Source organism: Leptodactylus fuscus, chromosome 2 (assembly GCF_031893055.1).
Source record: "Leptodactylus fuscus isolate aLepFus1 chromosome 2, aLepFus1.hap2, whole genome shotgun sequence".
In the NCBI taxonomy this organism is placed as follows: Eukaryota; Metazoa; Chordata; class Amphibia; order Anura; family Leptodactylidae; genus Leptodactylus; species Leptodactylus fuscus.
The window spans coordinates 119,920,118-120,045,388 of NC_134266.1; the positions used below are offsets into that span (position 1 = coordinate 119,920,118).

Here is a 125,271-nt window from a genome sequence, read left to right on the forward strand (position 1 = left end):
AATTAGAATCCCCAAAATTTAACCCTCCTCTGTCCCCGCTCCCACACTTCCCCACATGATATGAAGCCTTAATAAGTTTGTGTAATGACAGTAACCTCTATTACAAAAGTGTCTGACCTCTGCATAAGCAATGCCGCCCCTGCTACCTCTTGTGTCACCCCCTCTACCTCATAGATTGTAAGCTCTTGCGAGCAGGGCCCTCAGTCCCATTGTGTGAAATGACTTTCTTTGTAATGTATCTTTCTGTCTGTATTTGAACCCTACAAATTGTACAGTGCTGCGGAATATGTTGGCACTATATAAATACATTATTTTATTATTATTATGGCTTGGTGAGACACATGTCACCAGCAAACTATCAGCACCAAGAGAGATGCTTGCTGTCTTTGGCTAACATCTCATCAGTGATAGCACAACCAGCAGATAGAAGCTGACATTTATAAGCTTTGAAATACTCTTATTCCAATATACAGATAAAGCTAATGCAGAAGTGTGTGGAGGCTATGTGATCCTGTCTTATTTCATAGTATTAACGGAGGATGAAGTTCACTAGTAACTGAGTAAACAGCACATTAGCTATAAGGGAGATACCTAGTAGGATAGGTTTATTTTCGGGCAAAAAGCAGTAGAATTTTTAAATAAAGTGCATTACTTTTTTTTAATGTAGATTGTGAGCCCTATATAGGGATCACAATGTACTTTTTTTATCCTATCAGTATGTCTTTGTAGAATGGGAGGAAATCCATGGAAGCATAGGGAGAACATACAAACTCCTTGGAGTTAAAGTGCATTACCTTTTTGTCCAGAATCACATGTGCTATTAAATGAGACCAAGTTGTCTGAAAAGTTAGTGACTATTTAGATTAAGTTGTGATGTCGCTTGCTGTCTGTGAATAATATCCCATCTGTAATCATAGAAGCAGCCAGAAATAGATACAAGTATATAGGCGACTTTTTCTACATTGTAAGCTGTGAGATGTACAGAATGTTCAGTCCAGAGCACAGAGAAACCACCTTTAGGGTGCATTCACACTGAGTAAACGCTAGCTTATTCTGAACGTAAAACACGTTCAGAATAAGCGGCGTCTAAAGCAGCTCCATTCATTTCTATGGGAGCGGGGATACGAGCGCTCCCCATAGAAATGAATGGGCTGCTTCTTTCACTCCGTGCAGTCCCATTGAAGTGAATGGGGAGTGCCGGCGTATACGGCAAGCTCTGCTCATGCCGGAGCGTACACCATCAGTGTAGATCAGTGCAGATGGACTAGGAAGCTACAGGGCAGTACAGGTCAGAGAGCACCAAATTCACAGTGCACCACTAATCACAGCAGACCCAGAAATTGAAAAAACCAAAAGGTCTTCAGAGTTGAGATGAAGGTCTAAAGAATCACAAGATGGTGGTGGCCAGTAGATGGCAGCAGTGCACCAGTAGAGTAGTCCAATCCAAGTCGTCAACGTGAGGTCACCGCAGTACAGAGGGGGAATCCAGGAAAGAGGTCAAGCAGGTCAGGTCAGTACCAGGAGAGCAGAGCGGTGCCAAGTTGTATTCAAGCAGCAGGAGTCTGAAGGCAAGCCAGTGTAGTCAAAGAGGAGAGACTGGAGTACAGAGTCAGGAGGCAAAAGCAGAGTCAAAAACCTTTCACCTAAGTCGTCCTACACAATGGGTCCACTTTCGCTCTGCATTCTCGTGATCAGTTCTCCTGCCCTGGCTGAATTCTTGGGTCTTTCCGATATCCATCTCCTGGACTGGCTAGAGTTCCCCTTGAGACAGGCACCACCACTCCAACCAACTGCAGCTTCCGATCCTTCACCTTGCTCGTCATGGCAAGTAACCAGCTGTTATGTTTCGACAGCTATTGATGCGGAGTTGGCTTTTAATTCTTATACTGTGAAAAGACTCTTGTTCCTTGAGTTTTTTCTTGTGCCTTAACCTAGTTTGTAGACTGTTACTCTTAGTCAGTGGTATAATGTTCATAGACAATAAATAGACTAGACAGGCTGATCAGGAGGGCCAGCTCTGTCCTGGGGAGCCCCTTGGACCCAGTACAGGTGGTGGATGACAGAAGGATACTGTCTATGGTGACCTCCATGCAGGAGAACAAATCCCACCCCATTTATGGGACCCTGATGGGACTTGGCAGCACTGTAAGTGACCGTCTGCTTCACCCCAAGTGTGAGAAGGAGCGCTATCGCAGGTCCTTCCTTCCAACCGCGACCAGGCTATATAATCTACATCAGACCAAGCGAAGATCACTCTCGCACAGAGAACTAATGATTATGACGATGACCATGAGGTCTTCCTCTTTCTCTTCCGTTTTTCCTTAGCTGCTATGGACTGCTGCTAGTATATCTTCTCTTCTCAGCTTATGTGTGTCTACGTCTGTATTATATTACTGTGTATTATCCTGTACCTGTATTACTATGCTGCTGTAACATGCTGAAATTTCCCCAATGTGGGACTATTAAAGGATTATCTTATCTTATATAGCTCCTGCATAGGGTCTCTGAACTTTCACACTTAGTAACCCATTTTCTCTTAGTTGCCCTAGGCTTGCCGAACACTTCCTCACCCTGTGTTGTGCCTCAGTCTTTGGGACATACAGTTAAAGTTACCCCCCATTTTCTTCCTTCCAGCCCTAGTTGCTGGGAGCAATTATCCTACTAATACTATTAATGTGACTGTTTGTATGTTTGTTCCTCGATCACGAAAAACAACACACTCATTACATGGTGCCCCAGTGAGCTGCTGAGATCCCGAAACAATCACAGGCACGGCGTGAGGAACAAGTTCAGCAGCAGGACAGCTCAAGAGCTGCCAAAACACCGGACAGGGGTGAACCAGCCCCTTTCGCCGCCCGAGGCGAACTACAGAAAGCCCCCCCCCCACACACCCCGCCGGGGGAGGGGGCGGCTCAGGGGCGTGGCTTAGCGGATGGGCGTGGTGACTCGAAGGGGCGGGGCTTAGCGCCGTTCGCCGGCAGAGAGCAGGCCCGGAGACTGCCTGCGCTCTGCCTGAGCGTGAGGGGAGGCTGCTAGAGCAGCGCTGCTCCAGTGGCCTCCCCAAACCACCGCTCGGTGCTAAGCCAGTCCAGGACAGCTTGTCCTGGACTGGCTTAGGTTAGCAAAAATGCCGCCCTCCGAGGCCCTGGCATAGCGCCGCCTGAAGCGCTCGCTTCAGGTCGCCTCATGGGAGGTGTGGCGCTGACACCGGAGCAGGCAAACCATAGACAGCAGCTATTTGCTGAATATAGGTGGATCATCGATGCCAACAACACGTAGACGAAGTTGCGAGCAGAGGCTAGTAGTACTATAACTAAAAAGCTCTTGCTACTCACTTCCTGCGGGGTGGCTGCAGTTGGCAGTTTGCTCCACTGTATTAGTTTTCTTTTTGATCGTTTCCTCCCCAATAGTTGGTAGCTCCCTGGTGTCCTCTAGTGGAACATCTGGGACTTGCTGTAGTGAGTTTTCCCCTCACAGTCGATAACTCTCGCTTGCATGGGATTAGCCCAGACAGATCTGTAAGCACTTTGCTTGTTGTTAGTTTCCCTCTTAGGTCCTTGTGCTCCCGCCAACCCATCTCTTTTAGCCTCTCTTCCCTACCCCTCCCTCTAGTTTTCCAACTACTCCCCCTCCCCCTTTTTCTCCTCTCTCTTTCATAATTTCTCCATCTTTCTCTCACTACTCACTACCAGGGAAAAATAGTTTAGTACAGCAGCCTTAAGGTGATGCGCTGCCTTACATCTATGAGCACTAGGGTCATGTATTTATTTTCTGAGGGATTAGGTTAGGGGAATTTCATCTTCATATGAGGATAGCGCTGTAGCACAGTAGTTTCATACCTAGTTCCGTGGAACAAGCTGTATGGTAGTTTGCTCTTATCAGAATGCCATCCTTTTCTGAAAAATTGTTATAGTCATATTTCATCTCTAGAAAAGACTACCCGATAATTATTTAGGCAGCGTACTTACCGTTTCCCCGAAAATAAGACAGTGTCTTATATTAAATTATCTTCCAAAATATATGACCTGTCTTATTTTCGGGGGATGTCTTATGGAGTGGCTGGAACGGGGGACAATCGGCAGTCATGCCGGCGCTTCAGTGTCCGCACAGTGTTCTGCCGGCTGCAGTGTTTTTGGGAATGTCTTATTTTCGGGGGGTGCCTTATATTAGGCAATTTAACAAAACCGCCCCCCATGCCTTACTTTTGGGGGATGTCTTATTTTCGGGGAAACAGGGTAGAGATGATTCTGTCTCCTTTTGTTATCTAGGAGGAACGGAGGCTTTATATTGAGCTTAGCCAAACTAATGAGCGCCGAAATCTTAGCTGAGGGTGGATTGTAGCAATTTTTTCCACCTCTCATTTGAATAAAATATAAGGTACGCTGGCCTGGAATAAGTGGCACAGGGGTAATACATTTACAGAGCTCTGTAGCTATATTTGAGTCCTACCCCCTGTTGCCATTAATAAATACCGCCAAATATTGCTTACAAGGTCATTTTGGGGTTCTTGAACAACTCGGCTGTATAGCTCCTATATATAGTGGTGTGTTTAGAGCTTATTCATACACAATTCTGCATACATAACCACTGTCCTCCATATCCTCTATTGCTATTTTCCCTTTCCCATTACAATCTATATCATCTTGGTGTAACATTTAAGGCAAACCATCACAGCTAGTCTTAAAGATATTTTCATTTCATTATTGCGTCCTGTTTTACCATTTTATTTGTTATTTAATTAAAGGTATAATTTAATTATTTATCCAGCCAGACCTATCAAATAATCCCTTTTTGTCACTACCAGTGACCAGACATTGCCGACATCTTGTTTGCCTCCATCAATGCTAATGGCCTGAATACACCAGAGAAGCATTTGTTACTTTTCCGCTTACTTAGACGGTCCAGGTGGCATTTATCCACTTCCACGAGAGCTCTGTCCAGTCACTCCACTTTGCAAGGTACCATAACGCATACAATAATTGTTTCTTGGCTTCAAAATCCAGGGGTGCTAGTATCTTAATAGCCAGGAGTGTACCATGGCACCTTAAACATGTCCAGTTAGACAGTGGAGGCAGGTTCCTTTTCACCAAGCAGGATTTAGAAGGATAAGGTGATAATAACACTCCTTAGGGAGAGTGTGCACCTTCACAGGCGACTGGAGACTTACAAGCCATTTCTACTCCACTGGGGGATTCTTAATTACATCCTGGAAAACAGATTTGCATATTTTTCCCAGGATTTAGCAGGCAGATTGTTCATGCTTGCTAATATATACCTCCCAAATAATAACCAATTGACGGCCCTGAAAAACATCTTAGGTAGATTAGAGGACTTTGCGGCGGCACCCTTTTGCTATGTGGAAACCTCGACCCTAGACCTGTAGATTTATTCAGGGTATTCTCCCATCTTGAACTTCAGAATAAAAAATAGATTCCAGCATCAACCGACAAACAAATCCAATTATTACAAAAAAAAAAAAATAACTTTTATTGAACATACATAAAAAAGTAACCTAGTTACAAAAAGAAGGTGCCCTGATCCATGCAGAGAAAAACCTATGCTTTTCAGGGTGTTAAGCCCCTTACTCATGGCATGGGCATCCTCCCATCTTGCTTAATCCTATCTCAGATGATTCAAATGGTTACTATTCATTTACCAGTTGGTCGACCACCAGCACTCAGTCCATCCCCATGTTAAAGATTTACATTTTACTCCAACGCACATGACATTTACTCCAAAGTTGACTACTACTACTATAGATCCCAATCACTTTTGCAGATCACATGTTGGTCCACGCCTCGCTGGCATCACCTACCCTGACAGCACATACTGTAGCTGTCAATGGCGTCTCAATAAAACTGCCTGCCAGCTTTTAAAGGGGCTCTATCATTGGGAAAAGTCATTTTTAACTAATCACATCCTTGCACAGCCTTTAGAAAGGCTATTCCACACCTATCTTTAGTATGTAAATTGCCTCAGTGGTTTTTGAATAAGTCCGCTTTTATTCATATGCTAATTAGACTCTTGGTGCACCATCATGTACCCTCTTTGCTATTGTTTCCTATGTGTGTATACAGCACAGGCTGCTGCTGATGACTTCCTGCTTACACACGCAGATAGGAGAGAACAGCAGAGATGAGTACTGCTGGGAACTTCCTGAGCTGGCTGGAAGCTAATTAGCATATGACTAAAAACTGACTTTTTCAAAAACCACTGAGGCAATTTACATACTTAAGATAGGTGTGGAATAGCCTTTCTAAAGCCTATGCAAGGATGTGCTTAGTTAATGATTTTTCCCAATGATAGAGCCCCTTTAACAACAAAGCATACTCAGACGGCCTACTTAGCCACATGGTGCCCCCTGCATGTCTAGGACCCTTATCTCAGTGATCTATAAGTGCGAGTTCTTGACCCATCTCCCAACTAAACATCAACCTCAAATTATTTGCAAAGGTGTTGGCGATGCAACTGGTGGCACTCCTTCCAGGTCTGATCCCTCTGGCTCAGGAGGGATTTGTTATGTCACGGGAGGCCAAAGACAACACCACAAAAGTCATAAATGCCATCCACCATGCCCAGAGGAAATCCCTCCTACTTTTGTTTCTCTCAGCTGATGCTGAAAAAGCATTCTATAGATGGTTTAGCCCCTCTTATTTTCAGATCTGCAGCATATCAGCTTGGGACTGGGAAAAAGCATGTTCTGAACTTGGTTGTTATATGCAGTCAGAATTCTCCACTCTCTTAATTTCATCTGCTGATGATCACATACCACCTTTCTTACCTAAGGGTCAGTTCACACGTGAACCGTCCGCGCGGGTTTTGACACAAAGAGAGAGGCGGCGAGCCGCGTCTCTCTCTGGTCAAAAGCCGCCAAATGAATGAGCCGACATAGGAGGGTGCTGCTGCTAGGCGGCCTGAAGATAGGGCATGTCGTTTCTTTTCTCCGCTAGCGGCAGCCCGCCGCTAGCGGAAAAAAGAAGCCCGGCGGTCTGCATAGACCACCATTGTAAAGGAGCGGATTTTGAAGCAAAATCCGCTGTCAAAATCCGCCCCTTTGCCCATGTGTGAACTAGCCCTAAGTGGGAAGAAGACCTTAGTTGATCCTTCTCCACCTCCCAGTGCAGTATAATACTAGAATCCACACATAAATCTTCTATTGCCAGTAAATAAAAGGAAGATGGGTATAAACTTCTGGCAAGGTGGGAACACATCTCAATCAGACTACATAAGATGTTCTCCGCCATCTCTCCTCTCTGATGGAGATGCAGGTGTGTAGAGGGAACCCCTTCCATACCTGCTCTTGCAGTCCTATTGGGATGGTGTACACTGTGTACTCAATTGTTCAGGTCCATATACCAACCACCCCAGCCTTTTTTCTGCTACATGTCTTCTCTCTAAGTGCCTCCAATAAGTCCTCCATTAAACATTTCATAAATGCTGCCAGAATTTGCATTCTGGCCCTCTGGAAATATACCGCCCTGCCCATGCTGGTACACTGGATCTGCAAAGTACAAAGACGTCCAGAAAATTAAGAACCTCAAAAACATGCATGACTCTTTCATCGGCGCCTGGACCCACTAGATCGTGTTTCAGAGCATGCAGGACGAGGCCCTAAGGAGATTTGGATGCCTAGTTGAGACAATGGGTCTTTCTTCTGCTGGACCTTTGGGGTAAATTAGTATGTGTCAGTGCCTAGGTCCACTAGAGCAGGGGTGCTCACACTTTTTCAGCATGTGAGCTACTTTATAAATTGACCAAGGGATAAGATCTACTACCAACTTCTTGTGAGCGGGGCCGGGGCGGGCCTGTGGGTGGGGCCGGGCCTGTGGGCGGAGTCGGGTGGAGCGTGAGAGCAGGAGACAGCGGCGTTCAGGGATCCCCGATATCTGCTTGTTCACAACGCAGGCTGAGAGTTATCTCTGGACAGTGGCAGGCTGGGGCTGCGGCAGCCCCGCCTGCCAGTGTCCGGAGATGACTCTTAGCCTGCGCTGTGAACAAGCAGCACCCCGGCGCCCTTCATCCCTAAGAGCGGGGAGCGTCTCATCCCCTGGAGCTGCTGCTGCACGACCTGCAAATGTCCGGAGTGCTTGTTCACAGCGCAGGCTGAGAGTCATCTCCGGACACTTGCAGGCGGGGCCTGCAGACACCGGGGATCCCTGGTTGCATCCCGCAATCGACCCATATGTCCTTCGTATTGGGCACCCCTGCACTAGAGGATCTGGTACTCTGATGGGAAAATCTAACCCTGCTTACAGGGCAACACATTTTACCTGACAGAAATTCTGAAGCATGTTCTCCATGCACAACAAATATGAGGTAAATGGACAAATAGGTAGAGATTAGAGATGAGCGAGTAGTGAAATATTTGAGATTCTATATTCATTTCGAGTAGAGCCTCAATATTTGACTACTCAATTGAATCCCATTATAGTCTATGGGAAAAAATGCTCATTTCAGGAGAAACCACTATTCGACTACTGGAGAATCACCAAGTCCATGAGTAGCAGGAGGAGAGTGTTTAGGAGGAGCGCTGTGCTAAAGCGCACGGACCCCATAGACTATAACAGGTTCGTGCGCTTTAACTGCACAGCGCTTGCAGTTGCGCTGATATTCCGTTCGGGGGGTCCTCCTACGGACTCCTTCCAGATGGGAGGCAAGCGCTAATGTAAACTTACTCGTCCTTACTTGGACCACAATGGAGACTGCTGTGGTCCGATCTTAGACTCGGCCTCTTCACAAACGAGCCTTCGGCAGAACCAGCATTGATTGGCCGAATGCTGTACACTGTATAGCATTTGGCCAATCAATGTTGGTCAATACATTCCTATGAGAAAAAGTCAGCTCCCGCATAACCGCAAGCTGCCAGCTCTCTGGACTAGCAAAGAAGGGCCTGCTGCAGAACCAGCGTTGAATTGCCGAATGCTATACAATGTATAGCATTTGGCTAATAAATGCTGGTTCTGAATCGAATCTTTACTGCGAATAGGAGTAGTATTCAAACGAGTACGAGTATTTCGAATACCGTAGTATTCTATCAAATACCTACTCGATCAAATACTACTCGATCATCTCTAGTAGAGATTAATAATTAGACTGCAATATTGAAGTATTGAAGAGTATAGTACTGTAACTGGTGGATCCAAACTCTATCATAAGACTTTATTAACCTATTCCCACTCTGCGCCATACTATTATGTCGACCCGAGCATATAGTTAACTCTCAGTGCCATAATAGTATGACGCTGTAATGCCGCGAGCACAGAAGCGGTGTCTGTGGCATTACTTCCTGCTCTCGGCTGTATTACACAGCTGAGGGCAGGATCAGCTGCCGGAGTCAGAAGATACTCCGTCTCTAGCAGAATAACTCTCTGTGATCATGGCATACAGGGCACACAGGGGGTTCGGTTTCAAGATTGCCCCCACCTGTCACTCCTCGGACCCCCTGTGATAAGATCCCCTTGTGGGACGTAAAAAAAAACAAAAAAACACATAGTTTACCATACACACTAATAAATAAACAAACAATTAAAAGTTAAAAAACGCTTTATACTTAACCCCTAAATGACTCATCCCAAAAGTGCATTAAAGGGGTTGTCCCATCACAAGGATCCTATCCATACTGCTTGTTAATGTAGATATAAGACTTTTCCTAAATACATTGCTTCAGCAAAACTGCTTTGTTTGTCCACTATCTTACTTTATTCAATTCATTGTTGACACAGCCCTTGACTTATCTGCTCAAAAGTCAAGTGATGTATCTGCTGCTCTCAGGGGGAAGGGGCTAAGTGCACAGGAGCGAGCCTGTGTTTCAAGCTATTCCTGTGTCTACACAACGTGACCTACCTTCCTGCTCTCAGATAGAGGAGAGGAGCTGCTTTCATTTCTGAACTCATCTTCTGTTCTCCCAGTTATCAGGCTAGCTAATTCAATTGTATTCATTATGGAAGAGACAGGCAGTCTCTGTATGTAACACAGAATGGAGTTGCTCCTGCCTGTACTTCATAGTCCAATATTGTGCATATAGTGTTTAAGGACCTTTGATGACATCACAGGCCCTTCAGCCACCCCATAGGATCACGCTACGTGGTGGGCGGAGCTACACACTAATTTGGGGCGGAGCTAAACAGCAGGTTGCATGTGAAACCCCACCCACCAAATGACGCAAGAAACCAGGAAGAAAGAAGATTTTACAGCAGTGAAGACTGGTGAGTATGCGACGTGGGAATACCCCTTTAAGGATACAGCTTAATTTTTCAAAACGGACCTGTATCACTTTATATGACAATAACTTGATGCTTTAACTTACACAAGTGATTTTGAGATAGTTTTTTTCATGACACAATTTACTTCATGTTAGTGGTAAACATTAACCAATAGTATTTGATTAGATTTGATGGAAATTTTTGAAAAAAACAAAACGCAATTTTCAAAATGTGAAATGCTCTGCTTATCAGTCATACCACCCAAATACATTAATAAATATTATCTACAGTGGCATAACTACCGCCGTAGCAGCAGAGGCAGCTGCCACAGGGCCCGGGACATTAGGGGTCCGGTGACAACCGCTACCGCTGCTATCATAATACTCGGGGGTCTTTTCGGACCCCAGAGTATAATGACCGGCGGCCCGGGAGAGGTAAGAAACATAAAAAACACTGTTACTTACCTCTCCACCATCTGGGCAGGCTTCGGCCTAGTCATCTGACATCTCATGACTCCAGCCTGCGTCCGGGGTCATGTGACGTCTGACGTCATTGAAAATGTACTACTTCGGAAGCCGACATCGTAGAAGCCAGGAGATGGGTGAGTAACAGAGGGGGTTTTTTTAGGTTTTTCTCCCCCTGGGTCTCCGATTATTATACTCTGGGGTCTGAAAAGACCCCAAAGTATAATAATTGTTTATGGGTGTCCACAGTGGGGCATAATACTGTGTGCAGGGGCCACTATGGGGGATAACACTGTGTGCAGGGGCCACTATGGGGTACAATACTGTGTGCAGGGGCCACGATGGGGGATAATACTGTTTGGAGGGGCCACTATGGGGGATAATAGTGTGTGGAGGGGCCACTATGAGGTATAATACTGTGTGCAGGGGCCACTATGGGACATAATACTGTGTGCAGGGGCCACTATGGGGCATAATAGAGCGCGCAGGAATACGTAGGAGGGGGTCGGTCGAGGTCTTTGACCTCGGTGTCGGTCGCCATTCCTAGTTACGCCACTGATTATCTATCATATCTATGCTTTATATTGCCTTCATCTTTTAATTTGTTTTGGATGTTATAAGGCTTTGTAGTGTAACAGCGATTTTCCATATTTAGGATGAGGTCCCACATTGTGGAAACACAGCTTTTCTTTTATTGCAGATTTTGCTGTGTTTCTTTGAGCCAAAATCAGGATCCTCTACAAAAGGAAGGGAAAATATAAAAGAAGCTCTTAGGCTTAGACATTTCCCATCTGTTAATTCTATTAACATTGGGATGTGAAAATGAAAAATCACTTTTTTTAAAATAAACTGTCAATGTTGCCTCAATTTTTAAATTTTCACAAGAGAATAAATGAGAAAAAGCTCCCCAAAGTTTGTTAAAAATTTGTACTGAATATATGAATAATACCCATGTGGTTGTAAACTGCTGTATGGGTACATGGTGGGGTTCAGAATGGAAAGAGTACTACAGTCCTATGAAAAAGTTTGGGCACCCCTATTAATCAATGAAAATTTGACCAGTGCAAAATATTTAAAACTAAAAATGATTAAGATTAATAGGGGTGTCCAAACTTTTTCATAGGACTGTATTTGGCTTTTCAGCAGATTTTTCTGGAATAGTTCTCAGGTGCCACGTCACATATATGGAGCCCATAAAATACCCATACGGGGGAAAACCCAAAAACATGACCCCATTTTGAATTTATCAAGGGTTATAAAAAATGAAAAATTATGTTTTTTTCAATAAACAGTCCATTTAGTCCCAAATTTTTCATTTTCACAAGGGATTAATACAGAAGGACTCAGAAGGGAACTAGCACTGCGCTTTTTAGCTTTTGGAGTATAGATTTAGAGGGATCTTCTGGACGCCATGTTGTTTTTGAAGAACCCTGGAGATACCAATGCCAACATATTTTGGTCACTTTGCTTTCCCCAAAAAATAACAATAAAAAGTGATCAAAAGGTCATACATACCAAACATTTGTACACCATACAATATACACCATAATTCTGGTTTAGTTTTCACTGTCTAACATGTTGCGCACCACATTCATGAAGCGTGGACTGACAGTAAAGTGGTGTGACCTATAACACTGTGCTCCAAAAATTCACCTAAATAGGACCAAAAGCTTTTAGTTCAACTAATCACTGTTGTAATGTTGGACTACATAGCCCTGTGGTGGCAAACCTATGGCACGCATGCCAGAGTGGGCACTCAGAGCTCCCTTTGTGGGCAAACGTACCGTTGCCCCAGCCAGATTTGTCGATTGCTCATTAATATTGAATATGAGACCGCTGTCCCAGAACTCCCGGCGAGCGATCAAGCTCTTCTTTCAGTTGTATGTGCAACTATGTGGGACTGCAGCTTACAATGACAGAGTATTACAACCACTACCCCAATGAAGGCTTGATGACATCATTTATCAGCGCCTACTTTGCAATGAAAAAAGTAGATAACCCTGCTGCTCTTCGTAGGAGTGCAGATAAGTATAGGGGAATATTATACTGTGTGGGGGCCAGAGTGGTGTATATTGTACTGTGTGGGGGCCACAGTGGAGCATATTGGAGTGTGTGGAGGCCCTTCACTATTTATATCATATAATATTTTGAGGGTCCGTAACTGTCTGCAATTGTGGATCCATAAAGGATTAAGGTTAAATTGCCGTGTTGGCACTTTGCGATAAATTAATGGATTTCGAGTTGCAGTTTGAGCACTTGGTCTCTAAAAGTTTCACCATCACTAACATAGTCTAAGGCTAGGTTTGCATCTGCGTAAGGGTCTCTGTTACAGGAGAGCTGGATCGCAAAAACAGCAGATACCCGCAGACCTATAGACTATATAGCGGTTTGCCGTGTGAATGTCAGGTGTCCACCGTTTTTATACTGAAGCCCGCGGATCAGGTGGGCATATAATAGTACCATCCCACTAATGGCTGCAGTTAAGTCAGTACAGACCAACCAATTGCAGCTGCAGCACGCAGTTCAAATTAACAGCAACTGCCCTGTCACTCCCTCTGGTAATTGCGAGCCGCACTGCTTCTATGAGTCTCATGTAGAATCTCCTCTCAATAAACAAGCCTCTTGTTGTGCCTCCTAGCATTACCATCTAGCCCTCTATATCTCCTTCCACTACTGTCCCTGTGGACATCATGGGGTAGATCCAGCCAAGTGTGGAATACTAGCAGCCATAAGTGAGGTGGAGCCACTAGTCATGCTTGTCTCTCCAGTCAAAACCCTCAGCTTGTCAGCGCCATCTTGGAGAGTGCCTGTGGAAGAATTTGGTCAATTTAAGAGGGCTCCTCTTACTTACTTCTTACTTTCCTCCAGGTCATGAGTACCTACCTACCTTTAGAAGTCTTTTCTGGGCCGCTGTTCGGTAGAAATCCTGGGTTTTGTCTGTATGCAAATGAGAGAAATCTCCAGCATCGCCTCCATCTTCTTCAAGAATGGCCTCTATGCGCATCTTCATCCGGAGCTGGGTTCAAACTTCTAGGCCTTGGGCAGAGCCAACTGCACATGCCCAAAGGCCACAAGAAAATGATCGCTTTCACAGCTGTGGAGATTTCTCTCGCAGCATTGGGGACACCCCCAGTGCTGTGAGATAACTCATTTGCATATAGATGAAAACCAGGATTTTTACCCCAGTTGAATGTTGCACAAAGACCAGAACAACACTTTCCTAGTGATGTCCCATAAAATGGAAAAACAGAGAAAAAGGTGCAGAGTGTTTTCCAAAAGGGGAAATAAGGAGAGACACCATTTATCAGTGTGACACCTGCCCCGAAAAACCTGGCCTGTGCATGAAGGAGGGTTTCAGACTATACCAGACATCCATGAATTATTAATTGTATAATTTATTTGCCCTGGTATGTCACCTCCTTATACCATGATGTATTCCGCACAGATTTACCTTTCAATTGTTGTGCATAAATTTTTGGGAAAATACTGTAAATTAATGTAATACCTGTGCAGTCTAAACGCTCACTATACCCCTTGATAAATTCCTCAAGAGGTCTAGTTTAAAAAATAGGGTCACATTTCTGGGGTTTCCACTGTTTTGGCACCTTTAGGGTTCTGCAAATGGGAAACGGTGCCTGAAACTATTCCAACAAAATCTATCTTTCAAAAACCAATTGGCGTTCTTTACGTTTCAAGATCTGTACACTTTACCAGCACGTGGGGTATTGTCATATTAATGAAAAATGATGCAACAAAGAGTGGGCTGTTATCACCATCCCCGCTGTTGCAGTGCAAGCCTGGCTGTCAGATACAGCTGGGCTCCCGCAGTGATCGCACAGGCTCTGCTTCTGAGACCACTCGATCACCTCCATGTACATTGGAATGCGGTAACTAACCACATTCTCTGACGTACCTGTACATGAAATAGCCTTAAGGGGGTGTCTAGTATATTTCAGCACTGGGGCAGGAGGCTGGGGAAGATGACCCCAGTAGAAGTCCTTGTCCTACTTGACAACTCAGGCCAATCAGTGGCCTCAAAGGTTACAGGGAACGAGCCAGGATGTTATTTGCCCATGTCAACAATGACATTACTGGTCCTTTCCTGTGACCACTGAGGCCATGGATTGGCCTCAGCAGTTACATGCAGCAAAGACTCCTTCCGATAAACCCCCGGGGGAAAAAACGGAGAGCTGGGGACAGGTGATTATATGTTGTTTTTTTTCCAAAGAGGACCTTTCAAATCCTCTGGCAATAGTGGTTTATATTCCACAGGAAAGCTGACAGTACACTAAATTCAGTTTCGACAAAGATATCCCTTCACCATCAGAATGGTGGGCTCTAATGTTCAGCATTATCACTACACAGTAAGGAACGCCTCTTTGACAGTACAATGCTGTGGAAGCATACTGTTGGGGGAGGGGTCCTTACCACTCAGCAACGACGCTAGGCAGTAAGGCCCGCCCTTTCTGACAGTGGAAAGGTATTGGCGCCAAAACCAAAGACACCAATATCTCTGGAAAGCTGACGTTAGGCCCACTGTCAACTTTCTAGTGGTATATAATTCCACGGGTGCCAGAGGACGTGAAAGGTCCTCTTAGTTTCACCTTCTTGGCCTCCTGCTCCAGTACTAAAATATCATGGACAACACCTTAAAAGTAGTTTTAGGCTGAAGCCCTATGTTCCAAAAATGTAGCATTTTTGCTGCTGTGGAAATACTGCGGTAAAAAACACTACGCTTTACTGTACTTGCAAAATGGATGTGATTTTGGCTAATCCCATTCACACATTGCAGAAAAGAATCCGCAGCTAAAGTGCCGCCATTTGAAAACTGCTTGCATTCTTGTACATTGCAGCATGTCGATTATTCCTACAGAAATGCTGGCTTCATATAGGTGTAATGGAAGTAGAATGTCCACAGAGGAAAACTCTGCAGACTTTCTGTGAAAAGCGCTGTGGGAAAAAATGAAATGCGTTGCTGCTGTGGTTTTGCTTGCAGCGCTTTTTGGCTGCAGTCCGCTATGGTGGGGCCTTAGCCTTAAAGTGGTTTTCCCAGGAACATAACTATATTTTGACTTGAAGACAAGGTTATCTTTTGCAAATATAAATTACAAAGTTTTAAAGATTTTCGGTATGTTCATATGGCGGAAAATGGATTCTGTGCGTGAACATACCGCACCACTAGCCGCAATGGAATGCCGATGCAGTGCATCAGCATCCCGTTGCAGCATTCCACTCCAGATTAGGACAAGATAAATGGGCCTAATTGGGAGGGAGTCTCGCGCCATGGACGCTACGGCTGAGTCAGCCGCGGAATCCACTGGAAGATAGGGCATGTCGCTTCTTTTTTCTGCTACTAGCTAACAGAAAAAAGAAGCGAGCGGCTCCCATTGAAGTCCATGGGAGCTGTTTTTGGCAGCAGATTTTGAGGAGGTTTCTGCATCAAAATCTGCTGCCAAAAAAACTCTGTGTGAACACACCCTTAGGGTGGGTTCACACTACTGTTGGAGGTCTATTCTGATTGTATCCGTTAAAAAAAAAAAAAAGCAAAACAAAACAAAAAAAATGTACAACTACCATAACAGACATTAATGGACATTAATGTGTCCGTTTTTCTAACTGATCCATTTAATAGTTTAGTTAAAAAAAAATGACACATTAGCATCAGTCAGTGTCCATTAGTGTCGTTTTTATACGGTCTGTTTTTTGGGGGGGTTTGTTTCTGCTTTCTAAGCATACTTAGAAAAAAAAATAACAGACAGCAATAACGGACAGTATAACAGATGCCTGCCTGTTACCCATAGACTTTAATGTTAAAAAATAACAGACGTTTGACGTCAGTCATGAAACAGTTATATTTTTCATGCATGCAGGTTTTTTGTCTGTGAAAAATAACGGACATGTGACAGATTTGGTGGAAACGGACGATGTCTGTCACTAATGGACACCAGATAAAATCCCATTGAAATCAATGGAATTTTTAACGGATTTGTGACGGTTCTGCTAGCGTCTGTTGCTAAAATCTTGTAACGGACAATAGCAATGGACACTACCAACGGTCACCAGCAGTAGTGTGCTTGACCCCCTGGTGGTGACAGTCTTTTGTCCTGGTTGTCAATGGATACAAAAAAAGAACGCAGGAACTTTTTATTGTCTGGGACTTGTCAGAAACCCTTATTTTGACTGGGTTATCAGGCAGGGACCATAGAAACTTCCCGCAATGGTTGTATCCAATGACAACCTCTGAATACATCAGACAGTCAACATTGAAATGAATAGAGAAAATCTTTAAAACGCTATAAAAAATTTAAATACCCGTATATACTCGAGTATAAGCCGACCCGAATATAAGCCGAGGCCACTAATTTTACCACAAAAAACTGGTAAAACTTATTAACTGGAGTATAAGCCGAGGGGGAAAATGCAGCAGCTACTGGAAAATTTCAAAAATTAAAATGGTCAGCGTTTTTGGGTGCAGTAGATGCTGGGTGCTGGGGAAGGGGAGGGGGTGTTTTGGTTGTCTGTCTGCCCCTTCCCTGAGCTTGAGGACTGTTTTTCTTCCCCCACTTGGAATTCAGTCTGGCTGAATATAGGGTATCTGCAGTACTCCTATTAACCCCTTCCTGATGGAACAGGAGCACTGCAGATCCCCTATATTCAGTAGACCGGGCACTTTCAGACACAGGGATACCTAATGTGTATGTGTTTCACAGGTTTTTTTGCACCATTTTATGGGAGATTCTATACATTGATATTTTGGCTGGTCAAAGACCCCCTCCCCCCCCCTCCTCCAAAAAAAAAAAATTGTTTTATTTTTGCTGACTCGAGTATAAGCCGAGGGGGTCTTTTTCAGCACAGAAACTGTGCAGAAAAATTCGGCTTATACTCGAGTATATACGGTACTTATTTGCAAATATGTTTAATTTAGAATTGTATACAAATTTAAATAATTTTATGCTCACAGGAAAAACCCTTTAGGGCGGGCCCCACGTGGCGTAAACACATCAGCAAAAACTGTTGCGTTTTACAGCCCCTGCGTTTTAGCAAATCCCATACGTGAAGTAGATACACTGCAATTTCCAAAACCATTGTAGTTTTGGAAATGGCAGCATGTCAATTATACCTATGGAAACACTGGCAGTTACCCTATAGGTATAATGGAAGTAGAAGTTCCACAGAGGTTTCTGTGAGAAGAACTGAGGGAAAAGCCGCAGTGGCCCGCAAATAGCAGTGATTTTTTTTTTTGTTGTTGCAGATTTTGCTGCAGATTTTTTTAGCCAAAGTCAGGAATGGATTTAACAGAAGTGAAACCTGTAAATGCTTTATGTATATTTTCCATTCCTTGACTTTGGCTCAAAAAACTGCTGCAAAATCTGCAACAATAAATGCTGCATTTCCGCAACATGGGGCCTTAGCCTTAAGATGTTAGACGCACAGTGGACATTTTTATTAACAATTTATAATAATCTGATTAAAGATATCATCTCTTTACATCAATTTTGCCTAAATAATTACATATAGTCAGAGATTAAATCCAGAAAGGATTCCATCCATGGGAGGGACCTTTCAGACCCTGTCTCAGATTCCCATACAGGGAGAGGCTCTTACAGCATTCCTACAGAAACAAAGGCACAACTGAAATATTAACCCATTACTCGATCATCTGGACACCTGGCTGAAATCATTCAATGGGAATGAACCATAATATAGATGATTCTTATATGCATCAATGCAAGCTTCTTATATCTTATTACTATTCTGATCATCTGATAAGTGAATTATATTACGAACATAAATAAAAGCATGTTAGGAACTGTGACAGAACAACAAAAACACATAGCAAACATGCACCTGTACACCAGTATATATTTACTACATATAATGTACATATACACACCTATATTATACCCACACACACACACAATCCATTTCTTGTGGACGACATATTTACTAGAATATTGTTACATACTGTAGTAATAAATATCCGCAAGAAATCTTATCATTACATGAATTGTGTTGAAGGGTGCACACACTGGTCATTTTGCCCACTACTCTGTTTCTATTTCCATTGTTAAAAACAACTATCTTTCCACTTGTGGTGCCAACTTTGGGACTCTTGGCATCCTGTACACACAGATCTCTCTATAGCATCTTCCTTTACCTTATATAGCAGGGTGCAGATGAATTTCTCACTTCTAATATTAATAGCCAGGAGGAGCTCAGGGGAGCTGCCAAAAATAGCAGGGAGGAGAGAGACATAGGAGGGCTAAGGAGGAGATAGGACATGAGTGGGAGGGGGGGGGGGGGGTGAGAGGGTGAGAGACACTTCCAGCAGATACTCTGGGTACAAGAGAGGACACTTGTGACTTTGGCTATAGGTCGCTATATGCAGCAAGACGTCTTCTACAGCATAAGGTAAGGACTTCTAACTAAAGCTCATAGTGCAGGTGTTTCGCAATTTCTATATTTACACTTGGTCTTCATTCTGCCTTAGCAGTATAATGGGTACACATAGTATTTCAGTGCAAAGCAGACTAAGAGAATTTACAGGTCACAGCATATAGAAATGCATTTATCCTAATACAGAACTGGAAGCAAAGTCATGATCCCAAAAACTCTCTAAGATGTCACTGTTTTTTATTAGTGAATTAAACTTATTTCAGAGTAACCCTAGCTACAAGTAAAAGTCGTGGGGGCACAATGATTTTATACTACATGTTACATTTCAATTACTGCAAATATACTTGGAACAGCAAAACATAAGACCACAAGCTTTATTACACATGTACTAACTGTCTAACCAGAAAAAAATGCCATAAAACTCATGTATGATTGCAGTAAAATACAAACACAGGTCAATATAATGTGAATGTTATAAGGAACTAGCTGAAAAACGTGAAAAGACAGGGGCAATTATAGGTAACCTATTTGAGCAATAAGAGTGTAAATAGCGTATTATCAGCAGCAGGTCTCTGTCTAATATCAGCAATGTCTGGCATTCGTATGGCATGTGTGATAAAGTCACCATGACAGCTGTATCATAGGAAAGCTGCACAAGTGTGATGTGCAGGAGGGGCTGAACTAGGCCCAGTATTACAAGTGCTTCCTCACATCATCCCCAGTGCCTGGCCTTTTAAGGGAGCATCACTACAACAAAACGTGCACTGTGAAATGCTCTTACAATTCCACACAGGCGGAAAGGCAACGATTGCATTTACAGAGGCCCATCCTGATATGTGTTATTCCATATATGTAAACATACTATTGTTTCAGGCTTTTTAATGGCATTTTTGCAGCTTACAAAAATTGAATGTGCTTTAATCTTTTGCAGTGCTTTTCAATGCAAAAAAAATAAAACAAAACACAAAAAACCCATCTCTCTCTCTCTCTCTCTCTCTCTCTCTCTATATATATATATATATAATATTGAGAGCACTTCAGGTTTAGTTTTGCAGAAAAATAATTATAGAATTTTTTTTTGTAAAAAAATATTAGTTTATGGCCTGCATTTGAAAAACCATGTTCACGTGTCATATTTTTGGTGTGCATTCTGAGCATGAAATTGGTTAATAAAGAAAGCACAGTGCTAACAAATGTTGATCAGATAACCAGGACATTTTCTTTCCTTTAAAACACATATCCATCATGTACATGGGTCAGTTACAGTAGTACCTTATAACATTCACACAACCACAATTCCAAGAAAGTTGGGATGCTGTGTAAAATGTAGAAAAAAAGAATAATTCAATGATTCGGAAATCTCATAACTATATTTTATTAACAATGGACCACATATTAGAAATTGAAAGTTAGACATTGTTCCATTTATTTTTTTAAAAAATTGATGGCAGCAATGGTATAGAGATAACAAGTCTAGAAAAGTAAAAGATACTAATATAAAACAATTAAATGATCAATTTTCATATATGACTGTGTATAAAAAGAGCATGTTACAGATGAGTCTCTCAGTAGTAATAATGGTCGGAGGTTCACTAATCTGTGAAAAATTGCATCTAAAAAAATGTGGAACAATTTCAAACAAATGTTCCTAACTGTAAAACTGAAAAGATTTTGAATATCCCACCATCTACAGTACATAATAGAGAGATTCAAAGAATCTGGAGAATACCATGAGCACAATGAATGCTTGTCATCTACAGACTCATAGGGGGCACTAGATTCAAAAGAGGCATTAATAATACAAATCACTGCATGGGCTCAGGAATGCTCCCAGAAATCATTGTCTGTGAATACAGTTCACTTTGTAATCCACAAATGCAAGTTAAGGGTGCATGCACACTACGTAACGCCGGGCGTGTATGAGAGCCGTACACGCCGGCGTTACAGCAGGGCTGCCGAACACTTCCCATTCACTTCAATGGGAGCGCTCGTAAACGCCGCTGTTACGAGCGCTCCCATTGAAGTGAATGGGAAGTGTTCGGCAGTCTGCTGTAATGCCGGCGTGTACGGCTCTCATACACGCCCGGCGTTACTCAGTGTGCATGCACCCTAAAGCGGTATCAAAAAACACAAATCCAGAAACACCACTGTTTTATCTATATCAAAGCTCATTTAGGCCGGGGCCTCGTGGCAGAAATAATTGTGGCGATTTACAGTCAGAGAAAAGTGGATGGGATTTTGGTGAATCCCATGCCTACTATGCGGTGAAAACTGCGCTGCAGACACGCTGTGATTTTGGAAATTGCAGCATGTCAATTATACCTACGGAAACGCCTGCTGTTTCCCCATAGGTATAATTGATACAGAAAGTCCACAGAGGAAACCTCTGTGAATTTTCTTTCTAAAGTGCTGTGGGAAGAACCACGATGTGTTGTTGCCAAGGTTTTCCTGCACTGCTTATTTACTGTGGGACGCCACATGTGGCCTTAGCCTTTAAAAAAGATTGTGGTGCAATTGAAAACTGTTCTGTGGTCAGATGAGTGAAAATGTGAAACTCTTCATGGAAACCGCAGACACCATATCCTGTGGGCTTAAGTGGAGAGGCGCCATCCAGCTTGTTATCACTGCACAGTTCAAAAGCTTGTGCCACTAGGATTGCATTAGTGCCTTTGGAATAGGCAGCTTAAGCCAGGTTCACATTTGAGTTTGGGTTTCCATTCAGGGGGTCCACTTGTCGACCTCCCAAATAGAAACTTAATCTGCAGAAAAAAAAGGTTACCTTAGGAAACCTGCGGAGCCCATAGACTATAATGAGGTTCGTGTGGTTTACGCCCGAAGAGGGCGAAAAAAGCAGAGGGAAAAGCACTGCTTACAGTGCTTTTCTCTCCGCATTTTTAATGCAGAAAGGGGATCGGAATCCCCAAACGTAATACAAGCGCTGGTGTGAAGCCAGCGCTACACAGCTTGAAAAGCACTACCAATACTGAGCAGCATATAAAGGTTTTAGATCAACATAAGCTCCCATCCAGATGTCTCCTTCAGGGAAGACCTTTCATATTTCAGCAAGCCGATGCCAAACCACATACTTCATCCATCACAACTGCATAGCTTCACAGAAGAGTAGTCCGGGTGCAGAACTGGCCTGCCTGCAGTTCAGACCCCTCATCAATAGAAAACATTTGCTGCATTATGAAACCAAAAATATAGGACTGTTGATCAGCTAGGACGGGAAAAGAATGAAGTATGCTACGCAATGGTAGACATGGACCTCTCCCAAATTTTTTGACATACCGTATTTTTCGGACTATAAGACGCACCGGACCATAAGACGCACTAAGGTTTTAGAGGAGGAAAATAGGGAAAAAAAAAATTTAAGGAAAAAAAATTGGTGAAATATTTAATAACCTAATAATATAATATTTCACCAATGTAAATAGAATCGGGGGCTTTCGGACACAGGGATACCAAATGTGTATGTGTTTCACAGTAATGTTTTTGTTTTATATGTATTCTAGGGATATGGGGGTGATTTGAACATATCTATCTAATCTAATCTATCTATCTATCTATCTATCTATCTATCTATTCTCATCCATGGATGGAAAGAGACACCCTGCAGTGAAGCTATGCAAGAAGAGAAAAAGGGGCGGGCCAGACGGGTGAAGGAGGTGTGGTTTTCTAAGCAAACTTGAAAACACGCCTCTTTCACCCATCTGGCTCGTCCCTCCTTCACTGCCTCTCAGATCTTGCTCCTGCAATTAAGCCACACAGGCAGGGAAGTAGGGGCGGGCCAGACGAGTGAAGGAGGCGTGGTTTCGAGCTTGCCGAGAAAACCACGCCGCCTCCTCCCGTTTGGCCCGCCCCTCCTTCCCTGTCTGTGTGGCTTCATTGCAAGAGCCAGATCTGAGAGGCAGCGAAGGAGGGGCGGGCCAGACGGGAGAAGGAGGCGTGGTTTTCTCGGCAAGCTTGAAACCACGCTTCCTTCACCTGTCTGGCCCGCCCCTACTTCCCTGCCTCTCATATCTCGCTCCTGCAAACACGCGACACAGACAGGGAAGGAGGGGCAGAGCAGGCAGGCACCGTGCTGCTCTCCTTTTGATTCTCATAGACAGGACACAGACGCTGCACACGCTGCATTCGGACTATAAGACGCACACACATTTTCCTCCCATATTGGGAGGAAAAAAAGTGCGTCTTATAGTCCGAAAAATACGGTATGTCGCTGCCATGAATTTGTAAATGAGTTAAATTTTTCAAATGACATAGAAAATGTCTAAATTACAACTTCTTATATATGTTCTTTGCTCTATTGTAAATAAAATATGGTTATATGAGATTTCTAAATCATTGCATTCTTAAATTCTTTACATTTTACAAACCATTCCAATTTTTTGGAATTGGGATTGTATATAAAGCGGTGTTCCAGGCCTCCAACCCATATACCCTGCTTAACCCTTTCACGACAGGCAGCCTACTATTGTGGTAGGTGTTGGAGCTTTAAACACTGCACCTGCTCAGGGCTGATTGGACATCATAGCCACCGGGTCTCTGCTGTTAGGCACAGTAGGGTCCTGGTAGCAGTACCAGCATTAGAGATGTCTAGGATCATGTGCATTTAAGCACTCAGATGTTACCTTGCCATCTTAGTGCTTACTTTCACTTTCATGTTTAGTAAAGGAACAGCTCTTCCTCCAGGAGATCATGGGAGCCGTTCTGTTAGCATGACAGCCGTTCTGTTAGCATGACAGCTTTTTTAAGGGCCCCAGACCTGCCACAGTAATATAAAAAATCTCAATAGTTATACAGGGATTTTGTCATAGATTGCAATACAATATGTTAGTTAAATTATTTTCTATTCCAGTTTCAGATGGTTCATGGTCCTTTGGGTTTACCTTACTGAAGCACTGATGTGGAGCTGCAGCCATATCAGTATATATGGCACACGTCAACTGCAGCCACTGCTGGAATATCACTACTTTGTAGAGGCAAACAAACACAGAGACGTCTACAGAGAAGTCTACCTACCTTAAACAGCATGGGATTAATAGATGAGTATACCCTTGTTAACTTATGTTGTTCAATATAGAGCCACCAGTTTTCTTTTGTTAAGCTATAAAAAAACCCCATTAAAAGGGCTCTATCACTGGGAAAAGTCATTTTTAACTAATCACATCCTTGCATAGCCTTTAGAAATGCTATCCCACACCTACCTTTAGTATGTAAATTGCCTCAGTGGTCTCTGAATAAGTCTGTTTTTATTCATATGCTAATGAGCATCCAGCCAGCACAGGAAGTTCCCAGCAGCCTCCTCTCTTCTATTATCTCCTATGTGTGTGAGGCAAACAGGAAGCTGAGTCATCAGCAGCAGTCTCCCATAGGAAACAACAGGAGAGGTGTGCACGATGTATTGTGCAACAGTCTAACGCTAGGTTCACACTAGCGTTCAGCTGTCCGTTCTGAGCTTTCTGTCTTCTGCATGCCAATAGTCGGAAAGCTCAGACCGGGTCCGGCCGTGAGCGGCGGTGAGCGTTTTAGGCTCTCCGCCGCGAAACCGGATTTTTTTTATCCGGACACAGAGTACTGCATGTCCGACTCTGTGTCCGGATTATAAAACCAGGTTTTGCGGCGGAGAGCATAAAACGCTCACCGCCGCTCACGGCCGGACATCTCTCTCACCCATTCAAATGAATGGGTGAGAGAGACTCCTGAAGGTTTCCGTCTCTGCCTCTGTTTTAGGCAGGAAACGGAAACCTGCACAACGGAGTTCACAACGCAGATGTGAACGAGCCCTAATTAGCATGTAAATAAAAACGGACTTATTCAGAAACCACTGAGGCAATGTATATACTAAAGGTAGGTGTGGAATAGACTTTCTAAAGCCTATGCAAGGATGTGATTAGTTAAAAATGACTTTTCCTAGTGATAGAGCCCCTTTAAACTAAAACTGAGTCTCTTGGAGTTTAGGGATAAAATATGCCACGTTATTTTACAGAGGACCTTTCATGTCCTTGGGCACATGCAATTTTATATGCTGCTAGAAAGCAGACAGCGCATTGAATTCAGCACACTGTTGGCTTTCCCATTACGTGCCCCAGCTTGAGATATCAGTGCCATGACCGATCTCTGCCCAATGTCAGAAGGCCATTCCTGACAGTCTAGCTGGACTGTGAGGAATGCCCCCCCTGACAGTGCTCGTCTATAGCTGTGTACTGTCAAAGGGGCATTACTTACCGCCCAGTGATGAGGTTGAGTGGTGAAGAACGCCCCCCCGCCCGCCCAGTACTAGAATATGGACAAGTACAACCAGGAAGGGTGTTCGTCACAGCTTAGTGTCATCGCTGAGTGGTAAGAAACGAAGAACGCCCCCTCTGACAGTACAGGGCTATGGACAGTACTGTCAGGTGGGAAGTTCCTCACAGCCCAGCTAGACTATCAAGAACACACTTCTGACAGTGAGCAGAAATTGATGCCATGATAACGGCATTTATATCACCAGCCCCGGGGGCACATAACAGGAAAGCCGACAGTGCGCTGAATTAAGAACACTGTTGGCCTGAAGATATGAAAGGGCCTCTTTAATTCTGCATTGGGGATCAAGCATATATGAACAGAGACCTACACATAGTGCTTCTTATCCCTAATTTCATTGGTATTTTTAGTTTAAATTAAAACAATATGCAAAGTTAGTTTAGAACAACTAATCACAAAAATTAAATATCTTGTATTAAAGGATTATTGCCTTATTGAGAATGGGGGTCACCCAACTTGTCTTACCATCGCCATGGAGTGGAGAGGTTCTCTCTCTATAGGAGTTCTAAGAATAGACAAGCCTACCTGCGTAGCAATCTTGCTCTCCCATAAAAATTTAATGGAAAGAAATAGGAGTTGGATCCCACATCTATGAGATGTTTACAAATATGCCATTGATAGCCAAGTTGGTAATAACCCTTTAAGAGAAATGACAAAAGCTAATACTGTATATATAAACTTTTACTAATTTAAAGGGGTCATGTGGTTTTGTATACTTTTCATGTGCCATATTAGCATATACTGAATAGACAGAGGAAACCTTTTTCAGACCCTCACCAAATACTAAACAGAAAAAGAAGAGTTCCTTATGCATATCCTCATTCATAGTAGGGAAAGGACACACTCTCTGAAGAACCCATCACATTCATACAATACACAAACAGTTCATTTGATTTGAAGCAGCACAATGTAATGCTTAATTTTCCCATTACCCTTATTCAGCAGGTAAGATGTCTGCATCTTGTATCCAATATTTCTCCACAGCTGCACCACTTCTCTGGAATGCTCTATCCTTGAATCAGTTTAACTGTTCAGGCAGGCCTATGACAATTACTAATCTAAATCCTTCTGCACTTAAGCTCCCTAAAACTAAGCCTTCTCTGTTCACGCTCCCTCATTATCTCACAGGACATGATGTATTATCGGACTGTAACCCTGTATGTCCTGACACCATTTGCACATGAAAGAACCCTGGTTGATGATTGCTCATACACCCTTGTTTATTTGTGTAATTAAAATCACCTTTATATTAAAACCGGCTGTGCCACTGTATAAGAAACATTACCTCCTATGTTACCCCGGCTCCCTCTTGTGTCACCCCCTCTACTTAGATTGTAAGTTCTTGGAAGCAGGGCCTGCACTCCCATTGTGCAAATTGATTTATTTCTCTGTAATGTGTCATTTTGTCTGTACTTTAACTCTACAATTTGTAAAGTGATGCAGAATATGTGGCGCTATATAAATAAAATATATTATTAATGTTTTAATTCAACCATGAGTTGGCTTAAAGAAAGAAGTATCTGACTTCCAGCTAAATGCGCCAAATCTATCAGTCAGTGTTGGTGGGATAAATTTGGCTCATTTTGTGACTGCTTGGTCTAAAGTTATACAGTGTAAATATAAGAAAGCACTGACAAGTGTGGCCTGTTTAACTTTATTTATAATTGAAAGTGCTCTGAAAGTCTATTGCCTATGGAGCAGCCTGATTGCCCACCAACCAGGTTTGGCATGTTCAAAAGCTTAACTTGATACTCATGGACCCCAGGGTAAAAACAGTAAATGGCCTATATCTACTTTGTGCCATTTAAAGTAGTAGTATATTTTATGTAGCAGAAGAACCTTTAAGGCTCCCTCAGGGTGTAGGGTCTGGTAGCAACTGTATCTCTATTCCACATGTAACTATGCCCCTGAACATGTTAGATTGCCCCTGGAAGGGACGTACCACTGCAGGTGCCCCTCTCTCTTTGGCACAAATATTTTATTGTAGATTATTAAAACAAAAGAAAGGATATTATACTAGGAGATTGTCCTCTATTTATGAATATTTTCTGTTCTTTACAGAATAGTATGAAGAATAGTTGTGGACTACCTTCCATTTTCACCTTTAGGAAACATACTTCTTTATATGCCCATATTGAATCACGTGGCTATGGAATGTTAAGAAGTATGTAACCTGAAGGTGGGATCCCAGCTGGACATGAACGTATTATATTCTAATTACCACAACGTTTTAACACCATGTGAAAACACCCGTTTTTAGGATACATTAAAGTTTGCCTGTCAGGTCTCCTTTGCTCCTGCACCTGAGAGATGCAGACACTGAGCTCCATAACAGTGTTCTCTCAGTTTGCGTCATAGACTCTATTCTTCTGAGAAGCATTTAACATAACATGCTAGAACATGAAAAATACTGAATCAAATCACAGAGAACTATGGATCCGTGAGCTCAGCATCTCCACCTCTGCCTTCATATAGGAGAACATGGCCGGCCAGGCTGACCTGTTCAAAGTAGATAATAATCATATGGATATACACAGCCATTTCCTAGATTGTGCCCTTTCCGTTCTGATATCATACTACACCACATTGAATAAAATCACACATTTAAAGGTAAGTTATCGTAGAATTTTTTTTCCAACAGATGACAGTATTCCAAACAAAACAAATTACAAATGCATGGAAATCAAAAGAACATGAGGTGTGTTTGTACAGATTACAAGCTTACAGCAGCACGTGCCTGCTTATAGGCAACCAATGCAAGCTACAGCAACGCAAGCAGAACGCAAAGTGCTGCTACAGGATATACAGCAGCTGAAATCACAGAACTGCTGCAGCTTTACAACTATGCAGCCAATACTGAAGTCAGATAGATAGTGTGAAGATAGTGCGACTAAATGATTCATTGGATAATTTCCCTATTTATTACCTATTATTCAACAAGGGCTTGTGTAGCCTGAAAAACAGAGGCCCAGATTTACTATAATAGTTATTAGACACTGACGTAAATATAGCATATCTTAAGCTAAAATTAGCGCAAGTAGTTTAGGCTAAAACCGATAACTACTATACTCTGTAAGGGGGTGTTCACACTACCGTCAGTGTCCGACAGGTAGTGTCCGCTCCTAGTGTCCACTCAAAATCTGGCAAGGACATTAGGAGCGGACACTAGCTGTGTCCGTGACACTTGTCATTCATTTAAATGGCGATCGGGTGCGTTCTTTTGCACTCCGTGTCTGTCCTTCACTGTCCACTTGTAAAGATGTCCGACTTTTCAAGTGGACAGAAAAACCCGACATGTAGGCGGGAGAAACAAAAAAGTGCGTCAGCAACACATAACAGTTCTTACTGCAGCGCTTTGGACAGAAAGTTCGCAGAGGTTCGCAGACAGCCAGTATAACTGTTAGTAAATCTAGACAACAGATCTGAAAATCTCCCACTTTGGTAAAATAGGAAGCTGCACTAGCAGAAGACAGACCAGGGAAGTTTGGGTTTTTTTTGTACACAGTATGCAACTAAAGCCCTGGCCTCCTACACAAGAGAAAGGCCTTATTCACACAACAGTGCAGTTTATGAAGATTCGTCCATGAATGTCCATTTTGGACAGTTGTAGTTACTGGACTGTTAAATAAAAGTGGATGAATTTCACTGGTCTTTTTAGAGCATGTCCACTCTTAACTGATCATTTTTTCTCACCGTCAAAAAAAAAAAAATGCACATTAAAAGACTCACTGAGGCTGGGGCCTCACATTGCGGAAATGCAGCTTTTTTGTTGTTGCAGATTTTGTTGAGGTTTTTTGAGCCAAAGCCAAGAATGGCAGCAACAAGAATGGGAAATATACAGGAAGTTGTTATACTTCTACATTCTGCTCAATCCTCTCCTGGCGTTGGCACTAAAAAAAAAACCACAACAAAATCTGCAACAAAAAAAAGCTGCGTTTACGCAATGTGGGGCCTCAGCCTGAGGCAGATTTATTATGCCATGTACCAAATTTTTCTCCTAAAAAGTGCAATATGCCAAACAAAAATGCAGTTTTTTTTTTTTTTTAAATGTTTTAAATGTTATTTTACTTCTGCCTCACCTTTGACACTTCAAAAATATGATGTGCAATTCTCTCGAAAACTCACAGTATTAGAATTGTTCTTAAATATGATGTCTGTCTATAATGTAATTACTTGTGTTACTTGGATTTCAGAAAAAAATTCCCATATAGTATACTGTATAAGAAAGAAATGCCAGTGCTTGCCTGGTTGCCGCTGGTGAAAAGGAACCACATCGACCCTAGACAGGATTTGGTCCCCTTCAACCAGCCGCAACCGAGCAGATAACACTCTGCATTAAACAAGCCGAAAGTGAGACTGCCGCTGGGTCAACACATTGAACACTGCATCATATCAACTGTGCATCCTTTGGATCTAGAGTGTATATATTAAGCAAAGTAAAATGTAATATACATGTACTTTTTATGAGGGCGATAAAAAAAAAATAAAATTAAATTCTTCTACAAATCACATTGTAGCTGTTACAAACAGACCAACCCTTTTTATATTGAAGTGATCTTTTTATTTTACCTGAATTTTCTCATATAAAATAAAGCGGTAGCCGTTACCACAATAAAATATACCTATGACAGACACCTAATACATGAATACATGTGTATGGCCAACTTTAATGTTTTCTGGTGAGAAACTAAAAAGGTAGCAGAGACTGAAGTATTAGCTCTACAAAAAAAAAAAAAAAAACAACAAAAAAAACAAACCCATAATTAGCGACATCACTAGTTAAAAACTCAATCAGGAATGTGATTTAACATGCAACATGAACTGCTGCATATTAAAGGGGCTTTCCCATCTCACTGTTTCTGCTTGTCTGCAGTCTCTTCTCACTTCCTGTATTTCTCCCCCTCCCTCTTACTGAACGGAACACTGCAGTATCACAATACTTATGCAAATCAGATAATATGCAGATACTTGTAGGGAAGGCCTCAGTGTTATCGGTGTATTTACATAGATGGATAACAGACTTAGCTTTATCAGCAAACTGCAATTAGCTCAGCTGATTGCTCCACTGGCACCGAGTAAGAGACATCACTTGTCCTATCTCACAGGTCTGTGGTTATAGCAACGCTGTGTAAACAATCAGGGGAATAAGTTCACATAGCAGGCAAACAAAGCAGCATTTCTAAAGCAATATATTTAGAAGAAGTCTTCAATTTACATAAGCTACCAGTATAGCTAGGATCCTTGAGATGGGACAATCCCTTTAAGTTCAAATTCCCAACCGAGTTTGCATTAGTGATATCTCAGGTTCTGTTATAGCTAGTACTTCAGTCTTTGCAGCATATGAAAACAGAGGTTCCTTGTAATGCCAGAACCATTTTTCCAAGGGATATACAACCAAAGCTACAGCTATTTCAAGTGACCATCTCCCCTGTGATAAATGCTTCAGCTCTGCATATTTACAATAAAAATGTGTATGGACTTTCCCTAGTAACAGGTCAGTCAGAGTTTAGCTAAGGAGAATGTTAGTCTGTTTTATAATAAAAAGTTAGAATATTATATTACAAAAATGGTCAAACTTCTAACTCCTTCACAACAGCAAAAAGGTTGGTTGGGGAGGGGGGATGAAAAAGAAAAATTTACACTTTAAGGCTGAGGTCCCACAATGTGTAAATGCTGTGGTCAGCGTGTCAATTATAACTACAGAAACACCAGTGGATTCTCTATAAGTATAATTGAAGTAGAAACTCCCCAGAGGACTTTGTGTGAAAAGTGGTGCTGGGAAAACCACGATGCATTGTCTCCGTTGATTTTCTTGCATCACGTTTTTGCTGTGGCCCACTACTTGGGGCTTTAGTCTTAGAACTGTCTTGCTGTCTTTTACTGCACATTCACACGACCAAGTTTCAGCTGTGAATTTGATTCTTGTGTTGGCCAGACATGACAGATGAAAACTGTTCCAGCTATGACTGGGTTCTCACACCAGCGCTCAAACTTTTCTGTGTTTCCTTCCCTGAACCCGCTTATAAAATGCAGACATATTTCAGGTGGAAACCCCATCAGATCCCATTATGGGATCTGCCTATGGAGTCTGCAGGTAACTGCTTTTTAAGCAGGTTAGCGTTCAGGTTTTTTTAGGTCCCCAAAAAACAGAATGTTGAATGTTAGTGTGAACCTAGCATAAATCTGCACTCCAAAATATAACGCTTTTTCAATTCTGAGCCCACCGAGTACCCATACAGCATATTGGGCATTTCTGTGTTCAGGAGAAATTGTTTAACAAACTGGTGTGGTTTTTCTTGTTTATTCCCTTAAATTAAAAATATGGTGCTAAATAAAGTTTATTGGAAAATAAGTAATTTTTCATTTTTATGTCCTAATGCTAATAAAATCTGTGAAACAGCTGTGAGGTCAAGATGCTCACCATACCCCTTGAAGAATACTATGGGGTGTAGTCTCCAAAATGGGGTCATTTTGGGGGATTTCTATTGTACTGCGACTTTAGAGACTCTGCAAATGCAACAAGACACCTAAAAAAACATTCCAGCAAAATCTGCCTGCCAAAAGTCAAAGAGAGCTCTTTCCATTCTGAGCCCCACCATCTACCCATACAGCAGATTACAACCACATATGCGCAATCTGTGATCGGGAAGGCAGTGAAGGTAATAACCCTTCCCTACCTTCTCTGTGGGAGCTCCGGCTGAAGTTACAGCCAGCTCCCCATTTCAGCAGCTGCTGAAATCTGCTTGGACGTGTCCTTGCAGAAGAAGGCAACCACCTTCCGGATGCAAAAACCCAATGGGCAGCCCGTAAATGGTTAAAGAAATTTTAGGCTGTGCCCTTAAAGGGATTCCATCATTAGAATCTTTTTTTTTTTTTAAACTGAGTACACGTTAGAATAGCCTTAAGAAAGGGTATTCTTCTCTCACCTTTCTTTTTCTGATCCGCACTGCCGTTCCTGAGGAATTTCTTATTTCTTCCTTATGTAAATAAGTTTTCAGACAGCACATGGGGCATTCCCCTTTGCTCAAAGAGCACAGGGGGCGCCTCCTGTGTTGTCTAAAAACTCTGCAGCGACGCGTGTCTTCTTCTTTGGACCGCCTCTTCGTCAGGTCATCGGCTGCATCTTCAGCCAAAAGCAACTACTGCGCATGTCAGTCAGCCATTTCCAGTAGCTCGCTTTGGCTGAAGATGCAGTCGGTGACCTGGCGAAGAGGCCGGGTCCAGAGAAGACGACAGAGGCGTTGTTGGGATGCCTCCTGTGCTGTTTGAGCAAAGGGGAACTCCCCCTGTGCTGTCTGAAATCTCATCTGCATGAGGAAGAAATAAATTCCTCAGGAACAATGGTGCGGATCAGAAAAAGAAAGGCAAGATAAGAATAGCCTTTCTTAAGGCTATTCTGATGTGTAGTTTAAAATTAAAAAAAAAAAAAAAAAAAAAAAAAAAAAAAGGGATTCTAATGGTAGAATCCCTTTAAGGAGTTAAAATTGAAACTGGTAGAGGAAAAAGCCCTCCATGCAGGACTTTTTCCCCAGGTTAATTTTCAGGCAGACACTGCAATGGATTCCCCAAGGGAGACTATGACGTGGATGTCAATGTAGCCTTACCTTTTTCCAATGTAGTTTTTGGTATGGTTTTAGTGGAACCCAACCGCACTGCCTAGAACATTTTCTTACAATTGTACACATTTTAATAAATCCAATAAAGGCAGTATCTAAATGGTAAATGGAATATGTGGATTGGCTCCATTTCACTTCAGAAGGATGAAGAGGAGGATATTATTGATGCAAGAGTGTGTCTAGTTATTTGCAGCATTGTGTCCGATTAGTCTTTGCCTTTAAATATTGATAGGGAACACAAAAATATTTACAAATATGAAAAACTAACTCCAAATGAAATGTTTATTAAAGATTGTTACACAAAATACTTTAACATAAGCATACATAGGAAGTTATAAAGGTAAGTTAACGGCTCAAATCCTTGAATATTTTGAAATTTTTTGGCATTTATTTGAGGGCTCATTTTTAACTCTCAGCCAATGGATTCTAATTCTTCACATCTTCCTCCAAAGTTTAAGAGAATCTGTCACCAAGTAGAAACCAAGGTTATTCTCATCATTCTCCTGAACAAGTCAGTGTTCAAAAGATTATAGGCAAACGGATTCTCCAAGTGGGCGGGAACCTTTTTTCTTATAGTAAAACATAAGGTTACCATTTACTTAAAGAATCAGAGCTAGCTTACAGGGATCTTACCTTTTTGAAGAGATGGATGGATTTTAAAAAGAAAAACCACCACAATGATCAGGCGAACAGCAAGAATAAAACAATGTATTTATTTAGCATTTTCTATTTGGTGACAGGTCCTCTTGAAACAAGCAAAAGATTGAAAAGGATGCTAAGCAGAATATTTAGAATAGGGGATACAAATGCAATTATGATAAATAACTAGAGCAAAAGGTTAAGTCTGGATTACCCGATTTATTACAAACTTATTATGCTGCCAACTGTCATCAAGACCTGCAAAAATTTGTATACCTGAAGGCTGATGGTGTGAATAATAAAACTGTCAAAAAACCCACAAAAGTAAAAACAAAATAATACTAGTAATAATGACCAGCATAGATATTATCAAGTGGTTTTCACCTCCGGTAGGGCTGTGAGATCAAGGTATTGTGCAAAGTGTTCTGCGTTGGCACAGTATAGCAAGTTCACAACGATTCATACATGTGATGCAATATTGGATCAGATTTATAAACAAGTAAAAGGGCAACTATGAAGACCTGAACCGGAATGCAAATAAAACAAAAAATATATTGCTCTGACTTAATAGAGGAGTGGAATGCTCTGCCATGACCAGGAAGTAAATATTTATGAAGCTTTTGGTTATTCTGATTATTAAAATGTACCTCTAATTATAAAAACTTTTCATAAATGAATGGTGCATGTGACTATAATAATCTTTGTAATTTTAAGAAAATCGGTTTGCTTTTCCACCTCACCTTCACTCAGCCTGTTTGCCTACATACAGTCAATATCGGTATCCAGCTCACACACTGAACTCCAAGGAGAGGGGAGGAGGAGAAGAAAGCTGTTGATTTATTGCCTCATTCTGTGCAATGGTAGACTTTTATCCTGACGCACAGTAGTATTTGAAGAGCTAGCTTACAGTATACCAGAGTTTAGTAGCTACATTTATTGGTATATCGTTTCCAGCACCTCTTCCTCCCCCCTTCATACACTAATATGTAAAAAAAGGAACCTCAGCTTGATAAAGGGAGAAGGAAACCTATTTCCTTCTACATTACAAATTTCATCTGTAGTATTCAGTTATGAAAAGTTGTTTGTTACAATTAGAATTCTGCATAAAAACTTTTTACATAGCGTTTATGAAGCTTCATGAAATACTTAACCGACATTCTTCAGTTGTGGTCCATTCAAAGCGAGAAAACCAACCACTGAACTGTGTAAACAAGGGTTAGAACAGCTCCTTTTGGTGAATAATAATCTCACGTCTAACGGGATATGAAATCCACACTGTGAAGAATTAGTTGCTGCAGTTTCAAAGTCTGGATACTCTCATGTTACTTATCTCCAACTTAACATAATGTAGGTAGGTGCGCCCAGACTTATGGAATAAATGTCTTTTAAAGATGCTCAACCCACTCCATTCAGTGCATTCATCAACTGGGGATATACCTAGAAAAATGGAAGAAAAGAAATTTCCATGATTTTCCACATGTTAACCCTTATAAGCAAAAAGCAGAACTTCTCATCACTAAGGGAACATGTGAGAGAAATGAACAGAAAAAATTGCAGCTAAATACAAATCGAATTACCAGCAAGTACCATTTTTTCCCCCCTTCATTCATCAGCACATGGATGGAGGCACCATAAAAAGAACACAATAGAAATCACATGCATAGGGAGGGATCACCACTTAAAGATTTTCTCCAAGGAGAACTAGAAGAGATGCAACCCCACCAGAGAGTCCTCAAGAACTTAAACCCGGAAGTGTTTTGGTTTTGTCTAACTGAGGCAATCTCTTCCCATCAACAAATAGAAAGAAACTTGGTGAACGAACCCAATCTGCCTGGTGTAACCTCACAAGCTGAAGAATAAGAAATGGCAAAAGCCTAACCATCTAGCATAGTCACTTTTGGTAGCTGTGTAGCTAAAACAAAACTTGTAACTCATCTCTCCACTTTGAGGAGAGGACTCTGTATACCAGAAAAGATAGCATCTGTCATCTGGAGATCCTGACCACCTGAATAGTAAGTCAGTCAGTCAGGTACTTCCTTCTCCACAGCAGCGCCTATCACGCTGTACAGTGTGAGCGGGGAGAAACGCCCCCTCCCCTCCTGATAATACTCATCTATGGACGAGCACTGTGAGCAGAGGGAGGGAGCGTTCCTCCCCGCTCACACTGTGCAGCACGATAGGCGCTGCTGTGGAGAAGGACGTACCTGACTGACTGTCAGGAACACCCATCTGACTGTAAAGAGCTACGGTACCAGGACCGATAGCTCTTTACCCAGGGTACAGATCGGGAAAGCCGACAGTGCGCTGAATTCAGCGCACTGTCGGCTTTCCAGTAGTATATAGTACTCCCTGTGCCCCGGACCTTGAAAGGTCCTCTTTAAATCATATTGGGAAAAAAAAAAAAAAAGAATTCATACTCACCTGTCCCCGATGCTCCTGTGTCCTCCCGAATCTTCTGCTGAATGGGTCTCTTCCGGAGTTCTGCTGAAGCCACTGATGGGCCTCAGTGGAGATGTGACTGCTGAGGTCAATCAGCGAATAGCATGTAATGTCTCTACCTGTGACATAACGGGTCCTCTTCCTGAGCACTGCTGAAGCCACTGAGACCAATCAGCAGAATTCCCGAAAAGACCCAGGAAAAGCCATCAGAGCAGAAGAACCAGGAGGACACCGAAGCATCAGGGACGGTTGAGAATGATTTTTTTTTTCCAATCACTCAAGTTGATTTAATAGTTAAAAGGGTTTTTTTTTTCCCCCTGGCTTCCCTTCTTTATTGCTCAGCTGTCCCTTTGCCACACAGTTATAGTCATTATTGAAATCCTGTGTTGCGCTGCACTCGTCAGCACCCTCTTCGTTCAGGGCCAGTTTTCGTTTTGTATTATTATTCATTTTTCTGTTTTATTTGATATAAAGAATTTATAAAATAAATAAAAGTTAAAAGGGCTGTCCATTTTGCCTAGGAAACATCGCAACCACTTAAAAGAGTAAGATGAATAGTTCAGGTAAATATACAAAAATGTATCATATTTGTCAGAGAAAATGATTCTCTCTTCTCTTATTAGCTCCTCTCTTTCCTCCTAAACTGCTCAATTCACTGCCAGATCAGTCTTCAATCCATGCCAGTGTTGTGTGACCGTTTGGGTACTCCGTCCCCCATTCCACTTATAATATGCGGAGACAAAACAATTTTTCTCTCCGTCGATTTCGGGCAGAAACCTGGCGGACCCCATTATAGTCTATAGGGTCCACAGGATATTTTAGGATACCCAAGTGAACCTGTACACTAGTGTGAACCTAGCATAAGGAATGAGTAAAAAGCAGGAAAACACAATCCTCCTGGAACATATAACAAGGAATTTCTATGTCACCACAGCTTTTCCTGCATCCTTACTGCTGTTTGATGCTAAAACAAGCTGAAAATTTGATATAAAAGCAGTCTTCACATGAGTGTATTAGGTCCAAAGATGCACAAAGAATGATGACTGCATTTTCTAGATTGAACACTGAGCTCGGACCTGGACTCCTGGCATCATAGTCATCTAGGATACTAGATACTACCTTCTTACAAAGTTACCCATATCCCTTTGATATATTCATTTGTAAATAAAATAAGCAAACAAACAAACAGACTGTTATTCTGTGGATAGGTCATCAGTATGAAAATTCAATCTGAGGCCAGAAAACCCCTTTAAGAAATGCTGTGACTAACCGGTATTTCCTGTTATGCCTGCACATCTGCTAGTTCTGGAGGCATTGGACATTTAGGGTGTTTGCTTTCAAAATGTTGCTTGAAAGTTTTGGGGTCTGGCATCTGTGTCTGGAGGAAAAAAACATTTGCAAGTCAAACATGCATGGAATTTTTTTAGCTCTAAGGTCATATGCATTGCATAACCAAGAAAAGACGTGTAACATTAACTGGGTGAGATGTACCATATTTACTGATCAATGTCTGACCTTTAGGACACCCACCAATAAGTAGAATGAACGGGCTTCAGTACTATTACAGAAATATGATCCATCCCTTCATATCTTATCTGCACAGGAACATTCTAGACAAACTGAGGCTTAAACACGTGAATGGACGAGGTTTTAGTTTATTAAAACTTTGGCTGACTTCTCATGTGTATGGACAGCTTTAGATTGGTGGATATAAAATTTTAAACTTCATATAAAAATGTTGTCGGTACAAGGGACATTTGTGGCATTTAACCAACTCTGTGAGTTACACCTTAGACGCTGGGTATCTGCAGCTATGATATGCTATTAAGGCCCAGTTCCTAGAGTTGAGCCAAATACATCTCACCGTACAAATGCAGGGACCTATTGATCCAGCATATAGCATTACCTAACACTGTCTGAAATCAACGTATGTGTTGAATATATCTTCCCCACCATGTGTATTGTTAAAGAGGACCTTTCATGAGTTGAGGCACATGCGGTTTTATAAACCGCTGGAAAGCTGAAGTCAGCGTACTGTCGGCTTTCACAATCTGTGTCCCGGGTAAAGAGCTATCAGTGCGGGTACCGTAGCTCTTCACAGTCAGAAGGACGTTCCTGACACTCTGTCAGGAACGTCCTTCCTCACGGCAGCGCCTATAACGCTGTACTGCAAGACCGAGGAGGAATGCCCCCTCCCTCTGCTCACAGTGCTCGTCCATAGACGAGTATTATCAGGAGGGGAGGGGGCGTTCCTCACCGCTCACACAGACTGTCAGGAAAGTCCTATTGACTGTGAAGAGCTACAGTACCGGGACCGATAGCTCTTCCCCCGGGGCACAGATCATGAAAGTTGACAGTACACTGAATTCAGCGCACTGTTGGCTTTCCAGTGGTCTACAAAACCGCATGTGCCCCAACTCATGCCCCAGGTCCTCTTTAACTGTACCACATTGCTTCACTTCCTGAGGTTTAACTTCCTGTACAGACATGTATTAAATTAGGACAAATTGCATATGACATTTAGTCTTTTTTTTTTTTTTTTTACAAATTGTTTTACTCTGCTTACAATTTTTTTTGGTGTTTTTTATTGCCATACGTAACTTTGTTACATATGTCACTTGTCAGAGAAACAACTTTGAAGTCTTATCCAGCTAGTTCACCAGGGGTGGGCTTCCTGGAATACTGTTTTTGCAACTCAGACCCCTACCATTACATGCCTGTGGCACCCTATAAATTGAAAGTTGATTTTTCCACTGCTATGACATTACTTGAGCGGCAAGAGCAGTGTCCCCAGGGCTGACAACCCACACCCCAGTGCTTCAGCTGTCACATTCACATAAAACTTCAACTTGATTTTGTCCAGATCTAGAAAAATGACATGCATAATACAGGTATGTTTATATTTTGTTACATATTTACTTTCAAACAAAATTACTCACTGGCTTTTTTCATGAAATAGAAAAGCTTTGCAGCTTCTGCCTGGCCATGGCAGGGTCAACTATTTATGAAGGAGATGGGCTGTGGAGAAATACAGCCCTGCAACCAGCACCATTATTTCCATTTTGGAGGCCAATTTGGGTTAGGACCATAAAAGAAAACAGCAATAAAAGTTGAATTTCTCACCAGTAAGATTGCATTTCGACACAAGAAAGATATATTCACTAGGTCATTAACCAGCCCTACAGAAGAATAACAGTAAGGCTAAGTTCACATCCGCACAGGACCCTCTGTCATTCAGATCCATTGGAGGACCCGGTGGCAATAACAGTAGTTACCCGCGGACCCCATAGACTATAAGAGTCCACCAAGTGTCTGTGGTTTTTATACTGAAACCGGCAGAGAGAAGCGTCCTTCATGCAGGATTTTCTCTCCACTGATTTCTGTCAGTTCCTGCGGCTGACACGCCAGCACAGATGTGACTTTAGCCTTAATGGTTTGGTGGTGGTAGCTTCCTTTAAAATTACCTGGCCATTTACACTGGATTGAAATGGGAAAAGTACTTTAATAATGGAGGAGGGCCCCCTTACCCGGCACACAGGACACGTGAAGACTAGGGCTGCTTTAGCTGCAGCTTTCTGGTCACTTCCATGTTTCTTCTTCTCTGCCTGCTTCTTGGCATTCTTCTGTTGAGACTGGATCTTTTGCTGCCCACGAGCCATTACACTAGAACTGATAAAAAAAAGAACAAAAGTGTTTTGTTTTTTTTAAATATACACACAGCACTTTATATTAAACATTATTACAGAGGCTGCTATCAGTTCTGTGCTGAGGGAATATGGTAGAACTTAAAGGGGTTTTCCGATATCATCAAGAATTTAAAGACAGGGAATGTTCTAAAACAACAAAAAGACGGTTTACACACCTGGTCTTGTTTCTAAAGCTGCGGTGAGGACATCTCTGACGAATGCCCATTTTTGCCATGTGGTGTGCTTTTATTAGGTGCGCTTTGTGCAGATTAATAAAAGAATGGCCACCTACCCACTAAGGCCTAACTCACATCTGCATTTGGGTTTCTGTTCGGGAAGTCCGCTTGGGAACCCCCTGAACAGAAACCTATCTACATAAAAAAGTGGTTACCTAAGGAAACTTGCGGACCCCATAGACTATAATAGGGTCCTTGTGGTTTCCACACAAAACATGGGAGAGAACAGTGCTGCTTGCCAGACTTTTCTCTCCACATGTTTAGTGCGGAAAGCAAGCAGAAAACACACAGATCCCATTATAGTCTATGAGGTCTACAGGTTGGCTTAGGTAACCTCTTTTTTATGTGAATAGAGCCTTAGACGTGACGTCTGATTCTGGCAGTGTATAAGCAGTAGTGTACCTACATGGCTTTTATAATGACTTTCATTCCCACAAGTAGTAGTCTGAGTCTAGGGACAGACCCCTGGGTGCACCTATGGGTGCTAGAATGCTCCTGCAGCTCCCATGCTGTGTCTTCAGCTCTCTCCTAAGCACAGCTATTACACGTATTATTAGCATTAAGGCGGTCTTCAGTATAGCACTGAACCATTGGCACTATGGTCCTCAGCACTGGCCACCCAGAAGTCAGTAAGTGCCTCTCCGCAACCTAACACTGACTACAGCCGCTGCCAATCCATCACCGGGCCCACCACCCCAGCAGATCTTCCAGCCCCACATACCTCTCTTTCTCGTTTGCACACCACCGAACTCCCTCAGCGCCTCCTCTGTCACGACACACCAGTCACGCGCTGTCGCGACTCATAGGCGGCGCTCACATCCGCCTTTTTCCGGCTGCGTCCAGTTTCAGTATTACGCCACTTCCTACACAAAGACTGCCTGTGCTGTCGCCAGGCAACGACGCCAAAGCACGCAGGGCACGTGACTTAAAGGGACCGTGCACCTAAAATGTGCTGAAAGGCTTTCACTCAGCAGCTCTGTACCGTCTATTAAATAGCCAGTAAGCATGAAATAAACTCTATTTCATGCTTACTGGCTATAGGTCTGCTTAATCTGAGTTGTGGCCATACCAGGCCACCAGGAACAGCCATGAGTTCACACAGAGTGGAATCCACTTCAAAATCTGCGTCAAAAATGCCTTCCAACCTTCCCATTCATTTCATTGGGAATCGAGAGCAGATTTTATCCTATAGATGATTTTGTTTCTTGACCTATCTTCAGACTCTGCAGATTCTGACCTGCAAACTCCATTGAAATGAATAGGAGACACAAAACATAAAAAACATAGGGTTTTGTTTTTTTGCTGCGTTTTTTCTGCCTCCCATTCATTTAATGGTTTACCTTGTAAGGCAGAATCCATCTGAAGGCTGAGGCCCGACGGCAGAAATGCTGCTTTTCTTGTTGCAGATTTTGCCACATTTTTTTGACCCAAATCCAGGAGTGGATTTAGTAGAAGGGAGAAGTATAAGGACCTCCTATGTATTCCCCATTCCATTGGTAGCCACTCTTGGCTTTGGCTCAGAAAACTTGTTTCCGCAACGTGGGGCCTTAGCCAAAGATAGGTCATGTTGATGCCAAAAAGGAAAGGTGTCGGCATTTCTCTGAAGTTAATAAAGTACGGTATAACTTTTAATCCATCAAAAAACGCGTTTAGTTTTTTTTTCAGTTTTTTCTTTTCTTTCTTCTTTCATTGCATGTATCTATTTTTATTTTTGATGGATTAAAAGTTATATTTTATTAACCAGTGAGATGCTGGCTTGCTTTTCCTTTTTTCCATTGCCTTACCTCACTCTGGGCCCATTCACGCAGAGGGCGGATTATGGTGCGGAATAATCTGCCCCCTCACAATGGTGGTCTATGGAGACCGCCAGGCTTTTTTCTGCTAGCAGAAAAAAGAAGCGAGCTGCCCTTTCTTCAGGCGGATTCCATGGCTCCCTGAGCCGCGGTGTCCACCTGGCGGCAGCAACCCCCGGACTCGGCCCACTCATTCGAGCCGACTCCGGAGGGGGAAACCGCGACAGTCGTGGCAGGCGGGTTTTGACCTGAGAGTGACGCGGCTCCCCGCGTCACTCTTGGTGCCAAAATCCGCCCCCCATATGAACTAGTCCTTAAAGTCCGAAGTAGCATGTGCACCCTGAAGCTGACATAATATGGAGGATCTGGAAATAGTGAGCTACAGAATTTTTTTCTATTTTGATAGGTCATGTCGCTTCTGTTTTTACTGAGCAAATCAGAGGAAAAAAATCTGCCTATCTCCTATTAAAGTGAATGGGAGAGTTGGGAGGTGTGTTTTGAAGTGGATTTCTCCTGTGTATACTGCTACGGGCTAGTTCACACGGGGATAGGTGCCGCGCATTTTGGTCCTGATTTTGACGTTGGAAGCCACGTCAGAATAGGACTAAAATGCACCTGTCGCAACTGTTGCAGCTTCCGACAGTCACGGCTTCCCACTCCAGAGTAGGCCTAGAAGAATTGGCCTAGTCCGGAGGGTGCTGCTGCGAGACGGACGCCGGAGCTGAATCAGCTGCGGAATCCGCCAGAAAAAAGGGCAGCTCGCTTTTTTTTTTTTTCATGAGCAGGAACATACCGCTCACAGAAAAAGGAAGCTAGCGTCTACATAAACCTCTACATAGTGAGGGGGCAGATTCTGAGGTGGATTCAGCGTCAAAATCCTCCCCCTCTTGCTCCGCGTGAATGAGCCCTTAGTGTAAACTTACTCTTCCTATTGTGTTTGGGCAGCAGAATACCTCCTAACGTTTAAAGAACTGAAGCCCCATAACTTTTAGAAAGGCTATTCTACACATACCTTTTGTATGTAAATCGCCTCAGTAGTTTTTGAATGATAGTTTTTATTTATATGCTAATTAGCCTCCAGCGACCACAGGAAGTCTCAGCGAGCACTCTCTCCTCTCTCTGCTATGTGTTGTGTGTGAGAGTAGGGAGATGAGTCATCAGCAGCAGCCTGTGCTAGAAATACAGCAGACTTCCGGGGTGCTCGCTGGAGGCTAATTAGCATATGAATAAAAATAGGCTCATTTAAAAACTACTGAGGCAATTTAGATACAAAAGGTATGTTTGGAATAGCCTTTCTAAAGGTTATGAAAGTATGTTTAGTTAAAAATGACTGTTCCCAATGATAGAGCTCTTTTAATTCTTAAAACTTGAAAGTGTGGGGTGTACATTATGCTTCAACACGTGAATGTATATAAAAATGTCAAAATAAAGGAAAAAGGACCTATTGTGATGCTGTTTGTGTATCAGATGATCATGGTCTGATTTTTACCCACTGGAAGTATGCAGAATGAATGACCGCAAGCAGAGATCTAGAATACCATTTGGAATTGATACAGAAAGTATATTGGAGATCAGGCACTTGTCATTTTCATTGTTCTTTTCCTATGATGAAGCTGAACATAGAAAACAATTCAATGCAAATTTTAAGCAAATCTAAGTAGACAACTGGTATATTGCAAAACAGCAGACTTGAAGAGGTTTGTTTCAGAAAAAAGTGTGACTAAAAATCTAATCTAAGAGGTGCCGCCTGATATGCACCCGACTTCCTAAAAATAGACGTTGAACATGTGCAGAGACTATTCATGTCACTTGTCACCATGCACACATATTCATAAAATCATCATAACTTTAGAGCTAAAAGCTTCACAATCCGGATTCCAATTGTGATGTTGTGAGGTGAATGAAGGAAGTGAACAAATGGTTTGATTGGGCACAGGGGTCACTGTAGGCAGTACAGGGGAGAGAAGATTTGCCTGTTTCACTCTTTCCCAGAATGATTGAGGAAGACTTTTCATGCTGGTAACAGCCGGGTTCATTGAGAGCTATGATTCTAGGCTAACCACGATATATGTTCTAGCCCTTGTCTTCATAGTTAGGAATGTTGGCTCAAGTTATCTGCGCTCCATTTTTCTACAATCGATAATATAAAAAAACAATCTAAAAATTCCATATGAAATTTGAATTTTCTTTTGAGAATTGAAACAGGTATTATTTTGCCAGATATGAAGTTTTAACAGCTTACAAGTTGCTTTTCTCTTCTTTTCATATAACTTCACAGTTAGTGGATATAGTTTAGACCAGCGCTTCCTACATGGACAGGTTCAGGTCTCAGTGTCAGCTTAGGCTGGGTTCACTCTACCCTTGAAATCCGTTATGAAGGAGTCTGTTAAAAAAAAAAACAAAACGGACACCTATAATAACATACATTAACGGATACTAACTGATGTTAATGTGTCCGCTTTTTTTTCTAGCTGCCCAGGGAATGCTTCTAAGATTTTTCCTTGGTACCCTGACACAGCACAACCTCCAAAGGATTGCAACCCCATAGGGTAATCTCTCCCTTTGTACCCGTCAGTCAGCACATGATTATTGAACTTGTTTTTGTCTTATGTTTATAAACTTTTTTTTATAAGTATTATGACCTGAAATTTAACTATGCTTTAAAACTTCTTACCATAACATACTTCTCTATCCTGCAGTCTAAAACAGGTCTTGCCTACAAAACTTGACAATAAGTTTACTGTTAGAGATGAGCGAGTACTGTTGGGATCAGCCGATCCGAACAGCACGCTTGAATAGAAATGAATGGACGTAGCTGGCACGCGGGGGTTAAGCGGCCGGCCGCCGTCAAAGCGGAAGTACCAGGTGCATCCATTCATTTCTATGGAGCGTGCTGTTCGGATCGGCTGATCCCAACAGTACTCGCTCATCTCTATTCACTGTCGTTTGGGACTTTAGCAATTATAATGAATATGTACGTGAAATGGAAACAACCAAGTACCAGCAGGTTGTTTTCCTCCGCACGGTAGCCACACAAATTTCTGCACATTAAAAACACAAATCAGTGATTTATTGTACAAGCAGGATAAGAACAAATACACAAAATGGGACTACTTTGTCTTTAATATTAAACTGGAACTGCTAAAACAAGAAAAAGGGGAAAAAGAAAATGAGTCATTACTACCCTTTAAAATACAAGGGGATAGGAACATAATACACTACAAACATGTCTGGGTCCCCTCTGATAGAAAAGAGTGTAATGAATTAACAGTAACATACAGAGTTCTTGCTGGACCCCAGCCACAAATCATTCTGGTGTGACTTGTGCTTGGGTGTCTGAGTTTTCTGTTATTTATAAACACTATAAAGTCCACGTTTTTCCTTCAGTTCTACCAATCAGATCCAAGTCATGGTTACTTATTCGTCTCTGGTTCAAAGGTCTAGAGGTGTTACTTCATGGTTTTGAGAACGTCCTTTCTAAGGTTTCTAATAGAAGATTCCTTCCTTTTGTTTGGAAAGCAGACCACAGTATATTAAAATAATCTGTTATGGTGGTACCAGTGACACCAACACTAGATGATGTACAGTATCTTCAGGATTATTTTATTACATCGCTACTCAAACCGTTGTATTGTTGAAAACACAAAATGTACACAAATGGTTTTTTCATTAAGCCTATATCTGCAGCAGTAACTAGTGGGGGTGAACACTGCACACTTTTTTTTTTTAATAGGAAAGGTATTAAAAACAAGTCCCTTGAGCTAACATTTGTCCCACTTTTCTAACTCCATATGTGTGGATATATATTTATATATATATTTAAAAAAAAAAAAAAAAAAAAGGGGGGGGGTGTGGGTGTGTTGTACATTATGGAAAAGAGCTCCAAAATGTTTCACAACAAAGCATTCTAATGTTCCAAATGAACGGGTTTCTGGGCCGAAAAACATACCAGTGTCTGCGCTCACAAACAATGGTGGTTGTGGTACTGCTATTGTAGTCTAATCTGGTCTAAAGAAAACACCACCTGGTTTCTGTGAATTCAGCTACATTAGCGCTGTGTGGCCTGCTGTGGTTATATGGAAAGGGAAACAAAGGAAGAACTGCAATAAGTGAATGGGTCACTTTAGCCAAAAAATTGTCCGGAAGTAAGAAGGTCAAAAGGGATTTCCAACGTGGTTTATACGTTTCAATAATATAAGGTAGGTGGCACCTCAATGCACCCATTTCAGTGTTATCCAACACAAGTATAGAAGAGACTCCTTTGTGAACCCTTTCTGCTGTTTCCTACAAATCTTCATCAGACATTTACACAGTAGAAAGAGCTAAAATTTGTCTCTCCTTTGCTCCAGTTAAAAAAAAAGAAGTTACAGTTCCTTTTAATAGTCTAACACCTAACTTTAGGTGTATGATCATAAGATCGTAAGAGTCATTTGCTCATCTCTGGGCCCATTCTTTTGCCGTAGAAATCCTGGACTGTCTAGTCCCAGCAGTTCAAGACTTCCATTGTCCATTTATACAAGGGGAAGGACTCTTGGGTCAAAGGAGGGCAGTGCACAAGTTCAAAGTGAAAAAGTGTAATATTCACAGTTTAGCGCTTGCCCCATTTTATTTCTGGTTTTAGAGTAGGGTATCTTGTGCCATTTTAATCAGACAGCTCCCCCTCCGAGTCCTCTTTTGCTTTGGTCAGCTCTTCGTGAACTTCTCTAACCATGAGAATACGAGTTAGCATGCTGTCCAATGTTCCTGGGTCAATGGGCATTGTGGAGAACCACATGGGGCTATTGGGTACACAAGAACGTTCTGGCTGAAGATAGAAGACGTCACTTCGCTGCTTCACACTTTCAGAGCTGTGGAGTGAGCAGAATAAAATCAGAAATTGTACTCAGCTATAAAAGAGAACTAACATTCAGCAATGTTGGCATCAACTGAAATGGTTATTTATTTATTTTTTTTTAAATCCTTTCAGGACCAAGAACATTACATTTTTCGTTGAAATAGAGACATATGCCTCCTTTTTACAGCAACTTTGTCCAATTTTTGTAAGGGTGTTCTGTGAACAATGACCTACAGGTCCACAGATATCTATGGAGTGTATTATACAAGAAATCAATAGATTGTGTAAAAGATAAATTCAATAAGATAACACCAGTCTTCATAAATCTTAGAGTAGCTCACTATGCTACTGCTGCACAGTTACCTCTATGGAAATTACTGAAAGAAAGTAAAAAAACAAAAAAACAAAACCAAAAACACATTTTTGTAATCCCTGTAAAATCGCTTTCTCGTGGTATTCATTTGGGGGACACAATGGCAACATGGGTATACGCCTAGCCACTAGGAGGCTACCACTAGGAATATCACAAAAGTGTCAGCTCCGCCCCGAGCTATATCCTTTCTTTATACACTATGCTAGCCAGTTACAATCGCAGCAGCAGGAAAGAAAAAAATAAAAAAAACACCAGAAAACACTGAACCAACAACCAGCCCAGAAAAGAATGTTGAAGAGCCCAGAACAGGAAGAAAAAAAGAGATTGTGCCCCTCAATGAATACAACGAGAAAGGGATTTTACATTTTTTATCCAATTTTCCCTTTTATATCATTAGGTGCTTTCAACACCAGCAAGCTATATCTTCCAAAAAAAGACCAGCCGCATCCCAATCGATGTGTCCAGAGTCTGGGAAGACCTAGAGGTGGAGGGGGCATGAAGAGGAAGGTCTGAAGGAAGGCTGCCCAGAACATGAGTCTCAGGAAGAGCAAGAATTGGAGGCATGAAAAGAGCAAAACACGCTGAAATCAGCTGGAGGAGGATGGCTGAAGCTTTGAACGATGATGGTGGAAGACAAAACTCTTTCCTTTAGTAGCCTCTGAGCTTCTCATGGCCCTTGCCAAATAGTCTGCCCAGTTTGTCCCAGGAGAGGGGAAGAGTGATGACCACCCTTTTAGAGATAGATTGCACATTCCATGACCAGCGAGCCGCCTCCAAGAGTACTTTGAGCTAGGTAGGCTGTAAGAAACCAGCACTTGGATGTCATGGGAAGGAGGGGGGGGGGGGGGGTGACTCCAGGGAAAAGGCCCTTCTGAGGCAATGCAAGATTTACAAAATGAGAAAGCTAAAAGGCAAGACTGAAGAGCGCAGCCAGCCTCTGTAAAAGTTGATTTGGAGAGGAAGTCCAACTTCTTGTACAAAGTGTCAAGGAGGGAGGCAAAATCCCCCAAAGGCAGCATAGTAGCCTCGGACAGCCAACCTATGGAGACAGCCACGGCAGGGGGTGTGGACCACAGGGAGATACACTGGTCTGGTAAGAGAAAAAGGACATCCAAATTTTTTTTGGAAGACAAGTAGCAATCCAGATGGAGCCATTCCTTCTTAAATATCTGGTCAAAGGCCCCATGGTTCACGGAGACCACAGGGGGGTTTCCACTGTGTCAGAGAGAGATCCTTCTGGACAGAAGATCATCTGAATGAGGTCCAGTGTAGTGGCTGATAAAGATGTGCCTTGCTGAAGATCCGAGCCAAAGTCCTAGGCATCCCCAGCAGAAACAAACCAAGCAGAGGGAGAACTAGTTCTGCCTGTGAGAGTGGAACTGCAACCCTGTCAGGGAAAACCCCAGAAGAAGGGGAGTAGGAGAGAGACTTATAGGATGACCACCTGGTTTGGAGTGTCCACTAGAGAAGGAACGAGTGTGGGGCCTGAGGGGGCGACCTGAGGGGGCCTCAACTGAGCAGCAATCTGGGAAGGCATCCGTTCCAAGGTCTCCACCACAGACGGGGTTAAGTCTGGCAAAGCTGCCTATAGCCTGGATAAGGGAGGCTGCCAAGTCCAGAGAAGGAACCACAAAAGGCGTGCCAGTGGATCCTGGGTAGCTTGTGTGACAAGAACTGGTTGCAGATGGGTCAGGCTAGCCATATGACAGCTTTCTTTTACAGTACCACATGTATAAAAACGTGGCAGCACCGGCCCAGAGAAAGGTGGGACTCTTCACGGGAGGCGAAAGGGTCCGCAGAGGAGAAGGTAAGTAGCCCAAGGGCTAGCCTACTGGCCATCAGGGAGTGTCCACCTGCTTCAGTAGAAAAGGCTTAAGGAAAACATTTGTTTTTGTACTGTGTTAGCCAGTGGGTATGAAATATAAAAAAACAAAAAGCTTGAGAGTCTTCAGTAGATGATACCTTTTTTAATGGCTAACTAATAATGATAGATTACAAGCTTTCGGGATAACTGATCCCTTCCTCAGGTATAATATATCTCAGGTATAAATATACCTGAGGAAGGGACCAGAGTTATCCCGAAAGTTTGTAATCTACCATCATTATTAGTTAGCCATTAAAAAAAGGTATCAACTACTGAAGACTCTCAAGTTTTTTGTTTTTCTTTTATATAGAAAAGGCTTCGCAGATTCCTCAGAAGCTGCGTGCCACCAGGTTGGCTTAGGTGCTCTGGGAGCAGGAAAAACCTGCTCAATGAGGAGAGAACTGGTGAAGAGAGCTCCCACCAAGATTCTCAAACAAGGAAATTGGAAGAAGTTAAAAAAAAGTCTACCCCTGGCTAAAAGAGGGCCAGGAAGCCTAGGGAAAAATTGGGCCTAAACCCTCCTAATTTTGTCTGGGGGGGTTAAGTTAGAAGGTGTGAGAAGGTGACAGGCAGAGTGCCGGATTCCCGCTAAATCAGCCCCAGATTCCTGACTTATGTGTGCTCCAGTGCTGGTAAGGAATAGGTTTTAGCCCCAGGTGTGGGTCCTAAGACTCGTTACTGGCCCATAAAAGGTTGCAGAACCTGCACTTCAGGACAGATCCTAGTTGGAAAGGAAGTGCCTGGATCTGTCCTGACACTGAGAACCTTGTGATACAGTACAGTGTTAATTTTTTTGGTTGATTCATGTGACTGATAATAAGCGCTCAGACGAGCAGGATTTTGTTTGACTTTATTTTCCATGAACGAAGGCCGTATTTTTTTCAGTTTTGTGCCTGACATAAAGGTTTATTTATTTTTCTGTTTTTCGTAAATAAACCGCTTTGTTGCAAGATTTGAGTCCCTGTCTCTGACTGGTTGGGTCCGCACTACTGCTTCTACCAAGCTACCTTCCCCACAGAAGCGATGGCTGGTGTGTGCTACCGCTGATGCAGATGGTGCCATAGAGGCCCTGGAGGGGAGGAGCCTAGCCATGGCATAGTCCCAGCTGAAGTAGGGGACTAAATTAGTAGGCCAGAGTCGGGGAAGCGGCGCCCTGAGAGGCTGGGAAAGTGGACAAGGACCCCAGGGCAAGGGACCAGTGAGAAGCGCTCAAAAGAGCCCAGCGCCCAGAGGGTGGGTACAACTAGTTTGGTGTACATGGTTGATGACCGCCCCCCCTGCACCTGTAAGAGAAAAGAAATAACTAAAAAAAGCAGAAGACCTTCATGCAGGTCGTGTGTGCTTCCTACGGACACTAGGCTGAACCTGGCTAGTATCGTGTCTGTGGAGAGGGTATGGCCCAGGGGCGGAGCCAACACCTTTTTGATATTCCTAGTGTCAGCCTCCTAGTGGCCAGGACTACACCAATAGTGCTGTCCCTCTCAATGATATAAACGAGAAACAACTACATTTCGCTGTTTCATTAACTCTGGACCAACACAGGGAGATGGACACAGGGCTATTCCCATCTTCTGAAGTGCTCGCATTGGGATAACCCTTTGAGCTGAATTTGCTGACTCTAAGGTGCCTTGGTGTACAGGCATAGTTCACATGATTGTAGATAAACTGCTTACCATTTGGACAAGTAAAATTCATAGAGCCTCACTGGGCACCTGAGTGGGTTGTCTGTATTTTCAGCCATTTCCATCACAAATTGTCCATCTTCATCTTCTAATCTCTTCCTCTTGCCACTTGATACTTTCTCTGAAAAAAACCCCAAAACTTCAAATATTAATTTATATATTTTCCCTCAAAAAAATTCAACTTAAAGAATTTGATCACAATTCAACTTGTATTTTATCCTATTTGCTGTACTTTGTAGTAAGTTATAAATCAGTGGGGACTAGGAGCTCCTCCATTGCTAGGACCTCCACCAATCATGAAACTACAACTTATATATCATTTGAGTAACCGCTTTAAGTTCATTTTGGGTAGAATTCTGTATGTACCTCCTACAACTTTAGAGTGAAGAGTTCTGCAACCTATGCTGTCGCTATTATACAAAATATAATAAATTAATTTGCTGTTTCCTTTTACTCTGCATCTTTGCGTTTCCACTACTAACACCTGTTTAAGTATGAACATACAACCAGCATATCATTTACACTTTTTTTTTCTTAAAAAATTTACCAGTCAGGTCTGCAATGCAGTTAATTAATTAATTAGTTAATTTATTTGAACTTTTTAATTGATTAAAATTTTATTCCTACACTAATCTAAACCCCCTCCCATCACCTATTTTGTAAATTACATAATTTATTGAAAATGTATATTGACCCATATACCTGTGGCAGTCATGTGACTGCCCCAGGTACATTTTCTGGTTACTGGTGACATAACGTTTCCAGAAACGGAAAGTCACTTATACCCCCCCCCCCATCATACTTACCGCTCTTCCTTTCAGACTTCGTCCTGTGAGACGGTTCCTCCATCTGTTATAACTCTGCCGGCGTGTGCAATCGTCCCGGCACTGCTCTGCAGACTGTATTCCACTTCTACTGTGCAGGTGTGGGAGCAGTAGCCTTCCATGCCTGCGCAGTAGAGGTGGATTGCTGGCTCCAGAGCAGCGCCGGGACTACTGTGCATGCCGGCAGTCAGAAAGCAAGAGGAGCCATCTTGCAGGAGGAAGTCTGAAAGGAAGAGAGGTAAGTATGATGGCATGGGCTGAGTTAGTTGGGAAGGGCTAGCAGTGGGCAGGATAGCTAGAGAGACACGGAGGGGGAGGTAGTGAAAGTGTAGGTCACCCACAAGTACCATGATGCATTAGGTAAGATAAGCTACACCATGTAAACAGATGCAGAAGATGCTAGGAGCTCCCAGAAAACACAGACATTACTCAAAACTCTGCTATTTTGGTGCACTTATTAACCCATTAATAGCACTAACAGACCTTTTAAAAAAAAATAAAAAATGCCCAGAAAACCCCTTTAAGGCCAGGTTAACACCTGCGCCTGCTGTCCACCTGGGGATTCCGTTCCCCATTCCACTAGCAGTGCTTTACTCTCTGCATTTTTCGCCCCTTTCAGGTGGAACCCAGCGGACCTCATTATACTCCATGGTTTCTGTGGGTAACCACTTTTTTAAGTTGTTTAGGTTTCCGTTCAATGGGGCCCCCAAGCGGACTCCTTGAGCAGAAACCCAAACTCAGGTGTGAAACTAACATAATACCAATTATTGTAATATATCAGTTTGATTTCAAATCTGCTTTTATTTTCTGATTAGATTTTTTATGTACTATTAAAATATCTATTATGATGGCTGCCACCTTGCCTGTGCTGCTTCTGTGTTCTGTTAATAGCATTTAGTGATATCTTTTACAGCAGCGGTCGGCAAACCCAAGAGTGGCCACTATGGAACATTATACCACATGGAAGGGCCAAAATGGGACATTAATCTGTATAGCGGTGTTTTTGCACAACCCCTCTCTCCCCCCCCCCCCCCCCAAAAAAAAACAAAAAAAAAAAAACAGGGAATTTTTACAATACAGTTTTCACATTTTAGTGCGAAAACGCACCATGTGAAAGCAGCTTTACATTGGAGTGAAAGTTCCAGTAGCCTAAGACTGGATGCAGCTATAGTCCAGATACATAGTGTGTCACCACCCTAAGGATGCTGCCACAAAGTGCTCCTGGATGCACTGTATGGCAGCACCACTAATTGAGGGCTGCATATGTACCTTTATTGCTCCTAATGGGAAAGTACAGGTGCATCCTGGGAAATAGCTGCATACACATCAATAGCAGTAAACGAAGCATCTCGTGACAGCATTTCTGTGATATGGTTTGTGGTATATGAATTTAGTAAAGGGGTCGTCAGCCTTACAATTTTTTTGCGCCATTCCAAGTATCTCATCTTTGATTTTTTTAATTTAATTTGGCACACTGTAGAAAAAAGGTTTCATACCCCTACTTTATGGCATAGTCACGGGCATAGACAGCAATAAAAATGGAGCGTTTTGATATTTATGACTGAGGCTGTTCTTGATAGGTTTATAGATAGTAATAGTCTGGAGTTGACTCCCTGAAGTCTATGGGGGAGTTTTCTATGATTGCTCTGTGTAGAGAGGTAGAGTAGATAAGATGTGACATCATCTATTGTCAGTAGTGGAAGCAAAGATGTCAGTGGTGCTAACTATACAGTTGCTATCTTCTATTCTAATCCTGTCTGTTTTGTCTGGGAGGAAAACAAATAAGGTGACTGCATTATAGAAAACTCTATACAGAATTGTCAAATATCCAACTATTAATTAGTCTAGTGGTCAGATTAAAAATTGCAGGATATAGTACAGTTTTAAAAGTGATTAAAAAATCTTAAAAAATATTTAACATAAAACCTAGGTTAAGAAAGCAATAGGTAATTTTTTTGGTGATACATTTAAGGACCTCTTAGACTAGGAAACAAACACCTGAACCATCGTAAATGTAATCATGCTTAGTTCAAACATATAGAATGTAAAAATGCTTGTTCTTTGTTCATCCCATCTTTTGCATACATCACTCATGTAAATGGAATGTGCTGACATCAAACAATGTAGCTCTATGAGGAAGGGGGTTGAACAGTCGCAAGAATGACTTTGTTTAATCTCCTCCCTGACAATTTGCAAATAAAATTTAAAGTAAACAAAGTCAACTTCATTCATTACAGGCCATCCATCCATCCATATAACAGGAAAATCAATTTGACTGCTAACAGATCTGTGAAACACACTGGACTCTGGGAAACTTACAGTTTAAAGGGGTTGCCCAAAGGCCAGTTGGATACTGATTACCTATCCATAGGATAGATCATCGGTATCATATTGGTTGGGTCTAACACCAGGACCTCGTATTGATTAACTGTTTTGGCTGCCACAGTCATTACGTTACTTCAAGTTATCTAGTTATGATAGCCTACAAAACCATTTACACGTATACTGAGACCTCTTAGGCTATATTCAAACATTTTGGATTTGTTTGCCATGCAGTAAATGGATGTCTATATCTGCATAAAGAGGAAAAAAACATGGCATTTTGTTGCAGTAATATGGCACCCAACCTTGTCAATACTTGCTCAGCATCATACGGCTGCCTTTGCAGTTGCTGCACACAGCCTCTCTGTGCCCAGTGTCAGATAAGGCAAGAGAATATTGACTGGATGGGCAACTTAAACTTTGCTGCAAATTTGTATGAACTTTTTCTACTGATCCACAAATCCAGAATCTCTGAACAAGGTCTAATGTGGAATTGTAGGATTTTAGTTTCTAACACTGCAAAAGACTTGCCTTGCCTTTAAATACGGTTGCTAGCATTCTAAGATATCTGTAAATACACAGCTCAAACATACTGATCGTGAATGATATGGCTGTTGTTTGGTTGTTAGAGTGTAATGCAGCAGGCAAGATCTTAACATAAGTACACTTGGTAGAATAAAATAAACCTTGTCATGTACTTGCACAGAAACTAGATAAATGTTGTATAACACACCATGTTCCAGTTCTGATTTCTGGAAAGGAGGCATGAAACGCAGATACGTGGTCTTGGTGTTATATTTTAGAGTTTTTGTACGTCTCATAACATAGGCAAAGGAAAGTTGCTGGTGCTCAGTCACAGTCTTCAGTTGGAAGAATTTGGTGGTGAAGAAAAGCAGGGTATTGAGAAGGATAATAGGCGAGTAGGCACCAAGTTGCTTGCACTCCCATAAATGTTCCTCTTCAATCCTTGAAAATATGAAACCTAGAACAAAACAACATATGTCAGCGAAAAGAAAAAGAATGTGTTTAACACTTACTATATGGCATGAATATGCCTGCTGTTCTACTTACCATTGGGTAACACAGGGGGGTGCCAACTTTTCAACAGTTTAGTAAGTTCCACCATAAATCTGGAATAGGATTCTGTAAAAATGTTATCTATCCTTCCATTCTCAAAAAGATACTAGAAAAAAAAAAAGAGCAAGTATTTATACATTACACCATACTAGTTTCAACAACATGCCATGGACAGATCGACCTTAGTTTTTGCAATTATGAATATTTGTTCAAGAGAAAGATATCCATTCTGTACTACTTACCTGTTGAACTCCAAGGCACAGATACAAGATGCTATCTGCATTATATTTCTCTCCATTTGGCCGACGTACTTCATGGATAAACTGGCATAGGCCATAACTAAGTTCAGCAAAGGTGCATGACAGAATATCTTCTTTCAGCTTTACAGGTCGCACTGGAAAAAAACAAAGTGTTTAGCAGGAAAATAAGAGAAAGACACGATATACGGTCGCTTTCAAATATAAAATTTACCTCCAAATTTAATGTCTTCAGGTTCTTCTTGTGAGTTTTTCCATCGTACCCAATTCTTCCAGGCATTGACCCCATACATGTATTTTAATGTGGAGCCCAAGGCAGAACATCCAGGGTAAGATCCCTGCATAAGGTTTCTTGGCTCCACAGCTACCACTGACTTTTTGCGGCCCTAAACAAATAAATAAATGAGAGAAAGGATAACTAATGGTGTGATATAAAGTTTTGTATGCAGATTTCAAAAGTGATTACATAAAGGCTTTTTTGTACTATTAGCTATCAATAAACTTACCCGGCGTTTTGGCGGTGGGAAACCATCCCGATGTTTTCGTCTGCCTCGAGTCCGGCCAAAGAAACCTGAAGCTTTACTTAATGGATCAAATGCTTCTGTGGTAAGAAAGAAACAGGTTTTTATATGAACTTCTATAATATTGCAAAACAAAAAAGGAGAACAACATTAAACATAATATCTGTTCATGTACAAACGGCAACTACCACAAAAGTCACATCAAATCTTGTGATGTGTTTGATGAAAAGTTTGTTAATTTATTTGACTAATTTGAATATTGCTAAAATTACCAACCTGTAGGAAAGTCTAATTCTAGATCCTGCTCAATTCCCACTCGGGAAACCTGCCGAACCTCTGTGTCTGGATCTTGCACGTTGTTGGATTTTAGAGTGTAGTGGTTTAATTCATCTTCCCAACTGTGTGGGGTAGATACAGCTTCTGATTCCAGGTCTCCACTGTAAGTGCTGCCCTGATCTGGAAGACACGAATATAGAATTCTGTAGGAATGTACACACATTCGGTAAAGCTAGGAGAGAAAGCATCTTTCACTGACATCTAGGTTCTTCAGAGAGGACTGATGTATTTTTTATTTTTATAGCTTCAAACTCCTAGGAGCTGTCTGTATACAATACAGAATGTGACTTTGTCTTGTGCCCCATTAGTGATCCTTGTGATGTTCAATAGTATGGTTAAAGGGATTCCATCAACCAAAATCACTTATAAACCAAGTATGTACGGTTATAATGGCATAGTGAACATTTTTTGTGTTTGAAAACTATTTTTCTGCCGAGCCAACCCCTACATAGGTACTGATGTGTAGCGACCACAGGTGAAAACGGATCCTTTGCATATACAGATTATAAATTGGTTCTCTAGCAAGATTACAACTTGAGACAAAAAAGGTATGCTCACTATACTAACCAATCCTACAACAATATATAAGAAATTTAGAAGTGCTAGATGTCATGGAATGACCTATAATGAATAGATGACTTTACAGAGACTAAAAGATTGTTGCCTGCTGACCTCCATGAGAAAGCGTTTTCTCCTTTTCCTCATCCTCAGCAATCATCTCTGCCATCTGAAGTATATCTGCCTCAAAGGGATCAGATGGGACTTTTTCCTTGAGGTCCTCAATTGCATCTATAATCTTGTCAGCGTTATCAAGGGTGGTGGGAATCAGCATTGGGACAGGAACCTTTTGAAAAAGAATAATGATCAATGAGACAACATCTAAAAAGAAAGGAGTAGAGTAAAAATCATTCACTCAGAGAATAGCTGTTGAATTAAAAGGGATATACAACAATTAAAAATTGCAGAACACTAGCAAATTATTACAAAATAAAAGGTGTCTTCTTGTAAGCAAAAACCAAAGGGACATTTGGAGGGTCAGTGCTGGATTGTTGGGGAAAATAAAAAGGTGAATAGTGTTTCTTATTTTTGTTTTATAACATTTGCAGCTGTTTTTATAAAAAAATTTTTTAAAGCTATATAACCTCTCTTAAGCTTTCAGAAGTAACTTACCGGGAGTGGTACACTAAGTGGAACCGGGGCAAACTGAGTATACAAGTGCATGGGAACTGGAATAAACACTGGCACTGGTACAGGGAGTACCAAGATCTGTGGTTTACCATCATCATCTACAAGAAAACAACAACAAAAATTAACACTGAGATTCATAAAACAGAATACAAAGAAAGCAATACTTCTGATGTTTATGTAAGTACTACTGTATCATTGCTTTAGGATGGCAAATGTTTACTACCCCCTCCCCTACACGTATAAAGTAAATGGGTTTTGTGACTACTCGTGACTATCGCTTCTCACACAGAAAAGACACCTACTGCTATTACTGAAAATTATTGGTTTGATACTATGAAAAGATTTGTGGCTGATTCAGAGAACAGATGGGTTCATGCTGATAACAGAATAATGTTTCTGCCAGATAAATTCTTTGGATTAAGAGTGCAGCTGATAAAATACTATAAGGGTGCATTCACACTGAGTAAACGCTAGCTTATTTTGTAGAGTAAAATTACACTTGTAAATTTTGCTATCCCATTGACTTCAATGACATTTTACAGGCGTATTTTTTACAGGCGTATTTTTACACTTGTAAAAAAATATCATTGAAGTCAATGGGATAGCAAAATTTACAAGTGTAATTTTACACTACAAAATAAGCTAGCGTTTACTCAGTGTGAATGCACCCTTACAAAGCAGCAAGGTATTTGAAGTTGCTCGTGCCTCTGGAATCCCATGAACCTCAAAATGTAGGATCCTGCAGAGACTTGCACTTGTGTATACACCTACTATTCGGCAAAGCGTAAACAGCTCTCACACGCAGAAATGGTTGCAGTTGGCCCAGACATGTATAAAAACTAACTTTGAAACAGTCTTATTTACGGATGCGTGCCATGCAACCAAGAATGGTCCAGATGGATAAAGTAGTGGACAGTTGGTGGATGGCCACCATGTCCCAACAAAGCTACGACATCAGCAAGGAGGTGGCAGAGTCATGTTTTGGGCCAGAATCACAGGTGGGTTCCCGAAGATGTGAAAATGACCTCTGCAATGTATATTTAGAGTTTCTGACTGACCATTTTCTTCCATGGTACAAAAAGTAGAACTGTGCCTCCCGAAATAAAAGGAGAGAGTTTGTAGCTGCTATGGGCATAAAAGGAGAGAAACTTGTGGTGTGGCCACCATCCTCCCATGACCTCAACCATATTGAGAACCTTGTATCCTCTAGCAAAAGGTCTATGAGGGTGGGAGGCAGTTCACATCAAAACAGCGACTCGGGGAGGCTACTCTGACATACTGCAAAGAAATTCAAGGAAAAACTATATAAAAACTCACAAGTTGAATGGATGCAAGAATTCTGAAAATGGGGGTCCTATGTTAACATGTAACTTGGACTATGTTGGTTTCAATGACAGTGATCTCTTAATGCTGCAAATTCAACAAATGAATTTTCGGTTCTTTATAACCTGTACAATCTTGATAAATTTCATAATAATTTAGAAGAGTGGATTTTGATTTTTCAATTTGTGGGAAAAAAAAGATTATCATTGGAAGGTTGGTCCCATAAAATTTGATTTATACAACGGTTGAAGATTTGAATATTATAATAACTGTCATTTGTACCAACCAATTTGAAAACTCAGAGAAAAATATCATTTGCATAATATTTTGGAAGAGTATACAAAAAAAATTGTAACAAAAGTAAACTATCAAACACCCAATTAAAAAAAATTCCAAAAACCTGAGGATACCTGTCTGACACTCCTTGTGCTGTGTGTGAGGTTTGCACGAGGTTGCCTTGGTTTGTGTGATAGGTTTGCAGAGGAGGGCCTTATTCTTCAGGAGGCGTGGGGGCTGAGATGGGGGAAGTTTCAGGGCATCTGTCTGAGTACTTGCATCACCAATTATTTTTGGTGTTGCTGTTGGGACAGCACCTGAAAAACAGCAAACAATAGAATTCCAGATATGTTAAGACTTAGTAAATAAGACTTGCACACCTGCTACATGGAAATTACATAGTTACATAGTAGATGAGGTTGGATAAAGACATCAGTCCATCAAGTCCAACCTATATCCCTACAACCCCCTACAGTGTTGATCCAGGGGAAGGCAATAAACCCCATGAGTGAAAAACGCGATTTAGTATCAAACAGACAAAAGGTTATTAAAAGTAAACACGTATCAGGAAAAATACAAAGCATAGTCATTGAACACCGATGGTACATAATCTTCAGATAGGAAATGGTAGGAAAACCATGAGATGATGAGATAAATAAAAGTATATGGGGTGTTCAAATACAGCACATTCCAGCAGTAAAAAAACATATTATGTCCTACACCTTGGTCCCAAAAGTATGTATATAAAGACACAACACATTACAAGGTAACATAATAAAAGATTTTTCTATGTGCTATAAAACCAAAGCTATTTGAAGTGATTATTCCCCCCTCCCCCCATGGTAAATGCGTCAGATCTACATGCTGCATTGAGTACATATATACAAAGTCCCCCGGCAATGCTAAGTTAGAGTTAATGGGAACTTTACAGTCTATTTTCTATTAAAAGAAAGATTGATATGTTAATAAAGTACATTACAAAAATGTTCACCCCAACCCCCCATACAATATCAAAAATAAAAATAGATTAACTAAAATAAGAGTTACACTTTAATGATGTCCATCAGAGATATTTGTCAGCTACCTCTACTCTCATAGCAGGTCTGCCATTTTTGTAGAAATAAGGTAGAGTGGATGTCCTCCTCCCACTATGACACATACAGAAATTTAACCTCTGGAGGTGGCTGAATAATATAACTGAGAACAAGCCCATCATCATTCTATACAGAGTCATAGATAAAAGTGGTCTCATGCAGAGGATACGGAATCCTCACCGAAAAGAAAACCAAGGTGGTTAAAAAAAAAAACACCTGGGTCACCTTAAATATCTTTGCCTGAGGTGACTGAAAGAGTTATGAGTCATTTTCTAACTAAAAAGTCATGCAGTCTAGTAAGTTTGTCGGCCACCACCTAAAGTTATAAAGCCTAAGGCTTGGCTGAAAGGTGACTGTAATCTAAACTTGAACCAGGCCGCTATCCACAAAGCTAGGGAGTACTTGAGAGTTTCAATTTACAGGTGACAAATCTCAATCTATTAAACATATCTTATCCTGACAAATCTAGAATATTTGGATTCGTATAAAATGCTGTTGTTCACTCACCTTGTAAGACAGTATTGGAGTTTGCAGTGGGTTGTGCTGCAGGAGCACTTGCAAGAGACACTACGTTGGCAATAACTGGAGTGGAGTCCTTAGCACCAGACGAGCCAGTGGTAGCTGGTACTGCTTGGACCATGGGAACATTAGATGCTAAAGACAATACAGGGACCTCAGTAAAATATTTCAGAACACAAATACATTGAGTGGCATTTGTAATAAACACAAAACACACTAAATCTGGAGTTCATTTTCTTTCCTCAAGTTTTCATAATTCTCCAATTATAAACAAAAGTAACAAGGTACAATCGCAAAATAACATAAAACCTTAGAAATGGTGTGTGAATATCACAGATCAACGTCAACAAACTTTTGTTTGTACTTTTTCTTCTTCACCAATTGAAATTACAGCGCAGAAAATGTCAGGATGAATCCAAAGAGATAGATAAAATAGAGACACCTGACCAACTACATCCTGCCTTGCAGACAAATAACCTAAGGCTGCCACCGAACTAGGTCTATCTAGTCATACTGTAAATTATTTCTTATAAACTATGAAGATGATATGAGGAGATTACCAAGTCTCCATTGTGGTTATTTTACCTGCCGGGAAGAGTAATGTTTGTGACACACACTTTTCGTGTCTTAGGGTTTACATACACAGACTGAATTGAGTGACAGATGGCACTTTTCAGCACTGCTGCAAAATGGCATATGAAGGAAGTCTGTCAAAGGTGAAATAGTTAATATTCATGTCCCATTTTTGAGAAAGATACTTTTTTTTCAGACTATGCAAATGGGGGAGATTTATTTTAGAGACTGGGTGGGATTGATTCAAAGTGCTGCTTTATATCCGAAAACTACACCCAGCACTGCCTCTGAATGACAACCTCAGCCTGGTTTTCAGGGGCATGGTACACTGCAGTAGTCCCCTGGTCAGCATATACGAAATACAATTCCCCTGACGTGCTGAATAGGGAACACTCTCGAATAGCCTTTCAGCTAAAAAAAAAAAATGTCAGACTTTGTTTGGGGGCAGTGTTGGGTAGAGTCTTCAGCTAGGAGGCAGCACTGGGTCTCCTTTGAATATTCTGACAAACTTTTTTTTTCCCTCATAAATGGAGCAGCACTTTTCAATTAAAGGTAAGAGTTGAATTAGGAAACTTTACAATGCAAGGTACTTGGGCTCATTTGTTAAAAATCCATCTATCTATCCATCATCCTCATGCACTACACCTCTGCTACCTATGCCTGCATGCAAACTGGTGCATTATGGCTCTTTCCCTGCATTCCCATAACCATTCCAATCCCGATATGGGAAGAAACATAAAAGTTCAATGAAGAAGCCATTCCAAAATAAAAAAACAAAACAAAAAACACCACACTTTTTCTGTGGTCATATTGTATAACAAAACCATTAAGGGCTCGTTCACATCTGCGCCCGGTCTCCGTTCTGCAGGTTTCTGTTTCCTGCACAAAACTGAGCAGGAGACGGAAACCTGTAGGACTCTTTCATACCCATTCATTTGAATGGGTTTGAAAGATGTTCGGCGGTGAGCGTTTTATGCTCCGCCACAAAACCGTTTTTTTTAAAAATCGGACACAGAGTCGGACATGCAGTACTCTGTGTCCGGTTTTAAAAAACCGGTTTCGCGGCGGAGAGCATAAAACGCTCACCGCCGCTCACGGCCGGACCCGCTCTGACAGCTTTCCGTCTTCTGCCGGCAGAAGACGGAAAGCTGAGAATGGAGACTCGAACACTAGTGTGAACCTAGCATAAATGTGCTACGCAACAGCTAAAAAATGTGCCCATGTTTCATATACCGACCTGTATTATTGACTGGTGAAGGCTCTGCTGTGCTTTGCTGATTGCAGAAAACAAGTACACACATCAGGTTACAGAAGTGTTTCATCTCCCCTCTCCATTTCAGAGACTCATTTAGTTTGCCTTGTCTCTTGCAGCTTTCACACTTCCCCATCTATGAGACACAAATGCATCAATCTTCAAATGAAAAATGTAATTCACAGTGGCTGGTTAGAATGTTTCAGGAGGCTTGATGTACTACCCAATCTTTGAGGATTGTAGGGTTTTTGGTAACATGAGTAAAAAAAAAAGTATTAGGCTGGATTCACACCTGGAGGTTTCCGGCCATCATTCCACTTAAAAAATGCGGAGAGCAGGACTTTTCTCTAAAACATTTTTCAGGCACAAACCCGTCAGGTCCCATTATAGTCTATAGAGTCTGCAGGTAAGCACTTTTTTGTGTGGATTACTTTTTTGTTCATGGGGTCCCCAAGCGGACCTGACGAACAGATACCCAAACGCAGGTTTGAACCTAGCGTCAAAGGGGTTTTTACAACACTCACTATCATACCCACTAGTCTCTTGACACACAGGTCAATTCTGTAGATGTCTGGTCAGCCAATCACTGGCTGAGGAAGGTCTATATCTGCCTGATAAGGAGCTGTGCACTTGTGTGTTCATGGCATGACCATGGACTGTATATCACATATCCTAGAAATGTAGTTTTATTTTATGAATCACAACAAGCGCAGAGATCAAAAAAACGGTTAGGAACTAATAAAGAAAGTATATTGGAATTAAGTTTTTATGTTAAACATATTTTTTAAAGAATTTTTACTTTTCAATTAAAAATGTTACCATATATACTACCGGTTTCCTGAACATGGACTATGGGCGACAGATACCATAGAATGGAGCAAACTCTACTGACTGTAAGCTATACTGTGAAATTACTAAATGTGACTTGTGGAGTCTATTTAGTAGATAGAAAGAAAGGGGGTGTCACTCAGAGCTCCAATCAGAGGTGGACAGTTTCAGAGCCCAGAATTACACCCCTTTCCTGTTCCTGCCTGAACCTGCCTCTTGACAGTACAGAGCCTTAACAGCATATCAGGCACTGCACATATTTCTTGGAAAAAGTGGGGCTACAGAAAAACTTACAACTGAGCAATAACTATTAACAGATGTAATAAGCTGGACTTGGCAGAGGTGGTGACAGACCCTATTTAAATAATAGCTAATTTTCTGGTCACACATTCACTTGAAAACAGATTTTTATTTCCATGGAAAAACCCTTTTCAAGCATTACAGCTGTATTTTACCTGATAAAACAACACTGTATACTTTGACATGCACTCTTCCCCACAGAACTCTTCCAGCTTTCCCCCAAAGTGATTCCGCACCAACTTAGATGATGTCTGGCAGCAATAACTACACATTTTGCAGTAATTGCCCCACTTCTTTGAAAGGTCATGTTTGTATAGCAGCTTACAACCTGCAAAAAAAGACAAATCTCAAATTTATTCTAAATTAAAGTTTCAAATTTTGGAATATGCAGATTAGGATTACAATTTCAAACAAAAATCATGAAGACTGAAACATGGAAAAACTGAGTAGACTGTACAAATAACCATATAAATGAGTCATCCTTGGTAGAAAGGAAGAACTTCCTTTAGCGCCAGCTTTCGGAAGGTAGCTCCTTATAGATTAACGCCTGATTTTCATGTGACCTATACCAAATTCTCCCTTTCTACCATTGAGGTCTTATTTGCATATTCTTCACTTGGAATTCTTAGCAATACATGGAAAGTCTAATAAGTCCATGTATGCCATAAGGGTGAGGATGGTGAACCTTTTAGAGACCGAGTGCCCAAACTGCAACCCAAAACCCACTAATTTATCACAAAGTGCCAACATGGCAATTTAACCTTAATTCTTTGCAGATGCACAATTGTGGACCGTTACAGACCCGCAAAATATGGTTGTGTGAATAGGACATTACCGAGCTTTCAATAATACAAACAACTTTGTAATGCACTTGGTATAAGTTTTAACAATTAATGTTCACTATTCACATCCTACAGATCTGTTTTATAGTGACCGTACAATGTTATTATGACCTGTAATAATATCATGCCTGCTATAAAACAGATACTGTGTGATATAAATAGTGAAGGAGCCCCCACTCAGTCCAGTCTGCACCACAGTGACCCCCCACACAGTATAATCTGCTCCACAGTGGCCCACACACAATATAATCTGTTCCACAGATAAGTGCCTACAGAGAGGGCTCTGAGTGCCACCTCTGGCACCCGTGCCATAGGTTCTCCATCACGGCCATAAGGTGATTTCTCCTTAAAGAGACATAGTATTCCAAATGACCCACAATTAAACATCAGCTTGTTATCTTCTGAACGTACCTTCACTGCAGAACACCTTCTCAATCCCTGAAAAGCGAACAACCTCCTTGATGGTCTTCTCTATCTTGCAGTACTCACACATGGCCATAACCATGTTAATTTTTTTGTATTCGTCACAGCATGCTTTGCCACAAAACTGATGCATTTTACCCTACAAAAAAGAAAAACAAAAAAGTTGTGGATTCTCATGTGAGGATCAGCATACCAAATTAGCTGTTGACATCATCAGTACTGAAATACAGAATGCCATATTACAATTGCACAACAACAAGGCTCGAGGGTCCAGTGGTCTCCCAAAAGAATACTATTCTTTGTTGCTCAAGGAGTCCCTCTCATACGTAAACAGACTCTACATCTCTATCTAGAAGAACAATCAACCACACAGTTTCACGGAAGCTTACACAATACTCATCCTCAAGGCCCCCAGGTACCCTCCCTTTTCCAGTTTTACAGGCTGATAGCACAAGTTTCTGAGCATGATCCTATTACTTTGTGTCTTCCTCATATATTGACAGATGCTTAGATGTGTATTCCTCCAAAACAGGCAGTCAGAAATGTGTGGGCAACAGTTGAAGTTCCAGTGAGGTTCCAGGACAGATCACCCCCACCATCCATGATCCTTAGAGTCCGAAAAGCTTTTAGCAAAACTTCTACAAGGCCCTTGCTCTCTGCAATTTCAGTCCTCTCTTTTTAAACTTTGTTTAACCAATGAACAAACCACAATGGTTCTTATGATTAACAGCAGAAACACTGCACCGACCACATCACAGACATTTTCTGGGAAGCAAGGCACAGCTGTCCACTATTGCCCTTGTTATTTAATATCTCAATCAATCTCCTTCTGAGATATTTGATAGCTACCCTGATTTTTTCAGGGATTGATATCAGTGCACCACTGTTAAAGCAATGGCCTTTGCAGACAATGTTCTGGCAATTAAAACCCATCCCTTCTACAAACTATTAATGAGCATGACAAACTGTCAGGATTCATAATTAATTCAGACAAATCAGGAGTTCTTCTACTCAAGGGCTGGCCCCACAATAACCCTACTACAAGGCACCCCCACACAATAAAATATCTGATACCCCTCTAAACTTTACATAAATTCTGCTCCGTATATTTCTAAACTGGAGCATTCACTACTGGAGAATACAATACTCCTATGGAAAAAAAACTACCCCATTCCTTTGTAGGACAAGCCAACCTACTAAATATAATAGAGATCCCTAAATTACTCCATATATTTCAGACCCTTCCACTGTATATAAACTCCAGGGACAAATGAAAGGTTGATGTCCTGTTTTCCTTTTTCATGCATTTACATGAGAAGGGAAAAATCTCTTTATATACATTGCTTCACCTAAATGGCAGGTTGAACATACAGAACATTAGAGCTTTAAAGAGGACCTGTCATCAGGTAGAAAACACTATAAAAAAAAAACATACATAACTTGCAGTTGCCCTGAACAACTTGGTGTTTTTCTTTCTAAAAATCCATCCACCCATTCAAAAAATACAGCCCCTGGAAGACTATATGTGAACTTGCTCTGATTCTCCAAGTGGGTGGGAACCTTTTGTTTTCTCATAGAAAATCATAAGGTTACTGTACACATGGAAATCAGAACTAAAAACTCAGTATAACTTGTCATTCATTTCTTTGTTCTTTTTATGCTTGGAAATAGTAATTGAGTCCAGTGGTTAGTCCTCACAATGATTAGGCATACAGAGATAGCTGTCAATCACTGTTAGGACCACTCACTGGACTCAGTTACTTTTTCTGTATTTTTCTCTCTTTCTCTGTTTATCTGCTTCAAAAGAGTGGGTGTTAGTAGTATGTTACTAAAGAGGAACTGACAAATTTACATACTTAAGCCAATAAATCTTCAGACTACATTTTACTGACTTCCTCCTTGTGATGGAGTTAGGAAAGAGGGATCAGGGATTCTTGTTCTGGTGGTCAGATCACCATACAGTATACAGCACTTGCAAGTATAGAGCAGCCTGCAGCCGTATGTAAACACAGGATGCATTACTTGAACGTGTTGTCCATATTATCCGAAACAGGTGGGGGTGTTGAGCATCAGATCACTACCAATTGAAAACTGATATCCTATCATTGAGAAAGGCTAATATTTTTAACATCTGAGGTTGAAAACATGTGACACTGGTAGCTTTAGCCCCATCTGAAGAGATCCACATTGAGTGAGCTTTTGATGAATAAATTACTAAAACTGAGCAAATATAAATTCAGAAAACTCCCAAAACTCGGCTTAAGACATTTCTGTGTGGATAAAACCACCAACTATAAAAAGCAGTAAAACCATTTCAGACAACCTACTAAACATTTGAACTTTTTAATTCTGTAGTTGAGAAATGCTGCATTGTTGGCACAGATACAGGTTACTGGGGCAGCAAACAAAACCACGGCATCCACCCCATCACTGACATGGCAATGGATGCACAATAGCGTTTGACCACTAGTTTTATTTACTACACAGCTTTATAAAGCCATGTTACTGGGATCCAGTTTGTACCTTGTAGTCCAAAAGTTCAGGCTTGTTGGCAAATAGTCGGCTGCATTGCAGGCACCTCAGCTTCACAGAAAGACGAGAGAAGGCGTTTTGTTGCTGGGACTGCGATTGTGCTGCAGCTAGTCTCTGCAGACCAGCAGCTGCTGAGCTGCTAACTGTTGAAGAGGTGGATGTTGATGTTGCCGAGACCACAGATGGCGTGCTATTTCCAGCCTGGGTTGCTGCCCCAGCATTGACGCTCATAATCACTTGGCCTTGGGACAGGGGGACCACAGAGGAATTCATGCCTGTAGGTTTGCTGAACAGGTTCTGTTAAAGATATTGAAATGATGGAGGAATAGAGTGAAGGTGAATGTTAAAAAATAAAATAATAATAATAATTAATATTAAATCATAACAATAAAACAACATAATAATTAGTGATAATACTACTATATCATTTGCATGGCGTACTAAGATTTTACTGATGTTCACAGCTCACCTGAAATGACACCACACAGTTATAGGTGCAGAAATTTCGGATGCTCCCATCAGACATCGCCAAATGATACTGAGGAACAGCCATCATCTTGCAGCTATTACACTGTACCTGTATGCCTTTGAATTAGAAACATAATGATTGAACACCATAAACATTTTAGTTACACTATTATCATAGTAACAGTATAACAACCTCAAGTACTTTCTCTTAGTATTTGTAGTTTTCACATGAAAGAGATTCTCTATTGGAACACAGTAAACATTTACAACACAATAATTACGGTATACGTTTCCACAGTGGACTTCTCATTTACTTGTAGTTAAATCCACAGCAGAAATCCAATCTCTTTTCTGGATTTGCAATTTCAAGATCCACAAACCCATATGTGAATTAGTCTCATTCAATAGGGCTAATAATCTGTATATGGCGTCCTGCCTCAGTTTCTGCATGATCATTGAAGTCAATGGGAAGCAGTTTCAGTTGCTTTCCATTTGTATTTCACTGCAGAATAAAAACTGTCAATATCTATGTGAAAATTGCTCTGTGTGAACTTGCCCTGAGCAGACATAATATCCTCCATATAGCTGTAAAATAAGGCGTAAAACATGTCTACGTGCACAAGTCACCATAAAACATTATTTTAAATAGGTTTAACTTCAAAGGGGATCTATCATTGGGAAAAGTCATTTTTATCTAAGCACATACCGTATTTTCCGGACTATAAGGCGCACATAAAAACCTACGATTTCCTCAGAAATCGTAAGTGCGGCTTATAGTCCGGTGCGCCTTATATATGGATGGAAGCGGCGGCAAAGTCTGCGTGCCGCTTCCATACATACATAAAATGCACCTTAAGGGTGCATTCACACTACGGAACGCCGGCGTGTATCACAGCCGTACACGCCGGCGTTACAGCAGGGCTGCCGAACACCATTTCTATGGGATCCGGCATGCGAGCACTCCCCATAGAAATGAATGGACAGACACTTCCCATTCATTTCTATGGGAGCCGGCATGCGAGCGCTCCCCATAGAAATGAATGGACAGACACTTCCCATTCATTTCTATGGGAGCCAGCATGCGAGCGCTCCCTATAGAAATGAATGGAAAAAAGCAGTCCATTCATTTCTATGGGGAGCGCTCGCATGCCAGCTCCCATAGAAATGAATGGGAAGTGTCCGGCAGCCCTGCTGTCACGCCCGCCTGAAACAGAACGTGAAACTTACCGAGCGGTGCAGGGCGGGCGGGCATTCAGGCCTCCTCTTCCTCCGATGTTCCGTCCTTCTCCTCCGGCGCTCGCTGATAATGGCCTGGGCGCATGCGCAATATCATGCTTCTACTACGGCTACTGCGCATGCGCCCAGACCATTCTCAGTTAGCGAGCGCCGGAGGAGGAGGATGGAACATCGGAGGAAGAGGAGGCCTGAATGCCCGCCCACCCTGCACCGCTCGGTAAGTTTCACATTCTGTTTCAGGCTTTTATTTTAAAAGGGGGGGGGGGGGGGGTAGTTTAATCTAACTTTTACGGTTGGGCTCTATCAGCATGATTTTGCTGATAGAGCCCCTCCTCGCCTGCCGAGCGCTTCCAATAGAAGCGGCTGGCACGCGGGGGGTTAAGCGGCCGCTGGCAAAGTCTGCCTGCCGCCGCTTTCAATAACATATAATGCGCACCGGACTGCGGCTTATAGTCCGGTGCGCCTCATATATGAACTGAGACGGACTATAAGGCGCTCATGGGCAATGCGGCTTATAGTCCAGTGCGCCTTATAGTCCGTAAAATACGGTACTTGCATAGCCTATAGAAAGGCTATTCCACACCTACCTTTTGTATGTTAATCGCCTCAGTAGTCATTGAATAAGTCCGTTTTTATTCACATGCTAATGAGCTTCAACCGTGCACCGGAAGTGTCTGTGATCACAGTCTGCTCTATGTGTATGTATAGCAGAGATTATTCTTCAGCACAGCAGCCTCTGATATACATACACAGAGAATAGCAGAGAGGAGTGCATGGTGAGACTTACAGTGCACAGAGAAAGCCAATTAGCATATGAACAAAAACTGACTTATTCAAAAACTACTGAGGCAATTTACATATAAAAGGTATGTGTGAAATAGCCTTTCTAAAGGCTATACAAATATGTGCTTAGCTAAAAATGACTTTTCCCAATGATAGAGCCCCTTTAAAACAGTAGTTTTGGAATGAAAGGAGTTAAAATGTACCTGATGATGTGACACTCTGGACTCTGTAGGCAGACAGACAATTTACAGAGCAGTAGAGTTCAGTGCGGCCCACACTGTTTGTGTTCTCTATCATTTCTGCTGATGAACGTAACGTTTTACATAGTGCACATGGAGTGATCTTAGCAGATTTCTGGTAGGGGGGAAAAAAAAAAGTTCATAATAAAGAAAGCAAAAATGTTCCACACTTCAAATGCTTTTTGCTATTGCTAAGAACTGAAGTGCAGTTGAGTGGTATGTACATATTGGTACATTATATCTATACAGCAAATCTCATGTATCATGCCTAGCACAAACTCTATCCAACAGTCCTATTGTTGCTTCTTGTTTTGAAACCACATTCACTATACATGACCATTTATATGATATCACGGACATCAAATATTCTGAATGAGTCTATTTGACTGTTCACAAAGCACGCTTTTACTAAAATAATTGTAACTAGTCTAAATACATCAATAAGCAGAATCTTGGCATTTTCACCTGTTTGAAGGCGGTCACACAAGTAGAACTGCAAAACTTTTTGCATTGGCCATCGATGTTCAGCAAGTGGCACTGTCCAGAGCCACTATAGCAATATCCACCACAATTTTCACAACAGTTCATAGTCAGGTTGTTGGCAGAACGAAATTTAGAGAAGCAGACATCGCTGCAGAGCTTGTGAACCACATTCTGGTAGTTTACTTCATGTCGGATCTAGAAATAAAAAGAATTCACATAATAGTTGTCCAAAAGTAGCATTGCTTCTAAGAAGAAAGCAAATCCTTCTAAGTACATACTAATCATTCAAGCATATTATATATTCTACAGCAAAGGTCCAGTAACTCCTATTCTGTTTGTTTGACTCAAACAGCAAAATAGTTTAAATGGAGAAATTGAAAAACTTTAGAAGGTCTGGTTGTTTTGGTTGGTCAGTGGCAATTATTTTCTTAGTTTCTTTTTTTTTTTTTTATCTAGAACCCGTCTTTTTCCCTTTGGTGTTTAGGAAAAGAAGCAAAGAGAAAAAGAAAGTATTAAGGGAGAGAAAGGAAGTAGTAAAGCAGCCTATTTCCAGTCATAAGGATTATAGTTGGGACAAGGTATTCTATTCAGCACTTCCATCTTAATTTTGCGAGATGGGATGAAGTGCATAAGGCAGGCCTTATTAAGCTTAGAAATGTGAGAATGCGACTTGATTTCCAGTATGCAATGATTGTGCTTTTAGATGCATCCAGAATTTGTGCATCTCATCTGAAAGACGACCATTGCTATTTGGAGTCTTAAAGGAGTTTTCTAAGAAATTTCAGTACTAAGCTATATACTAAATCATAGACATGCACTCGCAGAGGGGGGTGCGACTAGTGTGGCAAACATGCTGAAGACCCCCCTGCACCTGAAAGGAAAATAAAAGCAAAAACAATGTAAGACAGTGCCTCATATGGACAATAGGTTAAAACTGACACACTGTCTGTGGAGGGAGTACAGCCTGCAGCTTGCGCCGACATCTTTTGCTATTCCTAATGTCAGCCGCCTATTGGCCAGTTCTACACCCTATGGTGCTATGTCCCCAATGAAATAAACAAGAAATCACTAATTTCCTTAAAGGTAGTTTGAAAATCTTACTAGCTATACTTTACCCTTATCCGACCTTTCAAATAAAATCTGATACTAAAGATTGCAACCCTTTGGTTTCAACCGTTAGTGAAATCTAAGGGAATGCATCTATATTAGTATATAATTTTGGAGAGAGTGCAAATTGTAGGCTAGGTTTACATCTGCACTGGAGTCTCTGTAGGAGAAAAATCGTAGCAGCCTGTACGGAGGACATTTCTCTCTGCCAGTATCAGTACAAAACAGCAGAAACCCGACAGAACCCATTACAGACTATGGGGTCCACAGGTGTCTGTGGGTGACCGCTGTTTTAGTGGATGTGCTCTCCATCATTCGGGTCCCCTAGTGGACCCGAACGACTGTGAGCCCAGTGCTAATGTGAGCCTTATATATGTGAATTAAATCATCAATTTTAATTCCATATATGTTTTGTGCAGAATTTTTGGGGTGGTCTACTTACCACTGCATTTTTCAGACACACACTGCACTTGGTGGAAATGCTATTGGTGTGAATTGTAACTGTAGCCTTCCTCTTTAACTCATATGATGACAGACAAGATTGGCTGCAGAAGTCCTTACTGCCACTAGGATTGTCAAACTGAGCTGTAATAACATCCTTGGGTTCTGCAATAATTCTGTAAAATGAAACAAAAGAAACAATGAGAATAAGTAAATATTAAACATAAGCAGTAGCTCTAGTCTTCCTACTTCAATGGACGGCCAAGACAACCCCTTATCCCACCTCATTTTCTCCTTTCTTTTCTTAAGACTCTTTCTTAAGTCTGTACGTGTTGTATTGAAGAGGTGTATTTCCTCAGCTTCACTCAACAATTGCACATGCACTGGGAACATCAGAGATGAGTGTTATGAGACTCATCTGACTCATTTCTAGACAAGTATTTTTTTTTATTTTTTTTTTTTGTGGCCACAGAGTTAGAACAGGGATATTAGGGGCACTAAACCACCAGCCCATAAGGACCAGTGGGAGGTTTAGGGTCCCAAATAGACCCGACTGGTTCCTTTTAAAGGGAGTCTGTCAGCAGGAAAAACATTATCAAACTAATGCCAGTACCTTGTAGCTTCTACACTTCCCAAAGATCTCTTTCTTATTCTGCATTGCAGCTCCACTTTCACGAAAATCAGTGTTGTATTCTCATGCAAATTAGCTAAAAGGGGCTTTCTTCTGCTGGGGCTTCACTCTCTGCTCTAGATAATTTTAATTAACTTTAATTTAACTACAGGGTTGTCGCGGGATGTTCAGAGTCTATACTATAGGCCATGTGTAATATATATTTGGTGTGGAATGTATTCTCTAACCTGTTGTATACATCAATGTGTAGTTGGCTGATTAGGGTCTAGTGTGTTAGCACATTGTATGCAAATACCTCTAACTAGTGAGGACCAGTGAGGACAATGGGTGGAGATAATCTGATTGGTGTCCCCAAGAAGATGTTGGACGGTGCATTGTCCACAGGAGACAGGGAGTCTGCTCTCCTTGGTATAGGTGAGGGGGGAAAGATCTGTGACTCAGCCCTCCCCACCCACAGATATAGGATGTAACAGTGTTAGTATATAGTATGTAGCTTGCAGTCAGTATGTGTTAGCCGGCCTGTGCACAGCTCTGCAGAGAGCCAGGATTTAGTTACAGGACCAAGGAACCAAAGCAATCATTGGATTGTGACTTCCGTAGACTTATTGTTGTTACGGTTGATGTGACCACCGCCGGCTACTAACTTTGTGGATTACAATAAATTGCTGTTGTCTCCCGTCCTCTTGCGTCCCTGTTGATTCAAGAGACCTTCCGGAGGAAGACGTATACCTTTGCTCCGTGACAAGGGTAATATCAGATTACTGAATGAAACTATTTCCACTAGAATTCAAAAAACATGTGCCTCAATGTAAAATCAAAAAGCAAAGAAATTTATGGGCACCATATTATGAACGGACACCAGAAGGATCTGAAATACAGCTTTGCACCACACATTTTTATTATTCCTTTTAGCTACAAAACTGCAAATAAACTCTGAAAACAGAAAAAAAATTGAGATGATATTAAAGTTGCGACTTACTTTGAGCAGCTGGAGCAGGTTCTCTTGGCAGTAGGAGCTGGCCGGGGGGCGGGAGGTACAGTGTAGCCAGTAAGGCAAAGAGTGGAACAGAAGAGCTGTGTAGATCCCTTACGTTGGTACGCAGTCTGTCCCTTCTGGAGAATCTTCTTACAGCCTGAACAGGAAACTCTGACAGAAGGTGGAGGGACAGCAGGGACTGCTGGGACAGATTTGTTTACTACTGGGGAGCTCACAGGCGCCTGTATTCCACTAGAGAGCTGGGGAGCTATAAAAAAAACACAGTTAGTCTGCGAGCAGCAACAACTATGCTTAGGAACAAAAAAGTAAACAGCATGCACAAGCAAATAAGCCTTGAATTATAATTTATGGCTGTGCCATCCCACATTTATCTCGATAATGGGGGCCTATTTTTGATCACAGTTACAGGAGAGAGAGCGCCATCTACATGCAGGTCTCTCCAATTTAATAACTTTGCCTCTATGCATGTTGAGCTGTTTTGGGAGCACCACGGCCACAATTTGTTAACCTAAACTTATGTAGTCTTCATGGACACCTGAAATTTTGCCAGATGGTCCTTATTTAAAGAAAAAAAAAAATCAATAAGTGCAGAAAGTTTTGGACCATACTCGAGTACACCATAAGTGCTAGTATTAAAGGAGGTTTTCCACCACTGAAAATGATGACAAATATGGGTAGGATGGGTAGGATATATTATATGATTTGGAGATGTCCATCCACAAGGTCCCCATAAATCTAAGAAGGAAGGGAGCCTTGAATGTGATTATGCCACAGTTCCCTGCACAGTCGGTGACTGACGGAAAAATGATGACGGGAACTGGAGAGAATCCCAACATTTGATCCTCACCGATCAAGAAGAAACAGCATGTTCTGGCACTACACCTTCACTTTCTGTAATAAGGCAAAGCCTTGAAGACCATGTATTCATCTAATTAACTGGAGTATGTAAATAAAACAGTAAGGGATTCAATTAGAAATAATACAACATATAGCCAATATCACTCACCTAAGGGACTGCCACTGACTGAAAACACTGCACTGATTTTAAGTTCCCCTTCTGAAGTTTTTGGTTGCTGGGAATATTCCTGAAATAAACAATTTCCATCTGTCATCTGATGCTGCTATGTAATGTTGTCAAATTCTAAGAAATGTAAGGTTTTATTTTTTTACCTCAGAGTTATCTGGTTCATCTTTGACTTTGTCTGCAAAGTTGGGTGGAGGTGCAAGTGCCCTATCATAATCTTCATCCATAGGCTCCTCCTTTATCCTTACGCTTGAAGTAAACGAGTTTCCCAAGTTATCGCCCATTGGTGACTTGCTACTGAAACTGTAACCAGGTTCCTGAAACAGAACAATATAAGAACCATATATTTTCAAAATCTGATAATTCTTTAGACAAAAAAAAACAAACCTAAAACTAAAACACAAATCCATATTAAAGGACACGTCTTAGTGGACCAGGGGGTTGGTGTCCTAAATAGCCCTGTTGTAATACCATCCATGCCTGTGTTAAAAATGAAAAACCTTTATTAGCTCCTGTACTATCCACGCCAGCGCAGTTCTTCAGTGAAGCCGGAGGAGTACATTTCTTCTTTAGGCATGGTTTCACTGCGCCAGTCCTCGGACCCAGATGTAATAGAACTGGGGTGTCCCCAAATTCACTAAACAACTTCACAGGCACCAAAAGCAGCATATACACTCATCAGACTCATCTCTAAGTATAAAGGTTTGGTTCTTTTGTTTAATGTAGTCATAGGCGACGTCGATCCAGGTCAATTTTAAGACAATAAAACTACAGTCCACAAAGAACTGTGCGTGGTTTAGTGTTCCACATTAACCCGACAGGTTCCGTTTAAATTCATACAGCCTCCATATCTACCATACATTGAAATGGAAAGTCTTGTTGCTATTTCAATCGCTAGAGTGGAAATCTTTCAGAAATGTTGGGGCACATGGAGAAAAGACATTGGAGAGATTTTTTTAAAAACAAAATGCATTGTGTCACAAACTGACACTTTTCACATGTACAATTTGAGACCATTTTAACAAGTCATAACACCCATTAAATTGAGCAAAGACATAAGTGCAATATACTGGTGCTATATGTATGCCAGCCATGACTTGGAATAAACACAATCATACATTTTTTTCCAAAAGTTTTCCATTACAAAATTCAGGAAATTAAATATTAATTAAATATTATTTAAATCTGGCTTCTTGGGTGTTTTTTTTGTTTTAAATATGCATCTATATCTACATTTAAAAAGAATGTTCTATTCCAGTTTTAGCACCATAGGGTGTTTTCTATAGCTCAACTTCAGCTTTGCTTTATAGATTGCAGCAGGGTCATCTCACTGTAATAACAGGTGACTGCTCTTTTGTACTGATATGCTAGGTTTCTATATTCCACATTTTTTGCTGCTGTTTTTGAAGCCAAAATGAGGTGTGTATCATAAAGCAAGAAATACTAACGGCAAGTTTAGTAACAGTTTTATTATTTTAACATCCCGGCCTTTTTTTTTTTTTTTTTTTTTTTAATCCTGTAATAATTCTTTTTTTTTTTTTTTTAACCTGGAAACAATAAAATAAAAACATGCAGAAAATATGAAAATAGTATAATAAATAATAATAATAATAAAGAAAAAAAAAAAAAGAAAAAAGAATATGAACAATTTACCCTAAAATTGCTATCTGGGGCTTGTGCAGCCAACTGTCCTCGTGAGGATTCCTCCATTTGACCTGAAAGTGAACAAACAAAATCTTTAAGCGTCATGAAAGTAAAGGAATTACCGTAACATATCAAAATACTTTAGTATTTTCCATAATAACCAATATTTTACTCTAGCACTAATCCTCAATATTACATATCTGAGAAACTTGTTAGTACAAATTATGGTTTTGGATGCATTTTTTTCAATAATTCCTTTTATGACGTTTTGTTTCAATAAAAAGTGTTATGTCAGAGCCATATGAGGGCTTTTGTTTTCAGGGCAAATTGTTCTTCATAATTGTACCACTTATTATTCTGTACAATGTACTGGGAAGCTGGAAAACAATTAGAATGGAGTGGAATTGTAGAAAAAGTGTATTTGTGCGACTTTCTTACGGGCTTCGTTTTTACGGTGTTCACTGTATAGCTATAATGACATGTCATCTGAATTATATGTTTCGGTATTATTCCAGAGATACCAAATTTATATACGTTTATTTACATTTTAATAAAAATCCAAAACTTTGTAAAAAAAATAAATAAATAAAAAAAGTTTTTTTTTGTTTTGCCATTTCAAAGTCACCATATTCTGACACCCTTAACTTTTAATATTTTTGTGTACAAGTTTGCATAGGCGACTTTGTTTTTGTGGAGACAAGGTGTACTTTTTAGTTTACTATTTTGGGGAATCAAGAAAAAATACAAAGTTTCCCACAGCCTTAATGAATAATAAAATGGATCAAAAGAAAGAACCTCAAGGCACACGGAACAGAGCCTCTCGGTCAAAGGCTCAATGTAATAGCAAAATTAACAAAAAAAAGTGTATCCAGCACTAGGAGGTCTTAAAATAAAAAAACTTAACTTTTAATAAACATAACCAAAAAATTACAAAGACATGATCCAGAAGTTGTTAAAAATCTGAAAGGAGATTTTGGAAAATGCCTATTGCTTGGACCACTTTTTTTTTCAAATTTAAAATAAAATAAAAAGTACACATATGAAACGCATACATATTAGGTTTCCCTGTGTCTGAAAATGCCTGGTCTACAAACTTACAAAAGTATTTTTCCTGCATGGTAAACGCTGTAGTGTGGAAAGAAAACAAAAGTGCCAAACCACCGCCGTTTCACCAAAGATTTTAAATAAAAAGTAATCAAAGCAATAGACATTCCCCAAAATGGTAGAACTAAAAAATACACATGGCCCCACAAAAAACATATTTTCTACAAATGTAAAGGTTCATGGGAATAATTTTAAAAATTTACTTCTTAAATTCTGTTTTGAATGACTCCAGGAAGGCAGTTTTGAAAATAGGATGATTTCTGGGGTTTTACAATTTCAGAGGCCTTTCACCAAGTTACCTACTTTTTCATAATTCAATGCAAAACATATTGACAAAAAAATTACCACCAACAACTTACAATGTGCCTCAAAAATACAATTACAAAATCATTCTGGCAAGTTAAATCATATCAACGTTATTACCATATAAAGTGACACATGATGATTTTAGGTTTTGCAAGGTTTAAAAAAAGGGTGTGAAGCTGTCAAAATGGTGAGAGTAGTGAAGGAAGGTTGGTAAAGTATGGTTTTGGTAATCTTACAGAGAGAAGCATTCTACATGTCAAACAGTGAAGTCTGACGTATAGTAAGTGCCGGATAAGGCTAGGTTCACACTTTCGCCTAACTCTAAGTTAGAGGTTTATATCCCAAAACCTGCTTAAAAAAATGTAGAGGGAAAAGTTCTGCACACATTTTTTGGCGGGAAACCAGGCGGACCCCAATTATTTTGAGAGAGATAGATCGGGATATACCATTCTAGCCTTTCTTAACCCATTTACACCATTTTTCAACAAAAAATTTAAGACTGTGGTGGAACTGGAGAAAAACTGTATTTGTATGACTTTCTTTTGGGCTTTGTTTTTATGGCATTCATTGTGCAGTCAAAATTAAGTGAATGTATTCAATGGATTGAAATACCAACCCATTTGCCTAGGCAAACATCAAATTATTATTATTATTTATTTATTTATATAGCACCATTAATTCCATGGTGCTTTACATTTGGGGGTTACATACAATACACAGAATATACAGGTAGATATACTAACAGTGACCGACTGGCACAGTGGGGTAGAGGGCCCTGCCCGCGAGGGCTTACAACCTATGAGAGAAGGGGGGTAGAGACAGAAGGAGAGGGGGAGACAGTTCAGTTGGCAGTGTGGTGATAGTGTTATTGGAGGTTGTAGGCCTTCCTGAATAGGTGAGTCTTCAGGGCCTTCTTGAAGCCTGTGATTGTGGGGTCAGTCTTATGTGTCGTGGTAAGGAGTTCCAGAGTATGCGGGATGCACGAGAGAAATCTTGGAGAAGGTTGTGTGAGGAGCGGATGAGAGCAGAGCGGAGCAGGAGGTCATTGGAGGATCTGAGGTTACGTGTGGGCCGGTAGCGGGAGATTAGTTCAGAGATATATGGAGGGGACAGGTTGTGGATGGCGTTAGTAGCTTGAACTCAATTCGCTGGGCTATAGGTATCCAGTGGAGGGACTGGCAGAGGGGAGCAGCTGATGAAGATCGGGGGGTGAGGTGGATTAAGCGAGCAGCGCAGTTTAAGGTGGACTGGAGGGGGGCGAGGGTGTTTGCTGGGAGTCCATGGAGAAGGGTGTTGCAGTAGTCTAGGCGGGAGATTATGAGGGCCTGGACGAGCATCTTGGTAGTTTCCTGGGTGGATTCGGTGGATGTTCTTGAGCTGGAGGCGGCAGGAGGTGTTGAGGGCTTGAATTTTTACTATTAGTCATATGTTAGAATCTAATAACTACCTATCTCAATCTGCACACCAGTAATATCCAGTGTTATACTGACAAGTGATAAATTAAAATAACAAGCTCAAATGGTGATCCATGTTGGGTAGGGGGGTGGGGGATAGGGGGTTGGGTTAAGCTTGTTGGTAGAATTCCAGGGATACCACAGTTATACAGTTTTTCTTACTATCAGTGCATTAACCCGTTAAAAAAAAAAAAAAAATTCGAAAATAAATTTCTTGGAATCACCATATATTGATACCTGTAAATTTCCATGTACAGGGATGCACAAGTTCTTTTTTTTTTTTGCAAGGCCTGATGTACATTTTATTTATATTTAGGGAATGACTACTGATTACTTTTTAGCCAAATTTTTATGGGAAGCGAAACAGCTTGGTTCTTTTTTTATTTGTTTTCCTCCTACGGCTTTCACTGTCTGGGAAAAATATTTTTAACATTAACAATTTTATTGAAGTTTTATGTAATAACAGAAAACAAATCCAACAAGGTATTAATAGAGGCGGTGCATAGAGAGGGGCAGGGTCGGACTGGCCCGCCGGAGCACCGGGGGATCCCCCGGTGGGCCCCCGGGCCCGGACTATACTACTAATCATTTTAGCATAGGCAGGGGCCCGATCGGGCCCCTAACCACCCCATTGATGATCGGGCCCCTGCCTATGCTAAAATGATTTCAATCGGGCCCCTGCCCATGTCAGAGGAGGATTAGGGGAGGCGCTTAGGGCCCCTCCCCTAATCCTAAGAACCAGCGCAAGGAGAGCTACCGCTCTCCTTGCGCTTGTTCAGCCATCTACGTATCAGCGTAGGCGGCGTTATCACGCCGCCTACGCTGATACACAGACGTCTGACAGAAGAGGATGCGGCAGCAGCGGGAGCAGCAGCGCGCGGTCGGACGGTAAGTATAATAACTTTTTTTTTTTGTTTTATAATAGGCCGCTGCCTGCTGGAGTATCTACCAGCAGGCAGCGGCCTATTTACCAACCCGGACCTGCTCACTGCCGCCCCCGCTTCCCCTTGTACTTTAGGCCGCGGCGGGCGGTAGTGAATAGGCCCGGGCCAGGCCGCGATCCCACTGCCGCTAATATTATACTCAGGGGTCTTTTCAGACCCCCGAGTATAATAATCGGAGCCCCAGGGGAGGTGAGGGAACATAATAAACAATGTTACTTACCTCTCCGGGACCCGATGTTACTCCTAGCTGGCTTCGGGCCTATATGGTAATGCCCAGACGTCACGTGGTCTGGAATATTACCATATAGGCCCGAAGCCTGTTCTAGCAGTAACATATAGGCCTGAAGCCTGTGGTAGTAGTAATAACCTGTTACTGCGAGCACAGGCTTTGGGCCTGTATGGTAACAGGCTGTTACTGCTACCACAGGCTTTGGGCCTATATGTTACTGCTAGCTCAGGCTTTGGGCCTATATGGTAATATCCCAGACCACGTGACGTCTGACACATTACCATATAGGCCCAAAGCCTGCTAGGAGTAAAATCAGATCCCGGCGAGGTGAGTAACAGTGTTTATTATGTTCTCTCACCTCCCCTGGGGCTCCGATTATTATACTCAGGGTCTGAAAAGACCCCCGAGTATAATAATAGTTTATGGGTGTGCAACTGTGGGGCATAATAGAGCTTGAAAGGTCCACTGTGGCCCCTGTAACCTCTATTATGCCCCACAGCAGCCCCCCTGCAATCTCTATTATGCCCCACAGTCTATTGTGCCACCGTGGGGCATAATATAGGCTGCAGGGGCTGCTGTGATATATATATATATATATATATATATATATATATATAGTCTGGATGTGTGGAGAAGTGAGGAGTCAAAGATGTCTGTGTTTCAAACTTTACAGAGTCAAGTCACAGCTGGAAGAAGTGGTCATGGCGGTCCAAAGGGAAGAGATGGGAAATGTGGGAAGACGTCTCCTGTGAGTATTACTGCACAAAATATGACTGCATTGTATTTATTGTAATGTTGTGATTTATTGTAATGGTACTGCTAGCACCCCCAATCCCCCCGCTGTCTGAGGTGGACAATCGAAAGATGCCCCCAAATCTTTCAATTACTACAACTCCCAGCAGCTCCAGATGCCCTGGAACTGTTGAGAGTTGTAGTCCACCCACCCCATAGATGATGTCCCACTCTATTGTTATGCTGGTGCCCTTTTCTAGAGCTCCAGCATAACAATATCCAAGTTTCAGAAACGCTGAGGACTTAGGGTATGTTCACACATCAGTGTGCCATCCGTCCGTTTGATTTCAGTTTGACACTTCAAAATGGACTGGTACACAAACTGATCTCTACTCTGGTTACAATTGCTACTTGTAATCCCCTTATCTGTCCTCTAGGGGACGGAGAGCGTTTGCTATCAGCATAAAAAGGTGACAGTATACAATCAGTATGTGCCTCAGTCCGTTTTGAAGTGTCAAACTGAATTCAAACGGACGGATGGCATACTGATGTGTGAACATACCCTTATCTGCCTGAAAATGGCTGACACCTGGCGGACTTCATTATGTTAATGAGGTCTGCCACTGTCTGTGTGTAACCACCATTTTAATAGTCCACCTCTCCGTCATTCTGGTCCCATTGTGGACCTGTATGACGGAGAGCTTGCCGCTGTTGTGAACCTAGCATAAGGCTATCTCTACACTATAACTTCTGTCATACAACCAAAGATGTCGCCCTGTGATTCTTTCACTCATGTTAGTGAATGGAGTCACATTGCAACCTGAGGGACCCAATGCGACTCCATTCACTAATGTGAAAGAGTCCCAAAGGGACACTGTGATCTTTGGTTGCATGAAGGAAGTAGTAGTGTAGCCATAGCTGTTTTGCACACTGTATTGTGCGTGAAAATGCACTTTAAATGTGTATAATGGCAAAAACTGGACGGGCGATATTACATATGGCAGTAAGGTGGGCCCCTGGAAATAATCCCACTTGGTGGGCCCTAAGCACCCCAGTCCGACCCTGGAGAGGGGGCAGAGGAATAGAGGGAAGGGAGAGAGGAGGAAGAGGGAAAAGAAAAGTCAAGGGAACACAGAGGGAAGGCAGACTGGAACTCAGCAAAGTGATTCCATAGGAGTTTGTTGGTGGGCTCTATCATCTTGTTTCAACTCCACAAGCAAGTTCTCCAAGCTGCGTATGCGTAATAGCTCCTGAAGCCAAGATAACAGAGAGGGAGGTATCAGGGATTTCCACAATCTAGTGATAATGGACCTTGCAGCTACCAATGAAAAGCCCAACAGCTTACAGGTTTGCTTCTTATACTTATGTGGGAGGATTGAAAGGAGGAGGGGAGCAGGATCATCCTCCAAAGCGATACTAGTGACTGAATTAATAATGCAACAGACAGACATCCAACCAAAAGGGAAGCAGGTGTGTACATCCCTATTAGACGTGCACCATCGTGCCCCAGTCAATGTTACATCTCCAGCATCGGTCCAAAGTAGAGTAGTAGATCTAATGAAGGACAGAGGGGACTCTTTATCATGTAGAGAGGATCTTCTAATTTGTTTCCTACGCCTTGCAAGATATAGAGAACTTGTAGCACCCCTGAAACTGAAAACTGAGGACCATGCATCTGCTGAGAACGATACTCCTGGTTGCAGAAAAATATTTTTAAAAGTTTGTGGACCAGGCATTTTTTGAACATGGGGACACCTAATGTTTATGTGTCTTTTTTAAAAACAAAAACAAAACAAAACCCTTTTATATGTGTTCTAGGGAAAGGGGTGTGATTCGAATTATTGTTTATATATTTCACTATAATATATATATATATATATATATATATATATATATATATATATATATATATATATATATATATATATATATATATATATATATAGTGGGGCAAAAAAGTATTTAGTCAGTTACCAATAGTGCAAGTTCCACCACTTAAAAAGATGAGAGGCGTCTGTAATTTACATCATAGGTAGACCTCAACTATGAGAGACAAAATGAAAAAACAAATCCAGAAAATCACATTGTCAGATTTTGTAAGAATTTATTTGCAAATTATGGTGGAAAATAAGTATTTGGTCAGTAACAAAATTTCATCTCAATACTTTGTTATATATCTTTTGTTGGCAATGACAGAGGTCAAACGTTTTCTGTAAGTCTTCACAAGGTTGGCACACACTGTTGTTGGTATGTTGACCCATTCCTCCATGCAGATCTCCTCTAGAGCAGTGATGTCTTGGGGCTGTCGCTTGGCAACACGGACTTTCAACTCCCTCCAAAGGTTTTCTATAGGGTTGAGATCTGGAGACTGGCTAGGCCACTCCAGGACCTTGAAATGCTTCTTACAAAACCACTCCTTCGTTGCCCTGGCGGTGTGCTTTGGATCATTGTCATGTTGAAAGACCCAGCCACGTTTCATCTTCAATGCCCTTGCTGATGGAAGGAGGTTTGCACTCAAAATCTCACTATACATGGCCCCATTCATTCTTTCATGTACCCAGATCAGTCGTCCTGGCCCCTTTGCAGGGAAACAGCCCCAAAGCATGATGTTTCCACCCCCATGCTTTACAGTAGGTATGGTGTTTGATGGTGCAACTCAGTATTCTTTTTCCTCCAAACACGAAAAGTTGTGTTTCTACCAAACAGTTCCAGTTTGGTTTCATCAGACCATAGAACATTCTCCCAATACTCTTCTGGATCATCCAAATGCTCTCTAGCAAACTTCAGACGGGCCCAGACATGTACTGGCTTAAGCAGTGGGACACGTCTGGCACTGCAGGATCTGAGTCCCTGGCGGCGTAGTGTGTTACTGATGGTAGGCTTTGTTACATTGGTCCCAGCTCTCTGCAGTTCATTCACTAGGTCCCCCCGCGTGGTTCTGGGATTTTTGCTCACCATTCTTGTGATAATTTTGACCCCACGGGTGAGATTTTGCGTGGAGCCCCAGATCGAGGGAGATTATCAGTGGTCTTTGTATGTCTTCCATTTTCTAATTATTGCTACCACAGTTGATTTCTTCAACCCAAGCTGATTGCCTATTGCAGATTCAGTCTTCCCAGCCTGGTGCAGGGCTACAATTTTGTTTCTGGTGTCCTTTGACAGCTCTTTGGTCTTCACCATAGTGGAGTTTGGAGTGTGACTGTTTGAGGGTGTGCACAGGTGTCTTTTTATACTGATAACAAGTTTAAACAGGTGCCATTACTACAGGTAATGAGTGGAGGAAAGAGGAGACTCTTAAAGAAGAAGTTACAGATCTGTGAGAGCCAGAAGTCTTGATTGTTTGTAGGTGACCAAATACTTATTTTCCACCATAATTTGCAAATAAATTCTTACAAAATCAGACAATGTGATTTTCTGGATTTGTTTTCTAATTTTGTCTCTCACAGTTGAGGTCTACCTATGATGTAAATTACAGACGCCTCATCTTTTTAAGTGGTGGAACTTGCACTATTGGTGACTGACTAAATACTTTTTTGCCCCACTGTATATATAATATATTATATATATATATTATATATATATATATATATATATATATATATATATATAGAGAGAGTGAAAAAGTGACAGGGAAAGTTTTGGAAGGACACTATATCTCCCCCAGATTCCTCACTTCATGTGGCTGAAGCAAGCCACAGGTATAGTTATAGTACCTGTGTTTAGTTAGTCTCTCAGACGAGCAGGTTTTGTGTTACGATTTTTGCCTGAAGCTATGGCTTGTTTATTTTGTCTGTCAGTTCCTTTTTTGTTGCAAAATAAACGCACAGGCTTAAAAACCTGTTGAACCTGCCTGTAATCAAACTAATTAGTAGAGGGTTCGGGGTGAGGGTGACCATCAGGGATGTAAATAATGCTCATGATCAACCCAGGCATGGCCACCAGGTCTCAGCTCTATCATGCAGTGGAGACCCAGTCGACTTATTTGGGAAAGAGTTGAACACATTCCCTGTCTGAATTGACTAATTAACAGAAGAGGGCCTCTGTCTGATACTTTACATAGGAGAGGAATCCTTTCTCCACAAACAATTGTGCACAAGTGTCACACACACAGACAGATAGATAGATAGATAGATAGATAGATAGATAGATAGATAATCTTGTTGTCTTCTGTGATATTTGATAACAGAACACAGCAAAAACCATTAAGTCATTGGAAAAACATTTTCAATCACTTATCATTGCCTTGTGCTGAGCCAGAAGTTCGGGTTAAATTGGCTACATTTGTATATACATATATACACCAAAAATAAGGGCACATACTAAAAATTACACCAAGCACACAGACCTAGAGAAATAGATCATAATGTGCACACACATATAAACTCACAGTCACAGTACACATATAAAGCTTACATACACTAACTTAGAGCGCAAACCCTTCTCTTTCTCTTCCTGTCTGAAGTCTTTTTGCTCCTTTGACTCAAGGACCCGTTGGTATATGATGTGTTCCTCAAAGGCAGTCAAGAGAGAAATAGGACTCCGGACCAAGGCTCAAATATATACAATTTTCTACCACATACACAGATGTGTGCGTGGTTGTACAGGAGTTCAGGGCAGTCGGTTGAACTGCCATCTGCCCTCCTGGTAAAGTGCTGCCTAAGGCCGGAGGTTCAGCTTGCCTAGTGGATATTGTGACCCCAACACCAGGTCTCTGAAGTTACACTGTGGTATTTGGTATCAGAATAATAGCAGCAGATTCTGTTCTGTTAAATTGGGGATGTGGAGTCTCCAGGGAACAGGCCTGAAGATGTTCAATTGAGAAACTTTTAGGCAAAGTTAACAATTTAATATTTTTTCACTGAGCTCTATAGACATTGCACTGTTGTGGAAAAATGCATGCCTTCATACCAAATATTTAAGCCCAATACATTTTGATATAGTGTTTTTCCTGACACACTAAACTTCATGTTAGTGGTAAACATTGGTCAATATTTTTGTATTTATTTCTTAAAAAAATAAATAAATAGGAAATTTGATGGAAATTTAGAAAAATTCACAATTTTCAAAATGTGAAATGCGCTGCTTTTCATGCCACCCAAATACTTGAATAAATATTATCTACACTATCTCTGCTTTATATTAGCATGTTCTTCTAATCCTCCTTCAATTCATTTTGGATGTTAAAAAAAAAAAAAAAGGAATTTTCCAGAATTACAGGAAAATTTCCCAACCCCATTTGTTAGTGACCACTTCAGTTCTGCAGGAGATTTGAAAGGCATATATGTTAGAAACCGATAACTTACCCAATTTACAAAACTGTACTCCTCAAAAACTCTCATTTTAGAAGTTTGTTAGCATTTCATGGGAATTAAAACAATATTGGAGGTGAAATTTAGACATTTCATTTTTTAAATATTTTTTTACACATTTATTTAGCCCTAAAAGTAACACATTCACAAAGGGGATAAAGGAGAAAATGCATCTCACAAACAATATGCAACTTCTTCCGAGAACATAAATACCTCACATGTGGAAGTAAACTGATGTTTGGGCACACCGCAGCACACAGACGGGAAGGAGGGACACTGATCATTTGAAAAGCAAATTTTGCTGGAATGGTTTTCAGGTGCCATGTCTCATTTGCAGAGCCCTTAGAGTCCCAAAACAAAAAACCCTCCAAAAATGACCCCATGTTGGAAACTACTCAGCTCAATGAATTTATGAAAGGTTATAGTACCGTATTTTCCGGACTATAAGGCGCACATAAAAACCTACGATTTCCTCAGAAATCGTAAGTGCGGCTTATAGTCCGGTGTGGCTTATATATGGATGGAAGCGGCGGCAAAGTCTGCGTGCCGCTTCCATACATACATAAAAGGCACCGTAAGGGTGCATTCACACTACAGAACGCCGGCGTGTATCACAGCCGTACACGCCGGCGTTACAGCAGGGCTGCCGGACACTTCCTATTCATTTCTATGGGAGCCGGCATGCGAGCACTCCCCATAGAAATGAATGGACAGACACTTCCCATTCATTTCTATGGGAGCCGGCATGCGAGCGCTCCCCATAGAAATGAATGGAAAAAAGCAGTCCATTCATTTCTATGGGGAGCGCTCACATGCCGGCTCCCATAGAAATGAATGGGAAGTGTCCGGCAGCCCTGCTGTCACGCCGGCCTGAAACAGAACGTGAAACTTACCCAGCGGTGCAGGGCGGGCGGGCGGGCATTCAGGCCTCCTCTTCCTCCGATGTTCCGTCCTTCTCCTCCGGCGCTCGCTGATAATGGCCGGGCCCAGGCCATTATCAGTTAGCGAGCGGCGGAGGAGGAGGACGGAACATCGGAGGAAGAGGAGGCCTGAATGCCCGCCCACCCTGCACCGCTCGGTAAGTTTCACATTCTGTTTCAGGCTTTTATTTTAAAACGGGGGGGGTAGTTTAATCTAACTTTTACGGTTGGGCTCTATCAGCATGATTTTGCTGATAGAGCCCCACCTCGCCTGCCGAGCGCTTCCAATAGAAGTGGCTGGCACGTGGGGGGTTAAGCGGCCGCTGGCAAAGTCTGCCTGCTGCCGCTTTCAATAACATATAATGCGCACCGGACTGCGGCTTATAGTCCGGTGCGCCTTATATATGAACCGAGACGGACTATAAGGCGCTCATGGGCAATGCGGCTTATAGTCCAGTGCGCCTTATAGTCCGTAAAATACGGTAAGCACTTTGACCCAACAACAGTTTCACTGATTGTATTAACATTGGGATGTGTAAATGAAAAATTACTAATTATTAAATTTTAATTAAATATTATTTTATCCCTTAAGTTTTTTTTTTCTCAATGGGTTAAAAGGAGAAAAAGCACCCTGCAGTTTTCTAAATGATTACTCACAAACACAGCAATACCCCATATGTGGTTGCAAACTGCTGTGAGTACATGACAGGGCTCAGAATGTAAAGAGCGCTATTTGGCTTTTGGAGGGCAGATTTTGCTGTAATAGTTTTCGGGTGTCATGTCAAATTTGCAGAGCCCCTAAAGTACCAAAACACTGGAAACCCCCCAAAGTGACTCCACTTTAGAAATTATATCCCTCAAGGAATTTCTCAAGGGGTATTATCATTTCGAGCTTAAGTGCTTCCCAAAACTTAATTTTCAAATTGAAAATTAGAATTTTTAAAGAAATATGCAACTTCAATTCTCAATACATTGTGATCACCTTGTGTCATCAGAGACACGCAGTCCTAAAACTATTAAGTGGGCTATACCGGGTACAAAAAAGTTGCATATATGGGCATAAACTGCTTTTTTAGTCACACAGCAGGGCTCAGAAGGGAAGGACGACTGTGCTTTTTAGCTTTTGGAGTACACATTTAGAGGGACTTTATGTATGTTATTTTTGCAGAGCTCTGGAGGTTAGCACAAAATCACATTGGTTATCCTGGTTGATGTTCAATCTTGGTTATTTTTCGGTGATCATGGTTGATGTTCAGTTTCGGTTATTTTTCGATTATACAGTGGAGATCCTAGTTTCTACTATTCAGTTCCTACTATTATGGAGGATGTCAGAAATAACTTGAAAGGAGTCTAGCACCAGGGTGAAGCATATTAAATCAGCAACACAATTAAATAGGTCAGACTCACCGTTTACCCCATAAAAACTTGTTTGTTTTTCGCATCAGTTTTTTTTAACTCCACAAAACTCATCCATTAAACTGATGATCAAAACGTGATTTGAATGGCCCCTAAATCTGTGCTCTATCTATCATGGAGATCTTGGTATCATTTTAAAGATGAGATGATAATTCATCATCATCATCTGTGGACAATATGTATGTGACTCCTGGGAGGAAGTTAGCAGAGACTACTGTCTATGGTATTGCATCTACATCCCATTTACCTCAACCCCCTACCAGTCATATTATAACTGCAAAAACTCTCTTCAAATTATCACTTTTGTATTGCCAATTTTGAATTTATGGCTCAAATAAATATTACTGACACACAACTCTGGTGTGCATTTTAACCCTTCAGCGATCTAACACATCTTAGCCTTAGAGGGCTTGTCCAGGCTAGAATGTATTAATGTATTAATTAGGCTGGCCGAGGTGAAAAAAAATAAAAGAAATCCATACTTACCTGTTCTTGGTGCTCCAACAACTCCCAGCGTGGTTTGGTCCTGCAACTCTGTTGTTTTCAGTCGAAAGTACTCACCACACGTGACCGCTGACACCAATCAGTGGCCTCAAGAAGGGTTGCGTTTCGGAGGCTGTCGATTCGTCTAAGCAGTCACGTGCCTGCTGTCTTAGACAAAGGGAACCAGGACGTTACAGCCAGCACAAAATCCCACAGTAAGAGGGCAACCAAACTGAAGCATCGGAATGCCCTGGGAGAACACCGGAGACAGGCGAGTATGTTTTGTTTTGTTTTTTCACCTCTCCTGGTCTAATTAGAAAATTATGTTTAGTTGGACAGCCTCTTTAAACCAATAACATTTTATCCCTGTCTGCATTCCAGTTTTTTTATAACTTTTTATATTTTATTTCAATGTAGCTTTACAAGACCTTGTATTTTGTGGATACATCTGAATTTTAAGGTTTTTGGCGGTTTTCCCCGGTCTATTACAGCAGATGCCGGGGAGTGTCTTAGCTGCCGGGGACTGCAGATTGCCACGCTCCTGCCGCTGAAGAAAACCAGCGGTGGCAGTAGCGCGGCCATGCTGTAAATCCGCTCCTCCTCCGCAGGTCCCGGCAGTTAGTTAGCCCCGGGGCCCCATACCTTTAGTGATGCAGGCCGGCTCCTGCACTGCGAGGCCGCAAGAGCCGACCTGTTCCGATGACAGCCGGGAGCCTAATGAAGGCTCCCAGGCCTGTCATAGCTATATATTACTATCGCGGCTGGTCTATGACACTCCGCGATAGTAATGTATAGAATCTCCCATAGACGGCAATACACTTGTATTGCCGTCTATGGGACTTGCAATCAAATGATTGCAGGTTCAAGCCCCCTAGGCGGGGGATAATAAAATAGTAAAAAAAAAAAAAAAAAACACTTAAAAAAAATATAATAAAAAATAAAATAAATAAAAGTTCACCTCCTTTCCCTAGAATACATATAAAAGTATAACATTACTGTGAAACATACACATTAGGTATCCCTGTGTCTGAAAATGCCCGGTCTACTAATATTTTTATGTACAGTGAACGTCAAAATCAAAAGTGCTATACCGCCGGGTTTTTCTCTCTGTTTTGCCTCTGAATTAAATAAAAGGTGATCTAAGCAATAAACATTTCCCAAAATGGTATAACTAAAAAGTACACCTGGCCCCACAAAAAAAACGCCCTATACATCCCCATACAGCTGCAGGGTCACCTGTCAATGTGGCCTTGCAGCTGTTCCAAAACTACAACTCCCATACATTAAATATTTTACCATTTTTTGCCTGAAATTTTTTTTCCCCTATTTTTCTCCTCTAAAACCTGGGTGCGTCTTATAGTCCGAAAAATACGGTATATTCTCGAGTATAAGCCGACCCGAATATAAGCCGAGACCCCTAATTTTACCACAAAAAAACTGTGAAAACTTATTGACTCGAGTATAAGCCGAGGGGGGGGGGGGGGGGGAAATCCACCATCGCAGATAAAAAGTCTGGTCATGTGCATTACAGCTCAGTAACTCCATAGGGTTCATAGTAATAGAAGTTAACCCCATCATATCCCTCACATTAACCCCCTGTGTGCCTCACACAAGAGTTACTGATATGTGGGACATATGGAGGTAATAATTAGGTATCGTCATAATTAAGGTCCTTCATTAGAACCCTCATGTGTCTCACATATTAGTAACCCTTATATGGGGCACACAGGGGTTAATATGAGGGACATGATGGGGTTAACTGCTATTAATGTGAGGCACATGGAGTTACTGAAACTAAATTAATAACCCCAAATGCCTGACATTAATAGGCAGAGTAACTAAAGGAAGGTACCTGTACGTGTCACTGTACTGTAGCTTCCTCTCCTCCATACAACAGACATCTTCCATAAGACACAATGAATCCTGGCCACTCATCTGCAGGGTAGATGCTAAATCTTAGTGGACTAAAGGACCTCTGATGACGTCATGACCATGTGATCGGACTCTGGTGTGGGAAGAGCTACTAGGCTTTAGACTCAACCTTATCTGCAGATTTTACATACCAGTGGCTACAGGACCTTTGATGACATCACAGTCACGTGACCTCATGACAAGCCAATCACAGAGCAGTAGCACTAAAGGCTCTCCCCCCTTCCAGTTTTCTGCGCTCTGTGGACCCTGACTCGTGTATAAGCCGAGGAGAGCTTTTTCAGCATGAAAAATGTGCTGAAAAAGTCGGCTTATACTCGAGTACATACGGTACTCATTTTCTTTAGGGATCGTTACGGAAGCGGTTATCGTGTGTGGTTTTTTTTTTCCATTAACAAGACATTGACCACAGCATACAGTCCTATGAAAAAGTTTGGGCACCCCTATTAATCTTAATCATTTTTAGTTCTAAATATTTTGGTGTTTGCAACAGCCATTTCAGTTTGATATATCTAATAACTGATGGACACAGTAATATTTCAGGATTGAAATGAGGTTTATTGTACTAACAGAAAATGCGCAATATGCATTAAACCAAAATTTGACCGGTGCAAAAATATGGGCACCTCAACAGAAAAGTGACATTAATATTTAGTAGATCCTCCTTTTGCAAAGATAACAGCCTCTAGTCGCTTCCTGTAGCTTTTAATCAGTTCCTGGATCCTGGATGAAGGTATTTTGGACCATTTCTTTCTACAAAACAATTCAAGTTCAGTTAAGTTTGATGGTCGCCGAACATGGACAGTCCGCTCTCAAATGATCTGAAAACAAAGATTGTTCAACATAGTTGTTCAGGGGAAGGATACAAAACGTTGTCTCAGAGATTTAACCTGTCAGTTTCCACTGTGAGGAACATAGTAAGGAAATGGAAGACCACAGGGACAGTTCTTGTTAAGCCCAGAAGTGGCAGGCCAAGAAAAATATCAGAAAGGCAGAGAAGAAGAATGGTGAGAACAGTCAAGGACAATCCACAGATCACCTCCAAAGAGCTGCAGCATCATCTTGCTGCAGATGGTGTCACTGTGCATCGGTCAACTATACAGCGCACTTTGCACAAATAGAAGCTGTATGGGAGAGTGATGAGAAAGAAGCCGTTTCTGCACGTACGCCACAAATAGAGTTGCCTGAGGTATGAAAAAGCACATTTGGACAAGGCAGCTTCATTTTGGAAACAAAAATTGAGTTGTTTGGTTATAAAAAAAGGCGTTATGCATGGCGTCCAAAAAGAAACAGCATTCCAAGAAAAACACATGCTACCCACTGTAAAATTTGGTGGAGGTTCCATCATGCTTTGGGGCTGTGTGGCCAATGCCGGCATCGGGAATCTTGTTAAAGTTGAGAGTCGCATGGATTCCACTCAGTATCAGCAGATTCTTGAGAATAATGTTCAAGAATCAGTGACGAAGTTGAAGTTACGCCGGGGATGGATATTTCAGCAAGACAATGATCCAAAACACCGCTCCAAATCCTCAGGCATTCATGCAGAGGAACAATTACAATGTTCTGGAATGGCCATCCCAGTCCCCAGACCTGAATATCATTGAACATCTGTGGGATGATTTGAAGTGGGCTGTCCATGCTCGGCGACCATCTAACTTAACTGAACTTGAATTGTTTGTCCAGAATACCTTTATCCAGGATCCAGGAACTGATTAAAAGCTACAGGAAGCGACTAGAGGCTGTTATCTTTGCAAAAGGAGGATGTACTAAATATTAATGTCACTTTTCTGTTGAGGTGCCCATACTTTTGCACCGGTCAAATTTTGGTTTAATGCATATTGCGCATTTTCTGTTAGTACAATAAACCTCATTTCAATCCTGAAATATTACTGTGTCCATCAGTTATTAGATATATCAAACTGAAATGGCTGTTGCAAATACCAAAATATTTAGAACTAAAAATGATTAAGATTAATAGGGGTGCCCAAACTTTTTCATAGGACTGTATAACGAGTGAAATGGCAAGAACTTCTGAATAATAATGTATAATGGTTGATATTGGGTTATCTGAAGTAACAGAGATAGGAGAAAAATAAAATTATTTTCTCCTCTCCCTGCACTGTCATGAACCACCACTTTAACCTAAATATATGTTTTTTTTTTAAATGTAGATTGTGAGCCCCACATAGAGCTCACAATGTACATTTTTCCCTATCAGTATGTCTTTTTTGGAATATGGGATGGAAATCCATGCAAACACGGGGAGAACATACAAACTCCTTGCAGATGGTTTTTTGCCCTTGGCGGGATTTGAACACCAGGACCCAGCGCTGCAAGACTGCAGTGCTAACCACTGAGCCACTGTGTGGCCCCTAACCTAAATATATGTGGATTACGCAGTTCCGGAGTTTAGAACCGTCCTTGTACTTCAATGCACTTTGCTCAAAGCCCAAGCAGGGCTCTTCCAGAACTGGGGGGGGGGGGGTTAATGAAGATGAGCTCTGGACATAACCTACAGGATGGATACAAGTCATGTCATGTTTCCTAAACCCATATAACCCCTTTCAATGGATTCCTTTATGTAAACAGATAACTAACCCTTCCATAAAGCATATAGCTTACACCCTAGAATACTGTATTTGCAGTAAGGCAATACACAAATCATAACCAGTAGGCTTTTATAAAAAAAAACAAAAAAAAAAAACACTTGCATATGGAGAAAACCCTTTTGAATTATCTTCATGTTCTTGTAGTGTACTCTGCTCAAATCTAAAAAAGAAAAACCCATGGTCTGGTGCTTACATGCTACTCATTGCATTCTTTATTTTGCCCGTACATCTCCAATCTTGCTGCACTTCCAGCTGTTCTCTACATTCCTAGTAGGTGTGTTATAGTAGGTAATGGGATTTCCTGTAGCTGAATTCCCATCAATGCATTAATTATGTGCAAATTACTATTACTACTTTCTACAACAGTACTTGTGTGCATAGTTGAGAAAATGCAGGAAGGCTATCCAAACAGCACTGTTGCGTTGTCTAGCAATCTTCACACCTATGATGCCATATATAGTAGTAATTATTATGCTAGTACAATGCACCTTGCATTGGACAGGGAGGGGTTAATATTGGAAACAATATTGTGCATTAAGAAGAGGGATTGCTCACAAACAAGGGGAAAGCATTGCTTGTGACTATGAGAGTAAACCCCACCTCCACATTCTGTAATCGATCTCAGCATATCTACCACTAGAGAATGACTTGACATGAACAAGCACCGGATCTAACACAAATGGCAACCAGTTCTTTTTCAGGCAGTGGACAACAAGGTAGCGAGAACAGAGACACCTGGTAACCAACATTCTTAATAAGTAAAGATGAGCGAGTAGTATTCGATCGAATATCGAATAACATTATAGTCTATGGGGAAAAAACAGGAAAGTTGTTCCGGTTTCCATGGAAACCAAAGTTTGACACATTGGATCCTCCAAGTTCCGGAAGTAGCAGGATGAGGAGCACGAGGAGGTTTTTGCATTGAATTCAATGGAATTTTCCCGCATGGTATTCGACCGATACGAGTATTCGATCGAATACTACTCGCTCATCTCTATTAATAAGTATTTCAGCACAAATACATCAGCTAGTTGAAACAGGAGAGACCATTTAAAATCCTGTGAAATGTTAATGTTTTTCAGAACTTAAATCCATTTACCTTGTTTTGTGTCAAAACTTCCTTTCACTCTGCAATCTGATTCTCTAGAAAACGTGTCTTGGAATATCCCTGCTCGACCTGCTTCCTTGGATGTGTATGATTCTTGGACTGCTCTTTCTCTGGATAAACTTAAGTCTTTTTGGATTGTTTGTAGCATAGACTCCTTGTTTAGCTGAGGGAGGAAATCTGTAAGTCTCAAGTTACTGATATGAATTTCCCTTTCACCTTCTGTTTTGTGCTCTGTAGTAGTCCTCTCTTTTTCCATACTATGTAGGGAGTGTAGTGTGGAGGAAGTGCCGCCCGTCAGCAAATAATCCTGGTCATCCTCACTAGTAATACCTGGAATTCCCGTCAGCACCTCCGAGTTCATGAAATAATTTTCATCTAATAGGGATTCTTCTGGTACTTTTGTAGACTGCTTCTTGTGAGAGTTTCCTAAAACCACAGGCTTTTCTCGGTTATCAATATTGGCATCCATACTTCAACCTAAATGGAAAAAAATGGAAAATTAGTATTCAGCAGGTTCATATACCAATGATAAAAATTGGAGAATGGCATTTTGTTTTGTCAGTAGATTGCTTTGTAACATCTGCCTTCTTGGTTACAATCAAATGTCTACACACAAGTTTAACAAAACCAAATTCAATATAATTTATCTTTTTGTTATAGCAATAATTGGGGGGAGGTGTCATAAAAACAAAAATGCCTTGCATCATGTCTAAGGGCCCATTCACACGGGCACAGAGGAGGCAGATTATGGCGCGGAATCCACGTCATAATCCGCCCCCTCACAATGGTGGTGTATGGAGACCGCCAGGCCTCTTTTTTCCGCTAGCGTTGCCACCAGCAGAAAAAAGAAGCAAGCTGCCTTTTCTTCAGGTGGATTCTGCAGCTAGTTGAGCCGCGGTGTCCGCAACCTCCGGTGTCGGCCCATTCATTTGAGCTGACTCCGGAGGGGGGAAGCCGCGACATGGCAGTCGAGTTTTGAACCGAGAGTGACGCGGCACTCTCGGTGCCAAAATCCTCCCCACTGCGACCAGTGTGAACTAGCCCTTATGGGAGTCTAGCTACAGAGGTATTCTCCACTAGAAGAAGATTGCCTATCTCTTTAAAAGAGCCAGTCACCACTCCTGACAGGTCTCTCTTAGTAAATACTAACATTGTCCCTTACACAATACTGTAGGGCGACTTATGTTCTGTACTATGAGAATCCTGATATTCATCCTGCAAATGAACTGATAAATTGACAACTGGGTGTGTGTCCCTACAGACTCTGGCACTAGTATCAATGTTTGGCCAGTGTCTGACTGTGCAGAAACACACTTCTTTGACAAGGGGAATGTCAACACCCAATCACCAACAAAAGATGCAATAGAAAAAAAAAATTGTTTCTTTAAAAATAATAAAAATTAAAAATGTTATATCATATTATGACGGCATCGCCATGTCACAAGGCAACCAAACTGCCATAGCAGAAAAAAAAAAATTTAAACTGATGTTTTTTAACCTCCAAAAAATTTCAATGAAAAGCATCAAAACACACAAGACACATACACTTCCTAAAAGTGGTATTAGTAAAAACAATATCTTGCAGCACAAAAAAAGAAAGAAAAGACGCCTTGCAAAATAATCAAAACGGAATGTCAACCAGGATAACAGACGTGATTTTGTTCACATTAGTTTTTACAATATTTACAAGGTTCTACCTGCAGTTTCACTCGGACTGTCTGAATCAAAACTGTTATTATTACACTCCAAGGTCTTCAGAAGAAGCAGAAGCCGTGGGGAGGTGAGCAAACGTAAAAAAACAGTACTACTCACCTCTCTTGATCTCCGGTGCAGCTCCCTGGTCTCTTTGGCGCTTCTGTCTGATGTCAGGGACCACAAGGCCTGTGAATGGACCTCAGTGAGTCACAGGGCAATGTGGTGCATAGGCGAGACGCAATCACAGTCGGAAGCACCAAAGATAACACACTAGTGTTTGGGTTCGCATGATGACCTGAAAGACGAAGAGTCTGTCTGTTTAAAAAGCAGTTACCTCAAACCATAATGGGGTCCGCTAGGTTTTGGGTCCCTTGCAGAACTTTTCTCAAGTCATATGTGAACTGTTTCATTTGGGACGTGTTCACCCAACATGGACTTGTACTGTAAAAGGGGCATAGGTTAATCATTTCCCTGCCACGCATGTATTTATACATCCGCCCAGGATGGCACTTTTGTTACCAGAGGACGTATGTAATACGTCCTTACTAATAATGTCCATATCAGGATTGGTTAGGACTATCAAGATGATCTTGGATTCAATTTCATCTTTAAAATAATATCAAGATCATTGTGATACCCTTTCAGATCCTGAGCGATTGGCTGGTGAAAATGCTATTCAGCATTGAGATCCCACTGCAGATCTCAATTCCCAACAGTGTTTCTAAAAGCAAATCACTCCAAATGTGTAAGGGCTATCATGATGATCTTGCTATGAGATTATCATCTTTAAAATGAATCCAAGCTCATCTTCATAAGCCATAATGCATCCTGAGATGTGGGACATACTATACTTTTGCTCTCTGACGGTCACATAAAAGGATAATGTAATACCTCTTTGAGCCTAATCAGAGGGATATTCTTATGTAATACTCCTCTGAACATAACCAGGAAACTATTGGCGCTGTGATCCAGATGTTTACCATCATCCAGAAGCAGCGCGAAAAGAATTGCACCAAACACTTTCACAACACATACACAGTCATCATATACAAGTCATCAATAAAGTTTACACTTGACCCTGTCCTGTTCATACCTGATCTTTATAGAGGAAAATACGCCAACTGCCTTCCTGGCGATATCAGTTATACACTAAAGTAATAGCAATAATGGCTATCACTAGAGATGGAACATATAAAGATATAAAACATTTCTGAAAGGTGAAAACGTTCCATCAGTCAGATAACACATTTTCACCCTTTGAGTGTCACCATTACAATATCACCAGTTATTGGCAGCATTCAGATGGGTATAATAGTGGGTGTTTTGGGTTTTTTGCACCCACAGTACAAACTAAACACCTGAACTTCCAGTAGTCAACACTCATCATCTAGAATTATGAGTCTTTATCATCAGTAATAATGAACCACAGGAACTTCAGAGGTTGCATCCATAATATGTGAGCAATAAGGCTGCCATATTACACCAATCTGAAACTGGCTCAAGTTATCATATTAGTTAAGATAAAGAGATTATAATTATTCATTAGATTTACAATTTTTATAGGATATAAAATTATATTATTATTATAATATTTATATGATATTCTTATTTAAACCCCTATTTAATATGCATGCACAAAAATTGGTTGCACATTTCTGAGATTTTGGCATTTCTTTAATACCTGCACCTATAAATATATATATATATATATATTTCTGGTATGTATGAACTCCTCACATCTTACAGTTTTTTGGAAAGTACATTTTGTTTGCAGAAAGGGATTGCTTGAGTCGCACTTTAGTGGCAAATTTGAATTTTTGCTTGTAATCTCTGTTTGCTGCAAAATTGCATGAAGGTCGTTGTATATATGAAATATTAAGTTGTGTTTTTATATACGTATATGCTGTGCAATCTCAAAAAAGTTAGATTTTGGTATCACAGTCACAGTGTGCTATGTGCAGTAGAGATTTTTAACATATTAGTGAATAACAGAAAAATCTTGTTTGTCTTCTATATCAGTGTTTTTGAGAGTACGGGCTCTTGTTGTAGTTGATGTATGGGATTAATATATATTATATATATATATATATATATATATATATATATATATATATATACACACACACACCGTATATACTCGAGTATAAGCCGACTTTTTCAGCACAGTTTTTAGGGCTAGTTCACACGTAAAAACCGCCTGGCTTATTTTGGTCCCAAAAAAAAAAAATAAAATACCTGCTTCCTAATTAGGAAGCTGATTTTTGACCTTGAGTCGTTTTTTGGAGCAGTTTTCGGTAAAAACGCCAGGCGGTTTTCCTCTCCCCTAAAGTGAATGGACTGTAAAAAAAACACACGGCGTTTTCGGTCGCATTTTTTTGCCTCCCATTCACTTCTATTGCTTTCTTCAGGCGAAATTCGCCTGAAGATAGGTCATGTTGCTTCAGAAAAAAAAAAAAAGCTAGCAGTCTCCATAGACCACCATTGTATGGAGGCAGATTTTGAGGCGAAATCTGCAGTCAAAATCTGCCTCATGCCCCCGTGTGAACTAGCCTCTTACTGAAAAATCCTCCCTCGGCTTATACTTGAGTCAGGATCCACGGAGCACAGAGACTTAAAGAACCTGCATAAATTACACAAAGGTGGGGGGTCCTTTAGTGCGATTGCTCTGTGATTGGCTTGTCATGTAAGGTCACGTGACTGCGATGTCATCAAAGGTCCTGTAGAACCTAGAATGTAACATCTGCAGATAAGTCAGTGGCCAGGATTCATTTTGTCTTATAGATATCTGTCGTATGGAGGAGAGGAAGCTACAGTAAAGTGAAAGTAAAACACACAGGCATTAATGTCAGGCATTTGGGGTTATTAATTTAGTTTCAGTGACTCTATGTGCCTCACATTAATAGCAGTTAACCCCACCATGTCCCTCATATTAACCCCTGTGTGCCCCATATAAGGGTTACTAATATGTAAGGCACATGGGGGTATTTTTTTTTTTATCAGTGTCAGTTCGCGAGCACCGGAGGAAGACGGGATCGGAGGAAGAGGAGGCGTGGATGAAGAAGACGACACACCCTGAATGCCCGCCCAGCGTGCACGATCCGTAAGTAGAGCACATTCTTTTTTAGGGTTTTATTTTAAAACTGGGGGGTAGTTTAATATAACATTTACGGTGCCTGAATAGCCTTTTTAAAGGTTATTCACGGATATGTGGGGCTCTATCAGCATGATTTTGCTGATGGAGCCCTTTAACATTTCCAGCTTCAAAGCAGATTTTTGCTCCTTCCAGTTCTGGTAATGTTCTGAGAACATGTACATGCACGTTTATGCCTTAATGATATGAATGAACTCTGCACATGTTGAACTCTTAATTTTAGGATGTTTGGTACATATAACTTTTTGTTTGGTTTGCACTTTTAGTGACTAATATACATTTATTATCTTTTTTTTTTTTTATACAACATACACTTTTAAAAAATATTGCATGAAGGTTCCTGTTCGAACACAGCACCAACTGGTATTTTGACAATGCTGCAGGTGTCTACTTTCGGAAAATTATAACGTTATGGGGGTGGGGTTGGATGATCCATCTCAAAACTGTGAAAACGGCTCTTGCTGCCAGAGGTGCAAAATATCCAGAGACCCCTGGTATTGAAAGGGTTACAGGTAGCATGACCTAAATAATCGCAATTAATCATAATCAAGGTAAAATGACTAATTGATTTTGAATTAGGTCATAATCACCTAGCCCTATCTTACACTCTTCTCTAATTGGAAATATAAAAAGCTAGATATCATAATATGGCATGGTATTACAACAAACAACTACGAAGATTATTATAAGAGAATGGATATTGGTCCATCAATGCAAATACTCTGATCATAAACAGAGATTCTTTTCAGTTTGCCCTTTAAAACACAAGTGTGTCACCAGAACCCAATGCTGCAAATAGAATAATTCCGATTACCCAAGCCAAATGCTCTTTTCCCCTTGCGAACCAGTGCGTCTGTGGCTGAGATAGCTAATTTGTATACTGACAAAAAGGAAATATTTGGAGCATTGATGATGTTGCTGTTGCTCCAAAGAAGTAAGTAGCATTGCTCTCATTGCATACTGGGAAAAATGGAAATATCTCGGCAATGGAGACACCAATTCATTATGGAAACACCATTTGAATTAGAGGACTCTAACCTACCTTTCCACAGATCGGTTTGATATGCTTTATTGATGTAACAGGACTCCATTTAAAGGGATCCTATCATACAAACACATTTTTTTCTTAGTATCACGTCGGAATAGCCTTAAAAAAGGCTATTGGTCTCCTACCTTTCGTTGTCTTCTCCGCATCGCCGTTCCGTAGGAATCCCGGTTTTGTCGGTATGCAAATTAGCTCTCTCGCAGCACTGGGGGTGGGCCCCAGTGCTCAAACAGCACTGGGGACGTCCCCAATGCTGCCAGAGAACTCTCTCCAGTGCCGCCTCCATCTTATTCAGGAACGTCCTCTTCTTCTGGCGGTGGCTTGTAACTTCTAGGCCTAGGGCAGAGCAGACTGCGCATGCCCACAGGCCACGAGAAAATGGCTGCTTGCACAGTATTGGAAGCGGCCATTTTCTCGTGGCATGTGGGCATGCGCAGTCTGCTCTGCCCGAGGCCTAGAAATTATAAGCCACCGCCAGAAGAAGAGGATGAATAGGACGTTCCTGACGAAGATGGAGGCGGTGCTGGAGAGTTATGTGGCAGAATTGGGGACGCCCCCAGTGCTGTTTGAGCGTTTGCGCCCGCTCCCAGTGCTGCGAGAGAACTAATTTGCATACCGACAAGAACCGGGATTCCTACGGAACGGCGGCGTGGAGAACACAACGAAAGGTAGGAGATGAATAGCCTTTCTTAAGGCTATTCCGACGTGTTACTAAGAAAAAAATGTGTATGAGTGATAGGATTCCTTTAAATTATAGGTTCCACTGTTCAGGAAAACCCAGTACCTCATAAAGAGCACCTATTATTCTACCAGAATTAAGTTGTCAATGTAGTATATTGTCAGCTATTCATTTTAATAAAGCCTACTGAATATAACACACCAAAAGGCAATATATATATTGGGTCTAATTTAGCAAAGATTAGCGGTACTTTTACCCTCTTAGTATTGGTCTGAACGGAGACATAGCCAGTGACCCCCTCTCCCCTTGGTTGGTGTGGCAAAAGGCCAGTAACCTCCAAGTGGTGGGGTATTGTACACTGAGCTTTAAAGCAATTGATCTCCTGTTGACAGACCTCTATGAGGAGTCAAGACCGCAATATACCTTCAGGGAGGTAGCTACTATCAGAAAACGATAAGTCATGGTAGCAAGCTCCCTATTGAAACAATTGGTAGTTTCTCAATACTGGGTTTATGTAGTATGTCATAATTTTAAAGGCTGAAATAAAGGTTAATTTTTAATATTTCTATGAGAGGTGTGATCAGCTTCTCTACTGTGAAGCAATATATATATATACTCTCATGTCATGCACTCCTACTGCCTATATAAAATGTATATGTAATTTTTAAAAAAACCTTTCTAGATTATAGAAACATACCTCCGAGGTATAAAACTGCTGACCCCTATAAAACACCACCATGCCTTTTACTCAAAGTAAGTGACACTCATGGATTTCCACAAAACAACTGAGAACCAGCAGTAGAAGTGCTTGCTGCAATGCATCCACCCAAACTTAAACTAGAGATGTCCTGTAAAAATCTAAGTCATCCAATTTTTGGGGTTTCTGAAGGAACCATGTATAGTTACAATCCCAAAATGAAAAGACTTTCACTCAAGTATAAAAAAAACAAAAACAAAACATTATGAAGCATTTTTTTTTGTTTTGTTATTCCTCTTGGAAGTGTATACATCATTGACTACTGAATATACCATAACCATTTCCCTTGCCAAAGGAGGGGATGTCCTGACACATACCCAGTTCAAACCATACTGACAGACTATGCAGAAAGACACCCTATAACCAAGGGGTATGGTACCGCCCAGTTGCCAACTTATTCATACAGAAAAAAACAGACCACCAGAATGCAGAACCTCAAAATATTGTGAGGAATTTTATATTGTGAAAACAGACATGCCAAAGGGGATGGAAAGTAATCTTTATGGACATTTCATAAAAAATGTATAGGCTTAAATTGAAACAGACCACGACAACAATGTGTGGTGTCACTTACAAGAAACTATCACAGACGCCACCATCAGACAAATAGGAAAGCTATGTTTACATGAAGAAATAGCTGTTATGACCGATTTGTTTTCAAGTTATCATAATTGTTCCCTAGAAAACATTTTAGCTGATGTTCTAGTAGGTAACATATATCTGGTATACAATCATCCGAGGACTGGTACAGAGCTGATAATTCACAAATAAAGTTGCTGGTAAGTAAATACCCCTCACTACCATGTATATACATTACCACTAGAGTATAACATAATAGTTTCTCTGTCCGACTCTTGGATATGCATCAGTTTGGTTTTCAGAGCCCTCTTGCACTTATGTGCCAGAATTTTTTCACTGATCCCATAGAGACTAGGACATGCTATAATTTTTTGTTTTGTGGATCAGATGCATGTCCTTGTAAAAGAAATCCTTCTGAAACTTTCTAAAAAAATTAAAAAAAAAACCAAAAAAAAAAAAACAGCGCACAGCCAATGGAGCAGATTGTGTGTGAGAGAAAAATGGTCTACATTGCCACAGCGCTCTGTGTACAGTGACTGGTTGCTATGGGCAACAAAGTCCGTTCCGACAATTTTAAGGAACTCTGTCCCATTAGCTGTGAGCTGTATACACACGATCAAGGGAATAAGCCCTAAATGTGTTTTTAACGCAGAAAAATATAAAAACTATTGTATAATGTTCTCCAAACTCAATCTGCAAGGCTACTGGAAAACATTTGGCTGTCCTACAGTATATTTACAACACTACACTGGGCTTGTGTTTCAAAATACAGGTGTATGTGCCATGACTTATTACAGAAATGTCGATCAGATACTTAGTGATTTTTTTCCAACCACCGACAACGAAAATTTTTTAAAATGTAGACAGACCTCACCTTGCCAAAGAATGTCATAGCCTTCATATCTAGTGGTGACCATGAACTTGTAGGCCTCGGGCCGAGCATGCCCACAGGCCACAAGAAAATTGCCGCTTACTAACTGTGTAAGTGGCCATTTTTCTTGTGGCTGCGGGCATGCGCAGTCGGCTCGGCCTGAGGCTTACAAATTTCACCGCCTGCAACGGAAAAAGACACAGGAAAAGAATGTTCCAGAAGAAGATGGAGGTGGCGCTGGAGAGTTCTCTCGCAGCATTGGCGACGCCCCCAGTGCTGTTTGAGCGCTGTGGCCTGCCCCCAGTGCTGCGAGAGAACTCATTTGCATACCGGCGAAAACCAGGATTTCTATGGAACGGTGGTACGGAGAAGACATCTAAAAGGTAGGAGACGAATAGCCTTTTTTAAGGCTATTCTGACGTGTTAGTCACAAAAAATTCCATTTGAATGATAGGATCCCTTTAAAAAATGCTAAACATTACTTTAGTCACCAAGTTCTGACACCCATATCTTTTTATGTTTCTGTGTGCAGCACAAGTGTTATTTTTATTAATACCAACCTGAGGAAATTCTGAACTTTGGATCAGGACTATGCAGCTGGGAACAGTTTTGGGTGGGGTAGAATTTAATAAAAATGTTACCAACCCTGACCTTAAGGTTGAGGCTCCACATTGCGGAAACACAAATTTTTTGTTGTAGATATTGCTGTGTTTCTTTGAGCCATGCCAGAAATAGCCACAAAAAGAGAGAGAGTATATAGTAAGTACTTGCACTTGTACCTTCTGCTCAATCCAGTTATGGCTTTGGCTCAAAAACCACAGCAAAATCTGTAACAAAAAAAAGCTGGGGCCTTATGCTAACAGAATTATTTTCAATTATTTCATACAATTATTAATATTGTACAATTCATTACATGCAGAGCTTGTTACATATTTATTCATAGGAAATAACTATCTTTTTAACGAATTAGAGGATCTTTACTGGTTCTGAGTCACACCTGAGTCATACCTACAGTATGTTTACAACATTTTCAGATAAAGGGATACCTAATTTTTTAATTTTTTTTTAAAGCATTCTAGGCAAGGAGTTGATGTGATTTGAATTTTCAGATTAAAATTTTTTTATATATTTTTTTAAACTACCGTATTTTGCGGACTATAAGGCGCACCGGACTATAAGGCGCATTGCCCATGAGCGCCTTATAGTGCTGCCTAGGTCCATATAAAAGGCGCACCGGACTATAAGGCGCACCGAACTATAAGGTGCAGCGCTGTCCGGTGCGCCTTATATGTGATGGAAAGCGGCGGCACGCCGATTTTGCCAGCGGCCGCTTAACCCCCCCATGTGCCAGCCGCTTCTATTTATTTCAATGGCACGCTTCCATTGAAATGAATGGAAGTGCTCGGCACGCGAGGAGTTAAAGGGATTCTACCATTAAAAAGTTCTGTCCTCTTAACCACGTCGGAATAGCCTTAAAGGCTATTCGTCTCCTACCTTTAGCCAGCGCCGCCTTCTTCCTGAGCTGCGTCCGCCCCTTCTGTGTTGTTTTCTTTGGGCCTCATGGATGACGCATGCGCAGTCGGCTCTAACAGGCTCTCGCAGCCAGAGCCGACTGCGCATGCGTCATCCATGAGGCCCATAGAAGACGACACAGAAGGGGAGGACGCAGCTAGGTAGGAGACGAATAGCCTTTAAGGCTATTCCGACGTGGTCAGAGGAAAGAACTTATTTTAATGGTAGAATCGTTTGAAGCGGCAGGCAGACTTTGCCGGCGGCGGTCGCTTCCATACATTGCAATGGGAGCGTGCTATTCAAATAGTATTCGCGCATCTCTAACTTCAATTGTAAGAAGTTACAATTGAAGTTAGAGATGAACGAATACTATTTGAATAGCGCGCTCCCATTGCAATGCATGGAAGCGGCAGGCAGACTTTGCCGGCGGCAGCCGCTTAACTCCTCGTGTGCCGCCGCTTCCATATATAAGGCGCACCGGACTATAAGGCGCACTTACGATTTCTGAGGAAATCGTAGGATTTTATGTGCGCCTTATAGTCCGGAAAATACGGGTAACTTTTTTCTTAATTTAAAATGCTCATATTGCATGCTGAAATATGCTTGAAAAAGACCATTTCAATTGATTTCAAGGAGTAGTTCATTGAGCGAATATTTGCATCTGAAAAAAGTGTCATGTCACTTCTTGAAGTGTTTTAGCAGGCGTTTACAAAGCTGAAAAAAAAAAAGGAATACACCGAAAATGCACCAGGGTTACAGAGGCTAGATCTCTTGAAATATCTGCACATCAGTTCCACTCATCTGAAGGAGGTTATTTTGACTGTAAGCACATTACTGCAAACTCATTCAAATGAATGGGACACCTCATGCAACAACCTAAAAAAAGGGGGTTTTCTGGAACTTAAATACTGATGACCTATCCTTGACAAGCCCAACTGATCAGATGTCTGAAGGGGCAGTAACACTCAGGCAAGTACTGAAGCCTCTTCTACAGGTCTGCAACATCATATTCTTCAGTCATATTGCCTTTTTACAACTCACTTCCAGTCATGTGAATGGGACTGAGCTGCGATACAAGGCACAGCCGCTACACAATATATAGCACTCGGCTTGGTGACCAATCAGTAGTGCTGACCAATTCTAAGACTGGTTCATAAACATTTAGGCTGGTCTTACACGGCCGTAATGTAAGTCCGCAAATGGTCCACAATTGAGGGTTTTGAATTGCGGACCATTTGCGGACACATTATATTCAATGCGGCCTCTTACACCACCGGATATTTTATCCGTGGTGTGCTGGGCCGCAACCGTGGTCCACAATTTATAGAACATGTCCGTAATGGCCGTGAATTGCGGCACTGCACGGACTCGCCCAAGTGCGGCAGGACACGGACGTCTGCAGAGTCTGTTGCCGATCAGCAACTTGCGGACCGTACATTCAATACGGTCGTGTAAGACCAGCCTTAGGCTAAGGCCCCATGTTGTGAAAACGCATTGTTTAGTTTTTGTTGCAGATTTTGCTGCAGTTTTTTGAGCCAAAGTCAGAGGGTGTTCACACTTGCACCTAGTGTCCGCCCTGTGCCACTCCGCCGGGTTTCTGTCTTCAGCCCCAAGAAACTGGACAGGAGACTGCTTCCGGGCGGTCAGTTTTAAAACTCATTTATTTGAATGGGTTTTGTAAAGGTGACTGCCGTTATCCGCCTGCAGCCTCTCTGTGGGGAATCCATTTTTTTTCGGCCAAACACAAAGTTCTACATGTCCGACTGAAAAAAACGGTTTTCCCGCGGAAAGGCTGAAGGCTCAAAAAAAAAAAACACAGCAAAATCTTCAACAAAAAAAAGCCGTGCTTTAGCATTAAAGGTATTGTCCAGGCAAATACGAACAATTTTATTTTTTAAATCAGCCCCGGGAAATGAAAAAAAAATTCATACATATCTTTCCACGGTGCTCCAGTCCTCTCAGTCTGTTGTTATATTCCAGCAGAAATCTCCGCCACACGCGAAGGGCATGCCATGTCACTACCTGTGACATTCCGGGGCTCTTCCTGAGGCCTGCTGAGACAGCTGAATGGCGTCAGAAGTCATGTGACCACTGAGGCCAATGACCGGCTTCAGCGAAAAGGAACCAGGGCGTCACAGACGGCAAGCAGTTTCACTTTGAGAAGACGCTGGACCAGCAGAACCCAACCGTGCTGGGAGAACACCGGACCATTATATAAAATATAAACAATTTGCCTGGATAACTCCTTTAAGGCCCAGGCGTAATGCAAAAAAACCCCCAGCATTTTACAGTCACTGCAAAATTCTAGTGAATCCCATCCACATACTGCGGAAAAATGTGCACAACAGACACCTCTGCGGACTTTATAAAAAGCACTGCAGGAATAACCACGATGCGCTGCCGCTCCGTTTTTTTTCCTGCAGCACTGTTTTGCTGGGGCCCACTACATGGGGCTTTAACCTAAAGGGGTTTTCCAGGACTTTTTAATCGGCTATCTAGCCTTAGGATAGGCTATCAATTGAAGATCTGACATCTGGAACCCCACAGATCAGCTGCTTAAAGTGGCAGCATATGCTGTTACGTACATGAGTTCCTCTCAATTTGGACTGAGCTGCAATACCATGCACAGAAATTATACAAACATATGACGCTGTATTTGATAGGTACTGAAGCCCCTGCCCATCTTTGGTTGATGATCTAGCCCAGGTGTAGGGATCCTTTGGCACTCCAGCTGCTATGAAACTACAACTCCCAACATGCTCCATTCACTTCCATGGGAGTTCCAAGAACAGCAGAGCAAGTATGCATGCTGGGAGTTGTAGTTTAGCAACAGCTGGCGTGCCTAAGTTTCTAGCCCAGTGGACGGTCATTAATTGGTCAAGTCTGAGCTTTTTACACCTCGTTTTTAAAGGTAACCTGTCACTATATTTCAGTGCACTAAACCATCATCAAATGGTTAAATTGTGGGGGTCTGGCATCCTAAACCTGTCCATCTCACTATCGATTTTAGCTTATATATATATATCCTGCGAGAAGTCCAGCGGTATACGCATTCAAACAGAGGAGCCTGGACCCATCTCAGGACATCTGCTTATTATGGTCCTGACACTGTGGAGCCTACCTGGATTTATCATCCAAACTCACTTTTAAGCCCACTTGTGTGTTACTAGATGGAACGTTTCTCAATATTTACAAGAATAGAATAGCATGGCCTACAGAAAAGCATGTGTGCACAGAGTGTAACTTATAGAGTGTGCATACATACAGCTGTGGGCATATGATGTATAGACAAGCACGGTCAGCACCACAAAGACTTAGAGGCGAGGCTATGCACTGATCCATGTGCAGCCCTGTACACAGATACACAGCTACTGAATGGACATGACACTCTGGCCACTGCACCGGCAATGCAGCACAACCATCTGCTCCTCGCACATGAGCCCACCATTCACACAGGCTTCTCCCACAACTCAGTGAGCACACTACTACACCGAATGTACATCTGTGGAGATGGGTACACACAAGTGTCTAGGTGCAGCCGGGATCATACACACAAGGCGCCACAGAGCTGTGCATGCATGAGGCCCGCATTTTCAAAGCACCAATTCCCTCCCGGTAAGCCACTCCCCACAAACCGGTCCTTACCCCCCGGCCAACCCGGGTTCTGTGTCCCGCCGCTCCGCCATGTCGGCCCCGGACCCGTCCAACTGCAACACTCCGCAGGGGGGGTGAGAGGTGGGCGGGTCAAGACCGTTCCATGGCTGTCAGAGGGGAACAGAAAATGTTCTTGTTTGAGCTCACACACCTGCCCGTTTAGACAAGTAAACTACACGACGTCATCGCCGTGGTCCATCAGCGACATTATCTGCCCAGAAATCAAGCAGGAAGTGCGAGACGGAAGCAAGCATACAAAGAATCTATTTATAAACTCGGTCTGAATCTCCCCAATCCATTGGATGGAGTGGTGCAGTCCGTAGACCCGGGAAAGGACGCAAGCGCAAAGATGAAGGGCGGGAACTAAGTAGACAGGCATGCGTGGGGAGGAGGGCTCTGCACATGCGCACTCGATGCATTTGGCCACTAGCAACATACTCTTAAAGAGACAGGAACACATTTTCACTGCTTCCATTTTGTTTGCTCCCCTAAAAGTACATGGCATTTTTAATTTGACAGAGCAGCTCAACGAAGATGAAAGAAATACTTGCAAAAGCCTAAAAGCTATGTTTATATATAGCAACCTTCACACAATCTATACAATAATGATAAAATATTAAGGTACTAAAATACACTGTTTACAAAGCAATGCAGCTATATGTCTACACTGTTTATGTAAAAAACCTAATAGATTAGGATCTAATTCAATTTACCTAATTTTGTACCAAAGTGTAATTTTGATATCAATAAAATCAACTTCTAATCTGTTCACAAATTAGTTTTCCGCCATTGCCGTGTGCACTGGCAACCACAGACGGGAGCGGATATTCCACAGGGGGTGGCTGGGCCCTGCATGCACCAAACAACTAATTTGCATACAGTTTCTATTCTTGGCAGCACAATTGCATATTGACATAGAAAGGTATGGTCGCTATACCTCTAACCAACAGTGTAATGATATGTAAGTCCTTTAGAGGCAATTACATTGGTGCTAGACTCGCTTTAATCCAACAAAACTTTTCCGAGTTTTCTGATATTATCAAATAAAATTAGGCTTTATTCACACAACAGTACCAGTGAAAAACTTCAGTGTCAGTCTATTGAGAGGGGTTATTCAGTGAATAATGTCTTTGTGAAAGCCAGTTTGAACCCTATGAACGCTGTGGGGTAGCGGTCTCATAGAAGGGAATGGACTGCTGGTCACTCAAGCGCACTGCTGCTCCATTCATAAGGAGGCCCTAGGTCCAAAAATCCCCTTTCCTCCTGGTCACTGATCACCGTCAATCGGTACACCTGCATTTTGGTGTACTCACTTTTCTTTTTTGCAGGCACAGTACGCTCATGTATTTGGCCACACCAAAATCGCTGCTTGTACATGTGCAGTCCGCTCTGCCTGGAGCAGTATTGCGCATGCCTGAGATTTCAGCTTGAACAGCGGGGCGTCAGAGGCCAGTGCTCGGCCCAATTTCTGGGAAGTGGGAGGAGAGACAGAGCACAAGCAGTGGAGGGGGGGTGTAAAAGGCATGACATGAGGGGTGCTCGGAGGCCTTAGGGAACGCCCAGGGTGCTCCGTGAGGATCATTTGCATGAGAAAAGAAAGCATTTTTTTGGGAGAAGAAAAGAGAGAAAGGCCTTTTTAAAGGCTATTCCAAAATGTGTTTAAGTAAAAAATAACCTTTGGCAATGACAGACTCCCTCTACACATTTTTAAAGGGATCCTATCATTAAAACGCAATTTTTTTTTGTGACTAACACGTAGGAATAGCCTTAAGCAAGGCTGTTCTTCTTCTACCTTTAGATGTCTTCTCCGTGCCACCATTCTGTAGAAATCCCGGTTTTCATCGGTATGCAAATGAGTGAGTAAGCGGCCATTTTCTTGTGGCCTGTGGGCAGGCACAGTCGGCTCTGCCCGAGGCCTAGAAGTTTGACCCCCAGCACCGGAAGAAGACGCTTGAAGAAGATGGAGGCAGCGCTGGAGAGTTCTGGGCGAGTCCCCAATGCTGCGAGAGAACTAATTTGCATACCGATGAAAACCGGAATTTCTACTGAATGGCGCCAGAAGAGAAGACATCTAAAAGTAGGAGAAGAATAGCTTTTCCTAAGGCTATTCCTACGTGTTAGTCACAAAAAAAAATTGTGTTTTAATGATAGGATCCCTTTAAAGGCATTTCTCTAATTTGGAAAATAGCTTGTTTTCTCTGAGGATTCCCAGAACAGACCTAACATGTTTTACATGAGTCTCCCAGTCAAGAGAAAAAAATTAAAAATATCATCCAAATAAAGTTTGCAAATGTCCTTTAGGACGTTTAGAGTTAGGAACTAATTCAAAAGCACCATCATACTGTCTATGAGGAGGTAATAATTCAGCTCCAGATTCAGCAAATACATCCACATAGTCTGAGATATAACTTCATACACTCGGAACCCCATTTAACCATATCCCCCAGTCTCCAATCTAACACAGGGATATGCGATTGCAACCATGGTAACCCCAGGACTATCTCAGAGGGCAAATTCTGGAACAAAGAAGGGGAGTGTTTCAAAATGAACGTCTTCCACCTTAATAGTCAAGGAGGGATTAATAAATTTAACTGAGGTTTGAGCTAGAGGAGTGGAATCAATGGCAGTGATTAAGAAAGGCTTCCTCAGTGGAATCAGGGATACACACAGATTGAGCCACCTTTAAATCAATAAAATTGGCCATGAAAGCACAGTCAACAAATCCACTACCCTGAAGAACCATACCAGAGCCAGAAATTTCAATAGGTAACACAAATTTATGAAAAGACGTAGTTGGGAGTACCTGTTTACCCAGACGGTCTTTCTGAGGGACCCCTAGGTGTTGAGGTCTATCTGATCTATGCCTATTAGGATACCTATTCAGCATATGACCTGCCTCACCACAGTAGAAGTACAACCCCTTTTGCCTTCTGAATTTCTTGCAATCTTTCGCAGTCATAGCAGCTCCAAGTTGCATGGGTTCGGGGCTGGACTTCAGCGGTTGAACAGGATCATGGAGACTCCTCCTCTTCTTCTCTTATGTGCTCACATAGACGCCTGCCCAATTTGATATCAAGATTCATGCTTTCTTCTGGAGTGGATGGTGATGGGAAATTAACCAAGACGTCTTTAATTGTGTGAGAATAGTGATACTAGACTAGATGTACCAACACAAACAAATAACAAAATGGAGTACACTAAAAGTTAAGTTTTAATAATTCAGTTAAAAGTACATAATTTTAATTAAAAAGTAAAAAGAATCAGCCAAACATATAATGGAATGTGCATGTGGCACAGACTATGCAAACCCCTAAAGAAAGGACAGCCGTTTAAAGATCGCAGTAGGAGTTGCCTAATTTATTGCCATTTTTTGCAGCAGTAAATAGCTTATTGACACTAGAGGCTTATTCACGCTAGAAGCCATTTTTAGCTGCAGGAAATAGCTCCGCAATCACAACCACACCCTTTTTAAATAATGAAAAGGGGCAGAAAAAGAAAAGGGGGAGGGGATGAGTAACTGGTATAAGAAGCTTTAGAACAACATTCGTCTCAAACAGCCTCTACCCCCAAATATAGCTTAAATTCCCCTACAAACACACAAAACTAGGTCTACCTAACCAGTAAAAGATTGGCCCACTAGTCTAACCCGTCTGAATAGCTTATTCACACTAGAGGCTTATTCACACTAGAAGCCAATTTTGGCAGCAGTAAATAGCTCCAGAATCACAACCACACTCTTTTTAAATAGAAAAGGGGCAGAAAAGGAAAACGGGGAGGGGATGAGTAACAGATATAAGGTATAGGGGGCTTTAGCATGAATCTCAAACAGTCTCTATCCCCGTGTATAACTTAGGGGGCGTTCACACTACCGTCGGTTTCCGACATGTAGTGTCCGCTCCTAGTGTCCGCTCAAAATCTGTCACGGACACTAGGAGCGGACACCAGCTGTGTCTGTGACACCTGTCATTTATTTCAATGGGCATCGGGTGCGTTCTTTTGCACTCCGTGCCCGTCCTTTCCTGTCCGCAAGTGAAGATGTCCGACTTCGCATGCAGGGTTCCTCTGTCTGCTTGAGAAGTCGGACATCTTCACTTGCGGACAGGAAAGGACGGGCACGGAGTGCAAAAGAACGCACCCGATGCCCATTGAAAAAAATGACAGGTGTCACGGACAAAGCTGGTGTCCGCTCCTAGTGTCCGTGACAGATTTTGAGCGGACACTAGGAGCGGACACTACATGTCGGACACCGACGGTAGTGTGAACGCTCCCTTAGATTCTCCCACAAACACTCCAAGCTAGGACTGCCTAGCCAGCAAAAGACTGTCCCACTAGTCTAACTGACTCAGGAGCTTACATTACACTCCCGCATAACATCTGACTAAGTCCACATGCACACACACAATGTGCCTCAATTCACACCTGACGCGTTTCTGCTGTAAAAGTGATCACAACTCATCAGAAGCAACACCCTAAGGTGTAAAAGCACATTAGCCATTGCATAAATAACGGTATTTCCAAGGCACTTTAGTGTAACCCCCTCACAGGAGTTACTAATGGTTATTTGGCCATAAAAGTGCCTTACAAGCTATGATTGATTGTATATGTTGTCATGTTCATACTGTATTCATTTGTGACATGTTCTCAAGCTATTGTTCTCTGGTATCACTTGTCCTGGTGAGCTGTGGTTTCCATAGCAACACAGTATAGTGGGTGGATCTGTAGCTGGAACAGGAAATAGTCATAGCAGGGAGAGGAAGTAGTATTCTGTAAGAGCCAGGGAAGGAGAAGCAAGGAATAGTGTGGCAGTAGCCATCTTGTGTTTCAGACACTGTGTGCTGTGAGGATTGCCACAGCAGCAGCAGGGCAGAGAGGGCATCACCGTCAGTAAGAGGACAGGATTATATAGAACTATAACCCTGGCAGCTTGCACCTACCTCTACAAGGTAACTGAACTCCTGCAGAAGTTCCAGAAGCTGGACCTACAGACATCTTAGACTCTCTGCTAATACATGGGAAGGTTTCAGCCAGCTACAAGCCACTGTGCCACAGCTCACTGCTACAGGACAAGTGAACCAGCAGATGCTTGTTACAATAAAGCAGTGAGGACTTCAACTAATCCTGGTCTGGACATTGCCTTCCTTGTAGCTAAGCCCTGGGCAAAAGCTCTTTGTTAGAGTGGAGCACTGGCACCCACATCACCATCTCAGCCCAGGGACCAACGAGTGTCTCAATACTCCAACTGGCGTCATATCTAACTGACTTTGCCTATTACCCTGTGCACCTCTCCTGGCAGTTCTGGTGCCTATACGGTCACCGTGGCAGTCCAGCTTCCTGCACGGTTTTCCCGGGGTGGTCGCATTAACAAGCAAGGGGTGTGAAGCTGTCAGGGACTTTCTTAGCACCAGGACCAATTCCATGATGGATAGAGAAATGTTTTTATCTTCAATGGAAAGATATTCCACCAGCTCAGGGGAATCCTTGTGCTTCATTGTATAATAATCTCTGCCTGCGCTGGTGAAAGAAAAAAAAAGGTCTTCATTGAGCTGATGGATCAGTGGACGCGGCGGATTCTCCTTTGGGTCTGTTACATAGATGATGTTTTCATTCTGTGGAACATACCCGGGGAGGAAGTTCCTATCATTTGTTCAGGCTTTGAATCTCAATGATCTGGGGCTATATTCTACCACCGAGATTCAATAGGAGAAAATGACTTCTTGATCTGGTTATTTCAAAAGATACTTTGGGTCATCTACATACTTGTATCCATAGAAAATCAACAACCGCTTTTGTTACAGTGGGACAGCTGGCACCCTCCCCCTTTGAGGTCTGGAATTCCGAAGGGGCAATATTTAAGGGTGCGTCGTAACTGTACCAGTTCATCAGATTTTCAGACAATGGCAAAGGATTTGAGGGCTAAGTTCTGTAGAAGGGGTTATCCTGATAGTGTGCTATGGAAAGCTGATGGACAAGTGGACGAAGCCCATATTATAAGTCACTTATGGATATAGCAGCTCATGCAGTTAGGGATGTTATTAAAGGGATTCTATCATTAGAATTCCATTTTAAGCTAAACCCACAAGAAAGGCTATTCTTCCCCTACCTTCCCCAGTTTCTTCATTATGTTAATGAGTTTTCTCACAGCACTGGGGGCAGTCCCCAACTCTCAAAGAGCACTGGGGGTTTCCCCTGTGCTGCGAGAAAGCTCTCCAGCGAAGTCTACTTCTTGTTCTCCACCTCTTCTCTCTTGTTCGGCCACAGGAAAATGGCCTATGGCACCTACTGCGCATGTCTGTCGGCAATTTTCCTGTGGCCGAACAGGAGAGAAGAGACAGAAGTGGAGAACAAGAAGAAGGTGGCGCTGGAGAGCTTTTTCGCAGCACAGGGTATGCCCCCAGTGCTGTTTGAGTGCCCTCAGTGCTGCGAGAGAACTCATTATCATAATGAAGAAACTGGGAATATATACCGAACGGCAGCGTGGAGAAGACATCTAAAGGTAGGGGAAGAATAGCATTTCTTAAGGCTATTCCAACGTGGGTTTAGCTAAAAACGGTATTCTAATGATAGAATCCCTTTAATTCTTCCTGGTCCATTCATAAGATGTACCCTGAAATTGGATCATTTGTGGGCCTTAGGCCTCCAATTACATATCAGAGAGGCCAAAACCTGAAGGACAAGCTGGTGCACTGCCATTTGGCCTCAGCAGTGTCAAGTGACAACTGGTTACTTTCTAGACAGAAGGAATTGAGGGGACTGTCTCTCCTACATTCAGGCCCCCTTTGCAGTGTATCAGTGTCTGGGGGCCTGTATGTAGGAGAGACAGGACAGACACCTAGGATGAGGATGAACTCACACCAACAGAGCAGAGAATTGACCTCCCTCTGCCAAAACACTTCTGCCATCAAAATCATAATATCATCAATGAAGATCTTGGTTTTAAGAGGAAATTTCAAAAGCAGAAAACATAGGAGGATATGGGAATACAAACTCATGATCACCTTTGATACACTGCAAAGGGGGCTAAACCAATCACAGGGTTTTATGATGTTTTACAACAACTAGACACCAAGTGACTGATCAAAGGAACCATAAATCCACAGAACCTTCCTGTGAACTGATATATGGTTGGGTTTTTTTTTAACTGTTTATTTGCATGTTCTGCTTTCCATCTATTTTGCATCTAACACTCTATTCCTGTATAAATATGCTTACCTTCAGATATTGTGTTATACTAGCCTGATGAAGGGATCATTTTAGTTATCCCAAAAGCCGCAGGCATGGCAGGGCCAACTGCACATGCATCCCATTTAAAGCTAGTAGATGGCATCCGAAGAACACATCGTGGAGAGGGTGTTTCAGAGGAAGAAGAGACTGTCGCTGGAGAGTTCTCTCACAGCACTGGGGATGCCCCCAGTGCTGTTTGAGTGCTGAGGACCGCTCCTAGTGCTGCGAGATAACTCATTTTCATACCGATGAAAACCGAGATATCTACGGAACAGTGGCACGGAGAAGACATCTAAAGGTAGGAGAAGAATAGCCTTTCTTAAGGCTATTCCTACGTGTTAGTGAGAAAAAATGTAGTTTTAATGACAGAATCCCTTTAAGTTATATTTCAGGATAGAGGCTGTTTGAGACTGTTATTCTAAAGCCTTCTATACTTTATACCTGTTACTAATCCCCTCCCCCCATTCCTTTTCTGACTATGGTAGTGGTGTATGATAGACACCATGATAGTACTTAAGGGATAATAAACCTAAGGCTTTAAAAAAGTTAACTACTGAGGTTAACTCTGGTGCAAAAGGGTTCAATGAAAAGGCCCAGGACTGTGGGTCTCCTTGTAACAGAGAAATCACCATGGCTACCTGTTCGTGCTGGTTACCAGAAGAATATGGCCTAAAAATATAGTTTGCAGGCCTCCTGAAAATTAGTAAAGGATTTCCGGTCCCCTGAAAATCTAGTAAATTTTATCTTGGGATTCATGGAAGCAGACTCGGCTTGAGACCAAGCTTTTTCTTGATCATCATCACCATCACCCCCAGATCTTGGACCAAATTCTGCATCTGATCCACTAGAGCTTGCATAGGTGTCATAAAGGACCTCAAAAGGAAGTACTTGTTAGGCTGGCTATTCTGTTAGGAAACATATGCAGCAGCGGGCAAAACAGTCCGAGCACCAGACACTCTGATCAAATGGCACAAAACTGCGCTAAGCATCCTGTGTACTCCGAGCCGCACCAAACCCAACCCTCCAGAGATGTTCACCAGAGTCCCTGATGGTGGGGAAGGATTTGGAAAGTAACATCAGGGAGGGTGGATACAGGTCAGAAAGCACCGGACGCACAGCGCACCATTACTCTCCGCAGACCCAGAAACTGAAATCACTTACCAGTAGGCTTCCAGAGACGAGATGAAGGTCTGAAGAAACAGAAGGCAGTGGGTGGCCAGAAGATGGCAGCAGTACACAAATAGAGTAGTTGTCCAAGACAAGTTGCCAACGTGAGGTCAGCACAGTACAGAGGGGTAATGCAGGAGAGAGGTCAAGCAAGCAAGGTCAGTAACAGGAGAGCAGAGCAGTACCAAATCGTGATCAAAGAGCAGGAGTCTGTAGGCAAGCCAAGTTCGTAAACAGGAGAGCACGGAATAAAGAGTCAGGAGGCGAAAAGCAGAGTCAGGAATGGAACCAGGAAATTGAACAGGAGACACACGGGATACAGCAGTGGATAGCTAACTACTAGTACAGACCAAATAACCAGCAATGGAGTATGCTGTGGGAGCAATAACCAGGATAGTGGAGAGGCTTTTGGTCCCATAGTTGGCGTGGACCATCCACTTTTGCTGCGCGGCATGCCTGGAGTGCAGTGGGGATGCTGGAGAGCCCTCCAGTAGACTGCAATGACACAAAGATAGATATGGTATCGGGAGTGCCACTGTGATGCATCTACTCCTATTGCATATCCAGGTCACACTCCCAGATTGCTGGACTTAATTCCAAAAATGCATTTGGTTATGTGCTTACTGTCTTTTGTGAACAGACAAATCATATCAAACACTTCTGCAGATCCAAGATTGTGATGCAGGGACTTCGCTTTAAATATCTGACAATCTGAGTGGTTCTACCAGACACTGTCGAGACTTTTTTTTTTTTAAATGACTTCCATTTTCCAATGAAATTTTGGGCACTAAAAACTGCAAACAGGAATCATTTAGATATAGTCATCAGATACCTAATAGAAGTCAGTCAAACCCACTAATTGTGGAAGGAATCAGCTGTCTATCTTATGCGTATACGGGTCCTTCCACAATAGATCCTGGGACAAAGAAAAACAGGTATGTTGAATTTTAATGCTTGGTCCTTATGCCTTCAGAGAAGATAAGAGGTTGTCTGACAGCACTTTTCCATCGTCCATCATGTTGTTTACATTTTAGGGGGTTCTATCTGTGTCTGTTATTCTCATCCTATGATGGATGACAGCAATCAACCCTAATAATGATAGTGCGAACATAGCCTTAGTGAAACATTGATTAATTCCAGGCTATTTCTTATTACTTTTTTTGCTACTAATGGGGCCATTGATGATAAATATCCTCCACCTGAAATTAATCAGTGTGTATATACTTATTAGTGACAGTACCTGTGACCCTAGAACTTGCTGTATGTATGACTACATCCAGGTACATTGTGTATCACATTCTCCGTAATGAGAAATATTCTGGAATTAATCAATATGTCACTTACTTATTAGTGACAGCACCTATGGTCCCAAAATTGACAACAGTTATGAATAAAGTCACATATAAACAATAAGGCTGGAGCTACACAACAATTTTGCCTGTTACTCCTGTTGCGAAGATTGCCAGGTCACCCTGCAACTCCTTCAGTAATATTAGTGAATGGAGTTATGTTGTGACCCCTAGTAAAATTGCTCAACTTGTTTGTGACTAAAAGTCATGGTCACTGCACACAGAGATAGACTACCTGTCCTCTGATGGAAACCTGCACATCCCGGTAGGCGAGGTCCACCACCTGGAGTCTGCACAGAGAAGAAGAAATAGCTATGACATAGTCGTCAACAAGAGCGGGAGACAGCTGCTGAACCTGTGCCGGAGTCTGGGACTGTACATAATGAACGGGCGTACCAGAGGGGACACTCAGGGACGCTTCACACTAAACTCTCATGTGGGCAACAGCGTGGTGGACTATGTCATCACAGGCGCAGACCGGTCAGACATAGATGCTCTCATAGTCACCCCTGAGACACACCTGTCAGACCACAACCAGATCCTGCTGTACATGAGATCCACTGACAAGCCACTCACACAGCAGCCCCACCAGATTGGTCTCTACAACCTGCCACCATTCTTTAAATGGGCCAGTCACCGGGCCACCGAATACACCAATGCGGCTAACCGACCCGAAATCAAGGAACTGCTCACAAACTTCTATATGAGTTCCTACCAGCCAGACCAACAAGGGGTCACCCGAGCAGTGAAGGACTTCAGTAACATCCTGTACACCACGGCAGAACTAGCAGGCCTGAAACAGACAAAGCCCAAGAGACCGACTAACAAACAGTCTCACAAATGGTTTGACAGCGACTGCAAGGCTCTACGCCGTTCTCTAAGGGCAGCCTCCAACCAGAAACACAGAGACCCCAACAACAGAGAGTCGAGGGAAGCCTACAACAAATTATGCAAGCAATACAAGGGCACCCTCAGAGAGAAGAAACAGAGGTACCTCTCCCACAAAATAGAGCAACTAGAGGACTCCCTCCAGGACAGCTCATTCTGGGAGACCTGGCACCACATGGGCACAAAGCCCAAGAAAAACTCTCTCCACATCCAAAATGGCAATATCTGGCTCAACTGCTTCAGAGGTCTCTACAAAAACACCCCAGAAGAAGAACTAACTCCAGAACAGCAACAGATAATCACCAAACTGAGGGACATGGAGAAAGTCATCAAAGACTTCCAGAACCCTCTGGACTCACCAATCACCATAAAAGATATACAGGAAAGAATTGTCCTGCTGAAAGGCAAAAAGGCCAGTGGCCCTGACGGCATCCTACCAGAGATGATCAAATACAGCTCTCCAGCAATACACGCGGCACTGGCAAAGCTATTCACCCTCGTGCTCAATGCTGGACACTTCCCTGAAGACTGGAACAAAGGGCTCATAACCCCCATCTACAAGAATGGGGACCAATATGACCCCAACAACTACAGAGGGATCTGCGTCAGCAGCACGCTGGGGAAACTGTTCAACAGCATCATCAATAACAGAATCCTCACCTTCCTCACACAACACGGGGTCCTCAGCAAGAGCCAAGCAGGGTGCATGCCAAACCACCGCACCACAGACCATATCTACACCCTGCACAGCCTCATCAAGACGCACGTCCACAACACCAGAAGAGGCAAGATATTCGCCTGCTTCGTAGACTTTAAGAAGGTGTTTGATTCAGTATGGCACCCAGGCCTACTCCTGAAACTCTTAGAGAGTGGAATAGGAGGAAGAACGTACGACGTCATCAAGAGCTCCTACACCGGAAACCAGTGCAGTGTGAAGGTGAATGGGAAAAGGACAGCATACTTCCAACAGGCCCGAGGGGTCAGACAAGGCTGTAGCCTGAGCCCAACGCTCTTCAACATCTATATCAATGAACTGGCTACAGCCCTGGAGACCTCACCAATCCCAGGCCTCACCCTGAACAATCGAGAGGTGAAGTTCCTGCTATACGCCGATGACCTCCTACTCCTGGCCCCCACCGAGAAAGACCTCCAAGAAAGCCTGTCAGTGCTGGAAAAATTCAGCACCACATGGGCCCTACCCATCAACCAGAAGAAGACCAAAGTCATGGTATTCCAGAAGAAGGGCCACAATAAAGCCTCCACCACCCCACAATTCACACTGAACGGCTCCACACTGGAGAAAACCAACAGCTACACCTACCTGGGGCTGGAGCTCAGCCAATCAGGAAGCTTCAAAGCAGCAATAGAAACCCTGAAAGCAAAAGCCTGCAGAATCTTCTACGCCATCAGAAGACAACTGTACCACCTCAAACCACCGGTGAGGGTCTGGCTGAAGATATTTGACGCAGTCATCTCCCCGATCCTTCTCTATGGCAGCGAGGTTTGGGGCCCAGCCACCTACCCAGACCAGTCAAAGTGGGATTCCAGCCCAACAGAGAACTTCCACCTGGAGTTCTGCAAATACCTGCTCCATGTCCATCGCAACACCACCAACATGGCCTGCAGGGCAGAGCTAGGCAGACTCCCCCTATGGCTCACCATACAGAAGAGGGCGCTAGCTTTCCAGGCACACATCCAGGCGAGCAAGGCTGACTCCTACCACCACCAAGCATGGCTAAACCACCTGAGCAAACCAGACACTCACCAACCAAACAACAGTCAACCACCAAACCAAAAACACCAACAGATGATAACCAAGGCCGAAATAAAGGCGACCACAGAGGCAAACAGAGAGCGGTACATTGAAGAATGGAGAAACGAAATAAATAACTCCAAGAAACTCACCGTGTACCAATCCCTACAAAGGGACTACACCATGGCCACCTACCTGGAGAGAATACGCCACCCCAAGCACAGACAGACCCTGAGCCGGTACAGACTGAGCGCCCACAACATAGAGATAGAGAGGGGGCGATACAGGCAGACGTACAAGCCACGGGAGAAGAGACTGTGCCAGCACTGTGACCAGGGGGTCCTAGAAGACGAGACCCACTTCCTGCTACACTGCACCAAATACTCAGCTGTGAGGGCCGTCTACTACCAAAGACTCTCTGCCCACATCCCAGACTTCATATCTGCAGACGAGAAGAGGAAACTCTACATCCTACTGGGAGAAGAAGAGGCCACTGTGGAGATCGCTGCCCAATACGTGTCCAGCTGTCACCAAATAAGAGGAAGATGAGACTCCACGGACTGTTATATTTATCCCAAAACACCCGCCCCACCCCACCCCACCTCCCCATATAGCAGTCACCAACGAAGAGGAAGATGAGACTCCACGGACTGTTATACCCCAAACCAACCGCCCCGCCCCACCCCACCTCCCCATATAACGGTCACCAACGAAGAGGAAGATGAGACTCCATGGACTGTTATACCCCCAAACCACCCACACCACCCCCACCACTCACCCACCCGAGTCCAACTCCCCCCCCCCACACTCTACTAGCTTTGGCAATGCCAAATATCTATTCGGACGTGCCAATAAAGCTTTTTTGATTTGATTTGATTTGATTTGATCAGTGCAACTCCATTCACTAACATTTGTCACAGCCAAAATCGCTGTGTAGCCCTAGCCTTGCTTTGAGGGTAAGGACCTAGGTCTAGTAGGTTTAGTTGCTGCATTTTTTTTTTTTTTTTTTTTTTGAAGCAAGCCTTAAGCTATATTCATATGCCATTGTAAATTTCTCAGCTCTGAAAAACAGGTGAATAGATGAGTTTTTAAAGGCCGTTGTATATCCAGTTTCTGTTGTTTGTCTGCTATTGATGGTCAAGTGTCATGCATTTTGCATTCCCCCTACGCCCAACAGCAGCACAAGATTGGTGTATTCCTGCCCCTGTGTGCTGTTAGGACAGGTGGAACTTTTAATTAAACTAACAGATCCCCTATACATACCTCCCAACTTTTGAAGAACCGCGACAAATTTAGCCCCACCCACTTTTGTGTTGACTCCGTCCACTCATTAATTTTTCATGTGTCCACACACAGTATAGTCCTCCTACAGTCACCCGTAAATTATATGTCCCCCCTGTATCTCTCCCCCAGTTTCATATACACCTTTCATTTGCCCCCAGATTCATGTCCCTCCATCTCTGCCCCCATATTCATGTCCTCTCCATCTCTGCCCCCAGATTCATGTCCCCTCCATCTCTGCCCCCAGATTCATGTCCCCTCCATCTCTGCCCCCAGATTCATGTCCCCACATCTCTGCCCCCAGTGTCATGCCGTCCTCTCCTTCATCTGCCCCCAGTTTCACGTTCCACCTCCACATTGCACTTACCTTCTCCTCGTTCCCCCGCTGCACTCTGCGTGCCTCTCTCTCTCACTGGCGCACGGTTGTAGACGCGATGTGACGTCGTCACATCGCGTCTACAAGCCAGTAGGCGGGGTTCAGCAGCAAAGCAAGGAGCTGACCTGTGTCAGCTCCTTGCTTCAGCCGCGTATGTGTTCAACTCAGATCTGCGTCCTCTGGACGCAGATCTGAGTTGAAATCGGGACATACCTCCCTCCAACCGGGACGGTTGGGAGGTATACAGATGAAGTTACCTCCAGGTCTATGGCCCTGTCTACAGCGGCGAGGCATCCCCTATTGCTCAAGTCATGGCGGGCTGATAACGCCTCTATATTTAACTTCTGTGCTCCCCTGTTTGAGCCGGGCAGGCTATTTGATTCAGAACTGCCATAGATTGTAAGCCCTCACGGGCAGGGCCCTCTACCCCACTGTGCCAGTCGGTCACTGTTAGTATTATATCTACCTGTATATTTTGTGTATTGTATGTAAACCCCCAAATGTAAAGCACCATGGAATTAATGGTGCTGTATAAATAAACAATAATAATAATAATAATAATAACTAGACCGCATCATGGAGGGTCTGTCAGATTCTAAAGAGACGAGTTTTCGCCAGTCCTCTAGAGGAAGACAACGTTCTTCCTTTTGGGGCCGTGGGTTCTCAAGAGGAGCATCTAGAGGTCAATCCCAACGGCATCCCAGATGCCAGGCCAGAGGTGGCGGTCGCGGTGCCTCCCACAACACTGACTATTTCCATCCCCCCCCTCACAAATTTGCGGCAGTAGGAGGTCAGCTTTCTTTCCATTTTCTCGCCTGGCTTCATTTAATTCAAGATCCCTGGGTCCTCCAACTGGTACAGTACGGTTGCAAGATCAGTTTTTCTTCTCCTCCTCCAGGAAGATACGTAGAGACCTGCCCTCTTCAGGGCATCAAGCAAATTCATTTGGAAAGATCAGTACAAGAGTAGGTAGACAAGGCTGCATTGGAATCCGTTCTCCTGCCAGAGCAGGGTCAAGGTGTCTACTCTCCGGTATTCCTAGTACCAAAGTCAACAGGAGGATGGCGTATGATTATCGATCTCCGATATTTGAATCGATTTATTCACAAGGTACGTTTCCGAATGGAGACCATCTGGTTGGTACTTTCCTTCCTTCAACCCAGAGAGTTTTTTGTCACCCTAGACCTAAGGGATGCGTATCTTCATGTAGCTATCTTCCCTCCTCACAGGAAATTTCTAATAATCGCTGTCTATCTAAACGGAAGTCTCTCTCACTTCCTGTTTACGGTTCACCCATTTGGCATATCCTCGGCCCCCCACACCTTCACAAAAGTAGTGGCTCTGGTTGTTCTGTGCCTCCAAGGGATCTTTGTAGTTCCATACCTAGATGACTGGCTCTTGAAAGCCCAGTCAGAGGAGGTTCTTGCCACTCAACTGCGTACTACGGTGACTTTTCTGAAAGAGCTGGGCTGGCTGGTAAACTGGCAGAAGTCAGTAGTGGTTCCATCTACCTGGATTCAATTCCTGGGGTACATCATAGATTCTCTCAGCATGAAGATCTCCCTGCCCTCTCCTCGGAAGGAGAAGATTGGTCTAGCGGTTCATCACCTGTCTGTAATCCGGAAGGTTTCTATCAGGACCGCCATGAGGGTCCTAGATACCTTGGGCCCATTACAAGCCCAGTTCCTGAGAGAGTGGAACCACAGCCCTCTGGGGCTAAGGAAGCCTATCTAGTTGACCATCAGTACCCGTCGATCACTAGATTGGTGGTCTCAGCTCAAGGACGGGAGGTCCACGATCCAGACATGCTTGACCGTGTTGACCACAGATGCCTCCTTCACAGGTTGGGGAGTGCATCTGGGGGAGACCCCTGCAAGAGGGACCTGGAACCATCTGAAGAAAATTCAGTCCACCAACTGGCTCAAGCTGAGTGCAGTGCTCACTCCTGTATTTTGCTCCCCTTCTGCAAGGGAAAGCAGTGAGAGTGAGGTCAGACAACCTGACTGTGGTCCGTTACATCAACAATCAAGGGGGAACAAGATCCCACTCCCTCCTTCAAGTCACAGACTGGATATTCTCCTGGGCGGAGAGGAATTTGTCCCAGTTGTCTGCAGTTTATATAAGGGGTTGGTTGAAAGTCCTGGTGGATCAACTGAGCAGAGGCCTAATTACATCAGGTGAATGGTCCCTGAATCAAGAGATATTTCTTCAGCTCACCAGGATGTGGGGACTCTCAGAGGTGGATCTGATGGCCACCCAGTACAATGCCAAGGTGGAAAGATTCTGTTCCCTTTACCAGGAGGACAACCCCTTGGCGGTAGATGCCCTGTCAATACCCTGGAGGTTCAGACTGGCTTATGTATTCCCTCCCATCCCGATGATCCCAAAGGTATTGGCAAAACTCAGGCAGGACCAGACTTCGGCAATCGTGATCATACCGTTCTGGCCAAAAAGGGCATGGTTTACCCACGTAAAGTCTACAAACAGGAGCTATCAGAGGATCATCCAGATATTCCAAGAGTGGTGCTTGGAGAAGCAGCTGGAAAACCCTGCAGTTGAGTCAGTCCTGGAATTTTTACAAAACAGGTTTGACAAGGGTTTGGCTTCTATAACCTTAAAGGTACATGTCACTGCACTCTCGGTTCTTCTAGGGACACATCTGTCTCTCAATCCTCT

The 125,271-nt window shown here is 42.2% G+C and overlaps 2 protein-coding genes across 2 annotated transcripts; both read right to left on the bottom strand.

Moving 5' to 3' along the window:
• Positions 1 to 33,263: 33,263 nt before the first annotated feature.
• Positions 33,264 to 40,865, bottom strand: LOC142194994 (zinc finger protein 706-like). The gene is made up of 4 exons (XM_075264453.1): positions 40,710 to 40,865; positions 39,594 to 39,735; positions 37,337 to 37,444; positions 33,264 to 35,064 (listed from the first exon to the last, which is right to left on the bottom strand). The coding sequence occupies exons 2-3, from the start codon at positions 39,723 to 39,725 to the stop codon at positions 37,349 to 37,351; spliced, it is 228 nt and encodes a 75-aa protein (XP_075120554.1). The 5' UTR covers positions 39,726 to 39,735; positions 40,710 to 40,865; the 3' UTR covers positions 33,264 to 35,064; positions 37,337 to 37,348.
• A 3,925-nt stretch (positions 40,866 to 44,790) lies between these two features.
• On the bottom strand, positions 44,791 to 108,626 carry ZMYM4 (zinc finger MYM-type containing 4). Its single transcript, XM_075264473.1, has 26 exons — positions 108,552 to 108,626; positions 94,609 to 95,094; positions 76,084 to 76,145; positions 74,577 to 74,747; positions 74,413 to 74,491; positions 73,389 to 73,653; positions 71,780 to 71,954; positions 70,213 to 70,425; positions 69,712 to 69,862; positions 67,491 to 67,606; positions 67,013 to 67,318; positions 64,478 to 64,628; positions 63,380 to 63,552; positions 62,082 to 62,232; positions 60,260 to 60,406; positions 58,793 to 58,975; positions 57,042 to 57,157; positions 56,544 to 56,715; positions 55,812 to 55,991; positions 55,521 to 55,615; positions 55,229 to 55,400; positions 55,000 to 55,151; positions 54,752 to 54,863; positions 54,414 to 54,662; positions 50,526 to 50,655; positions 44,791 to 46,628 (listed from the first exon to the last, which is right to left on the bottom strand). Exons 2-26 carry the CDS (start codon positions 95,084 to 95,086, stop codon positions 46,424 to 46,426), a joined length of 4,404 nt encoding a protein of 1,467 aa, XP_075120574.1. The 5' UTR covers positions 95,087 to 95,094; positions 108,552 to 108,626; the 3' UTR covers positions 44,791 to 46,423.
• Between the last annotated feature and the right edge of the window lie 16,645 nt (positions 108,627 to 125,271).

What these genes read in the sequence shown, in the direction of transcription:
- LOC142194994 (XM_075264453.1), bottom strand. Translation starts at nt 39,725, where the DNA reads ATGGCTCGTGGGCAGCAAAAGATCCAGTCTCAACAGAAGAATGCCAAG. An exon ending in TCACGTGTCCTGTGTGCCGG is followed by an intron (nt 37,445 to 39,593) that starts GTAAGGGGGCCC and finishes TTTTTCCTCCAG; the next exon opens with ACACAGATGCCAGACCCCAA.
- ZMYM4 (XM_075264473.1), bottom strand. Translation starts at nt 95,086, where the DNA reads ATGGATGCCAATATTGATAACCGAGAAAAGCCTGTGGTTTTAGGAAAC. An exon ending in GTGTGACCGCCTTCAAACAG is followed by an intron (nt 69,863 to 70,212) that starts GTGAAAATGCCA and finishes CCCCCCTACCAG; the next exon opens with AAATCTGCTAAGATCACTCC. An exon ending in CCCCCCTGTGTTACCCAATG is followed by an intron (nt 54,663 to 54,751) that starts GTAAGTAGAACA and finishes GTTTTGTTCTAG; the next exon opens with GTTTCATATTTTCAAGGATT.